At 38.9% G+C, this 136771-nt stretch overlaps 2 protein-coding genes and 1 long non-coding RNA gene across 6 annotated transcripts; 2 read left to right on the top strand and 1 right to left on the bottom strand.

Annotated features, from left to right (window-relative positions):
* The first annotated feature begins 16531 nt into the window (after nt 1-16531).
* Nucleotides 16532-28971, top strand: dnajc19 (DnaJ heat shock protein family (Hsp40) member C19). 3 transcript variants are annotated; one of them, XM_008105977.3, is made up of 6 exons: nt 20667-20856; nt 24251-24302; nt 26442-26498; nt 26847-26923; nt 28077-28147; nt 28455-28971. In XM_008105977.3, exons 2-6 carry the CDS (start codon nt 24297-24299, stop codon nt 28523-28525), a joined length of 282 nt encoding a protein of 93 aa, XP_008104184.1. In that variant the 5' UTR covers nt 20667-20856; nt 24251-24296; the 3' UTR covers nt 28526-28971. The 3 variants fall into 3 exon arrangements, with proteins under 3 accessions (XP_062832869.1, XP_008104184.1, XP_003218148.1); XM_003218100.4 differs by having other exon boundaries at nt 20670-20856; nt 26425-26498; XM_062976799.1 differs by lacking the exons at nt 26442-26498; nt 28455-28971 and adding an exon at nt 16532-16615 and having other exon boundaries at nt 20603-20856; nt 28077-28136.
* A 2096-nt stretch (nt 28972-31067) lies between these two features.
* Nucleotides 31068-79425, bottom strand: fxr1 (FMR1 autosomal homolog 1). Of its 2 annotated transcripts, XM_062976797.1 has the most exons (17): nt 79106-79425; nt 50213-50265; nt 49704-49797; nt 48147-48218; nt 46711-46859; nt 45889-45982; nt 43970-44086; nt 43700-43870; nt 41184-41262; nt 40474-40583; nt 39765-39851; nt 37669-37876; nt 36672-36878; nt 35850-36050; nt 34859-34939; nt 32638-32729; nt 31068-32107 (listed from the first exon to the last, which is right to left on the bottom strand). In XM_062976797.1, the coding sequence occupies exons 1-17, from the start codon at nt 79154-79156 to the stop codon at nt 31937-31939; spliced, it is 2037 nt and encodes a 678-aa protein (XP_062832867.1). In that variant the 5' UTR covers nt 79157-79425; the 3' UTR covers nt 31068-31936. The 2 variants fall into 2 exon arrangements, with proteins under 2 accessions (XP_062832867.1, XP_062832868.1); XM_062976798.1 differs by lacking the exon at nt 34859-34939 and having other exon boundaries at nt 79106-79423.
* A 4413-nt stretch (nt 79426-83838) lies between these two features.
* LOC103278155 (uncharacterized) lies at nt 83839-115304 on the top strand. The gene is made up of 2 exons (XR_505827.3): nt 83839-87999; nt 114602-115304. It is a non-coding gene; the product is annotated as an uncharacterized LOC103278155 (long non-coding RNA).
* The last annotated feature ends 21467 nt before the right edge of the window (nt 115305-136771 follow it).

Genomic DNA, 136771 nt, shown 5'->3' with positions numbered 1-136771 from the left:
CAGACCTTAAAACAAGGACCAGAAGAACCTCATCAAGTCTCCCTCCCCTTAGACTCCCGAACTGGAACTCCCAGCAACCTCTCTTCCTAGATTCAACCTCTCCAAGTAACCAAATCTTTCACAAGCAGCAATTCCTCTCCAATGAGCATTCCTAGGTAGAAAAAGGTTATCAGAAAGGAAGTAAAAGGAAGGCAACACTCAGATGTAAGATCTCTATCTCTCAGCCATGCAGAATGGACCCTTGGAAAGGTAATGAAAACTTTACAACAATATCAACAGATGTCATTTGGGGGTCAAAACATATTATGTTTTGACCCCCAAATCATGTGATCTGTCCATAGTCCTACAAGCCTTATGTATGATTATTCTCCTAAACTCTGGGACAGAATCAGCTTCCTGGCTCTATATATTGTACTTATATCCTCACAGATCCTGGTTCTATTACCTAAGAGTATTGGTTTGATCACTTGCTTCCATGCTCATCTATGAGACCTATGGCCTCAGAGTAAATGTTAAATAACATGGAGGGTGAGATAAAACCATGAGAGACTCCAAAGGTACATGGCAAAGGAGTTGACATATTCTGGGCAACTCTTGACAAGCTGGAATGTGTCCAGAGGAGGGGGACTAAAATGATCAAGGGTCTGGAGAACAAGCCCTATGAGGAGCAACTTAAAAAGCTGGGCATGTTGGCCATGTATAAATATGTGAGGGAAAGTCATAGGGAGAAGGGAGCAAGCTTGTTTTCTACTGCCCTGGATACTAGGACACAGAACAATGGCTTCAAACTACAGGAAAGGAGATTCCACCAGAACATTAGGAAGACTTTTCTCACTGTGAGAGCTGTTTGGCAGTGGAACTCTCTGCCCCGGAGTGTGGTAGAGGCTCTTCTTTGGAGACTTTTAAACAGAGGTTGGATGGCCATCTCTTGTGGGTGCTTTCAAAGTGATTTTCCTGCTTCTTGGCAGGGGTTGGACTGGATGGCCCACGAGGTCTCTTCCAACTCTATGATTCTATTCAAGAAAGAATGAAGCCACTGTAATATGGTCCCTAAAATTCCCATCCCAACAAAGTGGCCCTGAAGGATCAAAATTGATCTCAGTAGTCTGACTATCCACTAACCTCTGTAATTGAAAGGCTATCACACATTCTGACATCTTGTCTGAAAATGAAATATGGGAGGCTGACCAGTAAGTGGCTTCAGGAAGGGCTTTTTCAACATGGTCTCATTACTTCCTCCTTTAGGCTTGATTGAACTTTGCCTTGTTTTAATGAGTGATTGACAATTCCCATTACATACTCAGCCAGTCACTCTCTGGGCTATTTACGAATCAGAAAAGGAAAGGTTCTAAAATACATGTAATTGCTCTCATCTTGCCAAGATTCTGTCCGTATTCTCAGACAGGACAAAATTTCCACTCCTCACCTCATGAACAGCACCACCCAAAAGAATATTGCTCAATGTCATTCACCAGAGCAGAGAAAGGTGATCATATAATGAGCTGCATGAACCGACAATGGCGAATAGGACTGAAGGATCAGAAGAACCAGAACTTGAGTATCCAGTAGTTCAGTCAGGTAAATGACTGTTGTCATTGCAGCCATAAGTCCTAGCAATCTCTAAACAGTCAGAGCAAAGAACAGAAAACACTTGAAGTCTTTTTTGAAGTCTCTCATTCTTACAACTGGTAAGAAAGCTCAATGTAAACGACAGCCATATGAAATCAATGTTTTTTGTCTGTTCCAAAATAGAGTTCACATTCAGTCCTAAGTCATGAAGAGGACACACTATTATATAGATATCCCAGAAGTCTTGTCCAAGAGGATTACGCCATCAGGAATAGGTAGATCTTTACCACTCAAGCCCTGAGCACAGACATGCATGTGGTAGATACCACAGACATGCATTTCAAGAAGTTAAAAGTCCGAAAGGAAATATCTTATAATAATAGAGATCACTGCATACTGCAAATCTTAGGAACTTGAAGTGTTATGGCCTTATCCTGATGTGGAAGTACACATCTTTTAGGTTTGTTGATGCAAACCAGTTCTGCTTTAGTTAAAAGTAATTGTTAGTTTTATGATTGTAGAGAAGTTTCTCACCAGACTGAGCCACAAAGCAGTACTTTCTCTGTCCTCAGGTATTGAGCACACCTGGCTTATTTAGGTCTCCATGGAAACTCTCTAGTGACCTCTTGGGGTCACACTTGGCTCTTTCCCTCAATCCTCTAGTGCAGGGATTCTCAGTCTGTGTTCTGCAGAGCCCTTAGGGCTCAGCAAGTGACTGTGAGGAGCTCCACTGTGCCATACTGCTTCCCGCTGCCTCCTGTTTCCTCCTCCAGAGAAATGCAGGGAAATTAAAGTTTAGAACTGCTGAAACAGCAGCATCATTAGCAGTGTCCTCCTGGGACACAGACCCTTTCTCCCCTGCCTCCTTTGCCACCCAGACTCTTTTTCTCGCCACCCAGACCCTTTTCCCCTTTTCTTTGCTTCCAAAACCCTATTTCGCTCCCAACGCTCAGGGGTTGTTTTGAATGTGCTCTTCTTGCAAAGCAGAAGGGAGTTGAACTGGATGGCCCCTGGGGTTTCTGCTAATATTACTACTACTACTACTACTACTACTACTGCGCCTGGATGGCCATCTGTTAGGGGTGCTTTGATTGTGCTTTTCTTGCATGCCAGAAGGGGATTGGACTGGATGTCCCCTAGATTGCCCCTATTGCTGCTACTGCTGCTGCTGCTACTACTATTACTACTATTACTATAGAGGCTGAATTGCCATCTGCTATGGAGTGTTTTGTGCTTTTCCTGCATAGCACAAGGGGGGCTGGCTAGATGGCCCCTGAGGTTGCTATTACTACCATCACTACTTCTACTACTACAAAGGCTGGGTGGCCATCTGTTGAGGGTGTTTTGATAGTGCAGATACTGCATGGCAGAAGGGGTCTCCATGGCTGAAAAAGTTTGAGAACCCCTGCTTTAATAACTTCTTGGGGTAACAGCTGGCTCTTTCTTGCACATTTCTAAGTTGTCAATCACATTGCTCAATTGTGTCACGTGGGAGCAGTAATTGCACTGTGTTTGTTTTTGAAATGACTTGTCCTGTGGAGTTTTTTTAAGGTATTCCACAGTCATCTTACTCGATTCAATAAGCAAACTTATTTACCATATTGAAACACAAAGTGGTAGTTTTCCTGTTTCTTAGGTATTGACCACACCCTGGTAATATAGGTCTCCATGGCAACCCTCTGGCTCTACTGCCTTCTTGCCTTGGGTTCTGGCCAGCTGCATTTACCACCAATATTAGATTTCTCCAAGCAAAAAAATGGCAAGATGGAGTTTAGCATTACTATCTTGAATTTCTAGGGTTTGATACAATTAACCATATGAAGGGCCAAAATCAGGTGAAGACCACAGTCCCTTTTCAGAACCATGAAGTACTTGAGAAGAAGCTATCACTTCTGCAACGAAAACGTTTCCCAAGTAAAGCCTTGAGCTCTTGCAATAGAGCTATGGGGGGGGGGAGGGGGTGTTAAAACACTTCAGTGTATGGAATACTTGAAAACTCTGTGACACAACCAAATGAGGGAAAGCACCCAAGAATTTGTGTTAATGTTCCACCAAGTGGAATAATGATGGTGTAATTTGGGAGCTCAAGATGGAAAAGGGTCTGGACTGGAAGTCATTGCAATTGGCTGAGTTGTCATCCAGAGACAAAGGGCTACTGCACCAGTGATGACTTTATATGCATAGTCCCACTGTATGTGCTGAATTGATTTGTTGTGCAACTAAAGCTTGTGCCTCTTGATAGAAGGATAATGCCAAGTTCCTTTGATCTTCAGGGAGCTTGAGGATAAAGGCCATCATTTTACCCCATAAAAACATCTAGTACACAGACATATAACCTGCATATTGGCCACTTTCACTGTGAACAGCACAGAAGAATAGAATTTGCGGCCATGTATGTCAAGCCTCTCCCCCCCCCCCCCCCGGCCTTTTTATACTCCAGCCATGCCCAGAAGAAAATTGATCACATTCCCAAACAGGATTTTTTTTGTTAGTCATAGGTGATTGGAATGCAAAAGTAGGCAGCACAACAGAATCAAAGACTGTTGGAAAGTTGGTCCCAGGATCAAGAAATGAAGTAGGACAGGGACCAATTTAATTTTGTGAGACGAACAGTATGTGCACTGCAGACACATTTTTCTAAAATCCAAGAGGCTGTTGTATCTGCTGAGGTTTAGTGGATGTACAAACACATTATATAGAATAGTATAGTAAAATGGTGTCTTTTATATAAAATGGCAAAATTAAGTCTTGATTTTTGGAATTTTAAACAATATTTTCAAGCCATGGGTGATGGAATCCATGGATACAGAAGGCCAACTACCATGGACATCACTTGATGCCCAATACAGAAATCACATAAATTACACATGAATTACATAAACAATTGCAGAATATGGAACACTCCATTCTCTCTGCAGAAACAAAACCAAGAATAGATTCTGACACTGATCATATCAAAATTTAAAGCTAAAGAACACTAAAGAACATCATGCCAATATACAACCTGAAGAATATCCACACAGAATTTAAAGATAAAGTAAAAAGATTTGCGTTATTAAGCCTAATTAACCAAGAGTCAGAAAAACTCTGGACTGAAGCCACTGTCAGAGAAGAATGAAAAAAGATACTATCTGCAGCCCAAAGCAAAGGGAAGCCTCAATGGATGAGAGAGGAAATTCTTCAAGCAGCTAAGGACAGACTAAAATCAAAAATTTAACATGTACTCTGGACAAAATATGGAAAAACAGTATGTCTTTCAACTGGCAAGGGTGACAGTGAAGGCGGCATATTATCACCCAATTTGTATAATTTATACATTAAACGTATCATACAAAAAGAGGGATAAGACCCAAAGGAAGATGGTATGGAAACTGTGGGAAGGAATATCAACTAATTTTGATATGCAGAGGACTATTCAAAAATATGAAAGACTTGGAACAATTACAGATGAAAGTTAAGAAAAAAGTTAAAAATAGGGAAATAGCTGAATATTAAGAAACAAAAATAGTAACCATAGAGGACTTACATAACTTTATGTATGTAAATATCAAAATAGTTAAAAGATGCAGAATGTAGTCAGAAAAACAGAAGAAACTTGAAACTTAGAAGGACAGTTATGGAGGAACTAGATAGAATCACAGAGTTGGAAGAGACCTCGTGGGCCATTAGTCCAGCCCCCTGCAAAGAAACAGGAAATCGCATTCAGAGCGCCCCCGACGGATGGCCTCTGCTTAAAAGCCTCCAAAGAAAGAACCACCACCACACTCTGCACCACTGCCGAACAGCTCTCACAGTTCCTAATGTTCAGATGGAATCTTCTTTCCTGTAGTTTAAAGCCATTGTTTCGTGTCCTAGTCTTCAGGGCAGCAGAAAACAAGCTTGCTAACTCCTCCCTATGGCTTCCCCTCACATATTTATACATGGCTATCATGTCTCTTTTCAACCTTCTCTTCTGCAGGCTAAACATTCCCAGTCCTTTAAGCTGCTCCTCATAGGGCTTGTTATCCAGACCCTTGATCATTTTAGTCACCCTCCTCTAGACACATTCCAGCTTGTCAACATCACCCTTAAATTGTGGTGCCCAGAATTAAACACAGTATTCCAGGTGCAGTCTGACCAAGCCTGAGTAGAGGGGTAGAATGATTTCCCTGGATCTAGACACTATACTCCTATTTCTGCAGGCCAAAATCCCATTGGCTTTTTTAGCCTCCGCATCACATTGTTGGCTCATGTTCATCTTCCTGTCCATAAGGACTCCAAGATCTTTTTCACATGTACTACTGTCGAACCAGGCGTCCCCCATTCTGTATCTCTGCATTTCATTTTTTCTGTGGAGTATCTTGCATTTGTCCCTGTTGAACTTCATTTTGTCAGTTTTTACCAATCTCTCTAATCTGTTAAGGTCATTTTGAATTCTGCTCCTGTCTTCTGGAGCTATCCCTCTCAATTTGGTGTCATCTAGAAACTTCATGATCGTGCCTTCTAACCCTTCATCTAAGTCATTAATAAGGATGTTGAACAGAACTGGGCCCAGGACGGAACCCTGTGGCACTCCACTGGTCACTTCTTTCCAGGATGAAGAAGACGCATTCGTGAACACCTTTTGGGTTGCAGGGTTGTTGTATGTCTTTCGGGCTGTGTGGCCATGTTCCAGAAGTATTATCTCCTGACGTTGCGCCCACATCTATGGCAGGCATCCTCACAAGCTCTGAGGATGCCTGCCATAGATGTGGGCGAAATGTCAGGAGAGAATACTTCTGGAACATGGCCACACAGCCCGAAAGACATACAACAACCCTGTGATCCCGACCATGAAAGCCTTCGACAACACCTTTTGGGTTCCTTCACTTAGCCAATTACAGATCCACCTAACTGTAGTTTTGCCTAGCCCACATTTGCTTAGTTTGTTTGCCAGAAGGTCATGGGGGACCTTGTCAAAGGCCTTATTGAAATCCAGGTACGCTATATCCACGGCGTTCCCTGTATAAACCCTGCTTGTAGCTCTATCAAAAAAAAGAGATCAGAATAGTCTCGCATGACTTGTTTTTGATAAATCCGTATTGACTATTAGCGATGACCGCTATTCTGACTCAATAACTTGGTTGCAAGTGTGAGGTCGTGGGAGGATCCGTAGCTATCTCCATTTTGATCAGTACTTACACCAGATATATGTTGTCAGAAAGTGTTCAACTCAACTGAGGGGACGCAGACAAGTTTCCAGATGCTTTAATCTGAGCAAACCTTGCAAAATGTCACACAACAGTAGGTGAAAAATGATAAATTCCCAGGAGCTGAGCAGCCATGTTCTCTCTTCAGGACAACAAGTACAGCCCTGAGAGAGAAGGGAGGAGCTATTACATCATAACTAGGGGTACAGAAAGCAAGAGGGCCAAACTAAAGGCAAACACAGTATGGCAGATGCATATACCATGTCCTGGGGCATAACAGCCACATTCCTTTCTAGAGGAGGATTAACATAACTGCCACCCCACAGCAGCTATGGTCTAAGTGAAACTAGATCAAAGACTGAACATTTTAAGTAACTTGGTCATTTAAATCAGTCCAGGTATATATACTCTGTGCAATAATGTTTTTACTGACTGTTATGTTTAAATTTATTGTTTTTTTAAGGAGGAATTTTTATTATAATGTGTATATTATTGTTATTTTATACTTTTGATACTAGTGATGAAATTGTGGCATTGAATGTTTGCCGTTTATTTGTATGTTAACTTCCCTGAGTCCCTCTGGGGAGAGAGGGCGGTCTAGAAATAAATTATTATTATTATTATTATTATTATTATTATTATTATTATTATTAAGTGTTTGCAGACCACTTCCTTAATGATCTTTTCCAGAATCTTGTCTGGTATCAAGGTGAGGCTGACCAGACGGTAATTGTTTGGGTCATCCTTTTTTCCCTCCTGGAAGATAGGGACCACGTTTGCCTTCCTCCAATCTGCTGGGACTTCTCCTGTTCTCCAAGAACTTTCAAAGATGATTGCCAGTGGAAATAAATTCCAATAGTTCCTTTAATACTTTTGGATGCAGTTGATCTAGCTCTGGGGACTTGAATTTGTTTAGAGTGGCCAGGTGTTTCTGGACAACTGGTTTCCCTATTTGGGGTTGGATTTCCCCGTTGCTGAGGTTGAGGACGGCTTTCTTTTGTGAGAAGACTGAAGCAAAGAAGGCATTATTACGTAGTTCTGCCTTTTCCCTATCCTGTCAGCATTACCCCGTCTATTCCTCACAGAGGCCTTATTGCCTCCTTGTTCTTCCTTTTTCTACCAACGTAAGCAAATAAGCCTTTTTCATTGTTTTTTATGTCCCTGGCAAGCCTGAGCTAGTTTTGTGCTTTAGATCCTTTTGTATGAACATCCTATTGTATGAAGATATATCATTGAATACTAATGTCAAAATCCCATAGTTTTTATAATTTTTACAAATGAATTTAAAAGCTGGACTGTGAAGAAAGCTCACAGGACAAACAACTCATTTGAAATGTGATGCTAGAAGATTATTTTACAGATATCACAGACCACCAAAAAGACAGATAAATGAGACCAAGAAGAAATCAATCTTGATTTCTCCCTTTGAAAAACTATTTGACAAATCAAAAACTAGCACATATATGCAATATTTTGAGACAACATAATTCAAGGGAAAAGATTGTAATGTTGAACTGTTACCCAACATTTACACTTTCTTCCTTGATTTTCACCATAGTTATTCCAGGTCTCTGTTAATTTTGTCTTAAGAGCCCATATATACTGACACTATAAATGCAGCCTAGAACCGTTTTGGGAGGAATTGTTTTAGATTGTGAATAATTAGACTGACAGGTCTGGAACTGTTTTGAGACCAGAAAGGTGATCACATTGAACACAGCATATTATTTGGCTGAACTCTGACTTTCCTGTGATCTTTAAAATGTGCTGTATATCCTTAAATGCATGGTGCAGTGTTCATTATCAGTGTATGTTTTGTGGCCACCGCAGTTTCAAGACTTTTCAAAGTCACATTATAGCGTCAGTGTATAAGTAGTATGAAAAAATAAGCAGGGGTAGATTATTCAGAGTTTTCTTAACAAATTCATTAATTACACTAAAACTTTGTGTTTTCACATATGAAACAAAGATATTAGCCAAGAATATTTAGTAGAAATTTGAAAAATAGCAACAAAAAGGAAGATTTCAGATTTCAGCCATGCCCAGAAGAAAATTGATCACATTCCCAAACAGGATTTTTTTTGTTAGTCATAGGTGATTGGAATGCAAAAGTAGGCAGCACAACAGAATCAAAGACTGTTGGAAAGTTGGTCCCAGGATCAAGAAATGAAGTAGGACAGGGACCAATTTAATTTTGTGAGACGAACAGTATGTGCACTGCAGACACATTTTTCTAAAATCCAAGAGGCTGTTGTATCTGCTGAGGTTTAGTGGATGTACAAACACATTATATAGAATAGTATAGTAAAATGGTGTCTTTTATATAAAATGGCAAAATTAAGTCTTGATTTTTGGAATTTTAAACAATATTTTCAAGCCATGGGTGATGGAATCCATGGATACAGAAGGCCAACTACCATGGACATCACTTGATGCCCAATACAGAAATCACATAAATTACACATGAATTACATAAACAATTGCAGAATATGGAACACTCCATTCTCTCTGCAGAAACAAAACCAAGAATAGATTCTGACACTGATCATATCAAAATTTAAAGCTAAAGAACACTAAAGAACATCATGCCAATATACAACCTGAAGAATATCCACACAGAATTTAAAGATAAAGTAAAAAGATTTGCGTTATTAAGCCTAATTAACCAAGAGTCAGAAAAACTCTGGACTGAAGCCACTGTCAGAGAAGAATGAAAAAAGATACTATCTGCAGCCCAAAGCAAAGGGAAGCCTCAATGGATGAGAGAGGAAATTCTTCAAGCAGCTAAGGACAGACTAAAATCAAAAATTTAACATGTACTCTGGACAAAATATGGAAAAACAGTATGTCTTTCAACTGGCAAGGGTGACAGTGAAGGCGGCATATTATCACCCAATTTGTATAATTTATACATTAAACGTATCATACAAAAAGAGGGATAAGACCCAAAGGAAGATGGTATGGAAACTGTGGGAAGGAATATCAACTAATTTTGATATGCAGAGGACTATTCAAAAATATGAAAGACTTGGAACAATTACAGATGAAAGTTAAGAAAAAAGTTAAAAATAGGGAAATAGCTGAATATTAAGAAACAAAAATAGTAACCATAGAGGACTTACATAACTTTATGTATGTAAATATCAAAATAGTTAAAAGATGCAGAATGTAGTCAGAAAAACAGAAGAAACTTGAAACTTAGAAGGACAGTTATGGAGGAACTAGATAGAATCACAGAGTTGGAAGAGACCTCGTGGGCCATTAGTCCAGCCCCCTGCAAAGAAACAGGAAATCGCATTCAGAGCGCCCCCGACGGATGGCCTCTGCTTAAAAGCCTCCAAAGAAAGAACCACCACCACACTCTGCACCACTGCCGAACAGCTCTCACAGTTCCTAATGTTCAGATGGAATCTTCTTTCCTGTAGTTTAAAGCCATTGTTTCGTGTCCTAGTCTTCAGGGCAGCAGAAAACAAGCTTGCTAACTCCTCCCTATGGCTTCCCCTCACATATTTATACATGGCTATCATGTCTCTTTTCAACCTTCTCTTCTGCAGGCTAAACATTCCCAGTCCTTTAAGCTGCTCCTCATAGGGCTTGTTATCCAGACCCTTGATCATTTTAGTCACCCTCCTCTAGACACATTCCAGCTTGTCAACATCACCCTTAAATTGTGGTGCCCAGAATTAAACACAGTATTCCAGGTGCAGTCTGACCAAGCCTGAGTAGAGGGGTAGAATGATTTCCCTGGATCTAGACACTATACTCCTATTTCTGCAGGCCAAAATCCCATTGGCTTTTTTAGCCTCCGCATCACATTGTTGGCTCATGTTCATCTTCCTGTCCATAAGGACTCCAAGATCTTTTTCACATGTACTACTGTCGAACCAGGCGTCCCCCATTCTGTATCTCTGCATTTCATTTTTTCTGTGGAGTATCTTGCATTTGTCCCTGTTGAACTTCATTTTGTCAGTTTTTACCAATCTCTCTAATCTGTTAAGGTCATTTTGAATTCTGCTCCTGTCTTCTGGAGCTATCCCTCTCAATTTGGTGTCATCTAGAAACTTCATGATCGTGCCTTCTAACCCTTCATCTAAGTCATTAATAAGGATGTTGAACAGAACTGGGCCCAGGACGGAACCCTGTGGCACTCCACTGGTCACTTCTTTCCAGGATGAAGAAGACGCATTCGTGAACACCTTTTGGGTTGCAGGGTTGTTGTATGTCTTTCGGGCTGTGTGGCCATGTTCCAGAAGTATTATCTCCTGACGTTGCGCCCACATCTATGGCAGGCATCCTCACAAGCTCTGAGGATGCCTGCCATAGATGTGGGCGAAATGTCAGGAGAGAATACTTCTGGAACATGGCCACACAGCCCGAAAGACATACAACAACCCTGTGATCCCGACCATGAAAGCCTTCGACAACACCTTTTGGGTTCCTTCACTTAGCCAATTACAGATCCACCTAACTGTAGTTTTGCCTAGCCCACATTTGCTTAGTTTGTTTGCCAGAAGGTCATGGGGGACCTTGTCAAAGGCCTTATTGAAATCCAGGTACGCTATATCCACGGCGTTCCCTGTATAAACCCTGCTTGTAGCTCTATCAAAAAAAAGAGATCAGAATAGTCTCGCATGACTTGTTTTTGATAAATCCGTATTGACTATTAGCGATGACCGCTATTCTGACTCAATAACTTGGTTGCAAGTGTGAGGTCGTGGGAGGATCCGTAGCTATCTCCATTTTGATCAGTACTTACACCAGATATATGTTGTCAGAAAGTGTTCAACTCAACTGAGGGGACGCAGACAAGTTTCCAGATGCTTTAATCTGAGCAAACCTTGCAAAATGTCACACAACAGTAGGTGAAAAATGATAAATTCCCAGGAGCTGAGCAGCCATGTTCTCTCTTCAGGACAACAAGTACAGCCCTGAGAGAGAAGGGAGGAGCTATTACATCATAACTAGGGGTACAGAAAGCAAGAGGGCCAAACTAAAGGCAAACACAGTATGGCAGATGCATATACCATGTCCTGGGGCATAACAGCCACATTCCTTTCTAGAGGAGGATTAACATAACTGCCACCCCACAGCAGCTATGGTCTAAGTGAAACTAGATCAAAGACTGAACATTTTAAGTAACTTGGTCATTTAAATCAGTCCAGGTATATATACTCTGTGCAATAATGTTTTTACTGACTGTTATGTTTAAATTTATTGTTTTTTTAAGGAGGAATTTTTATTATAATGTGTATATTATTGTTATTTTATACTTTTGATACTAGTGATGAAATTGTGGCATTGAATGTTTGCCGTTTATTTGTATGTTAACTTCCCTGAGTCCCTCTGGGGAGAGAGGGCGGTCTAGAAATAAATTATTATTATTATTATTATTATTATTATTATTATTATTATTATTATTAAGTGTTTGCAGACCACTTCCTTAATGATCTTTTCCAGAATCTTGTCTGGTATCAAGGTGAGGCTGACCAGACGGTAATTGTTTGGGTCATCCTTTTTTCCCTCCTGGAAGATAGGGACCACGTTTGCCTTCCTCCAATCTGCTGGGACTTCTCCTGTTCTCCAAGAACTTTCAAAGATGATTGCCAGTGGAAATAAATTCCAATAGTTCCTTTAATACTTTTGGATGCAGTTGATCTAGCTCTGGGGACTTGAATTTGTTTAGAGTGGCCAGGTGTTTCTGGACAACTGGTTTCCCTATTTGGGGTTGGATTTCCCCGTTGCTGAGGTTGAGGACGGCTTTCTTTTGTGAGAAGACTGAAGCAAAGAAGGCATTATTACGTAGTTCTGCCTTTTCCCTATCCTGTCAGCATTACCCCGTCTATTCCTCACAGAGGCCTTATTGCCTCCTTGTTCTTCCTTTTTCTACCAACGTAAGCAAATAAGCCTTTTTCATTGTTTTTTATGTCCCTGGCAAGCCTGAGCTAGTTTTGTGCTTTAGATCCTTTTGTATGAACATCCTATTGTATGAAGATATATCATTGAATACTAATGTCAAAATCCCATAGTTTTTATAATTTTTACAAATGAATTTAAAAGCTGGACTGTGAAGAAAGCTCACAGGACAAACAACTCATTTGAAATGTGATGCTAGAAGATTATTTTACAGATATCACAGACCACCAAAAAGACAGATAAATGAGACCAAGAAGAAATCAATCTTGATTTCTCCCTTTGAAAAACTATTTGACAAATCAAAAACTAGCACATATATGCAATATTTTGAGACAACATAATTCAAGGGAAAAGATTGTAATGTTGAACTGTTACCCAACATTTACACTTTCTTCCTTGATTTTCACCATAGTTATTCCAGGTCTCTGTTAATTTTGTCTTAAGAGCCCATATATACTGACACTATAAATGCAGCCTAGAACCGTTTTGGGAGGAATTGTTTTAGATTGTGAATAATTAGACTGACAGGTCTGGAACTGTTTTGAGACCAGAAAGGTGATCACATTGAACACAGCATATTATTTGGCTGAACTCTGACTTTCCTGTGATCTTTAAAATGTGCTGTATATCCTTAAATGCATGGTGCAGTGTTCATTATCAGTGTATGTTTTGTGGCCACCGCAGTTTCAAGACTTTTCAAAGTCACATTATAGCGTCAGTGTATAAGTAGTATGAAAAAATAAGCAGGGGTAGATTATTCAGAGTTTTCTTAACAAATTCATTAATTACACTAAAACTTTGTGTTTTCACATATGAAACAAAGATATTAGCCAAGAATATTTAGTAGAAATTTGAAAAATAGCAACAAAAAGGAAGATTTCAGATTTCTGGGTTTTGTGAAACTAGACTCTATATCTAAATAGTCCTAATAATATACATTTTTACTACAGATATTCTGAACATCTTTTGAGAAAAAAGTATAAGTAACAACAACAACGATTCAAGGATAACAGCAAAAATAAATTCAGCCATGTCAACTGTGTGAAATGTACCCATTGTCTACTTTATACACAATTTCAGAACTGGCACATTCCCTTGTGAAATATGTTCCTGATTGTCCTACCGCATCCAGAGACTAGAATTCTAAATTAGTCATATCTCACAAGACAAATACTGAAAATAAAATGTTAGTTACCGACTATGAAAATCTGAGAAAAAAAATACCATTTACTTACCAGATTACACTTCTGACAGGTTTATCTGCCCACCACAAGAACCTGGAAAGAGAGTTAAACATGTTATTTATGCAACAGAAGAATGATATAGCTACTCACTGTATTAACTGGTGTTCAAATACTGTCATGACCACAAAAAGCCAAACATATTTCCTAGCTTCTTGGGATTTATAGGTGTCCAAGACTAATATTTGGAAACACAATATTCAGACGAGATACGTGTAGTACGTTACAATTCGTGATACTTTCAGTATATCATTTGTTATATATTATTTAAAGGATAAATGTATTTTAAAGAGCTTTTGTTGTATTTTAATGTAACTATTCAAAATAAGCGACATATATATGAAACATGTACATCAATTTTGCACTTGTTTGACAACACCAAAAAAAAAAAAACCACAATTATGTTCATTCCATATGACCATCCTATGATCCTATGGTTTGTGATACAATTTCAGTATGATCCTTTAGCACAACATGAAAACAGTATTTGAGTTAAGACAATTATGTGAAAAGAGGAACAGTCAGCAACTCCTGATGATTGAGCCTGAAATAAGGAATTTCCATTTAGCCTTTGCAACTATTTTAATCAAGAATGAAACCTGCTAAGAATGACCAAAATTATATATTAGTCTGTTTATAACAGGAAGTTATTGGAACAGCTACAGCAAACAGGCTGATTTTTCTCAAATAAAATGACTTGTCATCAAAACCAGATATGTTGGTTAACATTTCCCTCCCTGTATGACTCTTCCATATTTTTTTATTTCTTTTGTCCCCTGAGATCTATATTTATCTTTTCTGTCCTGTTCTTGTATTTATGTTAATTCTCTTCCCTTTATTTGTGACCTCCCATTTTCCCTCTACCACCCATGACCACTTTTCTATTGCTTTTCTCTTTTTGTTCCAGATACATTACTACTAGGTTTTTTGTGAATGCACACTCTAATGGTGTTTCTCCTGCTGGGCTCTGAACAAATATGACTGACCACTGGAGCAATCTGTGTAAACTTAATATCACGTGCTGGTTCCAGATGGACAAGCTGACTTGTTTGATTGCTGAGATTATCGCAAAATGAGGGTGAATTATAGCTCTGGTACTTGTTTGTGAGTATTCTTAATAATACAGTGTCATGTATTAATAACAGTGTCTCACAAATAATAAAGCAGTGGCTGAAGGTACATCTGTGGCTCCATTATGAAATAATTTGGACATGGTTCAGAGTGTATGTAATAGGACAGGGCAGTTTCCAGCTCTCACGCTCAGATTCTACACACAGAATCAATGGGAGCTATCATAATGTGTTGTTTATTTAAAGGCATATTGACACTGGATTACACAGTGGGGAAAAGAGCAATATGAGCCCTTTCCTGATTTCTTGTATTATGTCATGCACATTAATGGTACATCTCAAATTGCTCTTTGGGATTTATAGTTCAGTTGATGAAGTGCATACTTTGAACTTTTCACACAATTTTACTGTGACAATTCTTTAAAGTTATATCATGACACAGTTTTGCCTAAATGTTGGGGTAATTTCAAAAAGGAAAAAGGCTTGTAAGAAGTAAGTCAGCAGCAACAGTTTAGCAGATGAGAAGCTAGAGTAGCAGGAGAACAAATATGCTTCAGAAATACAGGAACAGAACCAAGTTTTAAAAGTTATAAAAGACTTTATTCAAAGAACTTCATTTCTATAGGGAGGTAAAATTAGGGTCTAACTCTTACTCTGGGAAACAGACATCTTGTCTCTCCATGCTCACAGAACAAAATGGAGGACTCGGGGGCTTGCTATGAAACTAAAGAAAGGGGCATATCCCTGAGAAGTATCAGTCTAACAATCAGGGGAGCAGGAGAGGGCGAGAGAACAGAAACAGGGAAAGAGAACAATGAGGGAAGGGCATTCCCTGCCAGCTAACTCATTGGTCCATCTGCTTGTTGAGGATTGCAAACCTGTGCAGGATGTGGTTGAGTTCCAATACTAAATAATGCAGGATTGTGCTAAAGACAGGTGAGAGAGAAAAATTTTCATTCCAGTTTAAAATTATTGAAACAGTAAGTGTAACATAATAATAATAATAATAATAATAATAATAATAATAATAAATGGATTAATTAAAAAGTACAATACAGTATTAAAGAGACTGCCAGTCACAATTCGACAAACTGCTGTACCTGTATGCATCTGTATTTAAACAAATAAAACATAAAATATATATTTATGCTGTACAGTCTAAAATTTATAATATTTGACATAAAGTAGTAATAAAAATAGAATAAATTAGAAAATAGCTTGTAAATTAGAAATATTGTAGCTTGTTTGTCCTCTTAGTTGTTACTGCTGTGTATTTTCAATTTATTTCTGACCAATGGCAACCCCAAAGTGAATCTATCACAGGGTTTTATTGACAAAATTTGTTCAGAGTCGGCTTGCTATTGGTGTCCTCCTATGCCGTACCAAGTGTACCAGTTTTGCAGGAACAGTCCTCATTAATTCTGTTGTTCCACTTTTTAAAATATCCCAGCTTCTTTCTCCCTGTCTCACTTTCACCCTTTGACCTCAAATGCTCCAAACTGAATTCAACGTACAAAATCATTTTCACGCCAGGCCCGTCCAGACAATATCTTTATCCCAGGAGCTTCTTCAACAATCAGGAGGGTGGCCAGATGCCGTTTCCTATAAACCCGGAAGCAATTTCTGCCAAAGGCAAAAAAGGCAAGATTTTCAGGTGCGGAAATATCGCGGTTTTGAGCCTAATATCTGGATCTTCGCATGTCTGTATGTCCCTGCAATCAAAAATCACTGAATTTTTTTTTATCTGGGTTTGTTCCTGGATTTTAGATGTTTGTTCCTGATTGGTCAGTTCCTAAAAAGAAGGTGACACTGAAGTAGAAGGCAAAAACTTTGTGCTGGGAAGAGGAACTTTGTTTTTCACCTGTTCAATGAAGTTTGTGGCAGAAAAATAAATTTCCTGGGCTGCAACAAGTACAGTAGAGTCTCACTTATCCAACACTCGCTTATCCAACGTTCTGGATTATCCAACGCATTTTTGTAGTCAGTGTTTTCAATACATCGTCATATTTTGGTGCTAAATTTGTAAATACAGCAATTACTGCATAGCATTACTGCGTATTGAACTACTTTTTCTGTCAAATTTGTTGTATAAAATGATGTTTTGGTGCTTAATTTGTAAAATCATAACCTAATTTGATGTTTAATAGGCTTTTCCTTAATGTCTCCTTATTATCCAACATATTCACTTATCCAACATTCTGCCGGCCCGTTTATGTTGGATAAGTGAGACTCTACTGTACTTTCATATTAAGTAGTACACAATGAAACAGGAACTTTCAAACCAGGAACAGAATGTCATCCTTACTGTAATTAGTCAGATCTTGTTGTATGGCCATCTGTGCAGACAGGTTTCATGATGTTTCTGGGTTATACATGTTAGTTCCTCATTGGGTGTATGCTGACAACATGGGTACAGTTTAGTAAATGGCAAAAATGTACTACTGGCTGTTGGGACATAGATATCCTGTTAAGGTCATGCAGGAGGCTAATGGGAACAGCCATGTATACCCCAGGAACTGCACCCTATTGATGCCGCAAGTACTCAACCAAATCTGTCTGGACAGATGGCCAGGCAGCTAGGCTCTAAAATGTGTCAATAATGACAAAATTCTGTTCCTCACTTGAAAGTATGTGTTCATGTTTCACTATGCAATGCTGACTTGGGCAGAAGTGGTCCTACCCAATTAGGTTTGTTTGTGTAGCATATACTTCATGAAATGTCTGAAGGGCAGTTTTCCTGGCCAGGACAAAGAACTGAACTTTTGTAGTGATCCGCATATCCATATAGCTGCATCCTGGGGCTTTTCAAAAAAGCTGCCGAGGTTTCCGGCAGAAGTCTTACCTCGGCCATCTTGGGAGCATCTAAATCTCAGAACAAAGTAGCAAGTCTGGACAACAGAGGCAGAATTTCCAGGACTAACAGGTCTGTCTGTCTGTATTTTATAAGTGTTTTTATGAATGTCTGATGTAATTTAATAACCTTTTAATTGATTCACAATGTATTGTACAATTTTATATATGTGTTTTATTGTAAGCCGCCCTGGGACCCCTATTGGGTGAGAAGGGCGGGATATAAATATTGTAATAATAAATAAATAAATGTGGACCCCTTCTGAAGTCCTGGGATTTTTTGCCTGTTTTAAACCCGTGATTTAATGCTGTCTGGAAGCACCCTCTATTTAGTAGAGGGAAGAGTAGATTAGAAGTCATAATCTTGCTCTTCCTTGTGGGCTCAGGCAAAAACAAATGCTGCAGTTTCTCTTTGCTTCTCTGTTATTTGTCATTAATAACATTTGTCATCTTGGGTAGGCATGTCCTAGTTTTCATCTGTGAAAGGTTGGAGGATATGTAATGTCTCATGACATGTATGTGAGTTTGAAGAGCGAGACAGACCAGAGTTTGGCCATTTGTGCTATTCTTCTCTCGACCTAAAATACCATATTTAGTTGCATAATAGTCACTCTTTTTATCCCTTTTTGTTGGAAAAAAGGGGGTGCGGCTATTATGCAATGAAATAAAATTAGTACCTTGTGTTTGAAGAGGCTTTTTTTTTTAAGCCTTATCCCTAAGACAGTGGTTCTCAACCTTCCTAATGCCACGGCCCCTTAATACAGTTCCTTATGTTGTGGTTACCCTCAACCATAAAATTATTTTCTTTACTACTTCTTAACTGTAATTTTGCTACTGTTACAAATCGTAATGTAAATATCTGATATGCAGGATGTATTTTCATTGTTACCAATCAAAGATCATTAGGGTTGTTATGAGAACAGACAAGGAAAGACTTGTATAACCCCCCTTCAGTTATTTAGAAGAAAGAAAAGATAATAAAATGATTGTATTATTACCTCACTTCATACGCATATGTGACTTGGGTCCAGGTTATTTGAAAAACCCTGTCTTCCTTTATGAGCTCCTCAAGCCTCTAAGATCATCTGAAGAGGCCCTTCTCTCTGTCCCACCACCTTTTCAGGCTTTTTTGGTGATAATGTGGGAGACAGGGCCTTTTGGGTACCTGCTTCCAGACACTGGAACTCCTCTATAGAAAGATTAGGATGGCCCTGTCCTTGCTCCTTTTCTGTCAGCAGGTCAAGCTTTTGCAAACTGACTAGAGGTGGGCTTGCAATCCCCAGCAACTCTATAGTTTGCCTTCAGGTTTGTCTGTAGATGTTTTGGTGCATTCTGATGCTTATTGTTTTCACTTCATAATTTTTAAATCTTATATTTATTATATTTTTATTCAGGTGTATTACTGTTTCCCATTTGTATTGTATACAATATACTGTTAGCTATAGGGCCAAAGGCACCAGATCCCAGATAAACAGTCAGCCCTGAGTAGTACTTGGAAGAGAGACCACCACCAAGTGTCAGATGCTCTGGTCTATCTTCTCAAAGGAAGGAACTAGCAAAACTACCTCTCGAGTATTTCTTGTCTAAGAAATCCTTATGAAATTATCGAGGTCACCATAAGTCCACAGGTGATTTGAAGGCATAGACACAAACATGTGAGAAGTTGGCTAGATTCACACTAGAGGAACTTAAAAAGTACTACAAAGGTGTTCTCTGAGGTAAATTACTAAAGATGTATTGCTTGAGGTAAAAGTACTAGAGGTTTCGGAGATAAAAATACTAGTTTTCTGAGGTAAAAGCACAGAGGTATTGCTTGAGGTAAAATTCCTAGTTTTCTGAAGTAAAATCACCAGAGAGAGGTATTCCTTGAGGTAAAAATACCAGTTTTTTGAGGTAAAATCACCAGCGAGGCATTGCTTGAGGTAAAAGTACTAGTTTTCTGGGGTAAAATCACTAGAGAGGTATTGCTTGAGGTAAATGTATGTTTTCTGAGGTAAAATCAGCAGTGAGGTATTGCTTGAGGTAAAAGTACCAGTTTTCTGAGGTAAAGTCACCAGAAAGGTATTGCTTGAGGTAAAAGTACTAGAGGTTTCGGAGATAAAAATACTAGTTTTCTGAGGTAAAAGCACCAGAGAGGTATTGCTCCAGGTAAAATTATGAGTTTTCTGAGGTAAAATCACCAGAGAGGTATTGCTTGAGGTAAAATTCCTAGTTTTCTGAGATAAAGTCACCAGAAAGGTATTGCTTGAGGTAAAAGTAGTAGTTTTCCGAGGTAAAATCACTAGAGAGGTATTGCTTGAGGTAAATGTATTAGTTTTCTGAGGTAAAATCAGCAGCGAGGCATTGCTTGAGGTAAAAGTACCAGTTTTCTGAGGTAAAGTCACCAGAAAGGTATTGCTTGAGGTAAAAGTATTAGTTTTCTGAGATTATATCACTAGAGAGGTGTTCTCTGAAGTTACTAGAAAGTTCTCTAGGGTAAAAAAAGAATTTGTAGTTTTTCCATGGCTCCTAAACAACAGCCAATGTGGAGAAAATGAATTTTCAAAACGACCTCTGCAGTATCCTTTACCTAAAAGACCCCTATAAACATTAATGGGGTCGCCCTGAGTCCACAGACGACATAAAAGTACTTGAAACTCGTCATTAGGAGAAAGGTGGGCTACAAATGCATAAAATAATGATGGTGATGGGAGAATCTTCCTGCGTAAGTACAACTTATGGTAGGTTTCCCCTTCTGCTGTTCCCTGAGGTAATGACAATCTCTCCCATTTTCCCGCTCAAAACAACGCAGTGAGGAGAAAGGAGAAGGGGGCGTGGCTTCTTTTTACGACGCCCGAGAGGCCTGGGCTCGCTTTACGGCCGGGCTCCTGAGGAGAAGGAAGACCGGGCTGGGGTTGGCTTTACGGCGCCGCCGCCGCCGCCGCCGCGCTCGCTTTACGGACGCCTTCAGAGGACAGCCAAGGGTCTGGGAGGAAGGGAAGGAGCGGGGAGGCTTCGCCATCCCGACCGGCTCCTTCCTCTCCGCCACGGGACTCTGGAGCCATGGTGAGTGGGCTTTTGGTGGGCCTTCGCCAGGCGAAAGGGTCATGATCATGATACCTCAATTTCCCCCCTTTTCCCCGAATTGATCCTTTCCCTTTTCATATCCAGGCCAAGGAGTAATGGCTGCCTTCCCTGAACCATAAATATTGCTAGGCATGTATATTGAAAAATATCCCCTTGACACACACACACATACACATATATATAGAGAAAGAGAGAGAGCGCAGGCATGAGCAAACCTGGGCCCTCCAGGTGTTTTGGACTTCAACTCCCACAATTCCTAACAGCCTCAGGCCTCTTCCTTTTCCCCCTCAGCCGCTAAGCGGAAGAGGCCTGAGGCTGTTAGGAATTGTGGGAGTTGAAGTCCAAAACACCTGGAGAGCCCAGGCTTGCCCGTGCCTGTGTTAGACTGAACAACCTGTTATCTCTGATCTGTTATAAAAACAGAGATTTTCCAGTGCATAAAAACAGCAGAGCTTTAGAAGTGTTTTTCAGTACCCAAAATTAATACAGTAGAGTCTCACTTACCCAACATAAACGGGCCGGCAGAACGTTGGATACGCTAATATGTTGGATAATAAAGAGGGATTAAGGAAAAGCTTATTACATAACAAATTAGGTTATGGTTTTACAAATTAAGCACCAAAACATATTATACAACAAATTTGACAAAAAGTACTTCAATACGCAGTAATGCTATGTAGTAATTACTGTATTTACGAATTTAGCACCAAAATATCACGATTTATTGAAAACATTGACTACAGAAATGCGTTGGATAATCCAGAACGTTGGATAAGCGAGTGTTAGATAAGTGAGACTCTACTGTATATACTCTCCCATACAACAACTTGTTTTATATCATGCACTAAAAAGACAAAAATGAAATAGACTTGGATAAAAATAGCATATTTGATTTACTCACAACCTTCATGTGTTCAGCATACACAAGTACAAAAAATGTATCAGTCCCGTTTCAGATATGTTTTAGATCATTCTCTGCGCCATCCATCTGGCCAGGACATCTCTTACAGCAAAACAAAGTGTGTGATCTGAGGCCTGAGGTAGTCTGCAGAAACCATGAAAATAAATAAAATCTGGCTACCACTATTTAAAAAACCCTCTAAAATCAAGACAGTACATAAAGAACAATGCTAAAAACAACAACAACAGGGGAATTCCAGGTGTGAAACGATCAGGGCCAGCAACTACCTCTTAATAAAGGATTCCCCCAGGCAGGAAACAGCCAGGCTTTGAAGCTGAAAGGCCATTACAACATTCACACTTGCCTCAGGGAGACAAGAGTTCTTTCTCCCACCGTAGACATTCCACAGATATATAAACCTCACTTGTCTAGTTTCCAACACACCTCACAACCTCTGAAGATGCCTGCCATAGATGCAGGCGAAACGTCAGGAAAGAATGCTTCTGGAACATAGCCATATAGCCCAGAAAATTCACAGCAACTCAGTCTGCAGTCTGTCTATAGTCTACTATGATCATGTGGTCTGCAGCCCCTTTTATAACTTCTCAGGAACCATAGTGTAAAGGAAGCTGCATACCAGAACATACACACAAACAGTAAGCAACAGGATTATAGATAAACATTACTAGACAAGGCTTGAAGAAGGTTGTCATTTCCAACAGTTTTTGGGTGTTATGAACGATCCCATTAGAAAATTCATAAAAATGTGGGTAAACTGCATCATCATCTTTCATTATCCCTAAACTGCAACAGTATTTAAAGTTGGTCAGGATGGGTATGTGTGCCAAATTTGGTCCAGATCTGTTGTTGGTGGGGGTCTCAGGGCTCCGTGAAAATGGGAGCTGTCTTGGAAATTGCATGCATACATACATACATACATACATACATACATATAAAAACATATTTTTACTTTTATTATTTGTATAGACAATATATATACTCTATTTAAATTGTGTAATATCTTGTATGAGTGTTTGTGCCAGATAAACTGTTTAAAAAGGTGGACTGTTTCATTGTGTTTTCAAGTCATTTTGACTTAATCACAGGATTTCCTTGGCAAGATTTGTTCAGAAGAAATTTCCCATTGCCTTCTTCTGAGGTTGAGCGAGTGTAACTTGCCCAAGGTCATGCAGCAGGTTTCCATGGCCAAAACCGTGATTCGAACTCTGGTCTCCCTGTCTCAGGGCCCTTCTGGATAGGCTCTATATCCCAGGATCTGATTCCTGGTTTTCTGCTTTAGACTTGATTATATGAGTCTCCACTGCAAGATAATCTGGGATAAACAAAAAACCTGGCATCAGATCCTGGAGTATAGGGCCTGTCTGGAAGGGCCTTTAGCCCAACATCCAAACCACTGCATCACACTGGTTCCTTAATACAAGTTTACCAGCACTATACATTGTTGGATACTGTTCCATTATCCGAGTGTAGAGCAAAAGGGGGCGCTAGACAGAGAAAGATAGTCCATTTTATGGGAGGGGGAGTTGAAGGAGGAAAACTATTTCCTGTTTTCGCTGGTTATTTCCACTCCCATTTCATAAACAAGGTTGTTTTCACAACAGCAACATGTGTGGGGGAAATAACAGGAAAGCAGGGGAAATGGTTTTCCATCAACCCTGTCCATCCATCCCCCCCCCCCCCAATAAAATGGACTATCCTTCTCTGTCTATGCCCCCTTTTGGCCTATGCCCGGATAATGAAACAATACCCATGGTTGTTATGTGCCCTGAAATTAATTTTGATTTATAGCTAACCTCTCCTGGGATTGCCTTGGCAAAATTGTGCACCGTTGAAAGTAATTTTATTCAATATTTTAATTTAATGATTGAATTAATGATTTAATGATTGAATTAACCGCAATAGTGTTACTATTTCACCACCCATAGAATGAATTTTAACTTTTGGAGTATTTTAGATTTTGGAATTCTGTGTAATCTTGAACTTTGACTGTTCCTTGTTGCTGGTTTGAAAACTTGGCAGCACCAAGTTTGTATCACAGAGGCATTTTATGTATAGGAAATGGAAAAATTTCAAGAGATTTGGCAAGATAAGTTTAATACATCTGTGACCATAATAGTTCTTCTGAAGGCCAAGATTAAATAGTGTTTCATTCAGAGGTTAGAAGAGGAGCCTAACAGTGTCAGAATGGAAACTAACTAATTTTGAATATATTTCAAAATATGTAGCGCATGGAATCTGTCCTATAGTTAGATTTGAGGGTTTGGAATAAGTTTTGACACAATGCTGTGTTTTTCAAGTTGAAATCTACCATGCTGGGTTGAAAACTACTATTGCAGGGTTGAAAACTACCATGCAATGTTCTCTGTAACAGTAGTATTTATATGATATGTGTGGAAATGTGCTACTTTTCATTGTATGGTATTGCTTGTTTCCTCCCCCTTCTTTTTATAGGCAAGTACTATGATAGCGGTGGGTCTGACAATAGCTGCTGCTGGATATGCAGGTTTGTATTTGGACTGCATTATTTATTTCTCCCTGGGTTGAACAATGCTCCATATAGTCCAGTGAGAACTGCCCTGCTAGCCTCCAAGGTCTATTTTAGATGGCATTCAAAGGTGCAAAAGCAATGACTGAGTGCCAAATCTGTATATTTTCAGAGGCATCTTGCTGTTGACCTCTTTTCATTTCTCTATGAATTTATTTTAATGTATGCCATTTTCTATGCCCGTTATGGTGCAGCCTTGAGTTAGATATTATGTTAGGAAAAAGATGTACAATATAAAATTATGCAAACCAAAAACCATCTTCTCCCAGGGTGTTTCAATTTGAACTCCTTTATTGTGGTATATACGTCTGATTCTGTAGAGATCCGCAGATCTAACCTACACTATCCTGTATGTGGCAAGTTGATTTAAAAGGATATGATAGCAGATATGCCACTGTGTTGTTTTTCAGCATTGTCACTCAGACTTTGCCTGATGTAAGGGCTCACATTAGTGCTCTAGGAATTGATACAAATGACAGGAATATAATACCTCCTTCCTATAACTATTGTTATGATTCTTGGAAACACAAAGGCTGGATTTTACACACTCACATCCAACCATTTTTATGGCCATTGATGATAACTTTCAATGCCCAAGTATGTTTCAGAATTTGAGGTGTGCAATTCCAACAACTGATTTTCTTGGAACTGGTGGGTTTTTAGTGATTTTTGAGAACTGAGTTTTGTTGCTGTAGGCCAACTACTGCACCTTTGTTTTTAATATATAGTTCAACATAGTCTATAGGTGGTATCTCTGATTTAGTAGTAAAAAGTGGTAATGCAAGGGAGCAAGCAGTCTCTTGGTACAGGATCTGATTCAAGGATTCAAGGATCTATGGCACTAAATATATGCAATAATTAGTTCTTTAATTGGGATTTCTTTACAAAACTCTCACAATTATGCTTTAAAAAGATCCTACACAAAGAAGATAGTGTGACTACACTCACAGGGTTATATACATTAGTGAATTGGAACACTACTCAACTGAACGTGCAAATACAAAATATATGTTTGCAGTATTCAGTACTTATCTCTACTTGCAGTGTACATTAGCTTCATTTGCACAATGGCACATTATATAAAACTCTCCTTTTGCCACCTTCAGCTGAATGTGGACATTTTGCTATGGCCAGAAAAGTACAGACATGTATGTGTGGAAATTTACGCATATGTAATACATCAACTGGGAGCCTCTGGTGGCTCAGTGTGTTAAAGCGCTGAGCTGCTGAACTTGCAGACTGAAAGGTCCCAGGTTCAAACCCGCTGTTACCTCCAGCTTCTGCCAACCTAGCAGTTTGAAAACATGCAATTGTGAGTAGATCAATAGGTATCGCTCCGGCGAGAAGTTAACGGCGTTCTATACAGTCATGCCGGCCACATGACCTTGGAGGTGTCTACGGACGACGCCAGCTCTTCGGCTTAGAAATGGAGATGAGCACCAGCCCCCAGAGTCGGACATGACTGGACTTAACGTCAGGGGAAACCTTTACCTTTACTAATACATCAACAGGATGCCAGCTTTAATTTAGGCTTCTTTTTATTATTCCTATTCAACTGTATCTTTGCTCGCAGAAGTACTTTCTTTATCATCTGCAGTAGAAGAAAACATGATGCGAGTTTATGTGACTCAATAACCTCATGTAGTCCTTGTGTAGTGTGAATTAGTCTGAAAACTCTAGGGATGAAGACAATGCAGAAGGATGAGTTGGTTAACCCGCAAGTGTAAAATTTCCTGCATTTACTGGTTTTGTTTATAGACTCTTGGAAAGTAGTGTGTATATTGATTTCTTGGATTTGTGGTAGCTAGCTACTATCTTTACTCGGGATTAACCAGAGTACTAAATGTATTCATGCAATGGCTGTAGAATCATTACATTTTCTAGGAAGACTAATGGAAGGAGAGGTATCAGTGATAGTTTAGTACTTGGGAGGAATGTATACACCTATCTGCAGCCTCTTGTACTAGTATTTGGAAGCATTATGTTACATCAAGGCTCTTCTGGAAATGCAGTGCTGTCCAGTGGCACCATCTCAATCAATCTCAAAGTAGCTGAATTTGAATTCTTCCCTTTCTTTGAGGTCGTTATGCACTGCAGGCAATGAAGCAAATGGAACCACAAGTAAAGCAAGCTCTTCAGTCCCTGCCCAAAGCTGTGAGTTTGTTTTACTGAATTTTCTTTGGCAGCGATATTGTTTCCTCCCTTTTTCAAAAATTTTCCATTATTTTCACTGAGCAAGGATTTGGGATGTGGAAGAAGGGTTTGTAATTATAGTGAGCCACATGCATTTGATCAGTTTTTGTTTCAAATGGGGAAGAAAGACCAAAGTAAAGGAATGTGAAGGATGAGAACCAGCATCAAGTAGTATACCCATTTGCAAAGTAGTATAGATGGCCTCTTCCATCCTTTTTCCAAAATTCGTGATGTGGATTTTGAATCATCGTGCCCACTGGTGATAACATTACTTAACACTTATTAATACTGGTGTGTATCTTATTTCAGGCCTTCAGTGGTTATTACAGAGGAGGATTCGAAGCCAAAATGAGCAAGCGGGAAGCTGCTTTAATATTAGGAGTGAGGTAAACAAATCAGAGGATTGTTTTCCAAAGATTGGGGGGGGGGGGGTGAGGCAGAAAAACAGGTCTTAGTGTCTTTCTTTATGTGTTGTCAAGGTTGGAGTATTGAATTTAGAATTGAAGAGGAGACAATTTAGTCGACATAATTGTATAGCTTTTGAGGATTGCTGGCTTTCTGAAGCAAGCAAACTTTAATTCAGTGCAGACCATAACTACTAGAGAAACTCCTCATGTCACAGGCACTTGAGATAACTGATGGCATACATGACAAATGGTAAATGTTTGTTGCTTAACTACAGCTATCTTCAGGGTTCCCAGGCAAACAAATAGATTGATATGGAGAACTAGTATTTTGTTGTATACCTATACAGGTTAGGCATTTCTTATCCAGAATTCCAAAACCACCCACATTGGTGGCTGAAATACTGACTGCTTCCTGATGCTTCAATGTACTGAACCTTTGCTTCATGCACACAAATATTTAAATTTTTGTTTTATGAATTATTTTTTTAGACAAGGTTCCCATCCCCAAGATCCCCAATATGTATACATATCAAAAGTATTTAAAAAAAACACTTCTGGGGCAAAAATATTTCGGATAAGGGATACTCAAACTGTACCAGCACTAGAGGGAATCAAACAAGGGGACGAGGGAAGAAATACCTTTATCCATCAGTTTGTGCAGTTAAGAGTGCTCGGGTATAATGGATTCTGGGTGCCTGCTGCTAGATGTTTCTATATATAATTGTGTAGCTCAGAAATTCTTGCTAAATGCTTTTAAGCTGTTTCCAACCCTTTATGAACCTAAGGCAAACCTATGACAGTGTTTTCTTGGCAAGTTTTGTTCAGAAGACATTTGCCATTCCCTTCCTCTGAGGCGGAGAGTGTGATTTACCAAAGGTCACCTAGTAGGCTTCATGGGCCAAGTGGGGATTCAAATCTAGGTCTCCAGGGTCATATTCCAACTCTCACATCATTTACACCAATTGTCTTAATTATAGACTACAATAATACTAAACAATTTTCCATTAACTGTCATTTTGTGAGTAGGGAATAATAATCTCTATTACTTACACCTGACAAAATTATTATAGATTGCTAGTTTTCTAATCTTTTGAAGATTAAACTGATCTTGGTTTTCTTTTTAATCTATTAGTCCTACAGCAAATAAAGGAAAAATTAGAGAAGCACACAGACGAATCATGCTATTAAACCATCCAGATAAAGGTAAATCAAAATACATTCTGCAGGGATGAGATTTCATTCTAATCTAGAATTCACCTATGCTGTGAATTTAAATGGGAAGTTTTCAGGGACTCTCTGGGTTTTTCAATGCCTATAAAGGCTTTTATTTTTGAAAGCATTGTTATGTCAACACAAACTTTGCATATGCATCATTATTTGTGCCAAGCATCCTCTGAAGTTATTTTTAAAAGTTGCCCTATGCTTTATATAAGTTTTTGTCTTTAGAAAAACAACAGGACAAATATTCCTTTTTTGTGGATTATGACATCCATATTTTTCTTTCTAATAGGTGGATCTCCATATGTGGCAGCCAAAATTAACGAAGCTAAGGATTTGCTGGAAGGTCAAGCTAAAAAGTGAAAAGACACACCTAATCAGTGATTTAAAGCACATTGTTAAAATAATTCAAAAAGCATTGGGAAAATGGTACCTGCCATGAAGGACTTCTAGTGGAGGTGATCTCCTTCACTTACTTTCAAAAATAAATCTTATCTGCACTGTCTAGTAAAAGAATTAAGGCAGCTAGACACATGCACAACAGTTGTATTGGGTCAGTTCGATTAAGTCAGATGCTGGTATCGGAGGTTCCTGCTGCTATGATTTGGGATGTCAAAGGTTTACGCAGGTAATGTTGACATTCAGGACTGGATTAAGAAAATTGTTTGATAAAATGTGGCATTTTAAAATATTTATCAGGTAAAAATGTTGACAATTGTATGAATTATCATGGAATTTATCTCAACATGATGCATTTAGCTGTTCTGTAACTTTCCCGGTTTCTGAGCAATAAAAGTGTTATAATTTTATTTCAGTTCAATGTTAGATCATCTTTAGGGTAACCAAACTGAGATTTGTTGCAGGGTTTTGTTTGTTTAGTTCTATTGGTTATTCAAAACACCACCAAGGACTTAAGTTGGCAATCTCTTTGACAGGCCCATGAGGCATTTGAACTATATTCTTCCAAGTACAGTAGAGTCTCACTTATCCAACACTCACTTATCCAACGTTCTGGATTATCCAACGCATTTTTGTAGTCAATGTTTTCAATACTTCGTGATATTTTGGTGCTAAATTCATAAATACAGTAATTACTACATAGCATTACTGCGTATTGAACTACTTTTTCTGCCAAATTTGTTGTCTAACATGATGTTTTGGTGCTTCATTTGTAAAATCATAACCTAATTTGATGTTTAATAGGCTTTTCCTTAATCCCTCCTTATTATCCAACATATTCTGCCGGCCCGTTTATGTTGGATAAGTGAGACTCTACTGTAACAGCATTTTTCTCCATCAAGAAAGGCCCAACTTCACATTCTATGTCATCTTTACTTTCATTATATTAACTTTTAAAGATGGCACATCAGTAACTGCTAAAAGGAACAGGAATAAGAGCATATATAAAAACAAAAGGCTCAGTTGTATTTCTTTGCATAACTTTGACAACTATATATAGAATGGTTGATGATACTAGTGTTCAGAACATCAAGACAAAGGTTTCTGTAATAGCTGTAATAACATACAGCTGTGCTTTTAAAAAAATCTATGGTTGTGTTCTCCTGTTTCATCATAGTAGGTTCAGCTTACAGATCTGTCCTCCCTAAAAGCTTTGCGTATGTCACTAATCACGCATACAAGACTATACAAATCCAATATTGCTTACAGCAGATTTCCCTAATGGTTTACTATCAACAAAAAAGGCTATGGGACTGTCCTGAAAAAAACTTCAATTTCATGGGCCTAACAGGACAAGATGTTTTGTTACTGTATTATTATTTCATTTGGCTTAGCTGGCTGCCACAGCTTGCAAACCTCAAAAGGACAGTAAATACCTCATGGTATTTACCACCAAGGCTCAGTCAATGATAGGAACATGATAGAAGGCAGTAGCTCTCTGGCTATAGTGACTACTGCCCCACCATAATGTCGACCATTTTAAAGGGGGGAGGGGAGGGATTCTGTGTTGATTTCAATTCTGGAAAGCTGATGCATCACTTCGGCTTAAAAATAACCTTAATTGGCCAGTTCCTCTGCAACCTTTAGAAGGGTAAGATAAGGAAACTAAACATGAGCAAATTCGAAGAGATATGCTAATTCGAGTTTTCTGTAGTTCAGAATTAGCAGAGTTTCAATCATAAGAGGAATGGAGAAAGTGAACAATGCCTAGGTGTGCATCTACACTGTAAAATTAATGCAGTTTCACACTACTTTAACTGCCATGGCTCAATGTGATGGAATCATGGGAGTTGTAGTTTATATGGTCTTTAGCCTTCTCTGCCAAAGTCTGCTGCCTCACTAAGCTACAAATCCAAGGGTTCCATAGCATTGAGCCATGGCAGTCAAAATGCATTAATTCTAGTGTATGCACCCTAGGTGACATGAGAAATTAAATCAGACATTTCATTCAGATATGATATAATCATGCTGTTGCTACAGTTCTGTTTCCAGGATAAAGAGAATGTTCTTGTGGCACAAAGAAAGACATCAAAACCTATTTATAAATAAATACAATTTACAAATATCACTACAAAGGAAACATTTCCCTAAAGTTTCCAGCTCAATTAAGCAGCATGGCCAAAAGCTGTGAATGGATTCCCAAGTTTTTAAATGAAAATTAGGAAGTGGAACTAGTTCAGAGGCATGCTGATATGGGAGGGGATTTCAGCATTTGATCCTGCTTCAGTAAGTAATTTACAATAATACAAAGAAAATATATTGAGATCAAGAAAAGAATCTTTTACAGAGGCATTCCAACGTTTTAAGGAAAAATGGAATTTAGTAAAGATGTACCTTTTCATGCACCTGACTTATATGGATTAGTAGAGGCCACACCCTTACCAAAGCAAAAGTTTCAATTCTGAATTTAACAAATTACTGTAATGAATTTCATAACTGTGGCAAGTACTTTAGGATCAACCAATGGAAGATCAAAGTTTATTTATTTTTCTACCAGCATACAAAAACATATTGCACATCAAACAACCAAAACAAAAATAAAAATACTCTAAGGACTAACGTATGTAGTTTATACAGAATAAACTTTCTGGAAATTGATCTTTTCAGTAGTTCTGGTTTAGTCTTAAATGGACATGACTATTTCAGCTTAAATGTTTTAACTAAAGCTGTGTTTGATTTTTAAATACTGTACAGTTTAATAAATAAATCAAACAAAGCCTCAATGTAGAACAGTCACTGCCAATGTCACCCAATATCCCTGCAGGTTGAGAATTTAATAAATGTATTCCAGTGGTCTGCAGTTTTTCCCCACTACATACAGCATTTAAAAAACACGTATTAAAACAGACCAGTTTCCAGACTAAACTAATGGAGAAATTACAGTTTCAGTGCAAAATATTTTAGACTGCATTTTTCTAGTTTTCCTCAGGTGAAGAAGTGGTTGCATATTATTAAAAATGTAACAAAAGCAGCTAATGCTTTCATAAAGAAGGTTATGTTAGGGATTCCCCTTCCCCCCCCACATCTCTGCCATATTTTGAAAACAAAATAACATTTCCTATAGCCAGCAATTTGTTTTTATTTAAATGTTACATATACTATTCTCAAGGCACATCTGATGATATTTATAACACAGTAGGTGTCAAAGTATGTTCAACATTGGATTTCTTCAGGATCCCTCCCTGTTCTGTTTTCCAAAATGGAGGAACTGAAAGTGCGGTGTCAAGACTCGCAATCCATATTCTATCTTTGGCAAGCTTATACAAGCACTATTGTAAAATGTAATGTAAAAGAACTGTAAACTAGGAACTCTGTTTATGAAACACCATTCAACACAGCTTCTTCCTGTTTATTTCCATCTTCTTGTACAGTACTAGGCCTTTCTTCAGGACTGTGCTGCAGCTTTGAAGGCTCAGTTCCAGGAACAACTGTAGGACCATTTATGGCCTTTTCAGGAACAACAACTTCTTCAATTACATCTTTTGCCTTTTAAAATAAAAAAATAGAAGTGACTGGACCATTTAAAAATTGTATCACAAATTATACTACCTTCTCCACTCTCTTTTGTTCAATCATTCCAAGAAAACAGCAGTGATTGGTCCTCGAGTTGCTTTAGACTTCAACTCCCAGAAGCTCCAGCTTGTCCAATGATCAGGAATTCTGGGAGTTGAAGTTTAAAATGGGAAGACCTAAGCTTGAGAAACAGAAATAATTTATATTTTAAGGAGCTAGTTAACAAGAGTAAGGTTTTGGTAACAGGCTGACTTGGAGATCACTTATTCATAGGCTCATCATAAGTCAACAACAATTAACAAGAATGCATTGTTATGTGCACCTTTAAATGTAGTGATCAGTGTACTTTACCCAATCAGCACTATCTTTACTCCATTTAAAATTCAGGGGAAGCACTTGTGTAAAGCATTTTTGGCAACAGTGTTTTAAAATTACTTTATGATGATGGGGGGAAAATTAAGTATTTACATAAGTATGCCATAACATATTTTCCTTTTACTTACCACTTCTTTCTTGGCTTTGGCCAGCGCTTCCCTTGGAAGATTTCTTTGTCTACTCTGAGATTCTGCTCTTGATATATAATCTGCAACTGTTACTGCAAAGGAAGGAACATTTTTTTTGAAAAGTTACTACATATTTAAAAACCAGGAAATCACTGGTGTCAATCCCAAAAGGCCCAGATTGGAATTTCTTTACCCACCAGGCAAGACAGATTATGATGCCCAGTCCTATAAATAGGACTGAAGGTCCTCTGATTTGTAGCTTTTAAAGAAATACACTTTTTTCGATGAAGTTATTTGACAACTTATCCTAAAGCACCTTACTGAGAGTTAATCATAATGAAGTCAATAATTATTTCTCTGAGGTACCTCCTATTTCTCATTGAAATTCCAAAAGACTAATAAGAAATGTGAGAATTCTATTTATTGCTCTTGTTCTCAGAAAAGGACTGCACAGGTATAATACCAATTGTACCCAAATTATATTCTCCCAATTTTCAGCTGGCAGGCAGATCTTTCACAAGAGGGCTCTAAGATCCAGATAAGAGAGTTTACATAACCAATGCAAGCAGTTCTTTTTTTAAAAAAATCTAAAGAAGGGTAGCTGTATACATAATCATAATGGAGAGAGAGAGAGGTGAGGAGAAAAGTGAGATACAACAGTGCCTCGGTTTCAAAGTAAATATCACAATGTGGTCTAAATGGGAAAAGAATATTATAATGCAGTAAACATTTGCAAGCAATTCAACAACAGTTCACATAAACTATGAGTTGGCATTCTGGAAGTTAACCACAACTAAAGTAGATCCATTCAACTGACTGTTGAGTGATTCAATGCATCTACTCTAATGAATCAAACAGGATTCATATCTATGTTTCTGAAGATGCTTCATAGAATCAACTGAACCACACATTTGCTCTTTCCAAAAAACGGAAGATTTAGCCAATACGTTTTCAGCCTATCTGCCAAATTTCATGCTTTGATGAAATGCTATGTGTCTTTCTATACCTGTGTATGAGCCTTTGAGTTGCCTGTCAACTTATGGCAACCCTATGAAATTGACAGGATGTTATTAGGCAAGGAATTACTCAGAGCTGGCTTTGCCAGTTTGGCCTGAAATACAGCCTATATAGCACCTGCTATTTGTTAGCAGTCTCCCATTCAAGTATTAACTAGAGCTATCTGTGCTTAGCGTTCAAGATCTAATGGGTGCATCTAGAGTATTTCCTACAATCTTGTAAAAGTAAAACAAAAACAAAAAAAACCCAAATTCTTGCAGTTTTGTGGCATTTAGCTGATGAATGCTACCCTGTTTCCTGCTGTACCTACATGCAACCTCATTTTAACATTTGGCATGTATTTTAATTTAAAAAAATCAAAGACTATCCAGTTGTTTTGTGTGAGTGGAGTCTGGCGCAAAGATACTACCTTATAATGAGTCATTGCTTGAGTAAAATGCACAAAATTTTAGTGAACACACGGAATACTCAGCATCCAAAGTTATTGTTAAGTGCAACAAATATAGGACAATTATCTGCAAGTTAGAATCTATGTCCCTTTAAAATAAGATATTAGTATACAAGAAATGCATCAAACAATACCAAACAAAAACATGCAACTAGTGTTGATATTCAGTTGTGATTCCTGTTATTTTTAAAATTCAGAGACCAAATGTTACCAGGTTGATTCAAAGAACAGGACTGTAGATAGAATGCAATGTATTCCCCAAGTGGCATGAATGGAAGGAGCAAGGGAGAAACATGTAAAGTGTGTCAAGCCAAACCTTGTTGGGACCACCTTCTCCCTGGGAATTGATGTCCTCATGGCGAAATAATATCCAGATCAAGAATAGGTCTCTACAGTCATTTATGGAACCACCAAGACTAAAACTTAGCCATGGGTGATAACTCATGATGATTATTTGCTATAGTACTGGTAACTTGGTTAGAATCCCTATTACTAAGAACAGAGGCTACTAGGCTGTCCTGCCTTTCAACAAGGCATAATCTTGAATCTCTAACATCCATGGATATTTGTCACTTGATTTCAACATTTTCATCCTGTTCAGTTTTCAAACTGTTCATCCTGAAGTTAGATTAGTTGTTAAGCAATCATTATGGACAAAAGGCAGCTGTACACATGTTTAGGGAGTACAGAAACAGCAGACATGGATCATTCCTTCATGCTGGTGCCTGAGGAGGTGCACCTCTCCACTCAAGTTACCTGGCTGTCTATCTTCTGCCTGACCCCTGAAGCGACGCCTGCGACTACGATTGCGTCGCTGGGGTTTTTTGTCTCTATCATCTGCAATTGAAAGTTTTTCCATGAACCATCTCAGTATTAAATTGTCTTCTTAGCACTGAATGCAAAACACATTCAGTGAAAAAAGCCTTCTGAAGGGTTAAAATCTACTATTGATTCACAATCCAGGGACTGAAATAATTACAGTTTAAATCTACACATAATATCTAATATTCACCTAAACAACAAGTTAAGCATAATACTCAATCATATTGGAATTTCATGTTATAACTGCATGCTATCACAAAGTAGAAGTTCTCAGAAGCAGAACATAGACTATAGCTCTAGAGCCATACACGTAGGAATTCTACTGATTTCTAAAAAATATCTAGTGATCACAGTCTCAGAGGAGCAATAAATTTTCTCTCTTTTCCTGGCAACTTCCCTCTAAAGTTCATTTAACAAAGTTCAGCAACACAATCACTCAAGTGCTAGAGGAAGGCAAAACCCCCCGTTAATTTTGGGTTTTGTTTATCTCAGCAGAAGATTAAAAGTATAATTCATCTGACCTTCCCACTTTAAAATGACTGCACTTCATAGCAGACAATGGTATGTATGGAAGCTTGACTTCTGAATGAGTTGAACATATGCACTCTCATTCCATCATTATGAATTGGTACACAGTGACAGGATAATGAAATACATTTTCTAATCCATTTGGGCAGTTGAACGCCATATTCCTACTGCCAAGTAAAAGCATGCAAAAAGCGATTTCTAATACAGTCAACAGAAAATATTGTACAGCCCTTCTAGATCCCATTTAACCCAAGTATTCTGGTTCAAATATGGAATTGAAGTCTACTACTGATGAGTAAATCACACTGAACAGAAAAGAAAAAAAAACTAATTAATAAAATTCAACAGGTAGCTCTAATTTGAAGGTGGCAATGGGCATTCCATTTGGCCCACGTACCTAAGCCATTTTCATTGACTGATGCTGTGTCAGATTCTGTCAGCCCATCCATTAAGACAGCATCTTCATCAGTTCTTCGTCTGCGGGATCGCCTACGCCGGTTACTGCTGTGATGTGACTCACTTGCATCTGTGTCTGCAGTCTGATCAGACTCTGTGTTATCAAGCAAACTGTAAGGATTGCTGTCTGGGTCTTTCAGTACTATAGTAAATTAGAAATAAACAAGGATCACGTAAGAGTCATTAGTGATAGACTTTGTATGGTGGTATTATCTACACCTAACCTAGCAATCCTTAAGGTACAGGGAAATTGCTGTCTAATTCAAGATAAACAATTAATGAACCAATTCTTGACTTCACTAACAGCCAAGTCCAAAAAAGAAGTTAAAATACTAAAGAACGTCAGAATTGATTTTGAAAGAAAAATGAGTCATTATTAAGCGAGAGTGAGAGACAGAGTGGTATAGACTTCAAAGAAGCAGGGCACACCTAGCACCTTATTCAGAATACCCAAATTCTGAAGCAGCCAGTAACGGGCTTTATTCAAAATTTAAAATACAAAGTTAAACTTGTTTCAAAATGTCTTTTGGGGGAGGGCTGTCTCCAAACTGACATCAACCCAGGAAAGAAATTATCTGCATGCCATGATTTCTTGTAATTCATTTAGGAGGAATCAAGACTTTTAATGACAAGTATACACACTTTTTTATACACACTTGGGTGTAATTTCCAGATCAATGTAGTCAACTGAAGAGGATGCAACACAAGGCAGTTGACGAACACATGTTGCTGCATAATTTTAACATACAGCTTAAATACGTACCAGAACTGATAGAGGACTTCCCACCCCGGGGGCCACCTCTTCCGCGGCCCCCAGAAACACTGCGCCCTCTTCCCCCCGGTGGCCGCCTTCTGCTGTCACGCTGGGGCCGGCTCTCTCTTTCATCATCACCAGCTAATGACCAATCACTCAATTCATCTTTCCTTTCTGATTCTGTTTCAGAGGGATTAGACAGCTCAGAATTTGTTCCTTTAAAAAAACAACAGAGAACAAGCAGATGAAATATGGTTCAGGAGTTGAGATAACATCTTAATATCAAAGGCACTCAAACAACAACTGCTGTTAAAACAATACATTTCTTAAAAGTAAGCTATTGTAACTTGAAAATTAAAATGTTTACTCTATCTTTTCTCTAAACCAGAGTAACTGCAACCTTGAACAGATTGTACAGGTCCTTTTTTGTACAGTAAAGCCTCGCTTATCCAACATAAACAGGCCAGCAAAACACTGGATAAGCAAAAATGTTTGATAATAAGGAGGGATTAAGGGAAAGCCTATTAAACGTCAAATTACGTTATGATTTTACTAATTAAGCACCAAAACGTAGTAATTACTGTATTTATGAATTTAGCACCAAAACATTGCAATGTATTGAAAACATTGACTACAAAAACATTGACTATTAAAAGGCAGACTGAGTTGGATAATACAGAACATTGACTAAGTGAAGGTTGGATAAGCGAGACTCTACTGTAGCTGTTTTTGTAAGTAGAAAGCATGCGGCTAAACTGAAGCAAACACAAAACCTATTCGTATTTAATCTGTTTTCCTACCACTGGATTTTTAAATTAACCATCACAATATTTTAGGAGCTGATACAAATTGGTAATAAATTTATAAACTATTTCAATACAAACCTTACATGTACATCTTAGATTCAGACATGATTTTTCCATGATAACGATAGTAGCCAAACAAGTTATAACACTATTGAAGTTACTAAAGCAGTTTTAAATCATTTTTGGTTAAGTATACTCACCATAGCCAGAGGTGTAATTGGGACCTCTCCGTCCCCTACCTCTTCCACTGTAGGATCTGGAGCCTTGCACAGAGGAAGGGGTGCTCTCATCAGTGGTATAGCCCTTCTCCTTTTCAGGACCCCTGGTAGATGAAGGCCTGAAACCCATACCAATTTGGCGCAGCTGCTCATCAATTTGGAGCCTCTCCATCCGCAGCTGTTCCACTTCCTATATTGAGAGTCAAATGATGCTTTAAAAACAAACATTTCACATGCTTTTTAAATAATCAAATTAACAAACAATGAGATTTTTCCTAAGACACATTTTCACAGTGATCAAAGGGAAGTTATGTGATTTTTTTCCTAATATGCCATCCTGAGATCTTTTGATGTAGGACAAGACAGAAATATTTTAATAGATAAAAATAAAAATCAAGACTGGGCAGCAATAAAAATGAAGTGCCTTCCTGCTGCACCTCACTTCTTCAGACAGAACTGCCAGTTCCTTCTTTACTTCTTGTTCTCTGCACATCTTCTAAAACTTCTCCACTGAGGAAAAGATTTCAGAAGCTGTGTTTGGGATCTGCTGCAGAAGAAGGGGAAGAAAATCCCAATTCCACTGTACAGTGTTCCCCCACTACTTCACAGTTCACTTATCACGGACGAGCTGTTTCGTGGGGAAATTATGTATTTACCCACCACACACTGCTCTACCTGGTCAGTGAGCAGAAGCAGCCAGGGCAACATGGCAGGCCCGGAGCAAGGGCCCAGCCGGCGCTGGTAGGGAAGGCTTCACTAGCTCCCCAGGGATTGCAAGGGGAAGAAAGGCCACATAACAATTCAAACAATGTATCAATATTAAAATTAAAATAAGTGTCCCTAATTTGCGGATTTCCACTTAGGAAGGTCCTGCGATAAGTGAGGGAATACTGCAGTTGGATATGGAGGAACACCAATGTAACTGGGCTCAAGATGGTCTGACACACTGCTATACTCTGGCTTTTATTTTGAACAGGTTTTATTACATTGCTCCCAGGACATTTTCTTACTGTTGCTTGCTCTTATCTGTGTTTCCAAATTTCATAGAAATGTCCATCAACCTCAGTATACAGGGTATTTGAAAAATAACTCCCTATTCACCATTTAAATGAAATGTCGAATAGGGAGTTCTTTTTCAAGCACCCTGTATATTAGTCAGATTTTGTGTTATAAAAAACATCTCCCATTCATTATCATACCCATGAAACCTGAATAGCTGCGTAACCACCAAGAAAAAAAGAGTAGGCATTAGCTTTTAGGCCGAAATCACCTAAAACTAGACAGGAGTCAGGAATCTATAGGCGAACTCCAAAGACCAGGATATGAACAAGAAAATATAAAGACAACCACCTGTAATACCCACAATGACTTGCTACCACATAATCTGAGATTTCTTCCCAGATACATTCAGGCCCCTTCTACAGTGACATAAAAATCCAGATTATCTGCTCTGAACTGGATTATATGGCAGTGTAGACTCATATAATCCAGTTCAAAACAGATGTGGATTATCTGCTTTGATATCTGGATTATATGGCAGTGTAGAAGGGGTCTTAGAGGTCGTGTAAAACTGAAGCAATAAGTCTGACACTATTAAAAATCTGACCCTAGTCAGTCTTGGACAGTTTTAAATGCATTCAAATAGAATCAATATGAATGTTTAGCTATATAACAGATGCAGATCAGCTCCTTATTAAATTCACATTATTTAAAACATGGACTCCTATACAAGTAAAAGCACAATGCAAACAAGACCCAAGAATCTGAGTAGTTTGCCAAAAGGTGAAGCAATTTCAGCATGATTTTAGTGAGCACCTCAGAATACATTACATTTCAGTTTCCACCCCCCGTTTCACTGTGGCCATATCTATAGATTGGAATTCACTAATTTTATAGAATTCAAAGACATGTGATTTAAATTGAGTTATATAAGGCTGAGGAAGCACAACTATTCCATCCCATTGTGTATTTATACAACACTATTATGTCCCACAATATTTCTTATAGGAAAAAATCTACAAAACACTTTTAAAGGGGGAAGTTAATTAAAAAAGATGCAGCTTTTCCTCAATGCTTACCTTTAAGTAGGCAATATGGTATTCAAGAAGTACTTGTACATTCCCAATGCTTTCTTTTGTACCCACAAAGACAAATGGAACCATACCCTACAAATAAATAATATCATTTCAAGTATATATAAACCAAGTTGCAAGCAAGCTATGTTGGCTGTCCACTGTAATGTTGTACACAGTTAAGTCCAGTTTACTGTGCTAGATTTTACAAAGTTCCTAAGCATGCCTCTTTCCACTGTGCACTGAGGTGACCTGTGCAGGGAGAAATATCCCAATTCTCTACCTGCTTTGGTGCGTTTTACCACCATGGGACTTTCCCACCTGTTTTCTCCACCCTGAAAGCTTTATTCAAAGAAGTTGTGTTTGTGATGGCTGCTTAAGGCAGGATCTTGACTACAACCACAAGTGGGATCTTCTCCCTTTAACCAGTCATTATAAGCACTAAATTTGCATTTTTCTTCCTTTACTCTCCATCCTTTATTCCTTGTATGTTATAGATTGTAAATTGAAGGGCACATCTATAGCTTCTGAAATGGCAATTTTTTATTTGTGCCTTCTGTTCAGTTATTAACTCAGTAAGTTCCACACCCATACTGTGGAACAGTGTGGCGCTATTGTTCCTGAAACTATTTGTTAAACTTTGGAATATGTGTGTGTGTGTGTGTAGAACTATCACTGACAGAAAATTTCTTGAACAGAAAAAGTTAAATCATACATCTTCTCTGGGCAGTTTGTTCTCGTTGTCGCCTTCAATTCTCACTCGCACTACTCCAGATTTGTCCACAATCTCTTGGATAACTTTTCCATTTTTTCCAATAACTTTCCCTTTAGCAAAATAAAGAAGATTAAATGTTACTACCACTCCTGATAATTTCTCAAATAAATTATCAAAAAGTATTAACAAATTAACAAGCAACTGCAAAATAATATACACAACACTAAACGAACTGCAATATTGTAAACACTTCCCATTTGTATTATCTTTGTACTCTTGAATGGGACTTGGAACATACCAAAGAAAACACAAAGAATTAATATGTTCAGTTGTTACGTTGAGAACAGCCAATACATGGATCTTAGAGCACATTAAACCCAACTCCCTAGAAGACAAAATGACCAAACTGAGATTATCATACTTTGGCTATATCCCAAGACAAGATGTCCCATTAGAGAAGATTATAAAGTGGGAAAGAATAGGAAAAGAGGAAAATTGCATTACAGGTTAATATACTCAATCAAAGAAGCTGCTGCTCTGAGGTTGCAAGATCTGACCAGAAAAGAAACATCTTCCACTTAAAAGTTCCATTCTCAGAGGACAGGAAGAGAGTTGCATCCAAATGTGGCTTTTCCAATGAAATAAAACATGTTCCTCCAGTCAATCTTTTCAACCAACTGAAACGGAAAACATTATTAAATATTACATACCAACAAGACTCCTAGGAACTTGAATAAAGTCCTCCACAAATTCCAAATAGCTTCTAGCTTTTTTTACTGCTTCAGCACTCTGGAAATGAATAGAAACCATTTGTGAACACAACACATTTAAAATTAAAGCTTCTTCTAACAGTTAAATTTCTTTGGACAGCATTACATTAATACGAATTGTGAACAATATATATTTTTGTATTTGTTATTAATGATATAAGAACCAACTCCTGGTCAGCTATGCCTAACAGACAACTCTTTAAACATAAAGCTGAGGAAAGACCAGGCTCTCACATTATGTAAAATAGAAATTTATATACTATTGGGAAATAAAAATCTCTAGTACTGTGAAAATAAATTAATGCCACTTAATGTTACAAGCAAGAATAAATATAATAGCTATATGTTTCTGAATGATCAGAACTCTGCAAACAGGTAAAGAAAGTTTCTGTTTCAAAGAACCATTTGCTAAACTTTATATAAATGTTCAAGAGCTTTAGACACTTATTAGAATTATCTTTTCAATGGGTAGCTTAGTCTCACACTCCTGCTATCCTAAGAAGCCTCTTGTTGTTAATGTATTATCAGGATTTGAAGCCTGGTTTGGGTAAGGATAGAAAGGGTATTTGTTGTTATTAGATCCCAGGACATAAAGCAGCCAGAAAAACACTGCCAGGAGGAACAGACTAGGGCATAATTTTCTCTGTGTTCAGATGTCTAAAAATGCTACAGATGAATTACAGTACAGTGTTCCCCCGCTACTTCGCAGTTCGCTTATCGCGGACTCGCTGTTTCACAGGACATTTATTTATTTATTTACCTCACTGCTGCCCCCTTGTTTCGTCTCTGCCATGTTGCTCTGGCTGTCTCTGCTCCTGCAGCCAGGGAAGGAAGTGAGCAAGCCTGGTAAGTGAGTGAGCGAGCAAGCGAGGGAGGGTGAGCAGCAGCAGCGGCAGGAGCCTGGAAGAGGCGGTCAAGCTCCTGTTTCTTCCGCCACTCCAGCCGGTCATGCCGGGAAACGTGGAGGACTTGGAAGAGGAGGCGGAGTCTTCCACGAGCCCCGCCCCCTCTTCCAAGTCCTCCATGTTTCCCGGCATGACCGGCTGGAGCGGCGGCAGAATCAGGAGCTTGGTTGCTTCTTCCAGGCTCCTGCCACTGCTGCTGCCTGCCCTCACTCTCTCACCTTCCCTCGCTCACTCACCGGAGTGGCCTTCCTTCTTCCCTGGCTGCAGGAGCAGAGGCAGCCAAAGCAATATGATGGGCACAGAGCAAGGGGCCCAAGGGCGCTGGTAGGAAAGGCTTCAATATAATGTATATTGAATTAAAATAGTGTCCCTACTTCTCGGACTTTCACTTATCGCGAGTGGTCCTGGAACGTAACCCCCGCGATATGTGAGGGAACACTGTATTCCATGTAAAAAGAACTTGGTATTTTTCTACACAGAGTAATTCCTCCACACCGATACTGAATATGGAAAGAATATTTATTTTTGCCTTGCAGTTGCAAGAAAACTATCATAATTATTTGCCCCTTCATGCAAGTCAATGACTTCCACTCACAGTTTGAAGATCCCTGCTTGTACTAAAAAGATGCATTTGCATCTCCTATTTGGATGGTCATATTGGCTAAAACAAACAAACAAACCCAAAGCCCTGCACACCAATATTTCCATTTCTCACTAGAAGCCAAAAACGACAACAGATAAGACATTACCCAAATATAAGATAACTGCATAACAGGAACATGGAAGTTAAAGCCAATATCTGGCTCCAAGGAAGTTGAGCATACTGTTTGAAGCAGGCCTCTCATACCAGCTATTGTGAGATGTGAAGGTACCATTAAAGTACAGAAAAAGAGACAGAAAAACCTGTATGATTATTTTAAACTGTTACTTTTCCACCTTCCCTAGATATGCTAAAAGGGAATGTTCTGTCTATAAGGTTTTTTATCCAGGCCTAAAGCATAAGGCATTAATTCTACACAAAAACAGTAATAACATGTTCCCATACAGAAGGGGACTCATTATCTTATCAGCTATTGCTGACAATTAACCCCTAACATATATGTTCAAAACCCAATACAGTATGAATCCATATGGAAGATACAATTGAAAATGAAACAGTAGAACTTTCACCATATGGATACTAATAGAAAGTAACTGATTGGCTACCTTTCAAAGAATATAGGAAAAGAGAAAAAATGATGGTAATATAGTAAAATGAAGGAGAAAAGGAAGAATTGACTCACAGAAAAGAGGTGTGAAAAGGGGAAGCAGTAATCAAGAAACAGAAATTACGGACAATAAACAATCTACGATGAAGATTGGAAGCTGAAATATTTTTCCTTCCTTCCTTCCCTCCCCATCCCTTTTCTTACCCTTATTTTATTTGATCTTGTCCCTTTCTTTCCTCATGTCCTTTAGTACCATTTTATTATATTGTAAATAATCTATTACAATCAATAAAATTATTTAAAAAATAAATAAATAAACAAGACTCCTAATTTTTCTGTTTACCTCTCCATAGATCCTGAAAGTTCCAGTGTCTTCCTCAAGTTCAATTGCAGTAACTCCTGGCACTTTTCTTGCTTGCTGTATGTTGCTGCCATGTGTTCCTATTGCAAGTCCCATCAAATCTTCTCTGACAACAAATTCCTCGTGAAATGCTGCAGCAAGCTGTTTTGTGCACTAGGAAGAAGGCAGAATATTTTTCTCCAGTAAGAATTGCTTCAAAAATAAGTATGAGTACATGATTATATCACAACTATACATAAAAAAGCAACTCACTTCTAAATGTTTTGTGGCTTCCTCATTTCTTGACATGAGCATTAACTTAGTTCGAATGCTGCGCAAATGCATGTCACTCAGAATACCAACTCGTTTCACTGTTGCTTCACTGGGAGACTGCAAAAAATGTGACACAAGAGTATTTTTATTTTACAATGCAGTTTTATTTAATTATAATTTGATTTAATAGGTGGTTTTATTTAATGACTGTCATTAAATTCACATTTCAGAAAAAATTGCACTCCTTTAAGGAGAACAAAACAAAAAGATTTTATTTTAGTTTTTTAAATTAAACTTTCAGGGTAGTGCAGAGAGAAATGTATTTAAATAGCGTATATACCCAGTACTGCCCAGGTGTCAGAAAGACCACTGACCCACTGCTTTTATCCTTCCTCCCTCTCTCTTTCCTTCCATTCCCTCATACTCTTTCCTCTTTCCTTTCTGTCCTTTCTTCCTTCCCCTTTCCCTCCCTCCCTCCCTCCTTTTCTTCCCTTCTTTTTCCCTTTCTTTCCTTCTCCTTCCCTTTCTCCCTTCTCCAACTCTGAGAGAAGACAATTGTTTTGGAACTCCTGAGTGGATAATGTCTCCATAGCAACATGGCTCTCTTTCCTTCCTTCCTTTCCCTAATACACATCACCTTTTTTCCCAGTGACATCAAAAAACCATTTCACCTAGCAACAGACAATCCTTCACCTAGCAATAGCCTATCCAGTGACATTACAAGGGACCACTTCACCTAGCAATAGCCTTTGTGGTACAAACAGACAGATGGACAGAAAAAGATATAGATACTTCATATGGTTTTCAGAAAGATGGTAAGTTCCAAGTTGTTTTATATTACTGGAGAGCAAACAAGGTACGCAGGAGTATTTTTCTTCATGTAGCTTGAAATATAAATGGCACAAAGCCATATCCACTCTTATATAACAACAGTGGCGTTTCTGCAAGAAATCTCCTCTTTGCTGTTTTGCTCTCCCAAGAAATGTGGAACAAGCACCCGAAATGCTACAGAATGGGCTGGTCCTCTGGAACTGTGTTCTTTTTCCCACGTGTGCAGAGAGCTCTAGCAGACGCTCCTGCGGTCGCGCGGGAAGCTTAGCAAGGTCGTCTTGCCCAACTCCTCCAGGGCCCTGAAGTAGGGAGAATGCTGCAGCAAGAACTCCCGTGGGGGACCTGGCGGGAACTCCTTGCCGCCCCGCCTCCTCCAGAGCCCGGGAGGAGGGGGAATGGCCCAAATCCTGGGCCAGCGAGAACTTGGTGGCGGGTGGCTGCAGCACTGGCCTTTTGGCTTAAGCGCTGGCCTTTTGGTTTGCACTTGACTGGGCACATGGCGGGCAGGGTCAGCGCCTGTTCATAAAGGAGAGTCCACAAGTGGGCCTCCCTATGCTGCTGAGCCTGTGCGCCAAGGGCATGGCAGATGGCACAGGCCTGGATGACGTGGCCTCCCCCAGGCAGAGTAGACATTTGCCGTGGCCATTCGCATCGGAGAGCTTAGTTTTAGCGGACCAAGTTTTAAGAAGAAGGGCAGAAGCCATAAAGAGCAAGTAAGTCCAAAGTATAGTCCAAAGTCAAGGGAGGGAGAAAGAGCAAGTAAATTGTACAGACCGAAGTCAAGAGATGGAAAAAGGGAACAAGTCAGTTGGGAGTCCAAGTCAGAAAAACCATTAGAAGGTACAAGTAGCAAAGCAAAGCACAGAGAGAGAAAGGTTCCTAGCTGCGGGCAAAGGCAGAAAAAAGGAATTGAGGCTCAGCCATGCTCAGAACTACTTATACTTCATGGGGACAGTGGGCAGGGCCTACATCAAAATGTTTCATTTTAGAGATCTAGAAGGTTCTCAACTGCAATGCACATGTGTGGCCAAACCCATATGTGTGATTTCACAGACACCACAAAGAAGAAAAAGGAAAATATATCTTACCAATACGATCAACTGAGTTGTTTCAGCCTGGTAAAAAATTCTGCAGGCTCCTACAGCTTTCTTAAAATCCTTATGGGCACTTTCATTAGCACACCTAGCAACATTAAGCATAAATCAATTTATGTAGCACAGTTAATAAGCATGCTGCTATAAAAAATAAAAGCTATGCAACATTTGAGGACATACTTCCCAAGCCAAGAAAACACCATAAAAATACAACAAAATGGGCTTTGGCACAAATAAGCACAGGTCAGCTATTTACTAAACACATCTTTAATTACAAGTAAATATGTAAACTTGCAAGCTACATAAACCTTAATGAGAAAAGAAGAGAACAGTACAGGAAGATACACAATGAAAGCAATGTCAATCAAAAATTTGGTCTCTTAAAAATATTGTAATTTTAATCTTTATCATAAACTGATGAATATTCTATAGAGAACACAACTAGTTCTACAACATTTTTTAAAATGAATGATGTACCTCTATTTAATTTATTTGTTTGGCTTTATCTTTGAAACTAGACCCAAAAAATTCCATTTCATTGTGAAAAATATCCCAACTGTGCTTTTCTCTCTGGCATGAATGCTAAACTCCTATGTTTGGTGACCACTGAAATAAGACCCTATAAGTCATCAATTTAATTTAGGAAAATCAGACAATCTCCTGTAACTGAAAACTCTATTTTACTTCATGCCTCCCAGTGATTTTTGTAAGTCCTTTGCCACGAAACAAATCTTTGGATTTTCATCCACTCCTTCCCGTCAACTTTATTAATATATAAGATACAGACATAATGAAACTGTATGGCAATTTACTCACGCGTCTCTTAGATCTTCAGGAACCTCTACTGCACACTTGAAAAATGTATTCTTGTTTACTGCTTTATTTTGATTCACAGGCCGAAGTCGTTCAAATGTGACTATCTCATTATAGGTGGCATCACAGGCAGCATATTCAATCACATAGAACTGAGAAACGAAGGTTTTAAAACAAATTTTAATTATAAATAAATGCTGGCCTACTGTTGGTGAAATACGATTTCTGGTTGGTGTTAAGTCAGATTTATACCACAATACCTTATTTTTTAATCACTGTGAAGGTCAGAATTCTCTACCAATCATGATGACCAAAATAACTCCCAAACCACCTTTTCTCATCTGCAGGACCACATGCCCTGGTCAGTGGAAATTAGGGGCAGCAACAGATAAACAATTTAGATATTTCCCTAAATATAATTGTGGACACACAATTAAGGCGTTTGCAGGGAACTCCGGAAGATCATGTCTTTGTTCTGAACAGAAGTACAGGGAAATAGCTGGATGTTGTCTGTTGCTTCCTCCATTCTCCGCTTCAGGGGCTTGCAGTTGAGAAAAGTTGGGTTGGGAGAGGACTTGGACAGGAACCTGTCATTGCTACATCTCCCAATGGAGGATCACAGTGAATATGTAAAAGATCAGAAAAGTACTGTAACCAAGGACAAGCAAAATTACTGCTTTCCTCTCTACAACAAATCTGCTCCCATCTTTTGGGGTGTATTATTATATTTTATAATATCATTTGTCCCTGAAGCACATCATTCTTCCACAGGTCTTATTTTCTCCTAACAACCACAGAAAGATACAAAGTGGCACTTAGCACAAGGCCACCCACTGGACTCTTAAGGAACCAGGCCTTCCTTATCTGATGGTAATCATAGCAGCTTTTGTTAAACTAGTTATTTTTCTACATGAAAAGCAGAAGCCTGAAACACGTTAAAAATGGGACTTTTGAAGCCTTTTGTAAATTTGCCCCAACCTAGTGTCCTCAAAGTGTTGTCAAATTTCAGTGTTCATTTCCATATTAGTAGAAGCTAATGGGAACTGCAATCCAAAATAACTGGACAGCATTAGTTAGGTAAGGCTGCCCTAGATATGAAAATCAAAGTGAAACCATCATATGATACCACGAAATAATTTATTACAATTAGGGGCTAGGTATTTTTTCAAGAAGTGTGTAATTGGAGCAAAATTAAGATTAGAGTTCCACTGTATTTCCTTTTCCAAGATTAACTATGTATTAGCCAACTAACACCCTGGTTTGTCTCAAAACAGTATAAACTATGTGTTAACACATTAGCATTTCTAACCCTTTAAAGTCCCCAAGGTGTTCTATCTAGCTTTTTGGGGGGAGGGGAGTGGCACGCAAGGTTATCAGACTTCTGTGATTTAACCCAGTGTTCCCTCCTTCTCTACTGCATGAGTTTTATATCTACTTACCTCCCCTTTCATCATTCGCACTTTTGCAAGCCACCACCCACAGGGTTCTTGGTCATTTGCTCTTGAGTAAACCTAAAAATAAACCACACAACATATTTGAACTATTGAGCACATGCTTTAAACTCTGCATTACAGCACAGGTCCTATTCATGCTAATAATGTGGACACAGGGCTGCCAAATAAAAGCTGAAATTCCTGTGGAAATTTAAACAATCATAATTTTGAAAAATGAAATATGAATAGACCTTTTGGCCACATATGAAGTGTCTTCACTCTTCAAGTAAATAAACCATAAAGACTTCAAGTAATGTTCTCTTCCCATGTCATCTAACTTTTAAGTCTTAACTAGGGTTAATAATTTCTGAACAAGAGAGGCCTGGTTATGGGATAGAGGTAGCTTTAGTTGCCTTGGTGGATGACCATCCGTTGGCAGCTTTTCAGGCCATGGTATCTGTCTGGATCACCCTGCTAGAATCAGACTTTGGGGAACTGTTTTACAGCAATTCCAATCCCTCCTGGAGGATTGAGGCCAGAAGGTGCTGCTGGAGTCTCTCCTGAACCCCACTGCCTGCAGGATTCCCTGGGTTATTCAACATATATGGGGAGAGGTTGTTAGGCGTTTGGGTGTTATCAGAACACAGGTAACACTTAACTACTACATTCCATCAAAAACCAAGTAAAATTAGTAATGGACTGGATTAGGATCAACAAGTTGAAACTTAAACCAGAAAAGACAAAGCTACTTCTGGTTAATTGAATGGCAGATCTGGGAATAGGGATTCAGCCTGTCCTGGATACAGCTACACTTCCACTGAAGATGCAAATACACAGCTAAGACTAAATTCCTGGATTCAATTCTGCGCCTAGTAGCTCAGGTTTCAGCAGTCGTTAGAAGTGCATTCTACACACTATGGGAGGCTGCTTTTGAAGAGTGTTTGAAAACTTCAACTGGTCCAAAGAGTTGGGGCCAGACTGCTAAATGGGGATAGCTACAGGGAACATACAACTCCTTTGTTGGAATATCTTCACTGACTGCTAGTCGCTGGTTTTGACGTTAAAAGGTCCATATGGCTTGAGTCTGTATTTGAAAGACTGTATTTTCCCTTATGAACCACCCATGCTTTAAGATCTGTTGAGGAAGCCCTTCTGTCTGTCTGACCACATTCACAGTCTGCTAGAGCACTGTTCTCCTGCTAGGTGAATGGCCACTAATCAAATGTGGTATTGTACGCACCAGTGCTACAATCATAAGACTACCAATGCTAGGGTGTGATACAATTCAGTCTTCTCTATTGATGTATCACATCACCACAGTGTTCTCTTTGGCTATCTGAATATTTATGTGAAGACCCCCATGGTTAACCATTAATAGGTTCTTGCTGGGTTCTTTCCATGGCACTGCTCCTTTAAATTTTCCATTCACTTCAATTTAGTTGATGAATCTGACAATTCAACTAAAAGCCCATTTAATAAGCCCATTTAATATACCACTGGTTTCTGAATTCATCCAGTGCCAGGAGACACTTAAACATCTGTTGATGTTTTGTGCAAACTCACCTCCACTTCATCTCCTTCACCAATTTCTTTTTTGATATCAGGTGGTGGTGGTAATCTTACTTCATTGAAAGGAACCTGACGTTCTGGTTGCCAACTAAAAATTCAACAGGTATTTAAAATATATAATATCAATGTCAACAAGAAAATTGAGTTACAATCCACTATTAATACGACTCTGGAGCAATATACTTTGAGAGAGCATATGGAGAGCATTTAGTTACTTTCTCCACCATCAAATTTCAGTTCAATTGCAAAAAACTGCTAAAACTATAAAGAAAAACATGAAGCCACAAATTGGCCCAATTCCAAATGATACCAATCTCTGGATCACACTTTCCAACAGAGTCTAAGAGGCAGAGTCTAAGTCTACCGCATTTTCAGTCAACATACTATGGAAGGACACATTCTTTCCATAGCGAATAAGACTGTTATATTTTGCAGATAACAGTGCATTCTTTAAGTGAATAAAAATGAAAATAATTAAGTTTCTTTTACAACATAATACTTACTTGTTTTCAAACACAACAGTAAGTGAATCCTCATGAACGTCTTTGATGAATCCCTAGATTAAAGGATAAAACATGTTAGTATTTATGAGGAAAACAACCTATTTTATTGCAAAATGTCATCTCCCATCATATCACAACAAACTTAAGAAGAATTTCTACCCTTAATAGAGAACCAAAACATAGATGCAAGCAATTTTACTACCAACCCGTCTAAGCTTTTGAGAAAGCTGAATTAACATATAGCTATCATTACTAGCAGGCGCTGATTGGAAAATTGTCCACCTTATATGTATTGATATACCTATATAGTTGTCTTGACTGCTGTTCTGCAATCAATTACATTAGATGGAGTAAATATAGGATATGAAGTTTTAGTCATTCCTGGAAAGAAATCAGCACTGCAAAATTGCCAGTAAGTTGCCATACATCTTTTAGTGAAATAATGACAAGGAATTAGTCATAGCCCCAGTTACCGTCTCATCCGTTTATTTCATGTTTTCGTACCGTTTTGTTCATTTGGAATGCACGAAATGGTACAATCCCCTCCGAAAAAGAAATATCAGCGAAACGGAAAAAAGTGGCAACTGTAGCCGTTAGCTCGGCTGATTTTCAGCGCTTGTAGCCCCTGGCAGGCTGTGGCAGGCCCTACAGCCGGGCGCCGGATGCTCAGCAAGCTCAGATGTTGGCCCTAGCTGGCAAGGCCTAGTACAGGCACTGGCAAGGCCTACAGCCAAGCGTTGAGTGCTCAATGCTTGTAAGCCCAGCTGGCCTTGGCCCTGCTTGCAGGGCTACAGCCGAGTGCCAGGCACGGATGTAGGCCCTGGCTGGAAGGCCTCGAAGGCCTTGGCGCTTTGCAGCCCATGGACCGAAAATCTTCATTTTTTTTTTATCTTGGACGTCAAAGTTCATTCAGATTGGTGCCTGTTTTTGGAAGCAGTGAATGGAAGCAGGGCCATACAAATTAACTAGACTACAAGGAATATCATAGTTCAGTTTAGGTACGTGCTTTCAAAGTACTGTTTCAGCTGCAGTACCCTTCTGATAAATACAACAAAAGTAATTACCATATATACTCAAATATAAACTGGCCCAAATACAAGCTGAGGCATCCAATGTTACCACAAAAAACAGGGGAAACTTATTGACTTGAGTATAAGCCGAGGGTGGGGAATGCAGCAGCTACTGGCAAATTTCAAAAATACAAATAAAAATAGATACTAATAAAATTAAATTAATTGAGACATCAGTAGGGTAAATGTTTTGGAATATTTGAACAGTAAACTAGCTCTGTAAGTGGAAAAGGGGGGCAACAAAAACAAAAATCAACAAGTTAATAATAATAATAATAATAATAACAACAACAACAACAACTTCATTTGTATCCCACCCTTTCTCCTCATGGGGACTCAGGCCGGCTTCCAACATACCCTGTTTCCCCGAAAATAAGACAGTGTCTTATATTAATTTTTGCTCCCAAAGAAGTGCTAGGTCTTATTTTCAGGGGATGTCTTATTTTTTCATGAAGAAGAATTCACATTTATTGTTGAACAAAAAAAATGAACATTACAAGCTAACATAACCAGACAAACTGTGAAACCTATCAAGAATTTCTTGTTACTGCCACTATTCCATATACAACAATCTATGGTACATGGAGGGCCACAGGAAACAGCTTGTGGGGTTTGCAGATTGCCCATCTCACACATACACTTAGCATTCAGGTGGATGGTCAGAGCATTCTTTTAAGGTCAATGGAAAGTGGGTTTTGCACTACAAGTCCCATCAGGCCTTAGCTATGGAATGGTGGGCGTTGCAGGCCAGCAATGTCTACAGCAGAATGCATGCAAAGAATGGCTTCCTCTGGGTCAAGATGAGCCACATATGGAGTAAATGCTTTGGAGGCGTCATGGCTTAGGAAGAAAGAAAAAGCATTCACTCCATATGTGGCTCATTTTGACCCAGAGGAAGCCATTCTTTGCATTCATTCTGCTGTAGACATTGCTGGCCTGCAACTCCCACCATTCCATAGCTAAGGCCTGATGGGACCTGTAGTGCAAAACCCACTTCCAAAAAGTAGAAATAATAATAATAGACCTTTCTTGAAAAATGTACCTGGTTCTCAAACACTATCTGGCACACATCCAGTGAGGAAGGAGGCAGGAAAGGCAGCCACGTGGAAGGTGAGGAGGTGGGAAAATGAGAAGGCAGGAAGAGTGCATGCCTGGCGAAAGGGAAAGAGAAAGGCAGGAGAAAGGGATCTCATGCACACAGCTTAAGGAGAAGCTGCTTCTCTCGCTTTTTCCTTCCCTCTCTTGAGCGAGTGCCGGCCAAAGAGGGAAGGGACAATCTCAAGCAGCCTCGTCTCTTTCACATTCACACAACACCGGACAGGAAGCTTAAGGAAAAACTGCTTCTCTCGCTTTTTCCTTCCCCCTCTTGAGCGAGTGCTGACCAAAGAGGGAAGCAAGGGAAGGGAGAGGGGAAAGCATGAGCGACGACGCTTTCACACAGCACCAGCCGAGGAAGGAGAAAGGAGCCCCGGCGGCAGCGGCGGCGGCTCCCTCCTAGGTCTTATTTTCGGGGGAGGTCTTATATTTGGCAATTCCCCCAAACCTGTACTAGGTCTTATTTTATGGGGATGTCTTATTTTCGGGGAAACACGGTAGTAACAGGAAAACATTCAATGCCTATATAAACAATGCAGAGCTAGATATAGAGCGATAATTATGTATACTAATTTCACATATGCATTTCCCCTTGAAACGTTTGCAAATCCTGTCTATGTGCATTTCCCTCTTGCAATATTTGCAAGCCCTGTTTATATCTATGTAGACATCTCTCTCTATGTGTGTGTGTTTCCCCTGCTCTCTCTCTCTCTCTCTCTCTCTCTCTCTCTATATATATATATATATATATATATATATATATATATATATATATTCATATCTATCTAGACATGTCTATATAAATTTGTGCATGCATTTCCCCCATAATATTGGCAAGCCCTATATATCTATATTCATATCTATCTATCTAGACATCTCTCTATAGATAATTATATCTATATAGGATTGGCAGAGACTTGCTTTGCTGCGGCCTTGAGCCCATTATAAGCTGAAGGGAGGCTTTTTAAGGTCAAAAAAAGGGGTGAAAACTCAGTTTATCTGTGAGTATATACGGTACTATTTTCTATAGATAAAAATTTCCAATTAATAATTTCTACATAAACTTTTTAAAGTATTTGAAGTATTTGATTGAGTATTCCTTATCCGAACCTCTTGGGAACGGAAGCATTTCAAATACTTGCATGTGTGTACAGACTAAATACGATCCCTGGGGAAGGTTTTTTTTTTTTGTGTCAGGAGCAACCGGAGTTGCTTCTGGAGTAAGAGAATTGGCCGTCTGCAAGGACGTTGCCCAGGGGACGCCCGGATGTTTTGATGTTTTTACCATCCTTGTGGGAGGTTTCTCTCGTGTCCCCGCAAGGAGCTGGAGCTGATAGAGGGAGCTCATCGACACTCTCCCCAGGTGGGATTCGAATCTGGCAGCTTTCAGGTCAGCAACCCAACCTTCAAGTCACTTAGTCCACTATGTTACCTGGGGAAGGTAACGGCAACCCACCCCAGTATTCTTGCCATGAAAACTAAATGGATCAGTACAACCAGAGATATGTCAGTATGCCATCAGAAGATGGGACTCCACGGTCAGAAGATAGTCAAAATGCTACTGGGGAGGAACAGAGGACTAGTCCAACTAGCCCCAGATGTGATGACGCAGTTAGCTCAAAGCTGAAAGGAAGGCTAACAGCCAACGGTGCTGGAGGTGAATGACAAATCCGATGTTCTAACGATCAACACACTATAGGAATCTGGAATGTAAGATCTATGAGCCAGGGCAAACTGGACATGGTTACTGATTAGATGTCAAGATTAAAGATAGACATTCTGGGAGTCAGTGAACTGAAATGGACTGGAATGGGCCACTTCACAAAAGATGACCACCAGATCTACTACTGTGGACAAGAGGAACACTGAAGAAATGGAGTAGCCTTCATAATTAATAATAGTTGTTAAAGCAGTGATTGGATACAACCCAAAAAATGATAGAATGATCTCAATTTGAGTTCAAGGCAAGCCGTTTAACATCACAGTGATTCAAATATACGCCCCAACCACAGAAGCAGAATTAGATCAGTTCTATGAGGATCTGCAGCACCTACAGGATAATACACCAAAAAGAGACATTGTCTTCATTAAAGGAGATTGGAATGCTAAGGTGGGCAGCCAAATGACAACCTGGATCACAGGCAAGCATGGTTTGGGACAAGATGAAGCAGGACGTAGGCTGATAGAATTTTGCCACGAAAACTCACTGTGCATAACAAACACTCTCTTCCAACAACCTAAAAGACGGCTTTATACATGGACTTCACCAGATGGTCAACACCGAAATCAGACTGACTACATCCTTTGCAGCCAAAGGTAGCGGACATCCATCCAGTCGGTGAAAACAAGACCTGGAGCTGACTGTAGTTCAGATCACGAACTTCTTATTGCACAATTTAGAATCAGACTGAAGAGAATGGGGAAAATACACAAACCAATGAGATATGATCTAAAAAATATTCCAAGTGAATATGCAGTGGAGGTGAAGAATAGATTTCAGGGACTAGACTTGATGGAGTCCCAGAAGAACTATGGACAGAAGTTCACAACATTGTTCAGGAGCCAGCAACAAAGTACGTCCCAAAGAAAAAGAAAACCAAGAAGGCAACTGAGTCTGCTGAGACACTGGAAGTAGCCCAAGAAAGAAGGACAGCGAAAGGAAACAGTGATAGGGGGAGATGTGCCCAACTAAACGCATAATTCCATAGGTTAGCCAGAAGAGACAAGTAACTGTTTTTAAACAAGCAATGCATGGAAATGGAAGAAGACAACAGAATAGGAAGGACAAGAGACCTCTTCCAGAAAATTAGAAACATCGGAGGTAAATTTCAGGAAAAAAATGGGCATGATCAAAAACAAAGATGGCAAGGACCTAATAGAAGCTGAAGAGATCAAGAAAAGATGGCGAGAATATACAGAAGATCTGTATAGGAAGGGTGATGATAATATAGAGGATAGCTTTGACGGTGTGGTGAGTGAATTAGAACCAAACATCCTGAGGAGTGAGGTTGAATGGGCTTTAAAAAGCATTGCTAATAATAAGGCAGCAGGAGACGACGGGATCCCAGCCGAAGAGTTTAAAATCTTGAATGATGATGCTGTCAAGGTGATGCATGCCATATGCCAGCAAATATGGAAAACAAAAGAATGGCCATCAGATTGGGAAAAAATCAATTTATATCCCCATACCAAAAAAGGGAAACGCCAAAGAATGCTCAAACTTTCGTGCAGTGGCACTTATTTCCCATGCCAGTAAGGTAATGCTCAAGATCCTGCAAGGCAGACTCCAGCAATACATGGAGCGAGAGTTGCCAGATGTCCAAGCTGGGTTTAGAAAAGGCAGAGGAATGAGAGACCAAATTACTAATATCTGCTGGATAATGGAGGAAGCCAGGGAGTTTCAGAAAAACATTTATTGCTGATTTATTGACTATTCTAAAGCCTTCAACTGTGTGGATCATAATAAACTGTGGCATGTGCTTAGTGGTATGGGGATACCAAGTCACCTTGTCTGTCTCCTGAGAAATCTGTATAAAGACCAAGTAGACACAGTAAGAACAGACCATGGAACAACATACTGGTTCAAGAATCATAGAATAGAAGAGTTGAAAGAGACCTCATGGGCCATCAACCCCCTGCCAAGAAGCAAGAAATCGCATTCAAAGCATCCCCAGCAGATGGCCATCTAGCCTCTGTTTAAAAGCCTCCAAAGGAGCCTCCACCACAGCCCGGGGGAGAGAGTTCCACTGCCGAACAGCTCTCACAGTTAGAAAGTTCTTCCTGACGTTCAGGTGGAATCTCCTTTCCTGTAGTTTAAAGCCATTGTTCTGCATACTAGTTTCCAGGGCAGCAGAAAACAAGCTTGCTCCCTCCTCCCTAGGACATCCCCTCACATATTTATACATGGCTATCATATCTTGTCTTAGCCTTCTCTTCTGTAGGCTAATGGCAGTTCAGAAGACTTCACCTCACTTTCTAAGCCTATGATAATTGGATTTGGAAAAAATTGGCTTGTTGTGAAAATAAGGATTGTCCTAAAGCTTCAATGGAGACACCTTTTCCCCATGATAACTCTTTCAGAAGTGATTTCCCTTCCATTCTTCTCACTTCCTTTGTCTCATCCCGTTCTTTACTATGAGCCATTTTAAGTTCGATGTTTGTAACATGGGGACTACCAGCCACTGTGGGTCCCATTTAGGGAGAAAAGTGGTATATAAATAAAGATTTATTTATTATTACTACCTAACTAACCATTCCAAATCTCTGAATGTTAAAGAAATTATGGCTAAAAATAATATTTTACTCGAGTTAGTTAATAGTAATGTTTAAATTGTTTGAAGTGATCCCTTTTGAAAACCTATTTATATCAGGATTTATGTCCAACCAACTCTGCCCTAGTAAGCTCAAATTACCCACAGAGGCAAAGTCTTCAGAACATAAAAGCAGAGCAAAACACTCCAAGGATCTGAACATCTTAAAATTGCACTGAGTATCTCCTAAGAAACTGCAGTAAGAGGTAGTTTGCGATTTTTCTGGTATGAACACATTTTCTAATCTGGTATAAACCAAGGAATACAATTTCAAAACTACAGTAAATTCCGAGAATCCTCTTGAATCCCAATTCTGCAACCTGGGACATGATCTCTTTGCTCCAGTTGAATATTTGTTTTTTTTATTTACGACATTCATATCCCGCCCCTCTCACCTCGAAGGGGACTCAGGGCAGCTTACAAGTTATATATACATACAATATATTACATTATTAGCATAACACAATATATAAACATTATATATTACTATATATATTGAATATGCTTAATATTTATCTAAGCCTTTAAGGTTTAAGACCATAACTCTGTATTCAGTCTGTGATTTTTGAATGATATCCAGGTACCTAAAACTGAAAGACAGAATGCTAGATTTAATAGCGCTTCTTACATTCTTACAGCTCATGAACTTTCATCTTAATATTCTGCTAAGTGTCTCACAATCCCATATCTTTCACATCTCTTTCCTCGACAAAGCATCCCAACTATTTAACAGTAAACCTCCCCAATACTCAGATAAGTATTCACCTGAAGTAAGCAGCATAATATAATCTTTGGGAGTCCATGATGCTTCATGGACAAGAATCAAGATCAGCTAGAAAGGCTTCTGCTGTTTAATTTTTCTATCCCGAAACGTAAACTACACATACATATAAAGTTGTTTGCAAAATATTTGCATCAGGTCTCTGTGGAAGTGATCCAGAATCCCATACAGTAAAATGAATATGAAGACATCTCACAAAAAGTTTGAAATAACACAATTACCACCTTAAAACTTTATACACACAACCACGCACTGTAAAACCTTTAAATTCAGAGTCAAAAATGCCCTTTACTGGAGGCAGCCACCATACCTATGCTACACACATAGTTTTTTTTCCAACCAAGAAGTTGGAAAATGGTCACAGAAGCCACATTTTTAACTAGCAAATAAGATATTATAGGGGGACAAAAAGAGTCACATGTGATTAAAGCCTTAATGCCTATACAGATACCAAGTTTGACTTAACACTGAAAATACTGAACCCGCCATAATCTACTGTCGTAAGTACCCCAACTCCCCTTATGTGCTCTTTTTATTAAAAAGGCAGAACTCATTAGCAGACAGTAAACATTCTCTAATTCTGTAATTCCTGTCTGATGTTAATGGATAAGCAGCTCAGCCCTAGCTATTACTTGGATGAGAGAACCAGTCCTAGTTATTACTTGGATGGGAGATCAGTGGTTCTCAACCTGTGGGCCACAGCCCAGCAGTGGGTCACAAGGATGAAAATCCAGTCTGCGAACTTCCTTCCTCTTTATTTTATTAATTTTTATTTCTGCTCCTTTCTGCAGAGCTGACCATTGGACCCAGTACAATTTTCTGAATCAGCACCCCAAATAACCAAACTGAATCTGCAGTTGACCAAAAACTGATTCATAACCCTTTTGGTATTAACATTGGAGAGTGGTCTCTGGTCAAAGTGGTCCCCGGTCAAAATGGCCCCTGATCAAAAAAAGGTTGGGAACCACTGCACTAATACCAGGTGCTATAGGCTGCGTTTCAGAGGAAGCAACTGGCAGTATCATCTCTGGATATTCCTTGTCTAAGAAAACCTATGAAATTAATGGGATTGCCACGGGTCAACAGGCGAGTTGAAGACACGGACATAAAATTCTGTAAGGTTTTGTGGTTCGAGTGTTAAAGCAGGATTCTGGAAAACAGAGTTTGAATTTCCATTCAGCAACCCTGCATAGGTCGCATTATCTCAATGTGAGGAAGACAGTTAACTCACCACTAAATCTTGCCAAGACTCTCCTCCCTTGTTAGATTTCCCTTAAGGTTGCTATAATTCAGAAACAACTTAAAGGTATATAATAACAAAAAATATGGGCCACTGCATAGAGGGGTAGAAGAAAGACTGAGCAAGGGGGTGCTGTGAAGTGTTTTAGGTATATGAATATGGTTTTAATGGTTTTCACTGTTTTATTTTTAATGGTTTCAATATTTAATCGTTCCTCGAGAAGCCCGATCTGGCCACGGTGGTACATGTCTTAGTTACAACCCATTTGGATTTCTGTGACACACTATACGTGGGGCTGCCTCTGAGGAGGGCTCAGAAACTTCAGCTGGTCCAAAGAGATGCAGCCAGGTTGCTCACTGGGGCTGGCTACAGGGAGCGGATAACCCCTGTTGAAGCAGCTCCACTGGCTGCCAGTCTGTTACTGGAAACAATTTGACCTTTAAAGCCCTAGACAGTTCAGATCCAGACTACTTGATTGACCACATCCCCTTGTACGAACCTGCCCAGGCCCTGAGATCTTCAGGAGAGGACCTTCTCAGTCCCACCTTCATCTCAAGCCCAATTGGTGGGAACGGGAGAGAAGGCCTTCCTTCTTGGTGGCTGCCCCTCGGCTCTGGAAGCCCAGAGAAGTCAGAATGGCCCCCTCCCTGCTGTTCTTCAACCGGCAAGTTAATACCATTTTTATTCAGGCAGACTTTTAAAAAAGAATGTTATTAAGATTATCAGGGTGATTGTAATCTACTGTGATTGTATATGCTTTTAATGATGTTCAGTACTGTTTTACTACTTGTATATTTGTATATTTTAAGTTATATTACAATGCTTTAGTTATGAGCCACTTTGAGTCTCCATATGGAGAGAAAACACGAGATATAAATAATAATAATAATAATAATAATAATAATAACAACAATCATATTTTAATGTTTGTTTTTAGGTTTTAAATTATATACTGTATTATTTTTAGTGTAAGCTGTTTTGGGTCTCTTTTTAAAGACATAAAGCAGGATAGAAATAAATATAATATTAAGTATGACACAGTAGATCTGAGAGAAAGCTGTAATTTTGAGCAGTTCTGATAAAGACATTTTGATTATAGAGTAATATATTTATTATTAATTTTATTATGCCAATACCAGTGTGTGCACACGGTACTCCCACAGAAATCAAGTTTCAACACTGATTTTGCAATTTCAAAATAATTCAAATAATGGCATTGTTAGCCATCACAAATGGCTTCATATGTTACACAGTTTGTGTTTCAGACTTGCACTGTTATTTGCAACTTGGTCAGGCAGCTTTCTTAGTCCTTCTATCCGTTGCGTATACCTATTTACTTTTTGCTATTGTCAGAAAATACAGTTAAAACCTACTTCCTCTGACCCACCTTTGTGCAACTTTGCACTATGAATCTAAGAAATCCCCCTCTTCAGCCTTTTCTAAGACAAGGAGCACAGAGAAAAGGAAGCATGTTGTCTTGGATGCTGTGTGAATGAGACTTTTTATAATGGTAGACAGGCAAGCCTGCAAATTCCCTCACACCTAGAAGGCCCCAGTATAGTACCTCAGAAGTTCCAGGTACTCTTCTACAGCTTCAACGTTAGAACAAATGTTGCATGTTTGTTAGTCTCACTAGAAGGCAGCACCATAGCAAACGAGGAATATTTGTATAGTACACCATGGGAATACCAACTAGCTTACAATATGGTTACACTAGTTTTAAGCTAGATATCCCCTTTATTTCTTTAGTAGAACTGGGGTCTCTTTCTCTGGAGTCCTTCAAAAACAGACTAGCCATATATCTGCTGAGCAAGCTCTAGATCAATTTCATACATAGAGCAAGGGAAGCGGGGTGGACTTGATGATCTATGGGACACTTTCCAATTTTGTGAACACACAAACATTTTATTGAGACAATACAATAACGGTCCTGGTCAGTCAATAGTTAAGAAATGAAGAAAAAAATATTTAAACTGTGCTGTTCACTGCTTGGGCATATGTTTGGACTCACTCATGAGCCTGGAAGCTCTGGTTTCACCAGTGACCAGAATTGCATCTGGACACTTAAGGTTTGTGCACCAGCTCCATTCATTTGCAGATATGTGTAATCTGGCTGTGGTGACAAATGTCTTAGTCACCTCCCATTTGGATGACTATAATATGCTCTACGTGGCACTGTCTTTGAAGTACTCAGAAAATTCAGTTGGATCAGAGTGGCACTTGGGCTACTGCCTGGGATTAGTTACAAGGAGCATACAACTTCTTGTTACACTGGCAGCTTGTCAGCTTTTAGACACAATACAAAGCATTGATCATAAAACCTGTATCCTCTGGTTCAGGTTATCTGAAGGAATGTATTCTCATATAAACCTGTCCATATCCTCAGGGGATGCCCTTCCTCCTACCACCCTCACAGGTGCATCTGGTGGTGGGAACATTGCAGCTGGACTTATTGGTGGCTGATTCAAAGTTCTGCAACTCCCTTCCTAGAGAGGCGAAGACGGCTATCTTTCCACAGGCAGACGTTTTGAGGAAATAGCTGCTCATGAGGAAAAGGTGTAAAATGCGCTAGATTTGATTATGTTTGTAAATGACTTGAATTTTAACTTTTGTATGTTTTAATAACATTGATTTCCACCTGTTTTTTTTTCTTACACTACCAGTGCTGGAGAAAAGATGGAATATTTCAGGCACAAGTGAAGACCTATCTCTTCCGGCAGGCCTACCCAGACACTTTTAATGATGAATTTTAAACTTCCACTCTATGTCTATCTTTTGTTTTGTGTATTTTAATATGTATTTTATGGATATATGTTCTAATATGTGTATTTTATGGAGTATTTTTAAATGATTATGTGTTTTAGCAATGTTGTAACCCGCCTCGAGCTATGAGGAGAGGCGGGTAAGAAATAAAATTATTATTATATTAAGTAAACAATTGAAGAAAGCCTGCATTAATCACACTATCTTGGAAAAAAGTGATTTCCCACATCAGGAATACTTGGCACCTATGGAGATGAAGACTCAGCAAAGTATATTTGACTCACCAGGAGCTCAACCAGCCTAAAAATTTAAAGAATCTGAAAACAGAACTTTTGACACTTGGCTGATGGATTATCACCCTCGAGCTAATCAGCAACATGCTAAATTCCTTAAAAAAATTAAAGCAAGAGCAAAACAATACTTCTTTTGAAAGCTTCTACTTTTGTCTGAAAACGTCAGTTATTCTGAAAATTATTATTATAATGATGCTTTAAAAGCATGTTAGAATTACCAATATTACTTTTCAACATGACATTACAATCATGTCAGAAGAAAGGAGGGGAAATTGGTTTTCATTTTTAAAAGGAACAGGAAGCACACACAAAGAGCATTTTAACTTTTAATGTCCTTTTCAGAGACTCTACAATCAAAATCAGATAGCCTAAAATAACGTTATAGCTATAAAACTCTAGAGTGAAACAGCCAAATAAACCCTGAACTAAAAAAGACATATGAGTCAGGGGCAGCAGAGATCAAGCATACATAGCTGCAGGAATCACACATGGATCAAAGCAACCATTTGAAGCAGACATTAAATTTTTCTCCCAAGACTGCAAAAATGTATGTATGCTTTGTGACTTTTAACTTTACAAACTGAACACTACAATGGTTAATTCAAACGTACAGTGGTTTAGCTTTGTACCAGCTCATTTCTAACTTCTTCTCAAACTGTGAAAAACTTGTATCTACACTGAATTTCTTATAGATTAGAACTACAGTTTTGCGCCATAAGGTTTGATCATTTCCTCACCAAACTAGTTCTCGTAGGACAGTGCTCATTTTAGTATCAGGCTGCCTTGTCCCAAATTTTACTCTACAAAAAAGCTTCATATTCTGAATGTATTTAAAAGTTTTTCATCTTTATATTTCACCTGAAGATTAAAAAACTTTCAGTGATTATTCAGAAGATTCTAATATTCTGCTATATCGGACTGACTAGATTTTCTCAGGTGAATGGTCATGTTTATTTGTTCCTAAATTAGTCAAGCATCTTTCTGAACAAGGTTCTCAAGGTATCCAAAGGTTAGTTGCTGCTAAACAAATAACAAACACGTTATTCAAGAACTAGCTGTATCAGTTTTCTAAAACACTCCTAAAATCCTTGTTTTCAAAAGATACTCTAGGCAGTAGAGCTGTTTGGTGAACCCTCTGCAGCTGAAACAATCCATAATTTTTAGGAAAGATGAACTCATAGCAACTCACATCCTAAGTCCTCATGGATCTAGTAAAAGATTGTAAAAATGATGTTATATACTGTAAAAAAATATTTAAGAAGTACGGACATTTCATCTAATTTCATGGAAATAGTAGAAGAGAAAAAAAAAACCCTGTGCTTTGTATATGTTAGTAATGCTAATGAATGTATAAATCATGAGAAAAAATGACTTGTTCTTAAAGAAATACATATACCACAACATTTAATTGTCCTGATGCATAACCTGTACTCATGATAAGATGCCACTGTCAGGACACAATTGGGAGAGACAGAATACAGTAGAGTCACGTTTAACCAATCTTCACTTACCCAACATTCCATCTATTCCTATGGAAGGACATGGAAGGCCTTATGGTATTTGAAAGTCAATTTTTAATTGCACAAAATGCATAAGGTTGTGGGGGAATTACAACTCACATCATACCAGATAACCCCAAGAAACTCGCATCAATGCATACTTAAAGGTCTCTCCTGTCCCCTTTGCTTCGCACTGGCCGAGCATGCAGCCCTTAGCTATGCCCACCAGGACGACGGTGCGGCGCAGGGGAAAGGGAATGAAGCAGGTGTTCCTGGGAGGGAGGGCCCTCCTTTTCTTCTTGCCCCCCTCCCCAATTGTTAACCCTCTCCCAAAGGCTTGCAAACCCCTCCCCAAAGAGAGAAAGAGAGTTCTGCACACTTTTTCTTGGTGGACCTTCGGTAAAAGGATGGTACACAGCTCCCAGATGGAAGAAAGAAGCAGGAGGGATCCAGAAGGGGATGAGGTTGCCAAGATCTCGGCTGAGGGCTCCCCAAGAATCCAAGGGAAGGCACTCTTGGCCCGGGGGGGGGGGCGCTTTGGCATCCATCTCCGCCACCATTGCTGCACCTCAAGGAAGGAGAGTGAGGAATAAACTTCCCTCCTTGGTGGGGTTCCCCATCTGCATTGCAAGGAAAACCCCAACTGGAGAGGCCAGGAAGGAAGGCAGAGGAGGAAAGAAGCGAGAGCGCCCTTTGGGGATGGCGTGAAGGCCCCAAAGGCGGTGAGTCAGGAGGGCCACAAAGGAAGTGTGATGACTCATGGGCCTTGTAGTCCTGTTCCTAGTACTATTGTGGCAGACGAAGAGGAAAACATGGGGTTTTCGCCGGTTCAGCAAGAGCCGGAGTCTCTTCACCTGCAGGATGTTGATGTTTGCCCTCAAGAATTCAGCCAAACAGGCCTTGGGCAGAACTCCCCCCCCCCCCCCGTTTCCCAGGAGGGAAAATTATTCTAAAGATAGGGGAGTCAGGGAGGCTAATCGGAGAAGCCTGAGAATCGCTGCCAAACAAATGGCTGATTAGGTCTGCTTCCCTTGGGAAATTCTAAGGAGTCATGCATCTGGACAGAGTTGGGTTTCGCTTCTCGTTCTCTAGGGAAAGAGTTCTGTTGGCGGGAAAACGAGACCCAATATAGGTGTTTGGCGCGAGGGATTCTTTGCGGAGTCAATTGATCAGCTTGAGGAGAGAGATCGTGTGTGGACTTCGTAATCCCAGTTCCTTGCTTTCCGGATCTAGCTTTAAGCCTTGCCTTGTCTCACGGTTTTACCACGGACTCTGTTCATGCTTCATGTTCGTCTTGCCTCCAGTCACGGATCTAGTCAAGAATCAAGTTTATTTCCAGCCTTGTTGTCAAGCTTCATTGGACTTTAAAGACTCTGTTATTTCCCCACACTATTGCTTGGCAAAGTGTGTGTTTCGGTCAAGTGGATTAAAACTTTGAACTCTAATATCTTATATTGGACAATACATTTCTGGACTATATTTGACCTCATCTGAAAAGTCTGCTTCTGAACTATATTCTTCACTTGTTTTTATTGATTTTATATATTTCTTTAATAAAGATATTAGATAGAGACTGGCCTCTGTGTAAGGTTATTGGTGCTCTGCAGCCAGGGTCCTGACAGGAAGGGAAAAGAAGAGAAGAGAGAGGACGAAGTGGGGTTGGGAAGGAGGCCCTTTTTTTTAGCCCCTAAAAAAAAGAGGCACATGCATTTGATATCCCTCATTATCTGACATTTTTGTTCATCTGACATTCTGCCCGCCCGTTTATGTCAGCTAAATGACACTAAACTTTAGTTTCCAATTAGTAAAAGCTTCAAGAAATGCTACACTTTACCTCTTAATTTCTATGCTGAACATATCACATGTAAAACTGAAACAGATCTGAAGGAAGGAGACTTAAAACTAGAGGATGCCACATCGCCAATTCAAAACATGCAGAAGTATACAACTAGCAAAAATGGCAGCACTGAAACAATTACTAAGAAATTCCAAAGGCAGGATTAGGAAAGCAAAAATAATGGCCACAGATGATTTACCTAACTTTAAAGTAGTTGATGAAGACACTGGAATAATCAAAGATTTTCCTATCTTGGATAAGTAATTAATGAAAATAGAGACTAGGGTCAAGAAATCAGAAGACTAGGGATACGCATCTAGACTATAGACTTAACACAATTTGTTACAACTTTTAACTGTCATGGATCAATGCTATGGAATCATGAGAGTTGCTGTTTTAGAAGGTTTTTAGCCTTCTCTGCCAAAGAATGCTGGTGCCCAACTAAACTATAACTCTCACAATTTTATAGCACTAAACCATGGCAGTAGTGTCAAACTGGATTAAATCTATAGTGAAGATGTACCCTAGGACTTAATTGGCAGCTATAAAGAAACTAGACAGAACATCAAGTGTCAAGATGCATCAATAAAGACCTGCATCCTTTGCCATTGGAGACAAGAGATTATGTCAGGGTTCAAACTCCTATCTTGGGGAGTCAGTTGTAAACAAAAAAGTAAACAAAAGCGAAAGACAATTTTTATGAATCACTTGAAGCTATATACAAACACAACCCTGCAAATGATGACACACTCTTAGAAGGCATTAGGTGCTGAACTGACTGTATCAGAATGAGCTGTCCTCCTATTTATAAACCACTTCTAGACACCAGCCCTTTACAGAGTAAGATCCCAAGAATATAATTTATCTTGATTTAAAGTGAAATACTTAAATGCAAGTACATTAAAAGAAATTATTCCCAAATATTCTGTAATTCTTTATCAGAATGGGGGGCGGGGGCGGTCTGCCTAAGTTGTTAACCAGGAATCCTTGTCCTTCCCATAAGAAATTGGTGAAAGGCTCCTGCCATGTTGATTTCAAAACACAACAAGCAATTCTTCTGAATGCTACCTTTTCCCCAATGAACTTCTTCTAAAAAATTGATACTTGCCCTGTATGGACAGCATTAATAATAAACACTGAAATATGAATGTATATTCAGCCATTGATAAAATTTGAAAAATAGTTTAGCACAATATCCCAAAACAATAAAATAAAAATGGTGAACATGACAAATCCAAGTGAAGTTAGCTATAGCATCACCACTCACAATTTGTCAGTATGACTCTACCCTTCTTCAGACATTACCCAGCTCACATCCCCAAGCACTCCACTTTCCTGAACAAAAAACAAGAGACTATTAACCCCTATACTCGTCTGTTGTTTTTTATCTAAAGAAATATCTCAGAAAAATAACTCACAAAAACAGGATGGCAAACAGATGGATCGAAATATGAAATTCAGCCTTCTTCAACCCAAGAATGATCACAATATTAGCAAAAAGCCAGAACAGGGATGATCTTAGACATTTCCAACACATTTCATCAAAACTTCAGTTAGAAGAGTGTTGGCTCAGGTATCTCTTGGACAATTATTGCTCTCTAACACATAATTCTGGCCTGCTGAGCCCTCCTACCTACACAGTTATTTGCTGCCAATCAACTCAGGCTGCAAGATCTTAATACACATGCAGCTCTCAACTCCTAACAGCCTGGGTTTAGGAGAGAAATTTGAGCTTATTTTAAACTTTCTACATTTTACTTTTGAGTTACTACCATAAGTAGAAACTATTCCTTACCCATCATTCCTTACACTGCTTCTTAAACATACACATGCAGGAGTATATACAACATGATTAAAACAAAAAATAGAACATGTGAGCTTCCTCTGCAGAGTGAGAACACTACATCAGGATGTTTGGCACTGTGCCTTCAAGTTACCTGTGGACTTAGGGCAACCCCATGAATTTCACAGGGCTTTCTTAGGCATGGAATACTCAGAGGTTTAGCCAGTTCCTTCTTTTGAAATACACTAAGGACAGCACCTCAATATATTCCTTTGTACACAAATAGAATATAGCTTTTAAAGCTCATTTTGGATTTTAATTCTCATTTTTGGAACACTGGAGAAAAACATCTACAGGATTAGGCAGCTCTTACAAATACAATGCTTTTTATTATTTTTCTGAAAAAGGGGTTTTACAAATGGTTGGAGGCGGTGGCAACTGTTGACTTCCTTGGAGGTGTGATACTGAATCCATTCAGGGTTTCAGTCTGAACTTTAAGGATGTTATCCAAAGTGCTGAATTTGAGATATGGTACCGGACCTGGTCTAAATACGCTAAAAGCACCAGATCCCAAGTGATTTTGAAAGCTAAGCAGATTCAATGTTAGTTGGTACTTGAACGGGAGACAGTCAACAAATACAGAGTATTGTAGACTATCTTTCTGAAGAAGGAACTGGCAAAACCATCTATAAGTATTCCTTGCCTAATTAAGTCCAATGAAATTCATGGGTTTTCCATAAGACAACAGTCAACTTGAAGGTGCATACCCTGGATAGCTTTTAATGTCTTTACTAAAAACAGGATTCATGACCCTACTGACATGGAAGCAAACAGGAGTTAGACATCTGCATTACTATAATATCATCTATCACAACCAGGGTATGCAACTTTCCCACAACTGCACTATCACATAGCTGCTGAATGAGAACCAGGCCAAAAAGAAAATCAATTTTTTTCTAATAATTTAGAATCATAGAGTAAAAGAGTTGGAAGAGACCACATGGGCCATCTAGTCCAAGCCCCTGCCATGCTGGAAATGCACAATCAAAGCACCACAATAGATGGCCATTCAGCCTCTGTTTAAAAGCCACCAAGGAAGGAGCTTCAACTACACTCCAAGGCAAAGAGTTCCACTACTGAACAGCTCTCATGGTCAGGAAGTTCTTCTTAACTGTTTAGGTAGAATCTCCTACCCTGCGGTTTGAACCCATAATTCTGAGACCCAGTCTACAGGACAGCCTGCTCCCTCTTTCTTATGACAGCCTTTCAAATATTTAAACATGGTGATCATGTCTCTTCTCAACCTTCTCTTATGCAGGCTAAACATCTTCAGTTCTTTAAGCCACTCCTCATAGGCATGGACTCCAGGCCTTTGATCATTTGAGTCGCCCTCCTCTGGACACTTTCCAGCTTCTCAGTCTCTCTTTTAAATTGTGGTGCTCAGAATTGGAGACAATATTCCAGGTAAAGAGGTCTGACCAATGCAGAATAGATGGGCACCATGACTTCCCTTGATCTCTAGACCAGGGCTCTCCAAACTTTTTAAGCAGAGGGACGGTCCACAATCCTTCAGACTGTTGAGGGGCCAAATTATCATTTGAAAAAAAAATACAAACAAATTCCTATGCATACTGCACATGTCTTATTTGTAGTGCAACAACAACAACGAAAGAATACAATATTTAAAAATGAAAACAATTTTAACCAACATAAACCTATTAGGATTTTAGTGAAAAGTGTGGGCCTGCTACTGGCCAGTTGAGATAGTCAAGTTAATTAGGATTGTTGTTGTTGTTGTTGTGTGCCTTCAAGTCATGTCAAACTTTGGCCGAGCCTAAGTCTAAAATTAATTATTTATTTACTGAATTTATTTACTACATTTATATCCCACCCTTCTCACCTTGAAGGGGACTCAGAGAAGCTGTATGTACATACAATATATTATATTATCAGCATAACACAATATTAGCATTATATATTACTATATTGAACTATACCAGTATACTATTATATAATATGTAATATATACCATATAATTAATATTATTATATGGTATTATTATTAGTATTATATTATAAGATAATAATAAGATTATTATCAATATTATATGTATATACAATATATTATATTATTAAAACTGATATAAAATATTATATTATATTATAAAACTGAGGGCGGGGGCCAGGTAAATGACCTTGGAGGGCCGCATCCGGCCCCTGGGCCTTAGTTTGGGGACCCCTGCTCTAGACACTATACTCCTTTTGATACAACCCAAAATCCCATCGGTTTTTTAGCTGCTGCATTAATTACACTGTTGGCTCATGTTCAACTTCTGGTGCACTAAGATTCCAAGATCTTTTTCATCTTAAATGCAAGATACTTCACTTTGGCAGAAAAAATGGAAATCAAAGATACAGAATGGGGGACGCCTGGCTAGACAGCAGTACATGTGAAAAAGATCTTGGAGTCCTTGTGGACAACAAGTTAAACATGAGCCAGCAATGTGATGCGGCTGCTAAGAAAGCCAACGGGATTTTGGCCTGCATCAATAGGGGAATAGCGTCTAGATCCAGGGAAGTCATGCTCCCCCTCTATTCTGCCTTGGTCAGACCACACCTGGAATACTGTGTCCAATTTTGGGCACCACAGTTGAAGAGAGATGTTGACAAGCTGGAGAGCGTCCAGAGGAGGGCAACTAAAATGATCAAAGGTCTGGAGAACAAGCCCTATGAGGAGAGGCTTAAAGAACTGGGCATGTTTAGCCTGCAGAAGAGAAGGCTGAGAGGAGACATGATAGCCATGTACAAATATGTGAGGGGAAGTCATAGGGAGGAGGGAGCAAGCTTGTTTTCTGCTGCCCTGCAGACTGGGACACGGAACAATGGCTTCAAACTACAGGAAAGGAGATTCCACCTGAACATCAGGAAGAACTTCCTCACTGTGAGGGCTGTTCGGCAGTGGAACTCTCTCCCCCAGACTGTGGTGGAGGCTCCTTCTTTGGAGGCTTTTAAACAGAGGCTGGATGGCCATCTGTCGGGGGTGCTTTGAATGCGATTTCCTGCTTCTTGGCAGGGGGTTGGACTAGATGGCCCATGAGGTCTCTTCCAACTCTACTATTCTATGATTCTATGATTCTATGGACTGTTGTCAAGCCAGGCGTCACCCATCCTGTATCTGTGCATTTCATTTTTTTCTGCCTAAGTGAAGTATCTTACATTTCTTCTTATTCTCCTTACAAATTCATTTTGTTAGTTTTTATAGGATTTTATTAGATGAATGGGAAAATATTTGGAACAGAAAATTAAAATTCACATAGGCCTATGACCTAAAGAAAAATTGGTACAAAATGATGCACCAGTGGTATGTCAACCTCCATACATTAGGAAAATGTTACAAAAATATACAAACAAAATGCTGGAAATATGAAACTTTTGAAGGGACATTCTACTATATGTGGTGGCTATGCAAAAGAGCAAGAGAGAACTGGAAAGAATTACACAAAGAATGAGAAAATATTAAGCATAAAAATAGACAAGAAACCGGAAATTTATCTTCTGGGAATTACAGACAAAAAACTAGATAAAAACAAAGATATACTCCTTAGCTGTCTAACCACAGCTGCAAGAATCGTATATGCAAGGAATTGGAGACTAAAAGAAACACCATCAATCAAACAGTGGATGACCAAAGTTATAGAAATAAGGAATGTGTGAGTTAGGGCCTTTTACCCTAGCACTCAAGACCTGGCTCTTTACTAGAGCTTTTAATCTATGTTAATTTTATCAATATTTGTATGTATGTATTTTTATCCTTTACAATTTTATCTTGTAAATCGCCTAGAGCATCGTGGCTGGAGGGCGATTAATAAGTAATTAAATGATGATGATGATGATGAATATGGATAGATTGACACAGTTAATGACAAAACACCAAGGAACATGGAAAAAAGAAACAGACTGGGATCCAGTGAAGAAATATATACGAAAAAAAGACAGAAGAACGCTATAGACTAATAGAAGTAATAAGTACAATCCAAAGAGGAGGAGGATAGGAGAAGCTCACATAAATAAATGGAATAAATGACTGTAAAGAAAAAACATGAGAAAAAAGATTGGAAGACTATATTCTCATTCTTATCTTCATTATCTATCTATCGATATATCCTCTCTTTTTTTCTTCTCCCCCTCTTTATTTTTTCTTTCTTTTTGGCACCTTATATGCCACTAGCATTATTTTTATTTATATGCAAAATTTCAATAATTTTTTTTAAAAAAATTATTTTGTTAGATTTGGTCCATCTCTCTAATCAGCTGAGGTCATTTTGAATTCTGATCCTGTCTTCTGGAGTATTAGCTATCCCTCCGAATTTGGCATCATCTGCAAACTCCTTCTAAACCTTCACCTAAGTCATTAATATAGATGTTGAACAGTACTGAGCCCAGGACAGAACCTGCGGCACTTCACTAGTCACTTCTTTCCAAGATGAAGATGAACCATTGCTGAGTATTCTTTGGGTTTGATCACTTAACCAATTACAAATCCATCTAACAGTAGTATTATCTAGCCTAGGTTTTACTAGTTTGTTGGCAAGATCATGGGGAAACTTGTCAAATGCCTTACTGAAATCAAGATTTGCTACATCCACAGCATTCCTTACAGGCCCAGTGCAAGATGGCAGTTACTCTTGCGCTACCTTTCACACTAGTGTAAGAGATAGTGCTAGAGCAAGAGTGCTTACCATCTTGCGCAGGGCCTGCTCGCAGAGTGCGAAGCCTCCTCCTCCGGCTCATAACTTGGATCACCACTTGCAAATATCTCAGACTGCTCGTAAGTTGAGGTTCCAATGATATGGAAAGTCCCTCCTTCCTATCCAGTAATCTTCTTTTGAAATTTGATTCTCAAGAATTCAGCTATGTAGCTGGGCTGCAACTCCTATCATCTCACCATGGCAAAGTCTGATGGGAGCTGTAGTCCAGTAACATCCAGAGTCCCATGTTCGCCACTAAACAGTAAAGCTGACAAAAATAAGCCTCTATCAATGGTCTATGAACAACAATAAATCCAAGCAAATATCAGTTCAAAGAATTATTGGTTGGTCAGTTCTGAAAATACAGGCAATCTCAGAGTTACAAACGTCCAACTTACAAACTACTCACAGTTAAGAACAGAGCTGTGACAATAGGGAGAGAAAAGGGAAATTGGCTCCTGAAAAAGTTATCATGGGGAAAAGGTGTCTTCACTGAAGCTCTATCTCCAATCTTTATTTCCATAACAAGCCCATTTTTTTCAAAATCTAATTATCACAAGGACAGAAAGGGCGGCGAATTCTAAATTGGGACACAGGTATCAAAGAAAACACCACAGGGGTATTAAGCCTTCCTTAGGCTATCAAAAGCTAAATATGTATGTTGGGCTGGAGTTACACTTTAAAAATGTAACTGTTCTGAATTACATATAAATTCAATTTAAGAACAAATCTACAGACCCTATCTTGTTTGTAACTTGAGGACTGCCTTACCAAGTTATAATTAAGGCAACTTCTAAGACAGAATTACAGTAGAGTCTCACTTATCCAACATTCTGAATTATCCAAGGCAATGTCTCCCACCCAGATCCACAGCTGTTTTTCTAGGCGGCAAGGACTGAACTTTTAACACATTTAATTTTCGACAATGCTGTTACTGTAAGTTCATTTTATGCAATTCTATCCTTATTTGTAGTCAATTTGTTAGTAGCCAATGTTTTTGTAGTCAATGTTTTCAATACACTGTGATGTTTTGGTGCTAGATTTGTAAATACAGGGTAGTTCCCACATGGTGTCACTGGGGGGACACCTGCTCGGCCCCACAACCATTGAGTTGTGGGGTCCCGCAGGGTTCAGTACTGTCCCCCATGTTGTTCAAGATATACATGAAGCCGCTGGATGATGTCCAGCTCTGTCATTCCTTCCCACCTGACACTAAGGGGGCTATTCAGGTCCTGAACTGGTGCCTGGCCGCTGTGTTGGACTGGATGAGGGCAAACAAATTGAAATTGAATCCAGACAAGACAGAGGTCCTCCTGGTCAGTCGTAGGGCCGAATAGGGTATAGGGTTACAGCCTGTGTTGGACGGGGTCACACTCCCCCTGAAGACACAGGTTTGCAGTCTAAGTGTTCTCCTGGACTCATCGCTGAGCCTAGAGCCCCAGGTCACAGCAGTGGCCAGAGGAGCATTCACACAACTCAGACTTGTGCACCAGCTGCACCCATACCTTGGGCAGTCTGACTTGGCCACGGTGGTCGACGCTATGGTTACATCCCGTTTGGATTACTGCAACACACTCTACGTGGAGCTGCCTTTGAAGACGGCCCGGAAGCTCCAACTAGTACAACGGGCGGCAGCCAGATTAATAACTGGAGCAGCATACACAGAGCGAACTACTCCCTTGTTAAGCCAGCTCCACTGGCTGCCGATATGCTACCGAGCCCAATTCAAAGTGCTAGTCTTGACCTACAAAGCCCTAAACAGTTCCGGCCCATCTTACCTGTCCGAACGTATCTCCTCCTATGAGACTTCTATAACCCTTAGATCATCTGGGGAGGCCCTGCTCTCGATCCCACCAGCCTCGCAGACATGGCTGGTGGGAACAAGGGACAGGGCCTTCTCAGTGGTGACTCCTCGGCTGTGGAATGCCTTCCCCAGCAACATTCGGCAGATTGCAACTCTCCTGGGCTTTAGAAAAGCCTTAAAGACATGGTTGTGCACGCAAGCATTTAATTAATGAGAACACTGATTTCACATGGTCTGGATTTTGGACGAATGGATTTTAACTTGGATATGTTTTAAGTGTTGTATAATGTGTTTTTATTCTGTAATGTTGCGTTGTTTTTATATGAACTGTTGTTTAGTGTATTATTTGCAGGCATTGAATTTTAGCCTATTTATTGTAAGCCACCTTGAGTCCCCTGTGAGAAAGGCAAGGTAAAAGTGCTGTAAATAAAATAAATAAAATAAATACTACATAATGTTACCATGTATTGAACTGCTTTTTCTGTCAATTTGTTGTAAACCATGATGTTTTGGTGCTTAATTTGTAAAATCATAACATAATTTGATGTTTAATAGGTTTTTCCTTAATCCCTCCTTATTATCCAACATTTTTGTTTATCCAACGTCCTGCCGGCCCGTTTATGTTGGATAAATGAGACTCTACTGTAATTATAGACCAAAGCTTCATTTCATATCTTTTTAAAAAAATATATTAGCAATGTACCTTCCGTGAGTCCTCCTGCACAGCAATCAGTCCAAAGCATTTTAAGAAGTAAAAAATAAATACTACAAGAAGCCAAATGTTAATGGAAAAATGTAAGATTATACTAACGGTTCAAATATATGATGGCTGCCTAAAGAACTGATCACTTTTCAAATTCAAAGGAGATTGTGTGCAAGTTTCACAAAGAGGGAAACTTACTACAGTGCAGTCTGAGCCCTGCCACATGTACAATGGAGAACCTTCTTACAGCTACATCAGAGGCACTCGAAATGGCCAACTTCTGGTCAAAGGAAATTTAATATAATGCCAAATTTTTAACTATGTTGGTGGTTTTTTATACATTCTAACTGTATTCTTAATTCGCTTCTGACACAATAAATAAATACCCAGAGGGAGTTCAGTCTCTTTTTACTACTGGGTTGGCTTTATCTAGGTTCATATGCTATTTTGAATCCTGCTAGTCAATCAAAAACTTACTTTCCAAATGCAATAGCCCTTCCTCCCACCCCCTCAAACTACATATTTATACAAGCAAAATGATGAGAATTAAGCTAGAGTCTGCGAGGTATAGTGATTTGAGAGCTGGACTGCAATTCAGCCATGGAATGCCACCGGATTACCTTGAGTAAGTCACATTATCTCAGTCTCAGAAGATGGCAATGGTAAAGAAAAGGGTCTCTGCAAATCAGAATATGTCCCAAAACAGCTGCCATTTCTTAACAGCAAGTACTAACACTGAATAAAACCCACAAAATAAACCAAAAATGTAGCGAGGAAATACTTAATATAGGCTGGAAACTAACTTAAATACCCCCACATTCTTCTGTATGAAAAAGTTAAAGGCTTCCTTAACCCTTCAACTACTTCTCTGTTTTCCCACATAACACAAAATATAACATCAGATTTCACATACGCTCAAGTTAAGCATTGTGTGTGGGATCCAATAATGTATTTTCACTAGGTTCTGCTACTTTAGCCAGAACTTGTAATATCCCATCCCTCGTACAATTTAGTTGATCCTGAAGGGCTGTTCAAGAGAGTTAAATCTCTGGTACCACAGAATAACGCAGCTGCAGTGAAAGAAAGTTTTGATTCCACAAGTTCTAGAATAACAAGAAGTTCGACAGAACCTAGCTTTGTATTTAGTATGTGCAAATATTCGAGTATTCCAGGAGTCAAAAACTAAGGTAGAGCTTTATTATATGCTCAAGGTCATAAAGAAAATCAACAAATTATTTTCTAGAAATTCCGAACACTACTAACCAGTAGTATCTTCTCTATTTAAAAAATAAAACCCTGCATTCCTGAACTTCTAGTATTACCTAATAAATAGCTGATAGCATGAATAATATTATTTCACATTGAAATGACTGGTATTTAACAAGAAAAAGTACAGAAAATGATAATACTGTTGTAATTATCCTGCATGTACATCTAAATATAATGAACTTACACAGTAAAGATAAAACTTAACATTCACAATGCTGACAGCTATCAGATCTCCCGTAAAGGAACACAGAGGCCTCACGCCATAAAAAGATCCAGGATTTTCAAGCATCCAAGGCTTGGCTTAGGGAACAAGACTGACAGGCAACAGCTGAGGGTATCCTGTATTGATCCTGCAACATCCTGCCATTCCAGGGAGGGTGGCAGTGAAGAAAGAGTTCTGGTGACATAAATAAACTCTGAGCCCCTCAAAGTATTAAAGTTGCCCACATTCCTAATTTTGTAAGCCTCATTTTAAACAAAGTACCCTAAATTTTGTGTTATCAGAACTTCACCAATGTCTACAGAAGATCTTAGATTTCATCCCACTTCACCCTGAACTGTAAAAATATTCTCAAAGCACCATACATTCCAATAAGTTCTTTTTAATTATCCCACATGAGATTCTACACACTCTGAGCTTAATAAAACATCAGCAATGGAATTTAAAAAAATACTGTTGTGACTAACAGCAGAGAGAATCCTTTACACACATTTATGAGTAACACAAGACACAACCTACACTTGTGCTTTCCCTTGGGGGCTACAAAAACAGATTAAAATAACATACCATCCTGGAACAACCCTTCTCCGTCCACCGTTATTTATCTAATAGCTCAAGGAAACACACATACACCTTTAAAAATAAAATCCTGAGAAATGTTTTTAAAGTATTCCCAAATCTCAAAAGGGCATAGCACCGCCCAACCCAAAGAAAATCCTTCACTTGTTCAGAGTCTAGGGCACTTTTTAAGTGTGTGTGTAAAAAGATATTATGGTGCATACAATATATTCTACGACCAACCCCCTACCCCCACACTCACCAAAATGTAGTACTTTCTCTTCCCAATATTGTTTTTCATATCTAATTGCTCTCATATAATCCCCACAAACACACTTTGCCTTTACACTAAGAAATATATAGAGAACAAAAGAGAAGAACCTCAACTCCTTTTATTATGGGGCATACAACGTATTCATGAAATAGTCTCTTCCATTCTCAGTATCCCCTTCCCCACACACCATAAAACCTATTTCTTTCTCTCCCCAAACAGTTTTTCCTAGCCAACCACCCCATATAACCCCCCCCACACACACACACACACACTTTTACTTTACACATATAAACATAAGGTGGGTGGGCCAATAGTATGTGATGTTTTAGTAACCCGGGGGGGGGGGGGGGGTTGAAAGGATTTTACATCTAATGTCGCTTTATTTTCTATATATACTTCATATGTTGCTATGGTATTGTAATTTTAAAACAAAAAAAATCTTAAATATAAAAAACCCTTTGTGACTTTTGGCCCACTGTTTTGGAGATAAAAGCCTTACCTCACTTAATATTATGGGAGGTACAATACAATATAATGGGGAATACAGTGTACAATGCACTCCCCAAAAATTATTTTCTCCATAGACAGATACAGATATTGAGAGAGGGAGATGTCTTACCCCATTTAATATTATGGGGAATACAACATATTCATGAACTTTTCAAACACATTAAAAACTTTTTCCCCTCTTTTAAATGTATAATTTATATGGTGTATGTCACTTCCCTCTTTCTTTCTTTCTGTCTTTCTATGTATGTATGTAAATAAATACGTATATTGCGAGGGGGCAGATAAATATTATCTGGCTTAAGATTATGGGGAATACAATCTATTCATCAACTCTTCAAACACAGCACAAAACGTATTTTCCCTCTTTCTTTCTTTCTTTCTGTGTATGTATGTAAATACTGTAAATATATATATATATATTGAGAGAGGGACAGATAAGCCTTACCTGGCTCAGTATTATGGGGAATTATAACATTTTCATGAATTTCTTAAACACAGCTCAAAACTTATTTTCCCTCTTTCTTTTATTAAAATAATTTTTGTTGGTATCACCTCCCTTTCTTTCTATGCAAGTAGGTATGTATGTAAATAAGTATGTGTGTGTGTGTGTATAGCTTCACCTGGCTTAATATAATGAGGAATACAACGTATTCATGAACCCCCCAAACACAGTCCAAAACCTATTTTCCCTCTTTTTTATATAATTTTTATTGCGAATGTCACCTTCCTCTTTTTTCTTTCTCTCTGTCTTTCTATGTATTTAAGTATGTATGTAAACATATATGTATATTGACAGAGGGATAGATAAACCTTACCTGGCTTAATATTATGGGGAATACAACCTATTCATGAACTCCTAAAAAAACACACACACACACAAACACACACACACACAAAACCTAATTTCTTTCTTTCTTTCTTTCTTTGTGTGTAAATAAATATATATATTGAGAGAGGGACAGATATGCTTTGCCTAGCTTAATATTATGGGGAATGTTCATGAACTCCTCAAACACAGCTCAAAACTTATTTTTCCTTCTTTCTCTCTATGTATATATGTGTGCAAGTAAATATATATCTATTGAAAGCGGGACAGATATGTCTTGCCTGACTTAATATCATAGGAAATACAATGTATTGATGAACTCCTCAAACAAAGCCCAAAACTTATTTTCCCTTTCTTTCTTTCTCTCTTTCTATGTATGTAAATAAATATATATATAATGAGAAAGAAACGAATAAGTGCTACCTGGCTTAATATTATGGGGAATAGAAGGTATTCATGAACTACTCAAACACAGCACAAAACTTTTTTTCTTTCTTTTTCTTTTAATAATTTTATTGTGTATATCACTTCCCTCTTTCTCTCTCCTTATATCTAAATACAGTAGAGTCTCACTTATCCAACATTCGCTTATCCAACGTTCTGGATTATCCAACGCATTTTTGTAGTCAATGTTTTCAATACATCGTGATATTTTGGTGCTAAGTTCGTAAATACAGTAATTACTACATAGCATTACTGCCTATTGAACTACTTTTTCTGTCAAATTTGTTGCATAACATGATGTTTTGGGGCTTAATTTGTAAAATTATAACCTAATTTGATGTTTAATAGGCTTCCCCTTAATCTCTCCTTGTTATCCAACATATTCGCTCATCCAACGTTCTGCCGGCCCGTTTATGTTGGATAAGTGAGACTCTACTGTATATACATTGAGAAAGGGACAGATACGCCTTACCTGGCTTAATGTTAAAGGGGGAGGGAGAGATATAATGTATTGATGCAGTGGGCTTTCCCACAAACACAAACAAAGTCCCAAACTTATGGATCAGGCATGGACAAACTTGGGCCTTCCCTCCAGGTGTTTTGGACTTCAACTCCCACAATTCCTGTTAGGAATTGTGGGAGTTGAAGTCCAAAACACCTGGAGGGAAGGCCCAAGTTTGCCCATGCCTGATCTAGACCTACAGAAGGGTTGAGAGAGAGAGGGAGGGAGAGGCCTTACCCAGCCTGAGTATGGGAGTATTAATGAACGGGCCAGGCCTATGCCTCCCCCAAGTGCCGCGCTTCTCCCCGCAGGCCCACGCGCCTTGAGCCCCCTCCCCGCACCCTCCTTTCCCCGGCGAGGACTACCTTGTAGAAGGCCCCGTTGGAGCCGCGCACTTCCACCGCCAGGTCCTCCATGTTGGGGCCGCAAAGGACGCTGGGACGGGCTTCTCGAAACGATCCCCACCTGAGGGGGAGGGGGAGGAGGAGGAAGGAGCGGGAGGGGAGGGGGAAAGGAAAGAAGGCCGGGCCCCTCGGGGTGCCCCCTCCTCACACCCGACGGGGGGGAGGAGGAGGAGGGAGGGGGGAGGAGGAGGAGGAGCGGCGCAGGCCAGTGGGCGGGGCTTCTTCTTCTCCCTCCGCCTGCCTCAGTCTCTGGCGGCGGCGGCTCACAAGCGCGGAGAGATTCTCTTTTTGTGCTGCGCGTTCCGACCTTCGAATCCCTCCGCCGCGCGCATGCGCTCTCTATCTCTCTCGCGCGCGCCCAACGGCAAACCCCTCCGCGCTTCTTTCCTTCCCTGCTTCACTTGCCTCAGAGGGCGGTGGGAGGAGGAGTGTGCGTTCGCTTATTCTATAAACTACTATAATTGTTATTAAATTGTATTACATTAGATACTAGCTGTGCCCGGCCACGCGTTGCTGTGGCGAAGTCTGGTGGTATGGGAAATAAAGTATTGAGGAACTGGTGGTAGTTAAGGTAAAGGGTAAAGGTTTTCCCCTGACATTAAGTCCATTATAAATGGGTTATATAGCTGTGTGGAAGGGCTTTGAGTCTACACTGCCATATAATCCAGTTCAAATCAGATAATCTGTATTTTATAGGCAGTGAGGAAGAGGCCTAAGTGAGGCCTAACTCTGCCTGTCCCCTGGGCTGAGTGGGTTGCTAGGAGACCAAGTGGGCGGAGCTTAGCCTTCTAACTGGCAGCAATTGGATAAAAAACGATTATTCCTCTCCTAATTAGGATTTTTTTTTAATTTTCTTTTTGTTGTATGAACGTAGAGGCATGGATGAGGGATTGTGCTGCCAAGTTTAGTGTTTCTGGGATGTGTTGTTTTGTCCTAGGCCGAAATTTCATTACCCTTTTATATATATAGATTATACTGCATTATATTAAATATTGTATTATATTATTTTGAATTATATCATTTTACATTACATTGTATTCTATTATATTGTATTATACCATTATCTTAAACAAAATTATATTATTTTGAATTTTATTAATTTACATTAGATTGTATTGTATTATATTTACTGCATTTTATATTATACTGCATTATATATCATGCTATGATGGTATTTTGCATTATATTATTATACATTAGATTGTATTCTATTGTAAAGGTAAAGGTTTTCCCCTGACGTTAAGTCCAGTCATGTCTGACTCTGGGGGTTGGTGCTCATCTCCATTTTTAAGCCGAAGAGCTGGCGTTGTCTGTAGACACCTCCAAGGTCATGTGGCCGGCATGACTGCATGGAGCACCATTACCTTCCCACCGGAGCGGTACCTATTGCTCTACTCACATTTGCATGTTTTCGAACTGCTAGGTTGGCAGGAGCTGGAGCTCACAGCAGACACTCATTCCGCTCCTTGATTTGAACCTGGGACCTTTTGGTCCGCAAGTTCAGCAGCTCAGCGCTTTAACACACTGCGCCACCACCAGGGGCTCATTTTATATTATACTGCATTATATATCATATGATGGTATTTTGAATTATATTATTATACATTAGATTGTATTCTATTGTATTATACCATTATAGTAAATGAATTTATTTATTTATTTACAGTATTTATATTCCACCCTTCTCACCCCGAAAAGGGGATTCATGGCACAGTAGAGTCTCACTTATCCAAGCTAAACGGGCTGGCAGAAGCTTGGATAAGCGAATATCTTGGATAATAAGGAGGGATTAAGGAAAAGCCTATTAAACATCAAATTAGGTTATTTTACAAATTAAGCACCAAAACATCCTGTTATACAACAAATTTGACAGAAAAAGTAGTTCAATACGCAGTAATGCTATGTTGTAATTAGTGTATTTACGAATTTAGCACCAAAATATCATGATATATTGAAAACGTTGACTACAAAAATGCCTTGGATAATCCAGAGCCTTGGATAAGTGAGACTACTGTATTGTATTATACCATTATATTAAATGATATTATATTATTTTACATTAGATTGTATTATACCATTATATGAAACAAAATTATATTCTTATAATATAATATTAAATTATATATGTAAATTAAATTATATATACTGCATTATATATCATTATGATGGTATTTTGAATTATATTATTATACATTAGATTGTATTCTATTGTATTATACCATTATAAAAAAGTGAAGGTTTCCCCTGACATTAAGTCCAGTCGTGACTGACTCTGGGGGTTGGTGCTCATCTCCATTTCTAAGCCGAAGAGCCGGCGTTGTCCATAGACACCTCCAAGGTCATGTGGCCAGCATGACTGCATGGAGCGCTGTTACCTTCCCGCCGGAGCGGTACCTATTGATCTACTCACATTTGCATGTTTTCGAACTGCTAGTTTGGCAGGAGCTGGGGCTAACAGCGGGTGCTCATTCCGCTCCCGGGATTGGAACCTGGGACCTTTTGGTCTGCAAGTTCAGCAGCTCAGCGCTTTAACACACTGTGCCACCAGGGGCCCTCTTTTACCATTATAGTAAATGATTTTATTTATTTATTTATTTGCAGTATTTATATTCAGCCCTTCTCACCCCAAAGGGGACTCAGGGCAGATCACAATGTACATATATATGGCAAACATTCAATGCCATTAGACAAACAACAGACAGACAGACACAGAGGCTATTTAACTTCCCAGCTTCTGGCTTTGTGGGGGTATGCTCGATTCCGGCCACAGGGGGAGCTGCTGCTTTATCATCCACTGTGACAGCAAGTTCTTTTTGATGGAGTACTTCCTCATCCGGTGTTGTAAATCAGTTAAATTAGCCTCCCTGCATAAGCGGTCCCTAAATTTTCCTACCTGACAGATGTAACTGTATTTCGGGTTTCTTAGGTCAACAACGAGCAGGGCTATTTTTTATTTTAATTGTTGGGTGCTCACTCTGACACGGGCTGGCCTCGAACTCATGATCTCTTGGTCATAGTGATTTATTGTAGCTGGCTACTAACCAGCCTGCGCCACAGCCCAGCACAAAAACAATATTGTTTTGAATTATCTTATTTTACATTTGGTTGTATTGTGTTGTGTTATACCATATTAAACGATGTTATATTATATTGTGATATTATTTTCAATTATTTTAGATAATGCTAGCTTGGGAACTCGGCGATGCCCTGGTTATTTGATAAAGGCATTACAGTAGAGTCTCACTTATCCAAGCTAAACGGGCCAGCAGAAGCTTGGATAAACGAATATCTTGGATAATAAAGAGGGATTAAGGAAAAGCCTATTAAACATCAAATTAGGTTATGATTTTACAAATTAAGCACCAAAACTTCATGTTATACAACAAATTTGACAGAAAAAGTAGTTCAATACGCAGTAATGTTGTGTTGTAATTACTGTATTTATGAATTTAGCACCAAAATATGATACATTGAAAACATTGACTACAAAAATGGCTTGGATTATCCAGAGGCTTGGATAAGCGAGGCTTGGATCAGTGAGACTCTACTGTATTTGTCTTTGATTGTTAGGTATTCTCAGTTTGTAGTGGGTGAACTACAATTCCCAGAATCAAGGGTCAATCCTCCCCAAACCCTGCCAGTGTTCAAAGTTGGCCATTTTGGGTCTGTGTACCAAGTGGTCCAGATCTGTCATTGGCTGGTCATCGGCTGGCTGCAGTGCTCTCTGGATGGGGATGAACTGCTATAACTACCAGATTCCAGGGGCAATTGTCCCAAAACATCTGTCAGCATCCACAGGCTATATTGAGTCTGTGTGCCAAGTTTGATCCAGATCCGTCATTGGCTGGGTTCAGTGCTCTTTGGATTCAAGTGAACTACAACTCCCAAAATTAAGGCCCGTTCCCACAAACCCCTGCAGTATGTTCAGTTGGTCATGAGGCTCCTCTATGCAAAGTTTGGCCCCGGTCCATTGTTGGTGGGGGTCACTGTTTCTCTGGATGCAGGTGAACTATAACTCCCTTTCCCCCAAACTTGTCCAATATGCTCTTTGGTTATAGGGGGCTCTGTGTGCCAAGTTTGGTCCTCGTCCATCATCGGAGGGGTTCGGAGTGCTCATTCATTGCAGGTGAACTATAAATCCCAGTACCTACTACTCCCAAATGTCCAGGCCAGTTCCCCTCCAAACCCACCAGTATTCAACTCTGGGCATATCAGTTATGCATGGCAAGTTTTGCCCAGAGCCATCATTGCTTGGGTTCCTAGCATTCTGGGTGTAGGTGAACTACAACTCCTCTACATTCCCCAGTAGGAGTCACAGTGCTCTGACTTGATGCAGCGTTAAGTACAACTTCCACCATGTGGAGTCATCCCCCAAACTCCTCCAGGAAGTGTAGTTGTGCTGTGTTTGTTCTGCAGACAGGTTTGAAAGGGAAGGGCAGTAGGCGAGGTCATGCAAATTTCACACCAATGGAGAACCCTGTGCTGGAGGAAAATGCAAAATCTAGGATGAAATGGTCCCCAAACAAAAGCATTCCTTGGGTGGTGGGCCATAGTGTTTGGGAAGGACATTGGCAGGGTTTGGGCTACATGTTCATGGAGCTCGCTGTAACCGAAATGTCAATGGAAGGGAGTGACTTGCTGGCTCCTCAGCACTGGGAACTGTAGCCTGTTTGTGGAGGCCGGAGGCTGTCTGTGTGAACAGACATCCGAGCCACATACACACATACGGGGTTTCACTTTTATTATGGATATAGATATAGATTTATTTATTTACTGTATTTTTACCACGCCCTATCTCGCCCCAAAGGGGACTCAGAGCATCTTCCAAAATATGCATTATATAATATTTTTTATTTATTTACCCTATTTATATCCTGCCTTTCTCTACTCCGAAGGGGACTCAAGGCGGCTTTACACATGGGCAACTATTTGATGCCTTAAAACAGTAGTTCTCAACCTAGGGTTGAGTTACATAAATGTTATAAGTATTTCGTTGACAAATCATCCAATGTCAGTTGTCAAAGCTGGATTCAGAGAAGGAAGAGGCACTACAGATCATATTGCAAACATGCATTGGATAATAGAGTATACCAAAGAATCCCAAAGGAAAACCAACCTGTGGTTTATAGATCTTAGCAAAACCTTTAGATCAGTGGTTCTCAACCTGTGGTCCTCAGATGTTTTTGGCCTTCAACTCCCAGAAATCCTAACAGCTGGTAAACTGGCTGGAATTTTTGGGAGTGGCAGAGTGGCAAAAAGAGAAAGTTTAGTATATTATGCTTATATTGTTCTATACAAATATTATAATATATTGTATGTACATATGACTTGTAAGCCGCCCTCAGTCTCCTTCGGGGTGAGAAGGGCGGGATATAAATGTCGCTAAATAGTAGGTCCTGGGAGAAGCTAAAAGAAGCACCAACCTCATATATTCTCTCTGACTCTGGCCTTTTTAAATGTCTTGGTAGGAAAATGTTTCCCCGAGATAACATTGGTGCTTTCATCTCTCTGTGAAATGACTCTCAACTTATCCATATGTAATATCAAATCCATTATTTTGGCCCCAAAACCTGCCCTCAACTTATAAATGAGGTCGATCTATTCATGAAAATATGAATTACTTAAATGTGCAGTGTCCCCCTCTTTGAGACTGCAATGCATTAAGCATTTCCCATCTGTGGGACATTGTTTTGTTGGCATATTTGTTGGCATAGTTTTGTAAAAATTTGATATTCTGTATCATGCTTTTCACTTTCCATGTTCCTATCCTATGTGTTGTGCAGCTTCAGACTTTCCTTTTACCTTTGAGCACAACTAGAGTGGGCATACCCTTAAAGCACCAAATCCTGTCTGATTGTAGAAGCTAAGCAGGGTCAGCTCAAATTAGCATTTGGATGGAAGATCACCAAGATAGACAAGGTGCTATAGGCTATATGTCATAAGGCAGTGAAAAACCCCCTCTGAATATTTCTTGCCTAAGAGAATCCTGTGAAGTTAATGTGATCACAATAAGTCGACAGGCACACACAAACACACACAACCCATGAATGAGAGACCCTTTTATTACTAACCCTGTGACTTGAAGGCTCATACCTGCAAAGGGGCTGCATGGAGAAGGGGAAAATAAAGTTTTTAAAGTTCTGGCAAAGATTAAAAAGCATTTAGCGGCTTTAAAAGTTATATATAATTGTTCATGCGGTTTTTTTGTTGCTTTGCTCTTCCATTTTCTACCTTTTCAGCTTCCCTTTTTGTTGCACTGACCTGTATTGCCTTTTGTCCTGCGCTTCCGCATTGTCCGGCTCATTTCTGCTTTCTCATATCTCTCTTTTCTCCTACTCTCATTAGTCTCCTACTGGCCTAGCTTTATTGATAACATTTTAATATATTCAGTGTATAACACTTGGTCGTTTCTCCTACAGACTTCACTAACATTTCCTCAACTGGAAAGAGAATTTTGTTGGATGCACTAATTCTGCATAGGAGGAAGAAAATCTTGACAATACAGAGAGAGGCTGAAAACCCAGCAAGCATGGACAATTATAGAACGTGGTACAAATTGGTCTGTGGCAAAAGAGTATCTGTGAAATTGGAGACTTTTTAACATAGTTGTCAGACAACCTGAAACATTTGACAATAGTATAAACACCTATTACATGTTTGAAAAGGGCTCATTCACACTATACAATATAGTTATATGATTCCATTTTAGCTGCAGTAGCAACAGCCTATGGAATCTGGAGGTATGTAGAAGGAGATGTTTACGGTTCTTAGCCAGAGAGCTCTAATGTTTTGCCAAAGTACAAATCCCAGGATTCCATGGAACGTTGCCATAGCTGTTAATGTGGAATCAGATATCTACACGTATATATAAAATGTTAAAAGTATGTCTGCCTGTATGTCGGTATGTTTGTACTGCAAAGGCTCTTACTATGTGAACTGGCCCTCTGTAATACCACTTGATTGTCTGATGCTAGGTGAAGTGGCCCTCTGTGATGTCACTGGGCAAGAAACGTGATGTGTATGGGAAGGAGGGATGAACGAAAATAAGAAAGAGAAGGGAAATAAAGGAAAGAAGAAGGGGAGAGAGAAAGAGAAAGGAGGGAAGGAATGAAGGAAAGAGAAACATGGGAAGAGGAAGGAAAGAAGGAAAGAGAAGTGATGAAGGAAAAGAGGGAAGAGAGAAAAAGAAGGGAAGAGAAAGGAAGGAAGAAAAAAAGAAAGTAGAGAGAAGATGTATGAGGGAAATGGAAGAAGGAAAGAAAGAGTCTCAAAGAGAGCCTGCCCTACCATTGTGTGTTGCCATGAAGACATGGTGAGGTAGGCCTTCACAAAATTGGAGAAGGGAGAAAGTCAGTTGGCAGCAGTCCCAATGACGCCCAAGCAACACCAGGTATATACATTAGTAGTAGTGTGTAATGTGAAAGGACCTAAAGAGTGGCACCAGTATTGAACTTGGGCTTTTACAGTAATCTCTGGTCATCCTTATCTCTGTTACAACAGGCTTCACATGGTCAATATTAATAGACTGTCCATGCTGAGCAGCAAGTTGTTTTTTATTTATCTTTTAATTTATCTTTTCCATAGTTAACCCTCACTAGGGTTAGGAGCACAGGACCCTGTGAAAGTGCTAAACCATGAAAAAGTGATTGCTGTTCTTCCTTCCTTCCTTCCTTCCTTCCTTCCTTCCTTCCTTCCTTCCTTCCTTCCTTCCTTCCTTCCTTTCTTTTGAGAAAACACTTCTCTAGGAACTATTAGTTTTTTCAGCATAACTTGATAGTTCACTTCTTCTGGGACCTGTCCATAGAATTACACTGGAAGGCCTAGAGATTCCGAGAAATGTTCTCTCTAGAAATCTCTAGGTCCTCCAGCATGACTGGAGGAAGTTGACCATAGAATGATACTAGAGGACTTAGAGATTCCTAGAGAAAACATTTTAATAAAATCTGTGAGTAATCAAACCTTCAAAAGTCAAAATTGCAAATGTGGAGGGATGACCGTACATCACATTGCTGCCAATCACAAGTTAAATGAAATGTAGAAATTCAAAATCAAGTGAGGCTCATGCACAATTGGAGTAGGATTAAATATGGGAAACATTAAGAGATGGCGATGGCAAAGACGCACAGATATTTGAGTACTGATCCTTAAAACTGGCCTTTTTCAATATTCTACTTATCTCTGTTATGTCGCATCCTGATGCATATGGGTGTTAACTATAATGCAATCAAGCCACATGTACTTGAACTTAAGTCCGTTTTATCTCACTGAGGTCAGTTTGGGTTGATCCAGATGGAGACTGCAATAATCCTTTTGCTAGCAAAGTAAACAGGCAGGCTCTTCTGCCTGCAGAACATAGGAGAAAGTGTGCAAACCCTGGGGATCAAGCTGTCTTTGTTTAAAACTTAATATTTCAACTTAACAAGCTATTCAAGTCACAACTGATTTACATTAATGTAAATATATGTTGGATTTGGTATAATCAACATTATCTCTGTTGGCCTCTCTATTGCTTATTCTCCAGTCCAGTCACCCGTCCTCCTTTTTTGCTTTTTCCCAGCAGCTGTAACTAGCCACAGTATCAGCCTGTGAATATACTTTGCCTTTTAAATACCACACAGCGCATATTTCCAGCACAAACAATTTTAATCAGGCAAATTCACATGCAGATTACTGCAGGCCTAGCCAAGTCTTGTTATCATTATTGACCAGAACGTTGAATAATATTCCAAATATAGACTTGCTGGTGTTTTCATGGCTCTACATCAATTGCCTTTTAAATTAGCAGAATCTCAACAGAGCCAAATAACTTCTAGATATTATATTTTCAAATGAAGAGCACCCATCACTTTTCTATTGTAAGTACACCTTTGTGTAACCTGTGATTTTCTCCACTGGGAAAACCTAACTTAATGAGTTTATTGTATTATGGGTGGCATTTTTATTACACTCTCTAGCAGCAAGATTTTTTCCTCTTCATTTTGTAATGTTCAGCTAACTCAGCACTTTTTTCCCATTATTCCTAATAATGGAATTATAGTAATGTTTAGGTTATTTTACCATGTTTAGTTTTAGACTTTTCAGATATACTTTATTGTTAATATTTACATTTTTCTTCAAAATAGTTTCAGAGAGCATTCGGGGCCTAAACCTTTTAACTTTACATTGTAAAAAGGTTAGGCTTCTAGTGTTCTATAAAACCATTTTGATTGTTGCTTTTTTAAAAAATTATTTGAAACAGTAGTTTTCTGGGGACTAAAATATCAGAAAAATAGGCTAGCTTGTCAGCATGAACTGTCTTCTGCTACAAAAATTGATACAAAATTCTTATAAATGCTTCTAGATTTTATCACTGCTTAAAGTTTATTTTAGGGTGAGGGGACGAATTCTAGTACAAGTAATAAAAATAATCATGTAGCATGAGGGATGCACATTGTTTAAAAGTCAAAGGCTTAACTTTTCCCAGGTGTTTTCTTCTTTGTTCAAAATATATTATTTTATTATCATTTTTGATATTATTTTTTGGTAAGGCCTCCCATGTCAGCTAGGCTTTTGTTGAGGAGCGAGACTGAGTGTTCCAAACAGCTGCAAAATAGACCTGTTTCGGCAGGCTTTTGATTTCTGTTACTGCTATTTTTAAATTGTTTTAGATTTTAGCCTGTTTTTGTAAGCCACCCCGAGCCCTAGGGGAGTGGTGGCATGTAAGTCTGAATAATAAATAAATAAATAAATAAATCAACTGGTTTTCCATAAGTGGGCTTTCATATTGTTAACTGGTGTCAAGTTGATTTCAACTTACATTTACTAGATGAATAAGAGACCTCCAGGTAAACCAATCATAAACAGGACTGCTCAGGTATTGCAGAATCGGAATCGTGGATTCCTTGAAAGACCCCATCAGTAATGGAGTCTTTCTCTTTTCTTAGTTCTTTCTACCCTGCCCAGCATTATAGGCCAGTGTCGCCCTTCAACATATGGTAGCAACAAAAAACGCTTGAGAAACATTTTTCAAGAATGAGAGAATTCTGCTTTTTTTAAAAAAAAAAAAAAAAAAGGATTTAATTCAGATTGGATACTCGACACATTAGTTCCCTGTGGTCTCAATGGGAACTTAAGAGTACATCTACTTACTTTAAAACTTGAGTTTTCACATACCCCCTAACCTTCCACAGTGCTGTCTAATTGCAATTATAAGAACACCCTTGATATATAAAAAATGAAACAGCATGATATTCTGCTACTTCTGAAATTACCAGATGCCAGGCATAAGCTTTGGACACACTCTTTTGGGAATCCCTGCAGGCAGTTTTGAAGTTACACTGAGTAAAATCTTATACTTGCATAAGTATTAGGGTTAATAGGTATTTTTAAAATTTAGGCTTTTTATATGCAACTTGATGCAATATATATGTATATAAAACTGATATTGCAAATTATAATTTCTCTCTTGTTATGATTTTTGTTATTTATATATTGTCCCTTTCCTTTCCACATAAACTTCCAAGTACTGTATTTCAACAGGAAGTGTGGGCTTGCTTTTGGCTGATGAGATAGTCAAGTTAATTAGGGTTGTTGTTGTTGTTGTTGTTGTTGTTGTTGTTGTTGTTGTTGTTGTGTTTCAGACTTAGGGCAACAGTAAGTCCAAAGTTTAGGGCAGGGTAAATGACCTTGGAGGGCCTTAGTTTGGGGGAGTCCTGCTTCATAGTTTTCCTTCCAAGTCTGATTTCTTGATTACAATCTTCATTTTCAATAATGACTCAGCGAAGTCATGGGAAGTCTTTTAATCTTGTGATGTCTTCATCATCCACTTTAAAGTTATGTAAATCATCTGTGACCATTATTTTTTTCTTAATGTTTGACTTTAAAGCCACTGTTGCATTTTCATCCTTGACTTTCCTCAGTAGTATTTGCTATTTTCTGCTTTCAACATGGTGTTATCTGCATGTCTTAAATAGTTGGTGTTCCCTCCTCCCATCTTCGACTCTTCTTCCTCTGAGGCTGGATCTACACTGCCATATAATGCAGTTTCAAAATGTAGTTTAACTGCATTGAATTGGATTATATGAGCCTACGCTGCCATATAATGCAGTTCAATGCAGTTCAATTGCATTCTGAAACTGCATTATATGACAGTGGAGATCCAGCCTGAATCAGAGGCCCCTTCCACACTACCAGATAATTCAGGTTATCAAAGCAGAAAATCCACATTATCTGATTTGAACTGGATTATCTTAGTCTACACTGCCATATAATCCAGTTCAAAGCAGATAATGCAGATTTTGTACACCTGTGTAGAAGTGGCCTAATTCAGCTTTATATGTAATATATAGTACACTGAATTTCATAGTAGTCTTTAATATAATATTGCCCCTTATTAGGTTCAAATTCTTGAAAGGATGACCAATTCAATCAATGAAGAACTTTTGGGTGATAAATCCAAATGGCTGAACTCTTTCAAGGTACATAAACAAAACCTATTGAAATCTATCAGAAAATATGGAAAACAAAACACTGGCACATAGACTGAAAACAAAATATGCATTCCAGTCCACAAGAAGGGGATAACCAGAGATTGCAATAATCATGAGATAATTGCATTAATTCTTCACATTGTTTTCCAGTGAAGGCTTTTACCATATATGAAAGGAGAAATGTCACATGTCCAAACTATGTTCAGAAAAGGAGAGGCACTAGGGATCATGTTGCAAACACATGTTGGCTAATGAAGTACACAAAATAATTTCAATAGGAAACCAGCCTTTGGTTTAAAGATAATAGCAAAGCCTTTAATTATATAAATCATGGAACGTGATTGGTTATCCTTAAAAATAATATGCCACAAAATGTTGATAACCTCAGATTGCTGCTTTTTTCCAATCCTTGTAATTTGCTGAGTGCTAAATAGGGTGGCCATTTAAATTTTGCTGGGAAAAGAATAAACATACCACTAAAAAGAAGACCGACAAAAACAGTGGCTCTCTTCCATTCTGCAGGGAAGAGCCCAGAATGTAGTGTTGTAGGTTTCTTCCTTGGCCTATGGAGTCCCTCACTGTCCTCTCTCCTATTACTATTTAATATGTACATGAAACTGCTGGGAGAGGTTGCATGAAAAATATGACAGCAGTATGCTGAGAACATCCAAGTTTTTTTCTGCTTTCCATATAACTCCCAGCAGTTCTAAACTAGAAACTTTAATCAGTAATGGATTGAATGAAAGCAAATGTATTATAGCTCAATCCAGACAGGACAGAGGTGCTTTTGATCAGTTAAATGGTAGATCAGTGAATAGAGATTCATCCTGTGCTGAACTATTATATTCCCCTGGAGACACATTTTTGCAGTTTGGATGAACTCCTGGATTCAGTTTGGATGAACCCAGATAATTAGGTTTTTGCAAAGGCCAGAAGTGCATTTACATAATTAAAACCATTTCACCAACTGTGCCCATTTCCAGAAACGTCTGCTCTGTGTACAGTAGCATCTGGATTGCTGCAGTTCTCTCTACATGAAGCTGCTTTGAAGAATATTTATTTATTTATTTTCGTCCCACTTTTCTCCCAATATAGGAACCAAATGTTTAATGTTCAGAAAACCCAGTAGATATAAAATGCTGTGTTCAAAATGTTAACTGGGGTTGGTTGCAACACTCCACCAGCTACCAATGAGAGAATGTGATTTGAGTCACCAACTGTGTTTCCATGGCTTAGTATGGATTTAAACCTTGGTCTCCCAGAGTTCTAGTCTAACATTCAAACCACTACACCACACTAGTTCTCCTGGTTAAGACTACAGACAGCTTTCCCATATGAACCTGTATGAGCTCAGATCTTTGGGGATGGTCCTTCACGGGTTCACTCTACTATTGGAATCATTATAAGCTACTATGTAAATTTTTCTGATCCCTGTGTTGAAGAAGCCAATACAAAAGGATTCTGCTGAAGGAGAGCCGAGGGTAAGCCACAAATGAAGTCTAAAGAAATAGTGGAATTTGTACCAAAACCTCCACGTTCTACATGCATAAACCTGTCATCAGGGCACATTTGATTTGACATTTGACAAGGGGAAACTGTGATATTATGTCCATATTTGGGCATGACAAAGTCTTCCTGAACCCTGCAAATATCCCTATTGAAAAGCAATTTAGAAATCTCCACATATCTCTCTGTTTGAATAACAGGTGCAGTGAGGGCTGCATCCTGCTGTAATTTAAACATCCCTTAGGTTCATTGCTGACTGAAAAAAAAATCAACACTTTTTTAACCATAAAGGAACCCCAACTTAAACTATCTCAATGTCTTCAATAAGAATTTTTATCCAACTGTATTTTTTAATGTAAAACGTTGTTATGTTTGATTGCTCCCCCCGCTTTCTTTTGAACATTGCTTCTCAGAAAGCTCTGTGTGAATTTTTTAAAAGATGGGTTTTAAACAGTGGTGAAGACAGATGCATATATTGAACTCAAAGAGACTTTATTTAAAAGACATTTGCCAGATCCCAGGCCTCTGGTTGGTGATGCCCATTCAAGGATACAGAATCCATCAGCCACATTATTATTTTTACATCTGAACTTTTTAAATATATATATGTGGCAGATAGACTTGAAACTTACAGGGTCATTTGCCCAGCATGTAATGGAATGTCCTGAGTTACAGATTCTAATTAGCTCAACCATCTTCAATAGGCCTGTACCACCAACGCTGTCTTACCGATTTCCACTTGGCTTTATCTGTTTCTTCTTTGTTGCAGCTGCAACCTGATCTTATCAATCCTTTGATAAGAAATATTTCAATTACCCTGGGGAGAGGCTTTCAGCTTTATGAAGCATTGAAGTCTTCTCCATTTGTTCTTCTGTTGAAGAGCACTTCAAAAGAAGAGTTTGGGAGGAAGTAATCTGATAAAATTAGGATAAAGTCTTGTGGACTTTTGCTGTGGATTTATTCTCCCTTGTAACCTGAGCTGAAGAATCTGCCAAATCAGTTAAGAGTGATACATTTCTTTAACTCTCAAAAGGGGGGTGAGGGGGATGCCTTAATGTTTGAGGGCACACTATATCTTTCATGTCAATGCTTTTAATGAAAAGAAACTTTAGGAATCTGAAATTTTGAGCATAGGATTGTTTAACTTTTAGTATTTTTCCTTTCGAAACCTCTCCCCATCACCAACACAGGATTTCAGGTAGAGGGCTATATTGTATTGGGGGCAGGCAGGAAAAAGGCTGAGAACCATGACACAAATACAGTACACACAACTTACGTATATTGCTGAGGCACATTTTTACCTAAACTAGAACAGGGGATGCACACACCATTTATCCCTCTTCTCCCAGATTTTCTTTCCAAATGATAGGGAATGTGTAGTCTTCTAGATAGTTTTGAATACAGTCCCCAACACTCCTCACTAACTGTTATTCTGGCTAGTGCTGTTGGGTGATACAGTCCATCAACACCTGGAATTCTTAAATCTTCCCCACTGCCTTGTTATGCTGAATGGCAGGAGAAAGGTCCTCCCTATCACCTGATATTTCACCTTTTTAACTGTAAGCATCACGGATTGACAGAACCTGTGACCTTATGCCCACAGAACACATGCTCTGCTACTAAACCTGTCACTTTATAACTGACCTTTTCTCTGGTCATTCATAACCTCTTGCAGTGGGTTTAGCTCAGGGGTCCCCAAACTAAGGCCCGGGGGCCGGATGCGGCCCTCCGAGGTCATTTACCTGGCCCCCGCCCTCAGTTTTATAATATAATATATTGTATATACATATAATATTGATAATAATATTATAATGTAATACAATATAACACTAATAATAATACCATATAATAATATTAATTATATATTCTATATTACATATAATATTACTAATAATATTACAGTATAGTGGTATAGTTCAATATAGTAATATATAATGCTAATATTGTGCTATGCTAATAATATAATATATTGTATGTACATATAATTTGTAAGCCACTCTGAGTCCCCTTTGGAGTGAGAAAAGTGTGATACAAATGTAGTAAATAAATAATAAATAAATATGTTTTAGACTTAGGCTCGCCCAAAGTCTGAAATGACTTGAAGGCACACAACGACAACAACAACAATCCTAATTAACTTGACTATCTCCTTGGCCAGAAGCAGGAGCACAGTTCCCATTGAAATCCTGATAAATGTATGTTGGGTTAAAATTGTTTTTATTTTTAAATATTGTATTGTTTTTTCATTGTTCTTGTTTTTGCACTACAAATAAGACATGTGCAGTGTGCATCGGAATTCGTTTGTATTTTTTTTTCCAAATGATAATCCGGCCCCTCAACAGTCTGAAGGATTGTGGACCGGCCCTCGGATTAAAAAGTTTGAGGACCCCTGGTTTAGCTTGTTGTATGCCTTCAAGTAATTTACAATCTATACCAACCCTAAGGTGACTCTACCAAAAGGTTAGTTAGAAGGTTTGCCTTCCTCTGAGGTTGGTTAACTTAAAAAAAAACAACGGAAGGGTCACAAAGGAAGAATTTGAACACTGTTCTCCATAGTCATAATCCAGCACTCAGGCTATACAATGGGATTATCTCTCCAGATCTTGCATACACATGCCAGTACCCGCAACTGAGAATGGCAGCATGAGGGTTTGATGTATCTCACTGCCATCTTATCGCTGTATTGTCTTCCTCAACATGGCAAGACTGTAGTAAACATATGCCAAAAAAATTATTGGCCTCAGTCTCAAATAATAATTATAGCCTGATATATAGAATGGCTGGGTATTTATTACTTTTGATCATTGTTCCTGAAACAGTGTATGTTTCAGATCCACCTGTTCCTAGTCAATTGGTACCTACAATGACAATGGTGATAGGTTATCTTAAGGCTATCATAAGTTGGAAATAACTTGAAGATACACAACAAAAACAACAGCAACAGATATGGACTCTGGAATATAGAGACAGGTGGGCTTGGGCCCCTGCTAAGGCTAGTATGAGGGTGCACACACCCATGGCCATGCAAAACAGGTCAACCAAGACACTTGTGAAGTTGGATCCACTAAGAAATTAACAGTGAGATTTTTTTATATATATAACTAGCTTTGCCCGGCCATGCGTTGCTGTGGATTAAGGGGAATCCTTTGTTGGGCAAGTGGAATAGCAGTGAATAGCCTCGCAGCCTCAAAGCCTGGCTGTTTTCTTCTTATGGGAATCCTTGTATTGGCCCTGTTTTTTTCCTGTCTGGAATGTCCCTGTTTTCAGAGTGTTGTTCTGTATTCAGTGTCTTAGTTTTAGAGTGTTGTAATAGTGGGAGCGAGGTTTTGTTGATTTTCAATGGATTTCGATAGGTAGGAACCAGACAGGGAAGTGTGGGTTGTATACCTGTGGAATACAGTTTGTCCAATGTGGTATAAAGAACTCTTATCTGTTGGAGGGAAGATTGTATGTTGAAATGAGTCACCAAGATTAGCATGTAAAGGCCTTGTAGCTTCAAAGTGTGGCTGTTTCCTGCCTGGGGGAATTCTGTTTTGGGAGGTGCTAGCTAGCCCTGAATGTTTCCTGTCTTGAATGTCCATTTTCAGAATGTTGTAATCACCTTGATTAGTATGTAATGTCCTTGTTTGTTGTGAGAGACTAGGGGTTTGAGCCTTTCCCTCCTTCCGCCCGCCAGCCCGCCCGCTCTTGTCTGTTCCCCCCCCCCCTCTCGCCGGACTTGCTTCTCTGTGTTTCCTCCTGTCCGGAGCCATGGAGGCGAAGGCAGTAACGGTTTTAACAGCTCCCTTGGGGTTCAGGCAGTGTTGCGTCAGCCTTGGAGTGACTCGGGGGGGGGGCACTTAGCGCATGCGCACATGGATTTTTCCTGTTTTTGGGGATTTTGAGGGACTTGTAGTTTGTTTGTTTGTTTCGTTTTGCTGTCTAAACACAGCGTTGAGGATGATGTCTTTTGTTGCCAAGTTTCGTGGTTTTGGGTTGTGTAGTTTCTCTGTTTTAATTAAAGTAGAATGGTCAGAAGCCTTTTATATATATAGATTATACATACCAATAAAGATAGAAATATGCATCTCCTGCTTTTTGACAATTTGTTTTTTAACATTCTACTAGTTCAATAGCTTACAGCCATGTTCCATGCTTTTGACCCCTGGCCTGCTCCTTCTCCCATGGGTTTCAGAGTCTCACTAATACAAGCCTCGCTTATCCAAGCCTCTGGATTATCCAAGCCATTTTTGTAGTCAATGTTTTCAATATATCATGATATTTTGGTGCTAAATTCATAAATACAGTAATTACAACATAACATTACTGTGTATAGAACTACTTTTTCTGTCAAATTTGTTGTATAACATGATGTTTTGGTGCTTAATTTGTAAAATCATAACCTAATTTGATGTTTAATAGGCTTTTCCTTGATCCCTCCTTATTATCCAAGATATTCGCTTATCCAAGCTTCTGCTGGCCCGTTTAGCTTGGATAAGTAAGACTCTACTGTAATGCATTCTGAAACTGCATTATACGGCAGTGTAGATCCACCCTCAGAGGAAGGACAGTCAAAAGTGGGTTGCTACTTTTATGCTTTGCTGTTTTTAATCTCTCTCAGCCATCTAGTGTTTAGTCTGATATTAGCAAGCTAAAAAAACAAACCCTGGATTCTACTTTTATTCCAATTCCATTTTCTTACAGTCATGCAATCACAAAAATGTCAGATAAGTGGGAGCTTTCTGTATTGCAGTTTATTTACTTACTTTATTTATACCCCGTCTTTCTACCTGTGGGAACTCAAGGCAGCTAACAACCACAGTTGAGTCCTCTCAAGAATAAGTCTATATGCAGTTTATCTCAAGAACACCTGGGAATCAGTTAAACTGAACCTATGGATGGGATTTTTAAGGACACATTATACAGTAGAGTCTCACTTATCCAACACTCGCTTATCCAACGTTCTGGATTATCCAACAATTATCCAACAATGTTTTTAATACATTGTGATATTTTGGTGCTGAATTCGTAAATACGGTAATTATTACATAGCATTACTGTGTATTGAACGACTTTTTCTGTCAAATTTGTTGTATAACATGATGTTTTGGTGCTTAATTTGTAAAATCATAATATAATTTGATGTTTAATAGGCTTTTCCATAATCTCTCCTTATTATCCCACGTTCTGCCGGCCCGTTTACATTGGATAAGCGAGACTCTACTGTACTTGTAAGAGTCTTATTATTTACGGTTGATTGAAAGGTAATGAATGGAAGACAGTCAGAGAGAGCATAAATTATGACTGTACCATCCTTGTGACTCCCCCACGTGGTTTGATGGAAAGGTCTATGCTCTTAGTTATTGACAGTGGGCTTTCCGCTTGGGAAAGGGGAATTGACAGTTGAGCTTGCAGAAGCTTTTTTCCCTCTGTGCTTCAGAAAAGTCTAAAGTAGAAAGGCCTGCCACAGCATTGTGAGTCAGAGTCATCCCTAAACAAGCAGCATTCACAAAGGGATTTTTTGGGTAATATTTGCATTCTACATATCCTTTGGAGCTCATTTCCTTCAGTGTTTTAAGCTTTGGAACACTGATGACTGAGAGGATTGAGATATGAGTCACAGAAGGATAGAACAAGAAATAATTTTAAGTGTCATCTAGTCTAGTCATCACCAGTGCAGAATCCAACATCTGTTTGGAAATGTGCAATGAAAAAGAGTTACCACTTTCCAAGTGACATTGCTACAGATAATATAAGCAAAAAACATCATTTTGTGCATTATTATGTTATACAAAAGCCCTTTGTCTTGAAAATGAAAAATATATATACTCATAACGATAATAAATCAATCAACCAATATAGAAGCCATTTTTAACTGGGACAAATTCCTAACAACAGTTGTAATGGGACTCTCCCTGGAAAAGAGAAGGAAGCCCATCTTTTGCTGCTATTTGCTTATACCAGAAAGAAACTTGAACTTTCCCCAAAGTTTTGCTTCTGCATAAGCTATATCTTTTCTATAGTCTTGATTTTTCTATTTAGTATCCATTCTTTGGGAATTTCACAGAAATATTCTTGTTTCTCTGGCCTTTGGGATGCTTAAAAATGTAAGAATGTTGAATAAGATTAAATAATTACCGTATTTCCCCAAAAATAAGACAGTGTCTTATATTAATTTTTGCTCCCAAAGATGCGCTAGGTCTTATTTTCAGGGGATGTCTTATTTTTCCATGAAGAAGAATTCACATTTATTGTTGAACAAAAAATGAAAATTTATTATATACTGTACTTTGCAAGGTCTTACTTTTGGGGGAGGCCTTATATTTAGCAATTCATCAAAACCTCTACTAGGTCTTATTTTCTAGGGATGTCTTATTTTAGGGGAAACAGGGTATAAAGAGAAACCCACTAGCAGAACAACAGTAACCTTGGTCTTCTGTATAGTTTGGAATTGGCAGGAAGTATAGGTAGCTCTCATACTCATCCTATACGCTTTTTTATATGCTTAAGTGATGCAAAACACAGTTAATCAAGCAGGCTTGCAGCAAAAAATCATAATAATGTAGCTTTCAGTACTGCAGTTTCTCTAGCAATCTGGACAACGTCAACTCACGCTGTAGGGATAGATAAAAATGTTTCCAATGTAGAATGCATATCAAACTTTTCCTTTATTAGGATGGAATGATGCTAACAAACCCCAGCTTGCCAAAGTGTTGGCAATTTCTAAAGCAGGGGAGAAGGAATATTGAAAGATCAGAAAATATCAGTTTATCAGTCTCATCTTGTAGAGAGGTAGGGTTGAATTCAACCATAGTCCAGGCCAGGAAATGATTTTGGGGGGTGGGTGCATATAGACCGCAGAATAGATGCAGTTTGACACTACTTTAACTGCCAGAGCTAAATGCTATGGAATCCTTAGAGTTGGAATTTCACAAGTCTTGAGACTTCCCTGTCGAAGCATGATGATACCTCATCAAAATCTAGTTCATATTGGGGGCTCTGATGAACAATTGCTGCAATGAATGACTGCTTTGATAAATTGCTATGTATCCTTCTTTACGTAACTGCTGTGTATCCTTCTTTACATAATGACAGTTATCAAGTCATGGCACCCTCTCCAAAAAGAAAGACAACGAAGAGACTTCAAGCATATTATATTATTGTTTTTCTTAATTTTTTAAAATGTTTGCCATGGCTCCAAAGTTGCAAAATGTTGAAGCAGATAGAGGCTTTGGGATGGACCTAGCAGCAGCTGTATCATAAAAACTCTATCAACCCTAACCCTTTAATAAATTGTACCAACTTGATGATTTTTGTGTTATTTGTGTCTTTTATGAACTGTGTCAATTCCTAAAAGTATTAAATGTATAAACTGTATCAAAAGAATGTATCTTAAAGTCAGCTACCTTTCCATGCCCTCAGTTTGCATAATCCCTTGAAAAAGGAGTTCACGGCCAGAGTCCCTCCAGCTATTTCCCAAGCCAGATAAATATCAAAACCTTTGTGTATATATGCAGACAGATGATGATCCTCTTTGTCATTGATTTGAGCTCAGGGTGTTTTTTCATTCAATTTGAGGCTGAGAGTATACTGTGGAAGAGGGGCTCAGCAAACATGAATGAGTTAACCTTTTGAATGGGCAGCCACGCCCTTGATTGTCTAGAATTACCACATTTGTCTTTTGGGTCTGGCACCCTTTATCTCACACAGAACTGGACACTTGTGTTAATCAGAAACTTATCAGAATATCCACCATTTCCTCCAGGATTGTGTCCTCCCAGGGGCATCCCTGCAACAGATTAGCTTTTTAAACTGTCCAAGCAGTTTAAACTGTCCAAGCAGTCTTTCTTCTCTCCACAGGGTTCTCCTTCTGCAGGCTGTGACATCAGGGGAACCTTTGGTCAATCCTGGTCATATCCTAGCCTTCCTCTCTTCTCAGCCAATCAGGAGAGGGAGCGGGAAATCTGAACAGCTGTCAGAACTGTATAAAATGCCATTTTTCTATGAATTTGTGTTTGCATCTTTTGAAGCGTATTGCCTTTACTTTCATCCTTTTTGGCCAAATTGTAATAAACCTTTGTGGCTTCCATTCAGCCTGGAGAGCATGTTATCTGTCTTGGCTAATCTGGTTTAGCAAAGGCTCACTGGGCTCTGTTTGCAGTCCTAGCTAAAATCACTACACAGTGCCTTCATTTCATTTTGACAGAACTTCAAGTTTAAGTTGGTTTTAGAACAGAGTGGATCATGGACCTTGAACGATTGCACTTATGCCCTATACCAACTGATGCACAGAGACATGCTGCCTCTGACCCTCTTCCAGGAGTGAATTTCCCTTCTGTGGGATAGGTTTCTCTGACTTCCTGTTGTCTCTCTCTCTCACACACATACACACGTTTTTAACCATGAGTCATTTGTAAGTCAGATGTTTGTAACTCAGGGGCTGCCTGTATAGGTGCTAAAAGCCATTGTCCTTGCCCTGCTAATATCTGTATGTATGATTCTCATATTTGTTACAAGACTATTGTAAGGAGAATCCAAAAGTGTGATTATTTCATTTAAACAGGGAACATTCAAGGGTAAGCATCCAACTCTGTGGACCTATCTTGAAAAGTCTGTTCCTAAATTCATATTTTTTTATCAAAGCCAAAGGAGAATAAAAGTTCACAATGTAGTACCATAAATTAGGAATCTGTTGTTTTTCTTAACTGCCACCAAATCAAATTCGACTTATGGTGGCTCCATCGTCATTATACATTTTTGTTTATTACCCACCTCTCCTTACAACTTGAGGTGGGCACAACATAATTATGAAGGAGAGATGTCTGTCCCTCTATTATCAACAGCTGCTCAAGTCCTGCAGACCCAGGGCTGTGGCTTCCTTGACTGAGTCCATTCACTTGTAGTGTGGCCTTCGGTGAAATTATTTTCACTGATAATCTTGGTAGGGAAGTAATTCCCCATGAATCCATGAATGACTGGTTGACTTTTGCATATTCCCTGCATAAGCTCCAATATTTCAACATGTGGAAACCAGAACATGTGTGGCCAAGCAACATCAGAGTGTGTTCAAGATGCCAAAAGTCATTAATGATCAAGAACATAAGCAAGGGGCAGGGAAAGACTGCAGTGGTTTGCTTTTGCCTGACTCTACAGGGAAGAAAAAGGATTTTGCACATGCAAAGGAGTGCAAACTACTTTTGCACTTTGAACTCAGATTTCAACAATTAAGGTAAATTGAAGTTGAAGGGGAAAGTTAGAGTAAGAGAGAGAAAGTGGGACATTTTAAAAGCAGCTGAAAAGTTTTAAAAATGGGATTAAATTAGATGGTTTTTGCCAAATTGATAGTTGGAAGGCATAGCATTTGTTTGGATGAAATCATTGTTTCTTCCTGGCCCTAACTATCTAGCAGTTATAATCAATAACTAACTTGCAGGATCAAAACGTTGGAAATATTCATCCCTTCCCAATATCTGTCATATCAGCATACGTATGATAATTCAGATACAATTTTTATTGGACGGTGAACCCAAGTAAAAACTAGTTCACAAAACTATGATAGATGATAAGCACTTGGCATATCTCAAAATTTGTTAAACAGAATTTAGTTTTGTTTAAAGAAGCTGCATACTGTTTATTGCCATGTTATACTGTACTTCTGTTCAATTTTGCTGTTCCCTGGAAGGTTCTTAAAGGGAGTTTTGCTGTTGTGTTGTCAATTAGATTATTCTCTATCTCTCTTGCATTTTCCCTTCTGCTTCAGTAGATCTCCTCCTTTAAATAAATGCTTGCCACTTTGAAAAACGTTTCACAGCCATGCCTTAGGATGGAATCCCTCTTTATGTCTCTATCTTACAAATTAATTTGTTGCAGCATTTGACATCCTAAATGTCTCTTGAAAAAGCAGGAACATACAACCCAACAATCTACTCACGATGAGTGTTATACATGTAAAGAAGATAATCTTTCAGTGGTCTGAAAATCCTGTCATTCTTGCTTTACTGTTATTAAGCTTTCTATAATGCTCAGCGTGCCTTTCTTTTTCTCTTGTCTAGCCTTTCAGAAAGTTTCGTTTTCTCCAAACTGAGGTAGAGAAGCAAGGAAAGGATCCACTTACTGCAGGGGAAGTGATTAAGAGCAGTTGGGGCATTGTGAAATTTTCCTTTGTGTTGAAGTCTGGTCAAATAAGGGCATGTTTTAAAAAATGATTTTGGGCAGCCTTCTGAAAATGAAGCTCTCTCTCTTGCAAATTAGCACTTCAATGCTTTATTTTATTATTTTATTAATGAATTGGTTTAATTTATATGCCACTTATCTCCCATATAGGTTAAAACAAAATACAGTTAACACAGTTTATAGTACAAAAGTTAAAAAAACAGACACATACATGACCAATCTCATTTAAAAACCACTAATTTAAAATAGTTTCAAATAATTTAAGTATAATGAAGACAAAAATATAGCACTGCATTAAAAGATCCTTGTACAAACAACTAAATAACAGTGGAAAGCCTGCCTAAATTAAAAAAATAGCCTTTACTTGATGTTGAAAGCGATCATAAGGTCATATCCTATTGGAGAAAATTCCATAGACTGGGAGCTGCCACTGCAAAGGTTCTCTCCTGAATTGTCATCAACTACATTGTCATCCATGGTTTCAGACTGATGTGGCATTGAGGGCTTTGCAGTAGTGGTTGCAGTGGCTGAGGGATGGGTGTGTTGTTTTGAGGTGTGTGCTGGGGGAATAATAATAATAATAATAATAATAATAATAATAATAATAATAATAATAATAATAATTTGGAAACAATAGACATTGACAAAATTACGATCTGCCAACTGCAAAAGGCCACCCTGCTGGGATCTGCACGCATCATCCGAAAATACATCACACAGTCCTAGACACTTGGGAAGTGTTCGACTTGTGGTTTTGTGAAACGAAATCCAGCATGTCTATCTTGTTTGCTGTGTCATACAACGTCGTTGTGTCAATAATAATAATAATAATAGCAACAACTTTATTTTTGTACCCCACCTCCATCTCCCCGAAGGAACTTGGGGCGGCTAACATGGGGCCAAGCCCAGACAATTACAATAAAACAAAATAAAATGCATACAAAACTAACATAGTAAAACAATAAAATAGTAACAGTAGCATAATAAAACATAGTATACAAACAGTGCAAAATACTCAAACAAAGGAGAACTGGGCCAAAGTGCAAGGAGTGAAAATTATAAAACCCATGGTGGGGTAGATAGATAAAGTGCTGCATTTAGTAAGAAACTCAGGGTGGGATAACAATGAGGTTATTCTTAACTGAGAGACAAAGTGCATCAGAAAAACAGGTTGACACTAAGACAGGACCTGACATGGGGATTAGTGATTCATTCTTCAAAAACACACCGGAAAAGCCAAGTTTTTAAACTTTTCCTAAAGGCTAACAGGGTAGGTGCTAGGCAAATCTCCCTGGGAGTGAGTTCTTCTTTTTTTTTTAATCTTTTATTTATGCTTTTAACATGTACATAAAATGAGAAAACATAAGGAGAACATAATGGAAAAAAAAGGGAAAAAAGGAAAAGAAAAAAAAAAAAAGGAAAATAAGACGAGCAAGACCCATTACCACTTCCAGCTCCTCTGCATTGTATTGTAAATCAACCTTAGAACATTTATTATTTTTGGCGTACCGTTCTATGTAACCTGAAGTCTAAGAATTCCTGTGTCATCTCAGTTCTGTGTTGCTTCCTGACAAATATTGACTAAATTTGTTCCAGTCCGTCCCTTGCCTTGGCAAGATGTTCTGTGATACTTTCTGTGTTAATAAATCCATATTTTTGATGTCGATTAGCTTCAGTGTCCATTTCTCTATTGTAGGAATTACTTGCGTTTTCCATACTTTGGCAATGCATATCCTGGCCACTGTTACCATGTATGTAAAAAGTTTTTCCGTGTTGGAGTCCATGTGAAAATCAACCATGCCTAATAGAAAATAATCTGGTTTTGTGTTAAGTTTAATTTGCAATATTTTCTCAATTTCTTTCCTTATTTCCAGCCAGAACCTTTTTATTTTTTTACATCTCCACCACATATGCATGAAGTCTCCATTATGTTTTTGGCATTTCCAGCACCTCCCGTCTCCTTTTCCCTTGCTAAACTTTGCAAGTCTTTCTGGAGTGAGATACCATCTATAGAAAACCTTAAACCAGTTTTCCCTAATTTCAGTTGGATATGTAAGCTTTTGATTCTTCATCCATATCTTTTCCCAGTCTGAAAACATAATCGTATGGCCTAATTCTCGAGCCCATTTTGTCATTACCGTTTTTACCTGGTTATCTTCTGTATCCCATAACAGTAGTTGTTGATATAATGTTTTTATTATTTTTGTTTCTATTTTTAATATCCTGTCCCAGCATGTTTCCTTTAATTCAAAGCCTATTCTTCTGTCCTCTAGGAAAATACCTCTTATTTGCCAGTAGTTAAGCCATGTCAGTGTGGGATCGATTTCTTTTATCTCTTCGTATGTTTTAAGATTAACTTCTTGGTTTTCTATTCTTAATATTTGCCTGTAGGTCAACCAGGTTTCCCTTGGTAATTCTCTCATGTGCTCCGCTTCAAGGGGGGAGCACCACATTGGAACTTTTTTATAGAATCTTATTTTATACTTCTCCCAAGTTCCTATGAGTGCGGCTCTTAGGAAGTGGTTTTTAAAATTTCTTTCTTTTATGGGTTTCTCTCTACACAAGTAGCTGTGCCACCCTTTCCTTAGATCCTGACCTTCCAGGGCTAATGTTTTCCTTTTGTTTAGGGTGGTCCAGTCCTTGACCCAACTCAGGGCGGCAGCATCGTAGTAAAGCTGGAGGTCCGGAAGGCCCATCCCGCCTCTCTTGGGAATGTCCTTTAAATTTTTGAACCCTATCCTTGCTTTTTTCCCTTCCCATATGAATTTCTGAATGTCCTTCTGCCACTCTGCTATAATCTTTTTGGATCTTAGAATTGGTAAGTTCTGAAATAAAAAGTTTACTGGGAGTGAGTTCCAGAGCCGAGGGGCCACTTCAGAGAAGGCCCTCTCCCTCGTCCCCACAAGTCGCGCTTGTGACGGAGGCGGGAGCGAGAAAAGGGCCTCCCCTGAAGATCCCTTGAAGATCGAAGAGATCGAGGCATTTAATTTCATTGTGAAATAGCACAATGACAATAAAGTCATTCAATTCAATTCAATTCAATCATGATGGGATTGAGAGATAGCCCTCATAAAACTTAATCAGTAATATTGTATTGTATTGTATATAGTAGAGTCTCACTTATCCAAGACTCGCTTATCCAAGGTTCTGGATTATCCAATGCATTTTTGTAATCAATGTTTTCAATACATCTTGATATTTTGGTGCTCAATTCGTAAATACAGTAATTACTACATAGCATTACTGCATATTGAACTACTTTTTCTGTCAAATTTGTTGTATAACATGATATTTTGATGCTTAATTTGTAAAATCATAACCTAATTTGATGTTTAATAGGCTTTTCTAAACTGAAGACCTGGCTATGTACGCAGGCATTTGAAGAATAAGCATGTGTTGGCTTTGATGAGGTCTGAATTACGGCTCTTGTATAAGTTCTGGTGGATGAATGGCATAAGCACTTTGCATTGTTTTAAACTTTGTATAATGTATTTTATGACTGTTTTAACTGTTTTAACATTTTAGTTCATTGTATATCAGTGTAACGGCATCAATTGCCACTTATAAGCTGCCCTGAGTCCCTTTGGGTGAGAAGGGCGGGGTATATATAATTGAAATAAATAAATAAAATTAAAAAAAATCCTTAATCCCTCCTTATTATCCAACATATTCGCTTATCCAACATTCTGCTGGCCTGTTTATGTTGGATAAGTAAAACTCTACTGTAGCATGCAATCTATAAATATGTGAGGGGAAGTCATAGGGAGTCAGGAACAAGCTTTTTTTCGGCTGCCCTGGAGACTAGGATGCGGAACAATGGCTTCAAACTATAGGAAAGGAGATTCCACCTGAACATTAGGAAGAACTTCCTAACTGTAAGAGCTGTTCAGCAGTGGAACTCTCTGCCCCGGAGTGTGGTGGAGGCTTTTAAGCAGAGGCTGGATGGCCATCTGTCAGGGGTGCTTTGAATGCAATTTTCCTGCTTCTTGGCAGAATGGGGTTGGACTGGATGGCCCACAAGGTCTCTTCCAACTCTATGATTCTAGGTATAACTGTTTGACTTATCTAGGTATTACTGTTTGAATGATGCTCAAGCATGTTCCTTGTTGCTTCTAATACAATACTATTAATTATTAATGTACAAGCAGGCATTGAGTCCCTGGTTCAACTCTTGTCTCATTTGCTGCAGTGCTTATCTCCATAGTATAGTGGAGCATTATAAACATAGATGAACATAGCAAAGATACATAGAAACAGCAATGAATTTGTCTCCCAGCTACAGTATTTTGTTACACTGCTGCCATCTAGGGTATGAAATTGCAGTAGGAATAAATGTGTGCTTTGTATTAATAGGCATTCAAATAACAAGGAGAAAAAAAACCCAAAACCCTGATCAGGAAGTGATGGTTCTCTCTCTCTCTCCCCCCCCCCCCCCCCACTCCCATTTCATCCTCTCAAGTATATTGCTCTGTTGCTGCCATCTAGGGCATGTTTAGCAATACATATCTTTCAAAGAAAAAATTTCAGCTGAATCAACAAACTGGGTAAACTGAACATTGAACACAAAAGGCTGTAATTCAGTTGAGATAAATAGAAATTAACCAGAAGAAAATTCTGTTCACTCCAGTTAACTAACCTGAGAGGCAAACTTCTAGTTAGTCTAAGTAGCAGTTAATGTCAGCAAAGTGCAATTTCTTAGCAGCGTGGCTTCTAACTTCTTGTTCCACTTTTCATTCTTCCCCGCAGTTTTTCAAATGTGTGGTTCAAGGGATTTTCTTGTTTTGCCAAACTAAGGAGCTGGATAAGTTTAAATATCTAAAGGCTCCGGATCCTGTATGATCTTAGAAGCTAATTAGCTTTATCTCTGCTTATTACTTGAATGGGAGAGTCCCAATGAACACCAACTGCTGTAAGATGTACAGTAGAATCTCACTTATCCAAGCCTAGCTTATCCAAGCCTCTTGATAATCCAAGCCATTTTTGTAGTCAATGTTTTCAATATATCATGATATTTTGGTGCTAAAGTCATAAATACAGTAATTACAACATAACATTACTGTGTATTTAACTACTTTTTCTATCAAATTTGTTGTCTAACATGATGTTTTGGTGCTTAATTTATAAAATCATAACCTAATTTGATGTTTAATAGGCTTTTCCTTAATCCCTCCTTATTATCCAAGATATTCGCTTATCTAAGGTTCTGCAGGCCCGTTTAGCTTGGATAAGTGAGACTCTACTGTATTTCAGAGGAATTAATTGTCAGACCACTCCTCAGTATTTCTTGGCTAAGGAAACCCTATGCTATTCATAGGATCACCATAAATCAACAGGTGACATTTAGGCACACATACATACATACATACATACATACATACATACATAGGCTATTTACAGAGAATAATTTACTCAGGAGCAGAGCCGCAAAGTGGTGTAAATGTGAATAGTTAGGTGGAGGAATCATCACCTATCTTAGGTAGACCTCAATGATTTCTTTGAGGTCTCTTTGTGAGATGCTCTTCATAAGCAATGGGCTGCTCTTATATAAAGGCCTATTCATAGAATCATAGAATCATAGAATAGTAGAGTTCGAAGAGACCTCATGGGCCATCCAGTCCAACCCCCTGCCAAGAAGCAGGAAATCGCATTCAAAGCACCCCCGACAGATGGCCAACCAGCCTCTGCTTAAAAGCCTCCAAAGAAGGAGCCTCCACCACAGTCCGGGGCAGAGAGTTCCACTGCCGAACAGCCCTCACAGTGAGGAAGTTCTTCCTGATGTTCAGGTGGAATCTCCTTTTCTGTAGTTTGAAGCCATTGTTCCGTGTCCTGGTCTGCAGGGCAGCAGAAAACAAGCTTGCTCCCTCCTCCCTATGACTTCCCCTCACATATTTGTACATGGCTATCATGTCTCCTCTCAGCCTTCTCTTCTGCAGGCTAAACATGCCCAGCTCTTTAAGCCTCTCCTCATAGGGCTTGTTCTCCAGACCTTTGATCATTTTAGTTGCCCTCCTCTGGACGCTTTCCAGCTTGTCAACATCTCCCTTCAACTGTGGTGCCCAGAATTGGACGCAGTATTCCAGGTGTGGTCTGACCAAGGCAGAATAGAGGGGGAGCATGACTTCCCTGGATCTAGATGCTATTCCCCTATTGATGCAGGCCAGAATCCCGTTGGCTTTCTTAGCAGCTGCATCACATTGCTGGCTCATGTTTAACTTGTTGTCCACGAGGACTCCAAGGTCTTTTTCGCACACACTGCTGTCAAGCCAGGTGTCCCCCATTCTGTATCTTTGCATTCCATATTTTCTGCCGAAGTGAAGTATCCTGCATTTGTCCCTGTTGAACTTCATTTTGTTAGTTTCGGCCCATCTCTCTAGTCTGTCAAGATCGTTTTGAATTCTGCTCCTTTCTTCTGGAGTGTTGGCTCTCCCTCCCAGTTTGGTGTTGTCTGCAAACTTGATGATCGTGCCCTCTAACCCTTCGTCTAAGTCATTAATAAAGATGTTGAACAGAACCATGAAATAAATCCAGAAAAAATCACAGAAAAAGCAATAGAAATAGAAAATGGGCTTGGGGGGAAGAGCATGAACAATGGCACAGGGCTATGGAGACTGAGCATCTTAAGGATTTTCTTATAGCGAGGGAAGTCATAACGGATTTTGAGGGCTATGGCCTTGGGTGATAACAATGGCTTTGCTTCTACCTTCTAGTATGAGACCATTTAAACTGCCATCTCTCAATGCCAGGGAAACATGGGAGTTGTGATTTGGTGAGGTATGAGCACTATTTTCAGAGAAGGCTTAAGGCCTTGTAAAACTCTCCTGATCCCATATTATTGAGTCATGGAATTTACCTGGAACAGATAACCAATGGAGGCAATGAAACCTAGTTCAGGACCACATTTTGCCCTGAAGTGGAATGAAATAAATCCAGAAAAAAAATCTTTCTTCTAAACACGTTTGGAAAGTGCTTGGAAATTCTCTTCAGATTGTGCCACAGAATTTGCATATTCTCCCCACCTTTCTACTAAAAAATAGTGTAGCTCATGAATTGCATTAAAACAAATCCAAATGACACAACCAACAAAATTATTATAATGAATGAAAATTGTTCAATAATTTATTTACAGCATTTATATTCCGCCCTTCTCACCCCGAAGGGGACTCAGGGCGGATCACATTACACATATAAGGCAAACATTCAATGCCATAACATAGAACAGAGACAGAGACAGACGCAAGCACTGGGCTGGCCTCGAACTCATGACCTCTTGGTCAGAGTGATTTGTTGCAGCTGGCTGCTAACCAGCCTGCGCCACAGCCCGGCTGATGAATTGAATTAAAAAGTGTGTTCCTTGAAGGGAAAGATCAGAAGTTGACCACAAAGCCAATGCAAGATAGAAGATTCTTAAAGGAAAAGTATTCCATATCAAGGAAAATTTGTGCCCCTTTCACACTGCCCCTATATCCTAGATTCTGATTCCAGGTTATCTTCTTAATTATCCCAGGCAGTAGAGACTCATATAATCCAGTTTGAAGCAGATAATCCAGGCTAAGATCCTGATATATAGGGCAGTGTAGAGGGGACCTTAGAAGCTACCCCCATACCCTTTCTAAAAGCAATGAGAATGGAAACTGATTGCATGTTTGAAGGGACTGCCTTTTGGAGTCTGGAGGCAACATTGGAGAAATCCCTCTACTTTGTATCTTGAGTGTCCTCAAGAGGTTGCTTGCTTGCTGCTGCTTTGTAAGTAGTGGAGGCAAGATATTTTACTCGCGGGGGACTGGAGTGGGAAGCATAATGGAAGCCACTAGCCTATATAATTTCTTACTGTTTTAGGAGACAGAGCCTAGAGACCTCTTCACAGGGGACATTTTTGCCCCATTTTGCTGCTTTTATTTGCTAAAAGGATGGGGCCTGCCGTGCGCCATCACATGACGCATGACAGGCCCCACCCACATTCCTCCCAAAGTAGAGGGGAAGCGCCAAAACTCCACCACTGTGGGGAGGAAATTATAGTTTGGATAGTTCTGATGGAGCTACTCACATTTTCCTCCCCTTTTCCCTGTATGATGGGAGAAAGGGCAGCAGGGCAACCCACATTGCTGCGCATTGCCACCCTTTCTCCCATCTGATGTGGACAGGGTGCCAACTGTATGATGGGGGAAGAAGGGATGCCACAAGCCACCTCATGTGCCTTCTCTTTCACCAGAAATTGCCAGCGAAACAGCACAGCCCAAAAGGGCTATTTGAAGTGCTCGCAGAGCTTCTGCCTAGTTCTCCTCTTCCAAACTGCAGGCCATTACAACTCATTGGATACACCCCAGGTTCTGCCTCCATAGACCATATTAACCCTTTGTGTATGCAAAGCGTGTGGATATTGTTCAGAGTAACATCCTCTAAACCATGGTCACAATTAAAACCATGGTTTTCAAGAAATGCTTTGGGGTCATCCATTTTTGCATCACTCACTATCTTCACCTGGCTTAGTAAAGAAGTGATTCAACTATTGAAATGCTGAATACAGTAGAGTCTCACTTATCCAAGCTAAATGGGCCGGCAGAAGCTTGGATAAGCGAATATCTTGGATAATAAGGAGGGATTAAGGAAAAGCCTGTTAAACATCAAATTAGGTTATGATTTTACAAATTAAGCACCAAAACTTAATGTTATACAACAAATTGGACAGAAAAAGTAGTTCAATACGCAGTAATGTTATGTTGTAATTACTGTATTTACGAATTTAGCACCAAAATATCACGATATATTGAAACATTGACTACAAAAATGGCTTGGATTATCCAGAGGCTTGGATAAGCGAGGCTTGGGTAAGTGAGACTCTTCTGTACTTCCCAGACAAGGTTCCATCTCTCCCAGAATGTTAGTAAGTAATACATGATAGAGAGGAAATGCCATTGAAATAAAATGTTACTTTTGGGACAGGGATATTCAGCGGAATGGTTTTGTTTTGTTTTTCTTAAGTATTGGGGTAATTTGTCTCAGGAACTCCAGATGGAAATCCCTTTGTTAAAAAAAATGTTTCAGAAAACTTCATGATGTCATGATTTTTTGCACCTGAGACACTTTGAAATGATTCCAAATTCAAACATTTTTATTTTGGTTTGGGGTGCATTCTAATAGTTACGTGTTCATTTAACACATGTATTTTTTGCCATTTATGAAGCTCTACCATAATGTTGTTATTCCCCAATGCTGGGTGATCATTAAAATTACTCCTTTTAGAGGGCTTGTGTGAATATGGCTCATTGTGTCCAATTTGTCTAAGATACAGAATTACTAGGGTCACAAGATCCCTCACAGAATATGATTGTGTTCAGTCATGGGCTTTGAAGGCATACCTGGCAACAGCCTTTTAGAGCACTTTGGAACATGGTTCAAATGCAGGAAGATATGGATGCATATACACTGTAGAATTAATGCAGTTTGATATCACTTGAATTGTCATGACTCAATGCAATGAAATCCTGGGATCTGTGGTTTGATGAAGCACCAGCACAGTTTGTCAGTGAAGATTAAATCTAATAATTTCATAGTGTTGAGCTATGGCAGCTAAAGTGGTCTCAAACTGCATTAATTTGGGTTCCCTAGGGAAGGAAAGCAGTATATAAATGATGTAAATAAATTAATTATACACCGTAGATGCACCACAAGAGATTTCAGAACCAGGACCACAGGGTTCTCCCAAGGCTGCTGTGCCTTCCATTCTGATTAGGGACTTCTGGAAGTTGTCATCCAAAACAGTAATTTGTCCATGCTCCGAGTCAGATCAGTGAAAGGACAGGTCCTTGCGAGTTTACCTATTTCTAAGAAATTGGGTCAAACAATACCTGCTTCTTTCCCTTTAGATCTCTATGTGTAGCAGGGCAATAGACTTAGCTTTTTCGTGAAAACTGAAAGCTCAGGAAAAGAAATTGCAAATTAGGGCACTGCTCTTCCCCCTTTTGTTTCTGGGGAGACTTGGGCCAGGTGAAGAGGACATCTCCCGGTCACGATCTCCGAGCAGAAGATAGTGCAAAGCGTGCTTCTTCATGCCAGATGACCAAAGACAAAATATGACCAACCTTGCAAGTGCCATGGACTGTTTCTGACAATGGCAAGGTCAAGTTTGTTGTCGCCTTTGAGCCTTGCTTTCCTAACGTATGGTTTACAGGACTCTGGAAAATAACAGAAAAATGGCCAAATACAGATTAGCTTAGTTCTTCCATGTACTCATAATTGGGCATGTTTTTGAAAAGCATATCGATTGTATAATAGCACATAGGGATATTTTAAAACAGTGCTTGAGTGATGAACGGCAGCAGTGGCGGAATCAAATACCTGACGTTCTTTTGAAGCCTGCAGTTTTATGAGCTCAGGGTCCTCAAAAGCCTCAGAAGTTGCAAGAGACAAATGGAGATCGTTCTGGCTTTAATGCACCCGCTTGCTTCAAACATCAGTGAGTGACTGCCATAAAATTGGAGTGGCCATTAAAACTTCAAAAGTAGAAAAGATACCTGACCTGGATTTCACTTCCCATAGGTCTGTCATGAACATGTTCCTAAAACAGCTCATCAGTTACACTAATGATATTGTTTCAAGTCTAATTTGAAAATGTGTCCTGAATACACTTTAACGTTTTTTAAAAAAACTTTTTTAGACATAAAAATCAGATAAAAGTTTCGGTATTAACTTTTTGCTGTTGCAAGCAGCTTTTGCTCCTAGTTCTGAAGATATAAATAACTGGACCATTGAACACAGTGGGACTCATTTTTCAATAAGCAAAGGTACAAAAGGAATGTCAGTAGGGACTATGGTACAACTAAATAACTGTTGAAAGGTAACTAGGGCACTATCATGAGATACATATGTATGTGAATGCATACACATGTATGCATTTGTATATGCATAGGTATGTATGATTTCATCCTCATCAGTTTAGAGAGGGATTTACAATGTACAAACCTCTGCCCCAAAGTTACTTCTCTGGAGGTTTTGAAGCAGAGGCTGGGTGGCCATCTTTTGGGGGTCCTTTGATTGTGCTTTTCCTACATGGCAGGTAGTTGGACAGGATGGTCTCTCCTGATGCTATGATTCTACAATTCTACAATCGAAAATCCAATAAACCAACAGAAGAAGGGGAAGCAAATGGAGATTGGGGAGAACCAATAAAAGAACATGGTTATATGCCTACAGGCTTAATAATTCTTTGTATCAATTTGAGGGATTATTCCAATGTTTTCATGCAAAAAGTCCAGTTAAAGAAGAGATTCCAAAGGAGTGAGAGTACCTAAAGATATGTTTTGTAGGAAGTAAGAGAACCTTCTGGATCAGACTCAAAGCCTATCTCTATCACCATTGTTCTGCACAATAGCTATGTATAAGGATATTCTAGTATTAACAGATTTCTTTTCAGTCTTTTCCTTCATCATTACTAGCATGTAATTTGGTTCTTTTACAATGTGCAAAATTTTGTAAATGCTGATACTCTGCAGAGCAAGGTTGAGAACCATGCAGCCCACTGAAGGTGGTGGAACAGCAGCTCAGACCTAAGCAGCATATTCAATGAATAATAATAATAATAATAATAATAATAATAATAACTTTCTTACCCACCTCTCCATGTGACTCAAGGCAGGTTACAGAACAATTAAAACTCATAAACATTGTAAAAATATTACAATACACATATTAAAATGTATTTCTATAAAAGCTAAATATTAAAACATATTTCTATAAAATACATGTTAAAATACACAAAACTGAGATTAAACAAATGACACACATTTAAAAGTCATGCTTAAAAATAATTTGCATGGAGAGGAATATTGGGAACTGATTTTGAAATCTGGAGAACCACATCATCTTCCGGGCTGTGGCGCAGGCTGGATAGTGGCCAGCTGCAACAAATAACTCTGACCAAGAGGTCATGAGTTCGAGGCCAGCCCGTTTTTTTTTTACCACTGTTATTATTTGTTGTTTTTTTAACCTTTGTATTGCATTTTTAAAACTTGACTAGTGTCGGATTGTTAGCCACCTTGAGTTCCCATGGGGAGAAAGGTGGGGTATTAAGAACGTTATTAAAAATTAATTACAATGATAATAGTAATAAATAGTGAATCATGAATCACAAACAGTCCAATATGTGCCCAGCAAAAGAAAAGAAAAGAAAAAGATAAACAAGCGAATAGAATCGAGTTCCAGAAACCAGGCTTTACCAAGGTGAAGAAAATCAACTCAGAGCATACAGTTGTTGCAGGAGCAGAGCCTGTGAACTTTAAAAAAATCAGATCTTTTGCCAAAAGAACTCAGACTTTCTTCTTTTTTCACCTTGCAGCTTCCCATGGTGCCAGAAAACCTGCTACATGGAGTTTCCTAGACCTCTGAACCAGCTATTGTTGGCTGGCATCCTTTTAGTGATTTATGGTGGCATAAGTCCAGTTCATGCCTCCTGAAGTTATTTTTGGACACTACAGAGGTTGGAATTCTTTACAAATACAATGACCAATCTCCACCTATAGCCAATCTTTATGCTGCAACAGCTCTTCAGTCCAGGGCAATTTACTGGCCAGTGAAAAGTGGAGGAGCAGCATGTTCTAAAGGTGAATGCATGGCATCGATGTTGTCTTTCAGTATCTCTGAAGAACTTCCCAGGAAGTGCCAGAGGAAGCTTCATTGGCCAGCAAATTACTGTTTTGTTGGTGGTGGGGTGCAGCAGCAAAAAGGTGGACTTCAGGCCAGTAAGAGAGGAGCCATTTCTTTGTTCACCCTCAGTGTAACTTTATAATCCATTTCCTCATTTATTTCCCAATTATCATTGTGAACATGGAAAATCTGTGTCTTTTATGCTGCTATAGAAGAGGGAGTTTCAGCAGGTGTTGCTTTTTACTTGGTTTTAACACATGTAATAATCTGCCGAATAACCTCTTCTATACAACCATTAAAGATACAGGACTCATCTCCAGTTTTCACTCTGGCAAACTTGTTTCTAATTGTATTTACGAGCTTTTGCACAATATAAATATAATTAACTTACACAAGCTGCTTTGAGTCCTGGATTGGGACGGAGGCATAATTATGACATTTGTTTCCAAGTATCTCCTAAAAATCAATTCCAAACAATAGCATTTGAAGATTTATTTTAGTTTTCTTTATTTTCCAAGTCTGCCCTTAAAATGTCATGACCACAGAATCACTCTGGAGGACCTACAGATTTACAAAAAGGTGTTCTCTTAGGTGAAAAACAGTGTTTTTCATTCACCTTTTCCCACTTTCATGGAAGTCTTACATCCTTAACCCCAGAGAGTGTGAACACAAGGGTGAGAAGTGGTCAGGGGGAAAAAATTACCATCACACACATTTAGTGACTTTGAATATAAAAACTGGGCGGTTGTAGTAATTTTTTGAAAAAGCAATTCCACTTGAATAAACGTGTGATCTGTGAATGAGCTCTCCAGCAGGAGAAGAATCTTTTGAAGCTATGAAGGGATGCTCAGTTGGTTGTTTAGTTAGTACAGCTGTCTCTTGAAAATCCTGATGAAATAGCAAACAAACAAGGATCAATCATGAGCTTCCAGTTGCTGTCATACATGAAACATTCTTTGAACCATTCTTGGTGTGCTTCTGGTAGATGCCTAGAAAAAGATTTCTCCCAGATATTTTGCTGAGGTATATACTTTGCCATTTGTTCACAGATGCATATTAACAGCAGTAACCTCTCCTAAGGGCACATGAATATGTTCATAAGCTACCCTCTTGCTTTATGTTTTTTAAAGAAAGGCATCTCATGTGTTCACTTGGGTTTCTCTATAATGAAGTACTACTAGACCAAAGAATCACTTGTGGCAGGTAGCAGGGAAATTTCAATAAAGTAAACTCTCAGTATTATCAAAATTATACATTTGGGGCTGTTAGTATGGCCTAGAAAAAGATGAGGACAGGCTCATCTCATTAAATGAGAAGAAATAGTGGAATTAGCTTGAATCTAATTACAAACCACACTATCTAATGTAAAAACATGACTGTTTTTTTCACTCCCATTCATTTTGGCTAGTAATTAGTTTTGGCCTCTAAAATGCCACCCTTTAATCATCCAAACACAGATGTGATTTGCCGTGCAATTTAATCTTGCTTTAATGAAGAACTAATGGACGCATCGCAAATTACTTTCCCTGTTGGAGAAAAATTCTATTTCCTTCTTTTCAAAAGATCAAGAGTATCTTGTGATAATAGCCCAAGCGGCCCTGGCAGCCTCGTTGCGCAGAGCAAACAAGCTCTTTTACTCAACTCCCAATTCAATGGAGAAAAAGAGGCTACAATTAGCAACAAAGCAGGGGAAACGCGGCATTACAGCCGAATCACTTTCTGCAGCTCAACCCCCGGCAACCACTGCCTTGTTAGAGCCAGGTCTAAAGTGTCAGGAGCGAACAATGCGCCGTGATAAATTACTCTCTTCAAACAGCTGCACTGCTAATTTTCAATTATACACACAAATGGCTCTCAGATTGGAAGAAAATGGAGTGCATGGGGAGAATGGTCATAGATTTCTGTGTTTGTTTGGTGGGGAGAGTGAAGGTGGGAGAGCGGCAGCCCCCCAAAAGAAAACCAGTGCATGTAAGATCTATGTTCCTAATGCCAGATGATGAGCCAGCTCAAATTATATCCCATGAAAATGCACTTTCTGTGTGTCTTTCTGCTTTACTGTGGTTGCATACAGGTGATCATTCTTCAGGGACTTGGAGAAGTGGTGGGTGTGGCAACATCCAGGGCCAGATTATCAATTGGCGCAATTGCACCAGTCTTCTCAATGGCTAAAGCAGTGTTGCTCACTTCCTCTTCTTTTGAACCACTTCCTAAATATTCCCATTTTCTGTTACCACTAATGTTCTGTATATTTATTGAGTAATAGAGTAACAGAGTAATTGAGTAATTGAGTAATAGGGCACAGGGGCCCCTGGTGGCACAGTGTGTTAAAGCACTGAGCTGCTGAACTTGCAGACCAAAAGGTGCCAGGTTCAAATCCTGGGAGCGGAATGGACACCCGCTGTTAGCCACAGCTCCTGCCAACCTAGCAGTTCGAAAACATGCCAATGTGAGTAGATCAATAGGTACCACTCCTGCGGGAAGGTAATGGTGCTCCATGCAGTCATGCCGACCACATGACCTTGGAGGCATCTACGGACAACGCCGGCTCTTCGGCTTAGAAATGGAGACCAACCCCCAGAGTCGGTCACGACTGGACTTAACATCAGGGGAAACCTTTACCTTTACTAAAAGAATAAAAACTATGTGATTAGGGTGTTCATTGAGCTTACAAGGCTGCAAATAGGTTCACACATGATATTTTTAATTCTGCCATCCAGTATAGTTCATTAGTTTTCATTGCTGCTGTTCAGCTCTATGAATATTGGTCTGGCCCAGTGGAGGAGACAACCCAATGGATGGGACTATAATTGCTACATGAAATCAGAAAGAGACAGATTTCTGCAGCTGGAGAGGAGTTGCAGTTGCCTCGAATTAAAATGTAAGCTCTTTTTACCTTGAACAAGATAGTCAGATTAGGAGGGATGTAATTTTTAAAATTGTATTTGCCTTATTTAAAAAATCCATCAAAATGTTGCAATGCTACTGAGCAACACAAGCTCTGAACTGGTGTTTCACTGGATGCATAGAATTTTTGAAACAATGCAACATGTCACATTAAATACAGATTGAGTATCCCATACCCAGGATTCTGAAATTGGAATTATAGTACTGCGAAATCCAAACTTTTTTACATGGGTGGCTAAGATAATGACATCATTTCTCTCTGATGGTTTAACATACACAATATTTATTTCACACATTATAAAAAATGTATAAAATTAGGTCCAGGCTATGTGTATGAGTTGCATATGAAACACAAATGAATTGTGTGTTTATACAGAGGTCTTATCTCCAAGATATCTCTTTATGTGTGTATATGCAAATACAGGTATGCTATTAGAAAAGTGTGGTGGTGGTGGTGGTGGGGGGGGAATGCAAAACATTTCAAGCATTTCAAGCAAAATCCAAATAGCAGGCATTTCAGATAAGGGATACTCAAGCTATATACAATCCATTGTATTGTTGTTGTGTGTGTATATATATGTGTGTGCATCTTCAAATAGAAATTTAAAAATTATGGAAACAACACATTGAAGAACTATATAGAAGAGATGAAAAGATGGCAGATTCATTCAAGGAAGCACCATAGAAAGTTAAACCTGCTACTTTGGAAAGTGAAGCTCCACTCAGAGCACTTGGAAGACACCAGGAACAGGGGATATACAAATACAACTGCTTTAGACATAGAATTGACACTAAAATCTGTTCCAGTTCTAACTAAAATCTCTCAACAAATATGGAAAAGGTAGCAATGACTCATTGATTAGAAACACTTAATATACATTTCAGTCTGTGAAAAGTGGACAGCTAGAATTAAAGTAAACACTGGGCTATTCCATTAATTTCTTATGCAAGCAAAATAATGTTCAAAATTCTACAACAATTACTTTTATCTTGTATGAAGTGAGAGGTGCCAGCTCTCCACACTGAGTTCAGGAAAGGTAAAGGCACTAGGGATCATAGAGCAAACACATGTTGGATAATGGAGTGCACCAAAGGATTTCAGAAGAAAATCAGCCCTGTACTTTATAGTTTTTAGCAAAGCCTTTGATTGTGTAGATTAAATAAAACTATGGATTGCTATTAAAGAAATTGTTGTGCCACAATATTTGATTATTTCAATTAGTAACCTGTACTCAAGACAAAATTATACCATATGCTAGAATACAGAGAAATTGAATCATTTCTAGTTGACATGTGGGTCAGGCAAAGCTGCCTTTTATCATCTTGTCTATTTAACTTTATCACACAGCAGGATTAGATTTGGTGGAATAAGATGGGAAAATTGGAGGAAGGAACATCAACAATTTAAGATGTTCAGATGACACCATATTACTAGCAGAAAATAGCAAAGACTTTGAACAATTGCTAAAGAAAGGAATGAAAGAAAATGCAAATACAGGCTTATAGTTGAACATTCAAAAAATAAAAATAATGACCACCTATTATTTACATAATTTAAAAATAGACATTGAAGTAATTACATTGTTCAAGATTTTCCATACATTGACTCCGTTATTACTAAAAATGGAGAATGCAGTCACAGAACCAAAAGAAACCTAGGCCTTGGGAGGGCAATTATGAAAGAACTAGCAAGACCCTCAAGTATTGTAAAGATGTATCATTGAATATTAACGTTAGAATTGTCCAAGCCATTGTATTCAAATTTCTATGAGTTGTTAGGAAAGCTGGCCAGTGAAAATTTTAATAGGAAGAAATTCACTTTATTTGAAAAGTGGTGCTGGTGAAAAGTTCTATAGATACCATGCACTGCAAAAAAATAAATAATAATAATTAAGGGATCCTAGTGCAATTCAAAGCTGAACACTTCTAAAAGTCAAGATGACTAAACTGAGATTATCATACTTTGGACATATCATGAGAAGACATGACTCACTAGCAAAGATAATAATGCTTCTTAAAGTTAGAATGCAGTAGGAAAAGAGTAAATTACAGATGGAGGGACTCAATCACGAAAGCCACAGACCTTAGTCTGCAAGACCTGACCATAGGGTGATTTGGAGGTCTGTCATTCATAGGGTAACCATGAGTCGATTTGATGACAGTTAAAAAATACAACACAAATGTGTGAGTGTATATGCAGATATATAAATATAGGAACTTAACTTGGAATTGTGACTGAAGAATTCAAATATAGTTGGCCCCACAGAACCCGAACAGAGATGCTTATAACAAGTCACACATGTTCAGAAAGGGGGATCTTTTTTAGGAATTCATTAATATCCTTTTAAAGGAATTATTTAATAACAATTATAATTCAGCTCTAAACCCTATTACAAAAAAACTACACCTTCTGTTTCCTGTTTCTCTTTGTATGTTGGTTGAACGCATTTTATCAATGAGTGTTTAAGTTTTTTTCCCAATATCTTGTCAATGAGATGTCTATGAGAAAAGTTACAATCAGGACATGAATGCAAAAGCACCATGTTTTTAGAACTGATATGCAGAATCATAGTAATTGTTGCAGTAAAACAAACTACAAGTACTTTTACACTCATGTATAAGTCTAGACATTTTAGTAAAAAAATCAACCCCAACATTTGAGTTGACTTATTGAATTCACATGTCAGTATAAAGTTCTGTATCTTAATGCCTTATTGAAAAAAGGAACCAACCCCTTCCCTGAGCAGAGTGGCCAAAGGCCTTTTTAAATGCACAGGTGATAAAATGGCAGTATACCAGGGACAGCTACACCCCAGCGGTTTCCCTTGTCAGCTGAATGACACTCAATATGTTCATGGGTCATATCAAAATCCATAATTATAGCTCCAGAACTTACTACTGACTTATACATGAGGCCGATTTATACCCTAGTTATATTGTAGTAAAACACATAATGTTTTACTCTTCCTGTATTTGTTATTTAAAATCACGTAGTTTTATTATACTCTTAAAAAGTAGAAGTGTTTATTTGTTGTTTTTTTTAAAAAAAAAATACCAACCCCCCCCCCCCCCCCCAAATCTTCAGCTTAAAAAACATAACAGGATATTTTCTGATGAGTGTCAGAAAGACTGTCTATAAGTTTCTCATGTTGATTTGCAGCTGACGGCTAAAAACAGCTTAGACTGATTTTGTTTGTTTGGAGGGCAGATGATAAAACGTTCCACCCAAATTAGTAATGACAATTTTTGTCTCCAGAAATGTACATGCAAATGGAATGGTGTTTGTTGTCATTTCAACATCTTTGCTATTATTGAAACAGAAGAGCCAGTACTAATTCTTGCTGTCATATTTTTTAAAAATGAAAATAAGGCTTTTACGGAGTCGTCAAGGTTTTCAGTGCTGATCATTCTTTGCTGGCATGCTCTTGGGAGAACACCCTCAGCAAAACTGCCAAACAAAAGCTAACGAGGGTTCTGGTTTCTAATCTTTTTAGGAAACATACTCTGTGAGATTCCTGTCTCAAGAGCTTCTCTGAAACTTAAAGAAGCATGGCGATGTGTGTGAGAGAGACATACAAAAAGATGGAAAGCAATCTGAGTGTTTCCAGCTGGTACGAACTTACATCTTTAAGCCAAATGTATGTTCAAAAATATGTGTAAATATCAGACATGGGATATCAGACATCTGTGATGTCAAGTAGAGCTACCTGGCATGGGCCTTGCTCCCAGTTCATGCCTTTACTTAACCCACATGCACAAGGATGGGATATTTTATTCTTAAGGATTTTTTTTTTCGTGTCAGGAGCAACCGGAGTTGTTTCTGGAGTGAGAGAATTGGCCGTCTGCAAGGACGTTGCCCAGGGGACGCCCGGATGTTTTGATGTTTTTACCATCCTTGTGGGAGGCTTCTCTCATGTCCCCGCATGGAGCTGGAGCTGATAGAGGGAGCTCATCCACACTCTCCCCAGGTGGGATTCGAACCTGGCAGCTTTCAGGTCAGCAACCCAACCTTCAAGTCACTTAGTCCACTACGCCATCTGGGGGCTCAAGGAATCACTTTTTGTTGCAGAAGTTACACCAGATGAGACCTACAGTTAGAGTCTTGTCTGGCTCAGGACAAAGAAAGATTATGTATGTTTGTACCTTCAGGTCACTTGTCTGCTTGTGCAACCCCTGAATTCAATATTGCTTTACTAGGCAAGGAATACTCAGAGGTGTTTATGTTCATTCCTTCTGAAATATAGCCTTCTGCACTTGATTGTCAAGTACAGACTTACTGCAGAAATGAATGTTCTCAGAAGGTACAAACTTTGAGATAACAGTAGCAGACTTTATCATGGACATTTGTCAGATCTGATGTATATTAACTGCACAATTAATTTATAGATAATACAATTCAAATAAAATATCGGCTTTTATCTCAGTTGTCAAAATGTAGCTTTAGTTCCTCTTGCATGGACTTTCCTCCATTAGTCTATAAACCATAAGATCCTCTTAACCCATGCTTCATCCTGTTCTTCCACAAGAACAACCTTGATACTATTGAAAAATTGGCCTGCTCCTTTAATTATAATAACTATAAATTTATAACATATTTTTAGAACTTGGCTGGGTCCCACGATCCATATATATAGCATTTAAAACACTGGATTTCCTTAGTTAAATGGAGTGGTGGCAGCTACAATTTGCTAGCAGTAAAACAGCACTGATTTGCTACAACAGACAAAAAACATGGGGTAAAAAGTCCCCCTTTATCCTGATTCCAGCCCAAAAATGTGTATATTTTGCTCAGTCCCAGCCCAACCCCAAACACTCTTGGGAGGATTAATCTTATCAACTCTCCTTTTGTGATTCTGAGGAAACCCCTCAGGCCAGTCCATTATCTGCTTCCTCTTCCTCTTTTTCCTGTTAAGACTCCAACACTTCAAGATTGACCTTTCCCTCACCTCCTGAGCCTCACCCTCTCAGCTTCAAGAAAAATAAAAATAAAAACAATAAAATTCTCTTAACCATGTCACCCCAAGAAATACCTACACACACAAACACACTCTCTCACACACAATATCATACTTTTTTTTAATTAACAAAACTGCTGGATCCGCTGGGTGTCTCTTTCCCTTTTCCTAACTTCTTCCCCATTGCAAAACTTTACATAATCAAACTTCCAGCTCCAATAAGTTACCATTTGGTTTCTACAACTGATCCCTTGCTGTACAACAGAACAACAAAAGATCCATTAGACCCAAAGTTATAACATATCATAACTTATATTATGTAATGCTTATGTGACTTTGGACTATGTGGCTGTCTTGAAAAACACAGATTCTTCCAGTGCTGAGAATGGATTGCCATCAGTCCCCAGGACTCATCAAAGACTTTGTTTACCCACTTGACTTTCTGGTTTCCCAGGCTCACTCTTTGTGTAGATATTATTCCAAGTTTCCAAAGTTCATTAACACTAAATACCCACTCTTTCCAGTCTAGACAAGGGGGCCCACTCCCTCAAAGGCAGGGACAGCTTTAATTTTGAGCCCCTCCAGTCCCAGCTATTCTCTCTTCCTCTCCACCCCAATGTCAAGGGGAAGTCTCAGTAATGAAAAGGCAGATCCTAGGAGCCATGTCTCCTGACCAAGTAGCAAAGGGTGCAGGAGGTTTGAATAGCTACCAAACCTAATACAATATACTGCACTTTTCTGTATGGCTTATGTCAGTTCCTTTGGTGATTACACTGTTCTGTCATCCATCTGGCCATGTGAATAAACCTCCGTTATTGCCTTCAAACCCGGTCATTTTTTTTTCTGGCTTTCAAAGTAGCATGTAACTTTGAGACTGTACTGGAAGTGTATCAGTTGCTCTCAGCTGGATAAAAAAGATGTCAGTCCTAGATAGGTATTCTTAGTTAATGAGAGCTCTCCTCACAGGCCCCTACTAAAACAAACAATACCCATCATCCTGTGTGTGTATGTATAAGTGTATAGGCAAATAAATGAGCAGGCACACAAATACAGAATTGACAGAAATACATACATGATATGTCCCAAGAAAGCATGACAAGCTCATGACCTTCCCATTCAAGTCCTATCCAAGACTAAACCTACTTAACATCCAAGAACAGACAGAATCTGGTACTTTTCAGTTACTTAGGTATTATTTTCTCATTAGAGAGCAACATTTAGAATTTTCACCCAGAGATTTAAACCTTAAGATACAGTTACTGTTAAACTTTAGTCATGCTGCTAAAATTGTGTCAAGGCAAGATGGTCATATAATTGCTATTTTTTTCTGAACTGGTACTAAGAGGTGTTTCAAGATTTCCCTACAATCTATCTATCTATGTATGTATGAATTGCTGAAATGAAAAGCATCCATTAAACCCAGTCAAAATATAGAATAGCAATACAAATGACCTAAAAAATAAAAAAGCTAGTTGCTCACATTGGAGTGAACAGAGGCTGGTTTTGTATATCCTCTCAAATATCAGACCTTGCTCAGTTTTTTAATAACTTATTTAAACTGAAGGGGGTTCAGAAGGAATCCCAAGACACAATAACAGACAATAGGATTGTCTTTGAAATCAGAACCATCAATATATTTGTGCAAAGAAAACAAAATGGAAATTCTCAGCAAATGTAAATTGAACATACCAAAAATCTCTAGCGTGTCTCTAATACACCAGCCTGATAATTGCAGGAGAGGAGTTAATCCTTATGCAAAGGCTACCAGCTAAATGCAAACAAGGCCAGCAGGCTCCATAGATGTTGCTGAATAAGTACTGGCTGGCAAGTAGTAGGAGGGCTTTTAATGAATGGAGCTGTAAAGCAGTCCTATATATGTTTACTCCAAGGTAAGTACGCCTCTATGTCCAGAAAGTTTATGTTTATGTCCCTAGCAAGTTTATGTTTAAGTACAATTGCCAGACTCATATATGACTTACTATGTTATATAATTGTTTTGCACAGTGATGCATATTGGGCACTTTGCCAACTCTGCTGTATAGTAATGTGAAAGCAACTCTATATTGGATATGGAGGTTATACAATTGGTTGATTCTAATTGCCACTAGTATAAGTCCACTTATATAAACATAAGCTTGAACACAATTCTGGCAAATGATTAGAAATGAATGGTTTCAGCACAGTATTCCTGCATATCTAAGAATCCCAATACAAAGGGATCTTGTCACACCTTTGAGACTGACTGAGAGAAAGATGTTTATGACATAAGCTTTCGTAGACAGAGTTACTTCATCAGGTGAGATACATGCAAGGAAGTAGATCTACTTAACAAAAGTCTTGAGAGCTATATAACATAGTAGTGTCAGCATTAAACTATGACTCTGGCAACCAGGACTCAGTTTCCCCCTCGGCCATGGAAACCTACTGGGTGACCTTGTGTGAGTCACACACTCTTGGAGTAAAGGGCCTCTCCAGTGCAGTAATTCAGATGGGATGTAACTAAAGTATGTACCATCGTGGCCAGATCTGTCTTCTCAAGGAAGGGGCGCAGTTGGTACACAAGTTTTAATTGTGCAAGGGCCCTCCTGGCCACCACAGATACCTACCTGGGTTTTCAGGTTCAGTGCTGAGTGCAGGAGGACCCCCAAACTGCAGACCTGTGTCTTCAGGCAGAGTGTGAACCCATCCAGCACAGGCTGGTTTCCTATTCCCTGATCTGCCTTCCACCTGACCAGGAGTACCTCTGTCTTGTCTGGATTAAGTTTCAATTTGTTTGCCCTCATCCAGTCCATTACTGACAACAGACACTGGTTTAGGATCAGGAAAGCTTACTTGGCTTTAGGTGGGAAGGAATACTAGAGTTGGGTGTCGTCTGCATATAGGTCTGGATGACCTCTCCCAGCGGTTCCATGTATATATTAAACAGCATAGGGGAAAATGGAACCCTGAGGAGCTCCACAGGTCAATGTTGAGGGGTTTGAACATTAGTCCCCTAGAACCTGGTGCCCCTGGTGGCACAGTGTGTTAAAGCGCTGAGCTGCTGAACTTGCGGACCGAAAGGTGCCAGGTTCAAATCCCGGGAGCGGAATGAGCGCCCGCTGTTAGCCCCAGCTCCTGCCAACCTAGCAGTTCGAAAACATGCAAATGTGAGTAGATCAATAGGTACCGCTCCGGCGGGAAGGTAACGGCGCTCCATGCAGTCATGCCAGTGGGCACATGACCTTGGAGGTGTCTATGGACAATGCCGACTTGTCGGCTTAGAAATGGAGATGAGCACCAACCCCCAGAGTCTGTCACAACTGGACTTAAAGTCAGGGGAAAACCTTTACCTTTATCCCTAGCACCACCTTCTGGGTGCGGCACTCCAGGAAGGAACAGAGCCACTGTAAAACAGTGCCTCCCAGTCCCATCCCAGCAAGACAACCAAGAAGCATACCAATGGTCAATGATATTGAAAGCCACTGAGAGATCCAGGAGAACCAACAGGGACACACTCCTCTATGCATACCCTGTTTCCCCTAAAATAAGACATCCCCAGAAAATAAGACCTAGTAGAAGTTTTGCTGAATTGCTAAATATAAGGCCTCCCCCAAAAGTAAGACCTAGCAAAGGTTTTGTTTGTAAGCATGCCCGCCAAACAGAACACCAGAGCATGCAGGATTGGTAAATATACGTATCATAGATTGTTGTACATGGAAATAATTGTAGTAACAAGAAATTCTTGATAGGATTCACAGTTTGTCTGGTTATGCTGGTTTGTGATGACAACTACTGTGCAGTATATAATAAATGTTCATTTTTTTTGTTCAACAATAAATGTGAATTCTTTTCCATGGAAAAATAAGACATCCCCTGAAAATAAGACCTAGAGCATCTTTGGGAGCAAAAATTAATATAAGACACTGTCTTATTTTCAGGGAAACATGGTAGGTCATCCATCAAGGTGACCAGAGCAATCTCTGTTCCATAGCCAGGCCTAAAACCAGATTGAAATTGATCTAGATAATCCATTTCAACCAGAAATCCCTGGAGTTGGGAGGCCACCACGCTCCAGAATCTTGCTCCAAAAGGGAAAGCTGGAAACTGGCCAATTATTGTCCATTATAGTGGGGTTCAGGGATGGCTTTTTCAATATAGATCTCACAACTTCCTCCTTTAGGCAAGTTGGAATTTAGCCTTGTTCCAAGGAAGTATTAACCACCACCTTAACCACCACTTCACCTCCTCTGCCTGTTGGATCAGCCAGGAAGGGCAAGCATCTAGAATACACGTGGTAGCTCTCACCTCTCCACTTCTCCAGAGCTACGACTCTGAACGCAACATGCAATTTAAAATAAAAATTACAAACTCATCCAGATTATTTTAATACTTTCCAGGCTAGCGGTGTCTCCTCAGTCAGAAGTTGTGCTTCCTAATTACAAAGTGCAATTATCATACAAAAGGATTATGTTTATGTTTCAAATAAAACGCCATCCCGACTTCAGCTGTCTTCCCACCTCCCCCACCGCACACTGTGGCAACATGAAAAGGGGGAGAGAGAAGGAAGAGAGAGAGAGAGAGAGAGAGAGAGAGAGAGATGCAATTCTGAATTGTAGCATGCCACTTCTCTCACTCTCTCTCTCTTTCTGCTGAAGTGGGATTTTACTCCTTCTAGTTTATAATCGTTACAGAAATTTAAACCTCAAGCCATTTCAGTCCAAGCTTATACTAAGCTTGTTAGTGGTTTCTGATGCTGCAGATGATAGCGCTCCAGCATTACCATAAATCAGCAGAATTAACTATGATCTTCAGAAGCATGCTTGAAAGTGGGTGACAGAAGTCTGCAATTTGGTGCTCTGAATATTATGATAACATTCTATATTAAATGTTTATAATCTACTTATGGCTGAGCTTCAAGTATATTTTATATATTTGCGCTTTGCCCAATATTGGAAATCAGAGGCTATTATGGCTTTCCAGGATGACGATATTAGCAAAAATCCCCCCCTTCAATTTTTTTTTATTTTAAAAAACAAAACAAAATAGTAGGGAAACAATAAGGCAAGTGGAGAGTTTATTCCTTTTTAGTTCTTCAAAATTGATGCAAAGGTACGCAAGATTTCTTTGCTTGTTCATTTACACAGTCAGATTCTAGAAACAACAGTGCAAATTTACAATTTTTCCCTTCTCTCTCTCTTCCCATTGTTAAACTGTGTTCCTTGGGACAGAGGACATATTTTTGACTTAGGCTTTGTTTTCCCTACTTTCTAAATTTATTTATTTATTTATTTATTTATTTATTATATTTCTACCCCACCTTTCTCAACCCTGGAGGGTATTCAATGTGGCTTTACTCATAGGCAACTATTTGATGCCTTAAAACAACATACAATTAAAATAAACATTATAAAATAAAATCATAAAATACACTAAAAACATTTAAAACAATACCTTCACTATTAACCACGCTATCCACAATCTTAATCCGGGCTGTTCCAATAGTCATTACACATAATTCCATATCTATCTATTGCACAAGTTCTCCAAAGGCTTGATCACAAAGCCACATTATCCCTCAACAACAACAACTCTTTATTGATTAGTCAATTTTGACCATATCAAAACATGTGAAACATACAAAACGTACACACTTACCCATACATACAGTAAAACCATGTAAAACAATGTAAAAACAAAGCATCCCGGCCTACTAGCCTACCAACCCACTCCTAGGTAGTTGTGCAACTACAGAATAGAAAGATTAAAATTAAAATTAATTATTCCCTTAAGGTAAGGTTTAAGAGGGGGCAAGGGTAAGTAAAACTAGTGGCTTGTCCATAGTAAATTTTAAACCAATTGGACCAATTGAAGCGTCCGAACAGTCTTCAAAGGCAATCCCACGTAGACCGCATTGTAGTAGTCTATTCGGGATGTAACCAGAGCATGGGCTACCGTTCACTACCTGTGTATATAAACCCTCATATACATAAACTGATTGTGGTATATACAGTTGACCCGCCATATCCATTAATTGTTTATCTTTGGTTTCCGCCATCCATGGTTTGAAAATATTCCCTCCCAAAATTTCAAAAAAAAAAAAAAAAAAAAACCAAAAAAAAAAAAACCAACCTTGATTTTGCCATTTTTATATAAGGGATGTTGACTGTTACAGTTACAGTAGAGTCTCACTTATCCAACGTTCTGGATTATCCAACACATTTTTGTAGACAATGTTTTCAATACATCATGATATTTTGGTGCTAAATTCATAAATACAGTAATTACTACATAGCATTACTGAGTATTGAACTACTTTTTTGTCAAATTTGTTGTATAACATGATGTTTTGGTGCTTAATTTGTAAAATCATAACCTAATTTGATGTTTAATAGGCTTTTCCTTAATCCCTCCTTATTATTCAACATATTCGCTTGTCCAACATTCTGCCAGCCCATTTATGTTGGATAAGTGAGACTCTACTGTATTTAGCTATTTTGTGGGTGATATATGGTTGTCATTTCGCTATAGTTTCCTAGCAATTCTATGTTCGAGATTCATCAAATACTAAAAATTAAGAACCAGCATTTATTAAAAGTGAGTGTATTTTCCTCTCCATAGTTATATTTAAGAAGAACCCAACTGTGGTTAATTTCTGAATTTGGGGCTAATAGGTAGGGGGTGTATATTTATTGACTTACTTGATATACAGTAGAGTCTCACTTATCCAACATAAACGGGCCGGCAGAATGTTGGATAAGCGAATATGTTGGATAATAAGGAAGCATTAAGGAAAAGCCTATTAAACATCAAATTAGGTTATGATTTTACAAATGAAGCACCAAAACATCATGTTACACAACAAATTTGGCAGAAAAAGTAGTTCAATATGCAGTAATGCTATGTAGTAATTACTGTATTTATGAATTTAGCACCAAAATATCACGATATATTGAAAACATTGACTACAAAAATGCGTTCATAATCCAGAACGTTGGATAAGCGAGTGTTGGATAAGTGAGACTCTACTGTATATCCAACTCTATCCACATGATAGTGTTCAGAACTGCAAATCCATAGAAAAGAGAAGTAACTGGGAATGCATTAAAAAGACCATGGCTTCTTTCCCCAACTTCCCTCCAACATTTCACAGATGACAACCAGGACACGTTGGACCAAACTATAACAGAATGTGGTTAAGATGGCAAAGGTTACCAACGAGGCAGAACACATGAATCAAGAGAGGATTCAACAGTTTGCTTTTGTGTGAGGAAGAGAAAGACTCTGCCCAACTTGTCCTCCCAAAGGAGTTTATTAAGAACAAACTATTTTTCCCCATTTTGAACTCAGTTTGCACCAGTTGGCATAAATGGAGGACAAGATGGGAAAGTGGGAGAAGAAAATAGAATCTTTAAAAGCAGCAAAAAAAGGTGGACAACGGAGAATGAATGCCAAATAGGGACAATACAGCTCAATAGCTAAAGCCGATAGTATTAATAGTACCGTAGTATCTCTATCACTATCTTCATGTATTCACATCCATCAATGTTACCCGTATACTTATGGCTTCCTGATATTATTGATCTGTGGCTTCTAGTAAGCATAGCCAATCGTCAGGGATGATGGGAGTTGCAGTTTAACAACATCTGGGGAGTCACTTATTTTCCATCTCTACTTTTCAGAGGGAGTACAAGAACATTAATTCAGTTTATCTTTGAATGGTCATATCCAGAAAAAGGGAAAAGGTTTGATTTAATTTTGCATCTAGGGGAATTTAAAATAAAACAAGATATCAATATTGCTTTTTTTCCTGTGGGACAAAATGAAATTAAATACTGTAAATATAAGGCAGTAGCAGCCTCACCAGGCATCAGGTGAAACTATAATTAATCACAATTAATCACAAAGGAACACAGTGCAGCTGTTGAAAGTAATGAAGCTAATTTATTAAAACAGAAGCAGCTCAGTACTGAGATAGTACTTGAGATAGCTTACAAAACGTAAGCCTGACTAATGTGTTGTCGAAGGCTTTCACGGCTGGAATCACAGGGTTGTTGTGTGTATATACCTCACAACCTTTGAGAATGCCTGCCATAGATGTGGGTGAAACGTCAGGAAAGAATACTTTTGGAACATGGACATACAACCCGGAAAACACACAACAACCCTTAAGCCTGGTTATTTTCCTTATGAGCATCAAGTAATGGGCAACTGAATCCCTAACTGTCAGGATCTTTGTTAATTTGTCTCATGCTACAGATCAAGATGCATATTAGAGATACATCCTTTAATACAGGTCAGATCCTGGGATTTATAATTTGTTGAGGCTCCAGTATTCTTTGGCAGAGAAAGCTGAAGGCCTTGTAAAACTGCAACTTCTGGGATTCTATAGCATTGAGGCATAGCAGTTAAAGTGGCCTCAAACTTCATTAATGCTACAGTATAGAGGTACCCTCAGAGCTGTAGGATTGACCTATTTTAAAGGATGTAATTAGGAAAGAACACTTTTTTGCTTGGAAAGACCTTTTGGAATCAAACTCTTGTGAGACTTTAAACCACTATTGAGACTCTGGCAGTCTTCCAGATGTCGTTGGATTGCAACTTCCGGCATTCTTCACCACGGCTATGCTGGATAATATCAATGGGATCTATAGTTCCCACAACATGAAACCCACCCATGTTTCAAAGGCTGGTGCCATTCCTTTAACCAAAGTAGCCTTTGAAGGTGAGTTCGGCAAAGCAATAATGCCACCTGTTGGCAGTCTTGAAAAATAATTACACTCACAAGGTGGAATTGCTTTCAAAGTGCCTATCTGGTAATGGTGACTCTATGGTTTTCGTTGGGTTTCCTTAAGCCGGGAGTAGTTTTGCCAGGTCCGTTGTCTGAAATGTAGCCTATAGCACCTGGAATTCATTGGAGGTCTCCCATCCAAGCACTAACCAGAGCTGACCCTGCTTAGCTTCCAACATCAGACAAGATCAATGTCATTAGGGTATTTAGGCTTTACAAATATTTACTATGATCATACAGTCTAAATGTTGGCAACATTCACACATATCATCAAAGGAGCCCCCGATGGCCTAGTGGATTAAAGCCTTGTGACTTGAAGGTTGGGTTGCTGATCTGCAAGCTGCCAGGTTCGAATCTCACCCGGGGAGAGCTCCCTCTATCAGCTCCAGCTCCATGCAGGGACATAAGAGAAGCCTCCCACAAGGATGATAAAACATCAAAAACATCCAGCCGTCCCCTGGACAACGTCCTTGCAGACGGCTAATTCTCTCACACCAGAAGTGACTTGCAGTTTCCCAAGTCGCTCCTGACATGAAAAAAAAAAAATCAAAGGAGTGAGAGAAATGATGACAGAACTTCGCATATTGATAAATAAAATATCTCAAATATAAGGCAGGGCAGAACTGGATTTGAGTTGTGTGTTGAGTGAAAATTGGAATAGAAATAAAATAAATTTCAAGGATTTCTAGATAGAAGGCATGTTATAAAAATTCAAATAAATACATAAACTGGAGGGAATTGTCAACTGTTTGTGTCCTGGGGCAGGAGGCCATGGCTTCTAATGGGCAGGTTTGCACATTGGAAAGGCTGAATTTAATCCTAGGACCTGAGGTTTCCATCTCTGCATCAGCCTCAAATGTTGGGGATAACGCATGTAAGGCCCTCTTATACAATAGTCCAATAGGAGATAATGAACAAAAGGCATTTAAGAAGTGATAGGCATAGAGTGGTATCATCATCATCAATACGTATATTTATACTACTGTTTCCTCTGTTAAAGAGACTCAAAGTGTGTAGATCCCTATAGAAGAGACAGGCAATTATATAACTTGATCCCAGGCTGCTTTCGATCACTGAAGTTAAAAACCAACATCATGAATGTATTTCATGTTCTTGGATGCCCAGAGGAGGAGATGGCTGAGACATAACAGCTTCTTACTTTTGTCAAGAAAATCGAGGCAAAGATGCGGAAGCCTTGAAGCAAATTCCTGTGACTGCTCCAATCCGACTATTACAGAAATGAGCACTATCATGTTCTTTTCTCTCTTTTGCTGCCTGGGGAATAAATGTGCTGTGACATGTGTCAATTGTTGTTAACTAAAATTTAACTGGAGTGGATAGCTGGGAGACTACAATTGAAGAGGTAATATTCTCAGATACCGCTTTATTAATTTCCTCAATAACATTTACTTAATGTGGTTAACTTCAGCCACCTTGAAAATACGTACATTATCCCAGTGTTTTTCTGATTTTTATTCATTTATTTAGACTGTATCCCAGTCCTTAAGGGCTTCTGAGTGTGGAATAAATTGTTGTTGTTAGTTGCGTTCTCGTCAACTTTGGCTTATGGCCACTCTATGAATGAAAGACCCCTCAAGTCACACTATCTTGTAAACTCAAGGTTTCCTTAATTGAGTTTATCCATTTGGAATGTGGCACTTCTTTTTTCCCCCCAAACTCCACTCCACTTTATTATTGTATTTCCTAGTCAGTCATCTCTTGTTATGATGGCCAAAGTATGATAGCCTCAGTTTAGTCATTTCATACTTCTAGGGAGAGTTCATGCCTGTTTTGGTGTAGGACTCATTTATTTGATGAACAAATAAAAACAATTAAACAAGACTATACAATAAAATTTTAAAAACATTTTCAAACACATGAAAATATTCATTAATATTTTGAAAAGCCATCTAACGACAAACCTAAAACAGAGCCATTTCAAATATTAAAAGACAGAACGGCATTGTTTTACCTGATTATTTATTTGGAAACGAGACTTAAGCAACTGGATGATTACTTCTAGCTCACAGGCATGTGAGGGAGGGGAGGCTTTGTACTACATCCAAACTCCATAATCTTTAATCAATGTAAGCATGTAAAAGAAGCCAACGCAAATCAAGATGATGAAGATGATCAGATTGAGCACCCGACCATTAAATAGCCTAGCTCATTGTAGACTTAAGCAACCTAAAAGATAGTGCATCTATCAAGTAGTAAATTTAGGTACTGCTTTATGTGGGGAGGCTAATTTAACTAATGTATGACGCCATAAAAATGTCCAGGAAGAATGAGAAAGTACTCCATCAAGGACTTGGTGTCACAATGGATGATGAAGCAGCAGTTCCCCCTGTGGCCGGAATTGAGCATACCCTCATGAAGCCGGAAGCTGGAAAATGTTAAATTGCCTTTGTGTCTTTGTCTGTATCTGTATGTCATATGTCTAATGCCATTGAATGTTTGCCATGTATATGTACATTGTGATCCGCCCTGGGTCCCCTTTGGGGTGACAAGAACGGAATATAAATACTGCAAATAAATAAATAAATAAATACATGATAGAGAGACTTTCATAGGTATTGTGGGTTCAGTGTTGTACTACTACTCTGGAGACCATGAAATCCACGGGTTGGCTACTGAGAAGTCACACTCCTCAGAGGAAGCAATGACAAACCTCTTCTGAACAAATCTTGCCATTAAAACACAGTGATAGGGTTGCCTTAGGGTTGCCATAAGCTGGGAATGACTTGAAGGCACACAACAACAATGTAATGTTCTAATTATTATTTTATTGTTGATTGTATATCCTGCGTTACTCCTGGCACAGGAACCAAGAAAAACAAAAAATGCTTCCATTGTGTGTTGCTACATGGAAGGGGATTGGACTGGATAGCCCTCAGGGTCTCTTCCAACTCTATGATTCTATTTAAAAGCACAATATTGCAACAGTTTAAATCAACAAAAAAACAAAACAGTAGCACCATTAGGTCCCTTCCACATGACTGAATAAAATTCCACATTTTCTGCTTTGAACTGGAATATATGGCAGTGCGGACTCAGATAACCCAGTTCAAAGCAGATATTGTGGGATGTTCTGCCTTGATATTCCCAATTATATGACTGTGTGGAAGGGCCCTTAGAAGACCCTTCTGCCTACCTCACCCTCCGCAAAAGGTTAAAAGTCCAGATATTTAACCTCTCTCAGCAAAAACAGATCCAGGAGGCAGGGTTTTCAACATGGCAAAAATGCCTTGAAGACATAGCTCGCATTTGAGGCTTTTTAAAAAGTTAAGGGTAGAAGAAGATTGGAAGGTAGGAAGAGGCTTTTTTAAACAATAATTTCTCATCAGGTCAAGAAAAAAAAATCATCCAAAGCATGTCAAAATATGGAAAACAATTTACTTGGGACAGTCTCCTTAAGTGTCACAAAACTCTTCTCTGGCTGCTGCGACATTCTCTAATGACATTACAGCTTGTGGCCCCATCTCATCTCATCTGTTAGCAAAATCCGAAAGTCACTTATGTCAGTCTCTAATGCAAGCTAAATGAGTCTTCCTAGTAATAAGGAGCTTCGCAGAATTAGTTTTCGTTCTGCAGAAAATTGCCATTGGGGCCGGCACTTTTATCTAAAAAATTCACTTGTGCATAAGCAAAAAACTCATATATTATTTGGTTACATTCCATCAGTATGAGAAATAACATTGTGAGAATTCAATGCATGCTAATGATATATAGAAATCCACCTGCTTTCCGATAAAATGAGTTTAATTTTCTGTTTCCCACTGCCTGGTTGGCCTTTCATAAATTACTTATGCACAGCTATTATTAAAATAGAGGGAAAGCAAATTAGAAAGTCCGCATATCTCTCTACTGGATTTAACCAAGGCAGGGCTGTGACAGCTAGAGTCAGCGTTTTTGAAAAAAAAAATTCTGCTCTCTTGAAAAATTTTGCATCTCTATACAATTCTGGGCCACTGTTGTAAACGTTCTGACCTGCCTTCTTACCAAATTAACCTAAATCCTTTCTATTTTTCAACATTAATGGAATCCTCTAGAGTCCTGCTGATATATATTAAAATATATTTATTGGTTAATTTGAATTCCATCCATTTTCCAGCACTTGTGTTATATCTCAGCAGTTTGGAACTGCAGCATTTGAAACCTTACAAATTAAGATAAATGCATCTGACAATTATCAGATCAAAAACAACTTAACTTTCATTGGAATATATGATTGCAAATTTCCCTTTCTGATGAAAGAGAAAAGTGAGGACTTTCTCCTTGAAACAGTTAATTGGATTTTGAAGCACTGCACATTCCAGGCAATTGGTGCAGCTTTGGGCTGGTCTGTGACTATATGACCCCTTGGCTTTACAACAGACAATGGCTTTTCATTTTCTTGCAGGTCTTTCAAGTCCATAGTTCACGGTGACTTTAACTTTAATTTCTGTTAATGATATTATTTTGCTCTTTTTAGGATCAAACTTTCCTATGATGGGTTTGAGCTGCAGTGGCAATCCCATTAGCTTCTCAAATTACACTCTTTTTAATGCTGCTTAGAGCATTATTTCATTTTAAAATGTCTTTTCTTGCACTGTGCACGCACACATGCAGACAAAGACTTTAAAACTAACTTATTTTACAAGATACATGGTAAAGGTAAATGACAGCAAATATATAATGACACATTTCCATAGGTGATCATATCAATGTCAAAAGACCATTGCACCTGACCATTGCACCCTTGATCTGGTCATGTAAGTGTGATTTATTGTTATAATTGTATTATTTTACTTTGTTTAATAATGTGTATTATGTTGTTATGTAATGTTTGTGTTTGCTTTTATGACTGTAAACCGCCCTGAGTCCCATCCAGGAGATAGGGCAGTATATAAATAAAGTTTTATTATTATTATTATTATTATTATTATTATTATTATTATTAAAGACCATTGTAATGTCATTTCCAAATGTGTTAAAGAATGTAAATACGGAAAATCCAGGATCGTCTAAGACATTTTGCTGCCTGAGGCAAAATGAAAGACAGGTATTGTCACGACCCAGGCTACAGAGCACCAATAACCATACGCAGAGGCCAGATTCTATCTAATATCTTTATTAAGGAAATATAAAAAGTTAGTAAAAGCAAATGTAAAAGTTAGTCCAGAAGCAGACCTTTCAGGAAAGGTCAAATTTAGTCCAAAGAAACAATGTCCAATATGAAATATTAAGGTCCAAA

Source organism: Anolis carolinensis, chromosome 3 (assembly GCF_035594765.1).
Source record: "Anolis carolinensis isolate JA03-04 chromosome 3, rAnoCar3.1.pri, whole genome shotgun sequence".
NCBI lineage: Eukaryota > Metazoa > Chordata > Lepidosauria > Squamata > Dactyloidae > Anolis > Anolis carolinensis.
Note: the sequence above shows the minus strand (reverse complement) of the source record. Positions and strands in the feature narration are given on the sequence as shown.

Bases quoted from the DNA above. Each gene is read 5' to 3' on its own strand.
- dnajc19 (XM_062976799.1), top strand. From the start codon at position 16,554: ATGCCGTTTCCTATAAACCCGGAAGCAATTTCTGCCAAAGGCAAAAAA. The intron at 16,616-20,602 runs GTGCGGAAATAT...AAAACAACGCAG, and splicing joins AAAAAAGGCAAGATTTTCAG to TGAGGAGAAAGGAGAAGGGG. The intron at 24,303-26,846 runs GTTTGTATTTGG...ATCTTATTTCAG, and splicing joins AGCTGCTGCTGGATATGCAG to GCCTTCAGTGGTTATTACAG.
- fxr1 (XM_062976797.1), bottom strand. From the start codon at position 79,156: ATGGAGGACCTGGCGGTGGAAGTGCGCGGCTCCAACGGGGCCTTCTAC. The intron at 50,266-79,105 runs GTAGTCCTCGCC...CCTTTAATCTAG, and splicing joins CCAACGGGGCCTTCTACAAG to GGATTCATCAAAGACGTTCA. The intron at 36,879-37,668 runs GTGAGTATACTT...GTTTTTTTAAAG, and splicing joins CAATTACACCTCTGGCTATG to GAACAAATTCTGAGCTGTCT.